The sequence below is a fragment of the Puma concolor genome, chromosome E1 (assembly GCF_028749965.1).
Source record: "Puma concolor isolate L17-30 chromosome E1, mPumCon1.1.hap2, whole genome shotgun sequence".
In the NCBI taxonomy this organism is placed as follows: Eukaryota; Metazoa; Chordata; class Mammalia; order Carnivora; family Felidae; genus Puma; species Puma concolor.
This window is the reverse complement of record NC_141680.1, coordinates 6,636,362-6,780,540: the sequence shown is the minus strand read 5'-3', so window position 1 is coordinate 6,780,540 and position 144,179 is coordinate 6,636,362.

Genomic DNA, 144,179 nt, shown 5'->3' with positions numbered 1-144,179 from the left:
TCCCAGTTATGTATGACCTTGGGCAATTTATCAAACCTCTTCCACCTCAGTTGGCTCATCTAGAAAGTGGTGATTATGATAATGCTCCACCCAAAGGAGTTGCTGTGAAAGTTAAATCAGCTAATACATGGAACTCACTGAAAACAAGGCCTGGAACATAGTAAGTGGTGTTTGTTAGAAGGAGAAAATGAAGGGAGGGGGAATACAGTGTGAAATAAAAAGCAAAAAGTAGGAAAAAAATTCCAATAAGGAAAATACAAGTGTCTGCCTTGAAGATCCTACCAAGTCCCAAACAAATAAATAAAAATTGACTTATACCTGCAACAGAGTAGTAAAATTTCAATACAATAAAGTGAAAGAAAAGATCTTAAAATTTTTGAGAAAAATAAGTTATTTATAAAAGTATAAAAATCAGATCAAGGTTAGACTTCTCATTAAAATCCATAATGCCGAGGGGGCACATGCAACCCAATGTTTATAGCAGCACTATCAACAATAGCCAAAGTATGGACAGAGCCCAAATGTTTATTGATGGATGAATGGATAAAGAAGATGTGGTGTGTATGTGTGTGTGTATATATATATATATATATATATATATATATATATATATATATGTATGTGTATATATATATATATGCATATACATATATATACACACAATGAAGTATTACTCAACAATCAAAAAGAATGAAATCTTGCCATTTGCAAATATGTGGATGGAACTAGAGGGTATTATGTAAGCGAAATTCGTCAGAGAAAGACAAATATCATATGACCTCACTCATATGAGGACTTTAAGAGACAAAACAGATGAACATAAGGGAAGGGAAGCAAAAATAATATAAAAACAGGGAGGGGGACAAAACATAAGAGACTCTTAAATATGAAGAACAAACAGAAGGTTGCTGGAAGGGTTGTGGGAGGGTGGACGGGCTAAATGGGGGAGGGGCATTAAGGAATCAATGCCTGAAATCATTGTTGCACTATATGCTAACTTGGATATAAGTTAAAAAAAATAGTAATAATAAAATTGGATTCGATTAAAAAATAAAATAAAAATCCATGAATGCAAGAATAACATATTTTACATTCTGAGAAAAGATAGTTTTGAAGTTAGTATTCTATACCAAGCTGAATTATCATATGAAATGTAAAGACAAAGACATTTTTAGGTGTATAAAACCTCCTATCACTTGTAGGTCTAGTCTGAAGGTCTTGCTTATTGATTCTAATAAGAAGAAAACCAAATATAAGAGAAACAAAACAAAACAAAACATCCTAAGTAGACAGTCAAGAAACCAATACACCTTACTGATCAGTTGATTTGTGTTAATTATCAAAAACGAAAATTTAAGGGGCGCCTGGGTGGCTCAGTCGGTTGAACGTCTGACTTCGGCTCAGGTCATGATCTGGCAGTTTGTGAGTTCGAGCCCCACATCAGGGTCTCAGAGCTTGGAGCCTGCTTCAGGTTCTGTATCTCCCTCTCTCTCTGCTCTTCCCCCGCTCATGCCTGTCTCTCTCTCTGTCAAAAATAAGTAAACATTAAAAAAAAAAAGAAGAAAATTTAACAGCTTCTTAGAAGAAAACCAAAGCATATGGTAGGGAACAATGATGAACAAAACTGTCTCTGCCCTAGTTAGGGGAAAATTAACTACAGCTAAAACTTACTGAATGTTTTTTATGCACCAAACATTGTCCTTACCCTTTTACATGTATTCACTCACTTACTCTTCATATCATTTTATTTTTCTTTATCTTATGTATATGGGAACTGAGGAACAGAAATATTGAGTAACATGGTCAAGGTGGCACAATGTCAAAGCCAAAGTCTGAACCCAGTGTGTCTGGTTCTGGAGTTGATGCTCTTCAAGTACTGTGTTCTACTGATCTCAAGTACTCAGGTACCAATCAACTCTAGAGAGTGTTAGAAGATGGTAATTCTCAACATGTCATGTTTACAAATCTCACACTAAAAAGCACATTGAACAATGAAAGGACAACTAAAATGGAGAAAATTCACTCAATTCTTCAAAAGCAGAAAAAGAAGAAGAAACGAAATGTAGGATAGAGCAGTAAATAAAACAATAAAATGTTGGAAAGCAACCCAGGCATATCAATAGTCACAATAAATGTGACTGACAAGTCCCCTATTAAAAGACTTTAAAAACTGAGCTAAAAATATCAAAATAAAATGTATATGTTTGCTTTAAAAAATACATACCAGGGGCACCTGGGCGGTTCAGTTAGTTAAGCATCCAACTTGGGCTCAGGTCATGATCTCACGGTTTGTGGGTTCGAGCCCCGCGTCAGGCTCTGTGCTGACAGCTCAGAGCCTGGTGCCTGCTTCAGATTCTGTGTCTCCCTCTCTCTCTCTGCCCCTCCCTGCCTTATGCTTTGTCTATCTCTCAAAAATAAATAAACGTGAAAACATTTTTTAAATAAATAAATAAATAAAAATACATACCAAAGACAAAGATACAAATAATTTGAAGGTAAAGATAGAAAAAAGAAGCAGGTTCTGAATTTCCTATCATATGCATATGAAAAATATGATCTGATAATTCCCAGAAGAGAATATCCAGATGGTCACTAAACAACTACAAATAAAAACTTCAAGGCTACTATTTGCACAATCCCAGTTAAAACAAAATGGGAGATCATGTGACATCCTTCAGACTTATAAACACTTAGAAGTCAAATGATATCAAACATCGGCAAGGATGTGAAGAAACTGGCTCCACACAGAGCACTTAAACCTAACGAGCTATATTTATAGGTAATGATAAACTTGAATGATAAAATGATGCTTCAAAATGAGACGATCAGCATGGTTCCATCTCTTTAAAAACACATGAAGAATAGGGAGTTTTATAGCAACCAAGTGAACATGGAATCGAGAAGAAGTTAACTTTTACAATGGTAGGAAGGTTTGGTGGAATTCTTTTTTTTTTTTTTTTTTAATTTTTTTTTTTCAACGTTTTTATTTATTTTTGGGACAGAGAGAGACAGAGCATGAACGGGGGAGGGGCAGAGAGAGAGGGAGACACAGAATCGGAAACAGGCTCCAGGCTCTGAGCCATCAGCCCAGAGCCTGACGCGGGGCTCGAACTCACGGACCGCGAGATCGTGACCTGGCTGAAGCCGGACGCATAACCGACTGCGCCACCCAGGCGCCCCGGTGGAATTCTTTTTTAAACTTGTTCTTGAGCTATACTCCACCCATGTCAGCAGCCATCTTGAATACAGCAGCCTGTGTTCCCAGTGTGGGACCCTGGCCCCTGCTTATGAGATGGGGGGGTGGGAGAGGGGTGCAAAACAAACCTTTTCCAAAAATTATTGTGTAGGTATTTTCTAATATGTCTGGAGGCTACCCAAAGGACTGATATTTCTTTCTGTTTTGTCTAATTTGGAGCTCATCCAGGCTGGAAAAGTGGTGGGTATCGCTTATAAATATTGTAAGGTAGACAACCTGCAAATGCCTGATGCAAATTATTATAATTGAGACATAAAATAGACCACTTAATGCCTGGGAGGAAAAGCCAGGGAGAGAATTTCCTTGGGAAATTAAGAACGATCAAAAGCACTTATGTTTATGGGGAATACAGAAAGCCATGCATATGTCCAGGGTAAGAAACATGCTCAAAAAAGATATGAGAAGATGTTAAAGCTTTCATCTTGGGCAGCAACACCCCTTCATGACAGAAACACTCAGAACCAGAAAGAAGAGAAAATTTCCTCAACATGAGAAAGGCATTTGTGAAAAATCCACAGTTAAATCCACACTCAATGAGAAATATCCAAAGCTTTTCCTCTCAAGTCAGAAAAAGACAAATGTGTCAATTATCATCACTGCTTTTCAACATCATACTTCTTTTCAACATTGTATTTCTTAGGCAAGAAAAAGAAATAAGGCATCCACTGTGCAAAGGAATAAATTAAACTATTGCTATTCAGAGATGATATGATCCTATATATAGAAAGTCCCAAAGAACACACACACACACACACACACACACACACACACACACACGAAAATCCCTATTAGAGCTACTAACTACTAAACAAATTCAGCAAAGTTACAGCGTATGATCAATCAAAATCAGCTAGATTTCTACATAGCAGCAGTGAACAATCCAAAAAGGAAATTATAAAAATCAACCTCACTTAATATAACATCAAAAAGAATAAAAAATCTGGGAATGAACTTAACCAAAGTGGTGAAAAATGTGTAAAACTACAAAACATTGCTGAAAGAAATTAAAGAAGACTTAAATAAATGGAAAGACATCCCATGTTCATGGACTGGGAGACTTAATATTGCTAAAAGGGCGATACTACCCAAAGAGATACACAGATTCAATGTAGTTACTATCAAAATGTAGATGGACTTTTGTTTTCCAGCATGGAGAAACTAATCCTCAAATTCCTGTGGAATTGCAATCTGCAATGACAGCTCAGAGCCTGGAGCCGGCTTTGGATTCTGTGTCTCCCTTTCTCTCTGCCCCTCCCCTGCTCACTCTCTGTCTCTTCCTCCTCTCTCAAAAATAAGTAAACATTAAAAAAAAATGACAGTAATGAAAACAGTGTGGTGGTGGTATAGGGATAGACATATGGACCAACTAGATGAAGTCCCCAAATAAACCCATGCATTTTTTGCTAGTGATATCCCACGAGGATGCCAAGACCATTTGATGAGGGAAGAAGAGTCTCTTCAACAATTAGTGCTGGCCTGTGGATATATACACAAGCAGAAGAATGAAGCTGCCATACATAAAAATTAACCATACATAAACCATACATTTATGTATGTATACCATACATAAAAATTAACTCAAAAGGGATCATGAACTAATAGAAGAATCAAAACCATAAAACTCCTGGAAGAAAACATAAGGATAAATCTTCACGACCTTGCCTTTGGCAATAGATTCTTACATATGACACCAAAAATAGGAAACAAGATGGAATTCACCAAAATTACAAACTTTTGTTTATCAAAGGATGTTACTGAGCAAATGAAAAGATAACTCGCAGAATGGGAGAAAATATTTGCAAATCACCCGTCTGATAAGGATCTAGTATCTAGAATATATAAAGAACTGTCACATTGCAACAATAAGAAACACAAAATAACCCAATGGGCAAAGGACTTGGACATTTCTCCAAAAATATGCAAATGGCCAGCAAGTACATGGAAAGATGCTCAACATGGTTAGCCATTTGGGAAATTCAAATCAAAACCTCAATGAGGAACCATGTCACACATGCTAGGATGGCAATAATAATAATTGGTGAGATGTGGGGAAATCGGAACACTTGTGTGTTATTGGTGGGAATATAAAATGGTGCAGCCACTGTGGCCAAGAGCTTGACAGCTCTTCACAAAGTTAAACAGTGAATTTACCACATGACCCAGCAAGTTTTAGGTATATAACCAACAGAATTGCAAACAGGTACAATAAACTGTCCTTTTCAAACTAGATGTGTCGTCTAATAGATGACATATATCAGCACATTTTCACTTCAATTTGGTTAAAGTTAAGCAGATATTATCATTTGAGTAAGATCATATCTTTCTTAATGATGACTGAGCAACAAGGAACTTCCATACCTAACTATGGTGATATGATGGAACAGGGCTCATCACTGGGATTCACATACTCTGAGAAGTAAGCTCAATATGTCCCCTGAACTACACTACTTCTAAAACCTAGCCAAAGAGAAAAGTCTCGAACCTTCACTGAAGTTCCCAGTTACATGACCTGGTCTTTTTCAGATATTTAAAGTACAGATGTGAAAAGCTCTCTCATTATTTGCTATGTGCTCGGTTTTGCCGATATACATTGCACCTACTTTAAAAAGACCAGTGGAGTTTGCCGAGGAACTCTTGATAGTTTGTGATACAGAGCCAAAAGATTAAATATTTATCTTCTAGAAGGTTCTGACTTCAGGTATTGGTTAAACAATGACATTCCTGAGCTGGAATGCTGTGACAAGGTCTTACATTATGGAAAATCCATTCACTCCCACCTGGTAAAATCTGCCAGGCCAGTGGTGGCATCCAAGTGAGTAGGTCCAGAGACCAGTTTCCAATAAACAGGGACTCTGGACAATAGAACACGAGGCAAACAGCCATCAGAACAGGGCTTTAGGAGAGGGCCCCGAGCCAGGCACCCCCCCACCATCGGCATACGTAAATTTTCACATAAATTCTGTGTATTCTGTATTAGAGGGATGTTTATTAAAAGGAAGCTACATGTTGCCACCCACATGGGGAGTGTGGGAAGTGTCATTAATATTTCATAACTTCTCAAGTTTTAAGGTGAAAATGAAGAAAATTGTGAATTAGTCGGCCCTGCATATCCATCTGAAAATGCTGTGAAATCGAATTAATGAATTTATGACGGTGCTTTATCTCTAAGCATGGGGTTATAAAAAGAGCAAGGTAATTTCAAGTTCTCGGACACGGAGTCATAGGTTTACTTACAAAGGAAGCCATTATAGAAACAACTCTCACGTTGTAGGCATGTGTGCTGTGTCAGTGAGAAGAAACACTCAGATAGTCTGAACCCACTCAAAGATGTACAAGTGCTCTGCTCAGAACTGAAACTATTTTTTCGAAGCATTTATTTCCTGCTGTGCCTCAAGGTATCCTCAATAGGGACAACTGCCTAACCGATCAGATCTGACTGGGGACAGCTTTAAACGCAATACAGTTAGAACAGCATTAGAAATGCATCTTGCTTTGTTTTATTCTCATTTTCCTTCTATGTAATCTCTTCTCCATTATTTTTCATGGAATCACCCAAGGGTACTATTGCTGGATAGCAGAGTAAGTCATGTTAGATTTTTAGAAACGCCAGACTCTTTTTCCAGAGTGGTCATATCACATTACATTCCTCCCAGCAACGTGTTAATGACTGCATTATAATCGTAAATGTCTAATGTGATATATCCTTATTCCATGATACCATTTCCGAATAGCATGGCTGAACTTAGCCTGCTTATCGGTCTGGTGTGTTTTTTCCGTTACATTATAATATTTTTCGTGTGAGGTAAGCATTTTCTGAAGGCTGAATCCACAGATATGTCAAAGAACCATTTTTATTCCCTTCTTCCTAAACTCAGTAGGCCATACAGAGTCAATGAGACGCCCCCAGGGAAAGAGCTGTCCCCCAGAGGATAGGGCCATTAAATGCCAGCTAGAAAGATGGTCATGCTGTCTCAGCTGACCCCACTCTGGACTTGTCTCCAATCACTTCTTACCTCTGGATACTGAATATATTTTCCAACTCTTAGGTCTGTTGTTGGGTCGTCGGAACTTTTCTATCCTGTGTTTGGTTCAGCACTAAATTTTTGCAAATTCCTGCACTCCCCTGCTAGAGTTCCCAGTGACAAATTTTGTTGCTAATGCTGTTTTTAGGGACAAGTGAATAACTGAATTAGAGACTTAAGATAATCTGGTTGCAGGTTTCATTATCACTCTGGTATATCTTTATGCTTCATTTTTTAAAATTTAATTTTAAACCATTAGAGAACCATAGGAAATTGCTAAACTATTCCAGACCCAGTTTCCCACAATGGTGACATCTTGCGGCACTGTGGTTATATGTTGAAACAGAAAACTGACTTTGGCACAATGCTGGTAACGAGCTCATAGATCTCATTCTGTTACCGCTAATTGTTACGTGCACTCGTGTGTGCGTGCGTGTGTGTGCATTTCTATGAAATGTGATCCCATGTGTATGATGCCAGCAGACCGGGGTCTGAGGCCCCGGGGTGGGGGGAGGGGGGTTCCAAAGGAGCAGCCAAGAGGGCCTCTGGCTGCACGCAGAATGCAAATCAAATGTGAGCCTGAGGGGGCTCCGTCGGTTAAGCGTCCGACTTTGGCTCAGGTCATGATCTCAGGGTTTGTAGGTTCAAACCCAACGCTGGGCTCTGCACTGACAGCATGGGGACTGCTTGGGATTCTCTCTCTCCCTCTCTCTCTGCCCCTACCCCCTTTCTCTCTCTCTGTCTCAAAAATAAACATTAAAAAAAAAAATCAAACGTGAGCCAGCAAGAGGCGAAAGCGGCAGTTGAAGGTACAGTGTGTAGGAGACTCAGAAAGAAAAAGAGAGAGCTCATCTCTGCTTGACGTCTCGGGGGTTTTACTAAAAATCTCTCAGGCATCGCTGAACCGGTTAGAACAGAGACGAGAGCCTGGGTCTTATTCCCGGGAACCAGGGGGTCCTGGCATTGAGATATCTCGTGCTGGTGGTCTGGGATACGCGTATGACGTCTGGTCGTTCTCACCTGGTCCTTCCTTCGATGTTACGTACTGTAAACAAATCATTAACTCCGTGTCCCTTACAAGGCCACTGTTTGCATTCTGAGGCGTGTATACGGTGAGGGTGCAGGTCTAGCAGGCAGAGAAGCAGAGACGGGAGCAAGTAGCAGATTTGTATGGAGCCCTTCAGTTACGCTGTCTCCTGTACATCCTGGCAACACCTATTATCATCAGGATATAGAGCCGCTCCCCCGCCACAAAGCAACTATGTGTCCAGCATTTATGAAGGATGCTTTTGGTGTCGCGTCTACGAACTCTTTGCCTTATGTCTGGCTTTATTATTGTATCTTTTTCTATCTCAAAAATGGCCATAAGAAACCAACATATTCAGTTATTTACTGCCTTTGTTGGGGGAGAAAAAAACACACCAAAATCCTGTGAATATATTTCCTGTTACATCACTCAGAAGCTCGTGTTTATGAAACCCCAGGTGAAGGATGTCTTTTCAAACAGTGCTTGTCAAATTTTAGTGGACGGATAAATCACCTGGGATCTTGTTAAAATGCAGATTCTATCTCAGCAGGTCTGGGTCTACTTGATATTTTCTATTTCTAACAAACTTTCCCCATTGATGCTGCTGCTGCTGCTGACCCAAGGACCACTTTTTTTTTTTTTTTAAAGTCGATTTACTTATTTTGAAAGAGACCGAGAGAGTGCAAGCGGCTGGGGCGGGGGGGGGGGGGGGAGGGGGGAGAGGGATGGGGGCAGAGAAAGACAGAGGGAGAGAATCCCAAGCAGGCTTCGTGCTGTCAAAGCAGAGCCCCACTCGGGACTCGAACCCATGAAGAGCTGTGGGATCATGACCTGAACGGAAATCAAGAGAGGGACACTTAACCGATTGAGCCTCTCAGGTGCCCTTAAGGACCACATTTTGAGCAACAAAGTTTTAGAATTCAGTGTTCCTCTGATAGCTGAGAATAGGTAACAAATTGTGTCTTCCTTTTCACCAGAGAAAAGAAGATGGAAAATTCGAAGTGTAACTGTAACACATGGTTAGTTTCTGTTGGGCATTTGTGTGTCCTTATTTTCACCGTTCTAATCTCCTATTCTGCTGTCTAGTTTACATTTCGGTAAGCATATTCTTGTAAATTTTCTCAAAATGTTTCTAGAGCAAGGTGAACTATAAACAAAATTAAATGATTGTAAGAGATTTTCTTGGCTCTGTGTACCCAGCAATGAATCCTGTCCAATTTTCCCCTCAATGTTTGAAATGAGTGCTCCCTAAAATGCATCATAAATGAAGAAATATATCGTTTTGTACAATATTAGGAATTGGGGGTCCAAAGTGGTGTCTGTTTTCTAAGTTATCTATGACTTTCATATTGATAATTACTTTTTCCTTATTAAAAATTGGGTTATGGTATGCTAGGTTTTGCTTCAGATGGAACCCTAAAGATAGCACTGTTTGAAAAATATTTATAAAATGAGTTACTTTTCACAAATGTCACATCCTTATGATCAACAACGTAATTCAAAAATGTATTGGGCTGGATGAAACCTTTATGGCACTGTCCGTGGAAACGTAAAATGGTACAGCTGCTGTGGGAAACACCAGGGTGGTTCACCAAAAACATAAAAATAGATTTATCATGGAATCCAAAAATTCTACCTCTAGGTATAAACTCAAAAGAACTGAAGGCAGGATCTATTCGTGCACCTGTGGTCTAAGCATTGTTCACAAAAGCCAGGAGGCGGGAATAGCCCAAGTATGTCCTGATGGACGAACGGATACACAGAATGTGGTATATAAGTGCAATGGAATATTCTCCAGCCTTGAAAAGGAGAGAAATTCTGGCACCTGCTGCAACATGGGTGAACCTTTGAGGACATGATGCTGAGGGAAACAAGCCAGTCACATAAAGACAAATACTGTATGATTACACTTGGCTAAGGTTCTCAGACTGGTCAAATTCAGAGGCAGAAAGGACAATGGGTACTTGCCGGGCCCTCAGGGGAGGAGGGAATTCGAAGCTACTGTTTCATGGGGACAGAAGTGCAGTTTTGCAAGATGAAATGTTCCAGAGATGGACAGTGGTGACGGTCACACAACTATATGAATGTATTTAATACCTCAACAGTATATTTAAAAATGGTAACTTTTTTAACCCGGGCCACCCGGGTGGCTCAGCATCCAACTTCAGCTCGGGTCATAATCTAGCAGTTCATGGGTTCAAGCCCCACATCGGGCTCTGTGCTGACAGCTCGGAGCCTGGAGCCTGCTTCGGATTCTGTGTCTCCCTCTCTCGCTGCCCCTCCCCTGCTCACGCTTTGTCTCTTTCTCTCTCAATGGGGCGCCTGGGTGGTGCAGTCGGTTAAGCGTCCGACTTCAGCCAGGTCACGATCTCCCGGTCCGAGAGTTTGAGCCCCGCATCGGGCTCTGGGCTGATGGCTCAGAGCCTGGAGCCTGTTTCTGATTCTGTGTCTCCCTCTCTCTCTGCCCCTCCCCTGTTCATGCTCTGTCTCTCTCTGTCCCAAAAATAAATAAAAAAACGTTGGGAAAAAAATAAAAATAAATAAATAAATAAAATAAACCTTAAGAAACCTTTTTAATGGTAACTTTTACGTTGAGTGTATTTTGCCACCGTAAACAAAATGGGAAAAATGTATTAGGTATTCGGCTTTTTTTGACCACATGGGATATTCTTCAGGTGCACAGAGGACTGTCTCCACACGACGATTTTGCCAAATTGTGTCTGCACTGCCCTGCAAGTCACGGTGTATTTCAGCAATGGTTTTACTTCTTCTTCTTCTTTATTCTTCTGCCATGTGACTTCCCATTATAATTTTCTAGTTGTGTGGACCTCTTCCACTGGATTTCGAATTCTTTAGAGATAAGACCCACTGTTCAAGCATCAATCTTTGCTATAGTGAGTGGAGCTTGGTTGTTGCTTAGTATTTTTTTTAAACAAGCTTAGTATTTTTTTAAAGGGCATGCCTTTAAAAACCATAGAAGGCAACCCACTTTTCTCTTCTAGCTGATCTGATTCTTATAAAAAGCATTACGGTTTTATATGAAATGAGTCTCATCGAGTATTAGAAAATGACTCTTAGACCGCAAATGTAGGCCTGTGATACATTTCTTTTTTTTTTTTAAGTTTTAATTTTTATTTATTTTGAGAGAGAGAATGCAAGCAGAGGAGGGGCAGAGGGAGGGAGGGAGAGAGAGACAGAGACAATGAATCCCAAGCAGGCTCTGTACCATCAGCACAGAATTCAACTCAGGGCTCGAACTCATAAACTGGCAGATCACGACCTGAGTTGAAATCGAGAGTCAAACACTTAACCAACTGAGCCACCCAAGTGCCTCTCCCATGATATTGGAATCTGCTAGAATCGATGGCCTTTTCCCACACTGTTTGCATTGGAATACCCGGGTATCTGAGACCTGGGGGTAGAGCATTTGTAGATATCTGAGACCACAGTTACTCCCCTCAACTGATTCTCGTATTTATCTTCATGTGCAATGTCCTCAATACAACCTTTGCACTGCTGATGCCCTAAGAAACCAACTCCATTTTTATCTGAGCATTTCTTTTTTCTGTACAGAACGCCCAAGCTTGAGCGATTTTGTGCATCTTAGAAAATGCTCTGTGGACAGGCTTTTGCAAATCACCGTGAGTGTTGGCAGGGATCCCTGTTCTGTTAATAAGACCACTTTACATCTTTTCTAAATACTGAAGTAGTTCTGCAGCAGCTCGCTTCCCTCTATTGGAAACAGCGCATGGCACAGAGGAGCTTCCGTTTTCCTGCCCGGGAAGATCCTCATAGCCAGGAACGCCTCGTAGACTCCTTGTAGACAGGACATGCATTTGTTCACACCTGGTTCTGCAGCTGCACCTGAGGCACTGGGGAGTCTACGCGGGCAATGTTCTTCGTCACTTCTTGCTGACCAAGAGATACAGACCCCTTCTCCTTCTGCCCAGATGGTCTGTAGACAGCTCTGTCTCTGTAGGCAGCATTGAGCCTGTACAACTCCGCCCCTGGGCGCTGGGCAACTTTCCTTCCTTCTGTAGGGGGTCCGTAGAGAACGTGATGGGAGGACCCTCCTCTAGGTCCTGGGCCTGCGGAGCGCGGGGAAAGCCCTTCATGTCCTGTGTTGCTTCAAAGATATGGAAATCCATTTCAGGGCATCTCAACTCTTTTACATCAGTGTCTTTGCATGAATGTCCTTTACTCCAGGCAATTTCATACCAGTAAGTGGGATCTAATCAATGTCAAGCTTCAGTGACACGGTGAATTATGTACATTTCCCCAGAAAATGGGAATCTCTACAAGGATTTTTAAGTCCCCCCTTCTGCTAGCCCTAAGTTCAGTAGGTAGCCCTAAGTTCAGTATGCAGCCCTAAGTTCAGAGGCTCCTTGGCAGTAAAGGACACTGAGAGTCCCACTGATGACCAAAGATGCCTGATTCTGCTCTGGCACGAAGCTTCTTTGGAACCAGGCAGCAGGGCAATGACATCAGTGCACTGGGAACGAAGAACTGGATTATACACAATAAATTCAAAGCAACCATGACCCTGGGGACTCACACTTGGAAAAACCATCTCAACTGGTACAGGGATATAAGCCAGCAAATCGTCATTCAAAAGAGGACAATGACCCGTTAAATTATGCAGAATTATGCAAATGATGCAAAACCAGTTTGCAATGTCCAAATTAAAGAATAAAAAGAAACAACAGACCACAGCAGTCAAAACGTTCCAGTATTCTCTATGCTTCTTATTTGGAAGCAGAAGTTAATCCTTTGGACTGAAGTTCTCAGACAGTGAAAACGTGCAGCTAGAAGCTTCATAAGGGGTTCTCATGAATGGACGTGAGTTCTTAAGATTAACATGCAACTGTCTGTCTGGATCAAGCTAATGAATTAATCACACAGGTAACAATTTGTACAGAAAATGCTATATTGATACAGCTATTTTATTTTATTTTACTTTACTTTATTTTATTTTAGAGAGAAAGAGAGCACAAGTGGGGGAAAGGGAGCAGAGGGAGACAGAGAGAGAACCTCAAGCAGGCTCCACACTCAGCCTAGAGCCGGATGTGGGGCTTGATCCCACAACCCTGGGGTCACGACCTGAGCCGAAATCAAGAGTCGAACGCTCAACAGACTGAGCCAGCCAGGCGCCCTGGTACAGCTTTTAAGCACTGTTCTGCAAGTAACATTAATGGTAAGTAATCATCAATATAATAAAACTGTTCAGTGGTTTTCAGCTCCGGGGTAGTCTCTAGGTGAGGAGCTCAGCCAGAGAGTCCAAGGTCATGACACCCTGAGGGTCAAAGTCAAAGTGAACTCAGAAGATAGTTCTAAGTGAATTTCAATTGCCCACACTTGCCTCTAAGCACTGAGTCTGTTAGGAAAAGGCCGCTTATAGAAATAAAATTACAGTCAGGTGGTAAATCTCAAACAGAGATTGGCAGAGTAGTGCAACGCGAGGGCATCACAGAACTGGCCTGGGGGATTTCTTCCAAACAATACACACATTTTAGCAGGTTCGGATAACGTTTTCAGGTGGCCGACTGTCTCAGTGGCAGGTAACAGAATCTCAACTCAAACCAACCTCAGGAATCAAAAATAAGTGTAGATCACAAGAGATACAGATGAGGAAGCAGATGATACAAGTATAGATACAGACAATGTCACGACGTAGGGAGGGTTTTGTTGTTACTTGTTAGTATCAGAGGAAGGGCTAAAGGAACCAGGAACGAGCTATTGCAACCTCAGACTCTAAACACCCAGAGAAGAGAAAGATAACCGGTCAAAGGTAGAGATTCTGGAGCCAGAGTACCTGGTTTGGGTCCTGGTCCTGTGACTTATTAACTGTGTGATCTCGGCAGTTATTTAACCTGTCTGTGCCTGGAGGGAAGGCAGGGGCGCCTGGGCGGCTCACTCAGTTAAGTGTCCAACTCCTGATTTCGGCTCAGGTCATGATCTCACGGTTTGTGGGATCGAGCCCCACGGCTGGTGCGGAGCCTGCTTGGGATTCTCTGTCCCTCTGTCTCTGCCCCTCCCACTTCCGTTTTTTTGTTTGTTTGTTTGTTTGTTTGTTTGTTTTGCAGATTGCCTCCCTTCTCTCCTGCAGACAGCCTTCTGCACGTGGCAGAGTCCTAAGTTGCTCCAGTGGAGAGCTGCCCAAAGAGAAAGACCTCTCACAGTCTCCGTGGAGGTGGTCTAGGAGAAGAACTCAAATTGCTGTGTTTGAGTCACGAGCTCGCCTCCTGAGCCAAACACGGTTGCCAAGAGGGTGGGATGCTGGAGCAGGGCCCATGGCAAAGGTGGAGATAGGCTGCTGGAAGAAGAGAGAGGAGAGAGCTTCCTGGATGCACAAAGCAATAGTCCCAGGTCCTGGAAGGCTCCTGCAGGGAGATGTACCCCTTCTCCCAAGTCACAAGAACTAAAGACTCACAGCTGAAAGAATTGTATTCGCCGAACGTCACCCTACTCGATACCTACAACAGCTCGAGGCGGGAAATATTATTAGTCGCATTTAACCCAAGCAGAGGCAAAAGCATGCAGTTTTCAAATATTCGTTTCTGTTTCATTGCCTACCCCTCCTATGGAACGTAAGATCCACAAGAGCAGGGACTTTGTTTCTGCCAACCTCTGTACCCCCCGTGGCTACGACCGAGACTCACACAAGGGCCGTGCTCAGAGATTCTTTGTGGAGTGACATGAACCCAGGAATGAAGCTGTTCAGGATCCCAGAGCTGCTAAGTGGTGGGGAGGTCCAACCAACCCACATGACCGGGTCCCCCCCTCCGCCTGCTTCCCCCAACCCCGGCTGGGCTTGTAACCACTATTCAACTAGAGAGGTTTGTGTGCTCTACTGCTCAGGGGAATTGCAATAGAAAAAAAGGGGTTGGTTTGTTTTCTAGAGGAAGCCCCCATTAAAATGTAATTATCTTGCCCAGGAGGGTAACACATTGAATGCATTAACAGCTATTGTCAAATCAGCCCAGAAGGTGTCTTTCTTTTTTAAAATTTTTTTAAACATTTATTTTTATTTTTGAGAGAGAGAGACAGAGAGAGAGAGAGAGAGAGAGAGAGAGAGAGAGACAGCACGAGCAGGAGAGGGCAGGGAGAGAGGGAGACACAGAAGCCGAATCCAAAGCAGGCTCCAGGCTCCGTGCTGTCAGCACAGAGCCCGATGCAGGGCTCAAACCCACAACGTGTGAGATCATGACCTGAACCGAAGTCGGACGCTTAACTAACCAAGCCACCCAGGCACCCCCAGAACACATGTCTTTTAAGGAAGATCGTGCATCTGAAGGGATGGGACATGGGGCAGAGAAGCTGAAATGGGGACAGGGGAGCGGTATGGCAGGGTGGGAAGGGCTCCTTTAAGACCCTCGAGGTCTTCCAAGTGGAGAGGAGTGTGCCGAGAGGTGGGGAAGGGCGCAGGAGGAGAAGGGACCCCCAGGGTCTGGAGGACAGTGGAAGGGAGGCTGGGAAGAGGGCAGGAGGGAGAAGCAGGTGACTCTGACCTCTGAACCCAGGCTCCTCCAGCGGTCCCTAACCCGGAATGAGCCCCTGGGAGTCAGCGCTCAATCCGCACAAGGACTGGGCTCGCACTCCCCTTGGGGTCTGAAATGGTGATTAGAGAACACGGTGATCTTACTGGGCAGCACGTTTCGAGCACCGTTTCGCTGGAAGGAGGCATCTGTTTTATGCCAAGTAGCACATTCTCCTGGCTTAGAGGGATTCATTAGTACAATTAGTGCTCGAGGCGAGCGGCGAGCGGGGCCGTGCACGTCTTCCCAGCAAACCTTCTGCTGTGGATTAAGGCGTTGCAAGGGAAGTGGGGCATAGAGGGCAGTTTACGAGTTATAAAGTGAGCCGGGCAACCGGGTCTGAGATAACCCGCCCAACTTTTCTTTATATCACTCACTCCCTCAAGGAAATACGAGCCCTGGGTTCGCAGCCAAAATTGTGACGGAGTCAAAGTGGTATTAAACCCTCCCTCCGGGGCGCCTGGCTGGCTCAGTCGGCAGAGGGTGTGACCCTTGATCTCAGGGTTGTGAGTTCAAGCGCCAGGTTGGGTGTAGAGATTAGTCAAAAATAAAATCTTTAAGGGGTGCCTGGGTGGCTCAGTCGGTTAAGCATCTGACCGGCTCTGGTCATGATCTCACAGTCTGTGAGTTTGAGCCCCTTGTCGGGCTCTGTGCTGACAGCTCAGAGCCTGGAGCCTGCTTTGGATTCTGTGTCTCCCTCTCTCTCTGCCCCTCCCCCGCTTACGCTCTGTCTCTCCCTCTCTCTCAAAAATAAATAAGCACAAAAAAAATAAAAAAAAAAAAGAATTCCGTCTTTTTGGGACACCTGGGTGGCTCAGTTGGTTGAGCATCCGACTTCGGCTCAGGTCATGATCTCGTGGTTCGTGGGTCTGAGCCCCTCATCGGGCTCTGTACTGACAGCTCAGAGCCTGGAGCTTGCTTTTGATTCTGTGTTTCCCTCTCTCTCTACACCTCCCCTGCTTGCACTCCATCTTTCTCTCTCTCAAAAATAAATAAACATTTAAAAAAAATTGTTTTAGTAAGATCTTTAAAAACAAAAAACAAAAAGCACCTCAGAGGAAAAATGTACATTCATATTACACACAATGAGAATATATATATGTGTGTGTGTGTATGTATATATTATTTATGTTCCCTCTACGTATGTTCTCTATTTACATATACGTGTGTGCATATAGAATACATGGGTGTATGAGAATGTATATATGTATTCTCATTATATATAATGAGAATGTATATACACTTTCACCTGAATGAGATTTTAATAATACATTTATAATTTATAAATCACATATTTATATTACATAACATATAATGTAAATATTTAATTTTCTCTATTAAGTAGTAAATGTATATAACCATTTGTTCCTTTTTTTAAGTTTATTTATTTTGAGAGCGAGAGAGAGAGCAGGGGAGGGGTGGAGAGAGAGGGACAGAGAGAATTCCAAGCAGGCTCCGTGTTATCAGCACAGAGCCCAACATGAGGCTTGAACTCACAAACCATGAGATCATGACCTGAGCCAAAACCAAGAGTTGGATGCTTAACTGACTGAATTGCCCAGGGACCCCTACATTTGTTCTTATTCTTTTTTTAAATGTTTATTTATTTTTGACAGAGAGAGAGAAAGCAAGCACATGGGAGGGGAAGAGAGAGAGGGAGACAGAGAATCCCAACCAGGCTCTGCTCAGCACACTGCCGGATACAGGGCTCGATCCAACGAACCGCGAGATCATGACCTGAGCCGAAATCAAGAGTCGACGCTTAAGCAACTGAGCCACCCAGGCACCCACCCCCCCCGCCACAAGTATTCTTATACGAGGTGGGTACCTGTGCTTCCTTCCCTGCACATTTCATAGATGCGCTCCCTCCCAACGAGCTTTCAGTTTCTGGAAAAAGGCAGAAAGCCAGGAAGAGGAGAATCAGGAAGGAAGAGAAAAAGGGCAGAGACGCAATGGGGCTGATGAGGAGAAGACAGCCAGGTTGAACATTCCACAGCTCAGTTACATTTGGGAACCCCACTCTGACCTCAGCAGAAGATCTGAAGATAAAAGTTATACCACAACGTCGTCGTCCTCAGGGAAGATCTGTCAGGAAACCACTGTGCATGTTATGAAATAACCATTCCGACTGCTTTAACAGATTCGGACTATCTGGAAGGGGGAAGCGTTAGGCATTTCTGAGAAGCCCAGGGACCACAGTTCTACACAAAAGGCAGCTAAAAAAAAAAAAAAAAAAAAAAAAAGTCTAACAAAAATGTGACTCTTTGCCACTCACTGAACTATACACTTCTGTTTCTTTAGAACTCGCTTTCCACGTGAATGAAACATTCAGGGCAAGGCTACAGAGCTGAAGGTGGAGACTGCCACAGGGCACTTCATTGCACAGTGCACCATCTTGTAGACCGTGCAGAAAACCGGGGAAGGAACCAGGGCACGAGAGAGCCCGCTGCTTGACATTCTTGCATCCCGAAAACAGAAGTAGAGTCTGAGGTCCGAGAACAAGGGGACCACAAGGGCCTTCCCTACGTCTTGCATGTATTACAAGTGAAAAGAGCACAAGGTAGCAGAGGGGGAGGGGGACCCCAAGCTGCAGCTACCCCTCCCCCCGACCTCAGTTTCTTTCTCCGGGAGGCTTCATAGCTGTCATCATGTATGCTCACCCAAATGTCCACCATCTTGAAAGAGTGGCCTGAGAAAGAAAACGCAAACCCACCCTAGTCTCCATGCCCTGCTACTCCACCTCTGCTCAAACTCATTCCTGACTTTCGTACCCAAAACCTGCCTCACGTCCTCACCTCACATTCCCGCCCCCTTCTACCTTGTGAGCCCGCCTCCGCTCTGACTTCCAACACTCATTTTTCAATGGCAGCCAAACCCGTCCTTGAGAACATGTATCTAAAAATGAATGTCACTCTCTTGCTCAAAATTCTCAAGTGGCTTCCCACAACAGAACAAAATCCAGAGTCTCCTTCAGGTCCCCGTGTGATCTGCGCCATGCCCAATATCCTCTCTGAATCATCTCCAGGTCATTCCCATATCTTTCTGCTGTTCCTCCAGTGTTTGCAATGTGTTCTTACTTCAGTCTTGTATTGTAGCACCCTCCCCCTGGAATCCCTTTTTCTGAGGTCGGACCGTGACTGCCTCCCAAAAATGATGCTGATCTCTGTTCGCACCTCCAAGAGGATTCCTTTGCTGCCCCATCCAAAATAAGATGTTTACTTTAATTTCTTTGGAACAGCTGTCGCTGCCTGAGGTCTTATCACTGAATTTCGTCAGAGCTGTAACATCAGCAAACGTAAGGCACCATCAATTTACATACCACTAATAAAACTTTATTTTTATTAGTGGTAAAAAAATTAAAAATTTTTTTAAATGTTCTATTTTATTTTTGAGAAAGAGAGACAGAGAGAGACAGAGTGCAAGCAGAGAGCAGGGGCAGAGAGAGAGGGAGACACAGAATCCACAGCAGACTCCAGGCTACGAGCTGTCAGCACAGAGCCTGATGAGGGGCTCAAACTCATGAACCATGAGATCATGACCTGAGTCGAAGTCAGATGCTTAACCGACTGAGCCATTCAGGCGCCCCAGTGGTAAAAAAAAATTCATTTTTATTTATCAGTGGTAAAAAACCCAATGCCAGTGAAATGACGGCATATCTCAATGGGAGTCATGAGGGATGTCAGAATCCATTGCACCAGGCTCATATTACTTGGACATTTTTTTTTTGCCAATATTTAGCAACTCCCTCTGCATCTGGGTGCCTTGTTTGGCTTAATCCTACTGTTTGGCATCTTGGAGTGTCTATGGATGGACATGTTCTTTCCTTAAGTCCCATAAAGCCTTATCGTTGCTTTACAAGAAAAGATGGAATCATAGCCATTCATCCAAGAATGAATATTTGTTTCTCTATTGGCCACATTTGTGCCCCCCTGCTGGGCCGCTGCATCTACACAGTAACTTTCTGTTTCAAAGCCAAATGGTCATGGAATCTCTTTGAAGATGTTTACAGGGTAATTAAATGTAACATATGTAGCCCCAGCAAATGAAAACAGAACTGAACTGATGACAATAGAGCAGTTTGGGCCAAGTTTGACACATAGGCAGTGAAAGCTGCATGGTGACCACTGTCTGTCTGTCAGCAGCTATAGGTGAAATACATCCCAATTTCTGAGATGTTCCGATACAAAAATATCTTGGAATGAATCAAATACAGCCTCCACCGATTATTGGGTTGTTGTCTCCTTCCTTCACTAGCATGTATGCTCCATGGGGACAAGGGCTTATTTTCTCCCTCCAATGCACCTGTTTTAGATGGAGCACCTAAAACAGAGGCTGGCACATCGTAGGTGCTCAATAAAAACTCTCCGAATGAATGAATGAATGAATGAATGACTCAGTGAACAAGCACTGAAAACAAAGGAAATTGCAGTATGCACCAGGAACTTTGAGGAACTGCTATTAAGGTTAAGGAAGGGTGCCTGGGTGGCTCAGTCGGTTAAGCATCCGACTTCAGCTCAGGTCATGATCTCACGGTTCCCAAGTTCAAACCCCACGTCGGGCTCTGTGCTGACAGCTCAGAGCCTGGAGCCTGCCTCCGATTCGTTGTCTTCCTCTCCCCTGCTTGTGCTCTCTCTCTCAAAAGTAAATAAATTTTTTAAAAAGATTGAGTCTATATTGAAACAAAAGCCAATCTGATGAAAACTCTGGCTGCATTTATGAAATAAAAGGTGAGACCAGAGCAAAAGTACTAGAAGTTTCATAACTTGGAGGGAGGGTGCTGAAGGCAGAGGGTCACTGGGGGACAGCCAAGGGGCACATTTGGGAAATATCGCTGACTCCTCGGCACTGGAGGTGACCTTGAATGGGAAGCTCTTTATGCTACTTATCTCTCCTTACTCTTAACCCTGGCAGACATGCCAGACAGACAGACAGACAGACACACACACACACACACACACACACACACACACACACACACACACACAGATCACTGCACTGTCAGGATCCCAGAGATCAGGGTCTCCATTCCAGGTAACTTCTAACTTCCGCAACAAACACAAAAAAACAACTTCTGGGAAAGAGGTAAGGTTTCCTGAGAAGCCTCCTTAGGCTTTGACAATCTTCATTCCCCCCCCAGCCCCCACCCCTTAAAGGTTTCTTGATCTCTGCACTTATTTGTAAGGTCAAACCTATCATAAACCTAAACCCCAAGTGCCATAAACCTAAGCCTTTCCTTTCTTCTTCCGTCTGGACCAGAACTATTTAACCAGAATGCACATCAGCTCTCTGAAAGAATCCATTTTAAAGTCCACTATGGGATAAGCTTATGTTCCCTCCTAGCTCCCAGTCTTTACCGGTTTGGCAAGAAAGGAAGCCACCACATATATGAAAAGGATACCAGAGTTCAAGTAAGAGAACTAATCTGGATAATCAGAACAAATGCCTTCCTAGGAAACAGTTACAGATACAAGACATGGTTTTAGAGGATGCCTAGGCCTGTTCCAACTAAGACTTAAAAGTTCACTTACTTCTGTTTTCAAAGGATATCTAAGTAAAGGCCCCCATGCAGCATTTCTCAACTTCTTGCTAACATTGCAACTAGACTCAAACAAGAAAAAAAAAACTACACAGGATTGTTGGTGAATAAAATGAAAAGAGAGTTTAATGCCAAGATATGGGAGAATAAGGTTTATTGTAAGATGTAGCTTAACTTCACTTTATGTAACTGAGCCTACTGCAAAAAAAAGGGTAATAGGGTTTTTAGAGGTCCCACCAAATGTGGCCCCCTGATTCAGAGATCGAATAGCTCAACCAGCTACACAGGGAGCCAGCCCATTGGACAGGGGACACGATGGACAGGAGACCCAATGGATGGGGGACCCAATGGATGGGGAACTTGCTAGACAGGGGACCCACTAGACAGGGAACCTGATGGATGGGGGGACCCACTGGACAGGGGACCTGATGGATGGGGGGACCCACTGGATAGGGGACCCACTGGACTGGGGACCTGCTGAGCAGGGGATCAGCTGGACAGGGGCAGATCTGGATTGTCTTGGGGCTGGAACTCACCTAATTTTCAGGTCTTCTTTAATAATAGTTTTTAAGTTTATTTATTATTGAGAGAGAGAGATAGAACACAAGCTGGGGAGAGGCAGAGAGAGGGAGACACAGAATCCGAAGCAAGCTCCAGGCTCTGAGCTGTCAGCACAGAGCCTGACGTGGGGCATGAACCCACAGACCCACATGAGATCATAACCTGAGCCAGTCAGAGACCTACCCAAATGAGCCACCCAGATGCCCCGGATCTTCTTTAGATAAAAGAATACAATATCAGATACAGATAAGATTTCATTTAGAGTAAGAAAACAAATCACAACAAATTACAAACTAAAAAAACTAAGGAATAAACATCTTAAAATCCAAAACTTTGCATAATATTTTTAAATCATCAACTTCTAAACATGATTTCATAGTATTTCCCCTATATTTCTTGTCTGTCCACTCTATGATAAAGCTTTTTATTTAATTTATTAATTTATTTATTAAAACATTTTTTTTTTAATATTTTATTTTAGAGAGAGAGAGAAAGGGTGCAAGCAGGGGACAGGGGCAGAGGGAGAGAGAGAGACAGACTCTTAAGCAGGCTCCCTGCTCAGTGCAGAGACCAACATGGGGCTCGATCTCACCAACCTTGAGATCATGACCTGAGCTGTGACCAGGAGCTGGACGTTTAACCAACTGAACCACCCAGGAGCCCCTAATAAACTTTTTTAAATAATGGCAATTAAAAGTTTCGTTTAGCTTTCCAGGAACATTGGTAATATTAGGTACATTTTTAGGATTCTTGTAAATTTCTTATATATATATGAGACACTCTGGTTCCTTACATTTCAATCTTCAGGTTCTAGGTGACGTGGGCCACAGTCATGTGATAGGAGATAACCTCTGACCCTCAACCCCACTGTCTCTGTTGAGGGTGAGTTAACAGGAGTTTCTTTAGAAGCCAGTCCTGCACCAGGACAGCTAACAGTAACTCAACTCACAGAAGGGACTGCAAAACACACATCAATAGAAGCCATTAAGTTCAAACTAAATGAGGTCTGGCCCCCCGCCAGATCTCCAAATCTTTGTGGCCATGCTATTGTCACCCCAGAGGAAGACTATGAGAGATGAGACGTATGTGGCCAGAAATAGGGAGTCTTAACCAACTGCAGTCAAAGTACTGCACTCATGCAAATTTTACAAAAACACATGGGAACAGGAACATTCTTCTAGGGTTCTGTCTAGCACCATGGAAGGGACTGGAGCAAGTGAGGGCCTTGGAGCTTATGCTTCACAGGTTCAGTCTGGTTTTTCAGGGCACCTGGGTGGCTCAGTTGGTTAAGCATCTGACCTTAGCTCTGGTCACGATCTCACAGTTTGTGAGTTCAAGTCCCATAGAGGGTGAGCTCGAGCCCCATATAGGATGAACACAAGCCCCGTTTTGGGTGAGCCCTGCTTCTCTGTCTCCTTCTCTCTTTCTCTCTCTAGCCCCCTCTCACTTGTGCCCTCTCTCTCTAAAAAAATAAATAAGGGGTGCTTGGGTGGCTCAGTCGGTTGAGCGTCCAACTTCGACTCAGGTCATGATCTCACAGTTTGTGAGTTCAAGCCCCGCATCATGCTCTGGGCTGACAGTGCAGAGCCTGGAGCCTGCTTTGGATTCTCTCTCTCTCTCTCTCTCTCAAAAATAAATAAACATTAAAATTAAAAAAAAAAGAGAGAATAAACAGACCTGTAAGATCGACAACCAGAAGGAGACATTGGGTGAAATGAAAATATAAAAACAAGAGATGAAAAATTATATGCAGAAAGCTAAAGAGGGGCTGATCTACAAAGGAGAGGAAAAAAGGACAAAATTCAAGAAGACAGAACTAAAATCGAAGACTTCAACTAGCGTCCTCCTATTTTCAGTTGAGGCCCTGATCACCTGAGGGTGATGAGCGTCTAAGGTGATTTGATTATGATCGCGTTGCCTACAGGCACCAAAGAAGCCAGCGTGTCAAGGTGGTATGTCTCATTTATGTAAGTTTTAAATGTCACCAGGAGTAAAACTCCACATATCCCGCTGCAACAACTCTCTCAATACCTTGAAGTCTTCCTGTATTCTCTATTGTCCGCTCTGGTTTAAAACACCAAGATATGCTGGAGTAGCTGTGTTACCCACAAGCTTCTTCCTTGATCATCCAGGAGGTCCCCATCCCACCCCCCAGCTACCTTTCTGCATTGTGGTAAGAACTTCTGCTGATTCTTCCTCAGATGGGAATAGCTCTCTCTCTCCCTTTTCCCCAAGCACAAGTCATAGGAAACTGTTGCGGGAATTACATTCCATGAACATGAGACGCTATTTGGAGGTACCTTAAGCACAGAGCAGGAAACACCCTACCTCTGATCATCAGATGGACAGTTCTTGATGGCTATCCAAAGTCCACAGTCCTAGGGCACTTCTTACAGGGCAGTTCAGTTTCATGGCTAAGAGCACAGACATCTAGACTTGAATAATAAGAGAATAGACACAGTGGTACTTTCACTTACTACCCAGATAAATCTTGGGCAAGTTACTTTAGCTGTCTGTCCTTATTTACTCATTTGAGGAGGAAGATGAGTGTAGGATCCCATCAAACTAACAGAATGGGGTCTGTAGAGAATTAAATGGGTTAATGTTTATAAATTAGCGCCTGGCGTCTAACATTAGCACTTACTATTTGCCACCTCTCTTCTCTGACCACCTCAGTGTTCTGGGAGCTTTGCTGTTAATAATATTGAAAAATCAAAGGTAGACTAAATGTTTATTCATGGACGATTTGTTAAAATGCTAACTGAGGTATGTTCCTAAGCTAGAATACGATACAGTTGTCAGAGGTAATGATCAAGATGTATTTACATGGGGGCGCCTGGGTGGCTCAGTCGGTTAAGCGTCCGACTTTGGCTCAAGTCATGATCTCACGGTTCGTGGGTTTGAGCCCTGCATCAGGCTCTGTGCTGACAGCTCGGAGATGGGAGCCCTCTTCGGATTCTGTGTCTCCCTCTCTCTCTGCCCTTCCCCCACTTCGTTCTTTCTCTTTCAAAAATAATTAAACTTAAATACATTTACACAAAAATTAATCTGGTGTAAAGTGTTAAAAACAAATCACTGAGGAGTATATATAATGTGATCCTATTTTATATAAATATATACAGACACTGTTTTGTCAGGGGAAACAAATCTATCAACAGATACCAAAAATGTAACAGTGGTTTTCTCTAGGATTATGGTATGGGATTTCCAGCAATATTTTTGTGAAAGTGTGTATGTATATAACGTGTGTATATATTTAGGTATGTGTGCACATACATGAAGATCAAACATACATGATCAAGTAGCATAAGTGAATAAAAAGCAAATAACTGTCAGGAAAAATTATTGCCACTACATAGTATACGCAATGGGTCATTATCCTTAGTATGTAAATAGTTCTCACAAATCAATATGAAAACACAACACCTCAAAACAAAAAGACATAAGCAGGCTATTCCTAAAACAAGAAAAATAAATAGCTAATTAGTATCTACAGAAAAAAGTTCAGCTTCATCTTTCATCAAAAAATACAGATCAGGAGCGCCTGGGTGGCTCAGGCCGATGCTCAGTAGGTTAAGCATCCAACTTCAGCTCAGGTCATGACCTTGAGTTGGCGAGTTCAAGCCCCGCTTCAGGCTCTGTGCTGACAGCTAAGACCTTGGGGCCTGCTTTGGATTCTGTGTCTCCCCCTTTCTGCCCCTCCCCTGCTTGTGCTCATTCTCTCTCTCTCTCTCTCTCTCTCTCTCAAAAACAATAAACGTTAAAAAAAATACAGATCAGGGACACCTGAGTGGCTCAGTTGGTTAAGCATCTGACTTCAGCTCAGGTCACGATCTCACGGTTCGTGAATTCGAGCCCTGTGTCGGGCTCTGTGCTGACAGTTCAGAGCCTGGAGCCTGCTTCGGATTCTGTGTCTCCCTCTCTCTCTGCCCCTCCCCTGCTTGTGCTCTGTCTCTCGCATTGTCTCAAAAATAAATAAACATTAAAAAATTTTTAAAAAAATACAGATCAAATCAATTAGATACTCTTTTTTACCTTTCAACTTGGCAATTTTAAAAACTGATAGTCCAGTGTTTGTCAATGATGAACAAAAACAGATATAGTCTATGTTGCCTAAAATGGAATCTTTCTGGATAACAAACAATATGCTAATGTGTGTTTTTAAAAGGAACAATACTTATACATTTTTGACTCAGTAATTTTAATTCTAGGGATTTTTACTAAGAAAATCATCAGAGGGGCACCTAGGTGGCTCAGTCGGTTAAGCATCCGACTTCGGCTTAGGTCTTGATCTCGCTGTTTGTGAGTTTGAGTCCCGGGTCAGGCTCTGTGCTGACAGCTCAGAGCCTGGAGCCTACTTTGGATTACGTGTCTCCCTCTCTCTCTGCTCCTCCCCAACTCCATCTCTCTGTCTCTCAGAAATAAACATTTTTTAAAAAAATCATCGGAGACATACAGATGTACTTTTCACAAAAACAAAATTTAGGAGATTGATTAGGTAAACCGTGGGACATCTATAAAATGAAATACATGTTTTATATACCCTTTAGAGGTGTGGAGAAATGCTCATGAGATAATGCTAGGTGGTAAAAGCAGATGTCACAATATGATTCTATGATCTTCAAAACAATGTGAGCAAGTTAACAAAGCATTGGAAGCATGTTAATATGACTCTCTGTGTGTGGTCAAATATGGCGATGTTTATTTTATTTTGCATACATTTTGCTATTTTCTAAAATTTTTCCTTGCATGTCTATTCCTCTCATAAGTGATGAGCTGTTGTAATAAATCACCACAAATTTAGCAACTGAACCCAAAGTTATTATCTTACAGGTGTCTGGGATGGAGATTGGTGAAATCAAGGTGTTGGCAAGGACATATCCCTTTCTGGAGGCTCCAGGGCAGAATCTGTTTTCTTAACTTTTCCAGCTTCTGGAAATCACCCACATTCCTTGGCTCGTGGCCCCCTCCTCCACCTTCAAAGCCGACAACACTGGATTGAGTCCTCCTAACATCGTATGACCTTGACCTCTAACTTCTGTCTCCCTCTTCCATGTTTAAGAACCTCTGTGATTCCACTGGGCCCATCCAAATAATGCACAATTATTCTGACTACCACAAATGGTGAAAAGGAATCAGTATTATTTCTTTGTAAATAGAATTCTGATGGAGATGTACTTGAAGTGCTCACAAAGAGAGTTTACCAAATCAAAAGTGGCATCTTCTGCTGGGGAAAAAAAAAAAAAATCAAGAATCCAGTGGAAATTACCAGCATGTAGCTAATCTCCCCTTAGCTCAGAGCAGCCTCATGGGACCTTTTGTAAATATTGCCTGGGGTAGATTTGGGCTCAAGGAAATGATTCTCAAGAAAATGACTGACGACACACTACAGAGTCACTACTTTCTTCTTAAAGGAGTCTATTCCTTTAAACCTTGCTATAGATTGCATCTGTTTATTTCTTAGACAAAGTGATTAACTGATTCAAATGTTATTTCCTTGGACACTGACCTTTTAATATAAAAATTGTAACTGACTCTATATCACGCACTGATTGATCTATTACACATCTTTTTAGTTAATCAAGAACATAAGCATTAAATAGCTCCAGGACCCGAAGGCACATATCAAAATGTCAATTGCCATGCCTGTAGGAAACGTCCCAGTCTTCAGGATAAGGCTTAGAAATTAAATGCTGCTAAGAATTGGTAAATTATCGCAAAGTTTTCATACAATTAATATCATCACAGAAGGCACAGGATTAGACTCTGATTTTTAAAGTCTTTCCACGTCTCAGGCTGTCCAAGTGGACTTTATTGTTCCAAGGCAGAGGACAGGCTTGATATAGGAGACATGACCGCACTGGGTGTTTCTCAATCCCATTCACTGGTTGGTAGCCGGCGGTCACGATCGCCTGGCAAGATAGTGGGCCCCCTGGGCAGTGGGCATCGGGAGATGGCCTGAGAGAAGAAATCCCACCTCCCACATTCACACCTCACCTTCCTGAGTTGGAAAACACCTCCAGCTAATGAGCCAATCTGGCATCTGTCAGCTTTTTGTAAGCAAGCGTTTCACAAGGTTTACAGAAAAGTAAAGTAAACAGAGTTCTGAGTAACAAAAGAGTGGCGTTTATGCATTCTTTGATTCCCTTTAAAGGATGGTATAAACTGACTTTTTACCCAAGCATTAGGCAAGATCTGGGCCCAAGCCATTCTATAATAAACAGTGACATGGCTATATTAAAATATTTACTTTGTGTGCTAAAGTGACTTATAGGAAGAATGGCTACTACATAGAAGTCCTAAGTATTAAGGCGTCAGGTACCACGGGCGGCATAAATATTCCGTGTGCACTTGTTTATAGGAAAACCCCATCTGGATTTGGCTAAAACAGCAGGCACCCTGGTGACCCCAGTTTTGCTATTGGAAAATATAACACAAGTGTTCACTCATCTAGAATAACTACAGTGCTAAGTGCCAAATGACAGATGGGAGGGGATTGGCTTTTCTCAATAAAATCCAGGCACTCCATTGTGAAGGGTTTCATTGTAAGGGCTCCTCGGCATTTATAGACTCTCAGAGTAGATGTGCAGCTAGATGAAGCAAGGTGCTGGGTCAGGCTGACCACAGCCTGCCTGTTCAGGATAGCTCTGCCTATGCACGTCCAGGCAAACTGGACCAGGTTTGGAAGACGTGGCCTGGGATAGTCCATGAACAACAATGTCATCAGTTCCCACCCCCAACTTGGTTATGTTGAGTAGTGGTCAGGCAGACAGGCTGGGGACCAAGCGTGGTAAGATCAAAAGAACAAAGTACTGAGATGGACAAATCTGAATTTGGAGCACTGTTCTTCCACTTACTTGAGTATAACCTTTAGGGTCAAAGAGAACGCGGTGCATTTTCATTGGCATTGTACTGGATGCTTCTCCTATGTTATCCCATTGATCTCCTCCCATCAGTACCATGGTGAGGGTAGCAGTTGCCCATTTTACAGCTTCACTTCTAGCTGAGAATGATTCCAGGGAATGAAAGTTCTTCCCAGGCCAGGCCAGGCCATCCCTTCTGATGAACACATCAACCTTCTCTACAGGTTGACCCAAGTGTAGGGGGAAGCAATAGAAACAATAAAAGTAGAGGGGAAAAAAACACAAAGAAAATAAAAAAGAACCCCAATAAAAGTACAGCTGTCCTTTGGGACGCATCATTTAAGTGGGGAGAAAATGCCTCTATGACTGCATGACTACCTACCTGTCAGGACAAAGCTCAAAAAGATAAAATCTCAAACTGAAACTAAGCTGTTAACTGAAAAAGCAGTTAACCTTTAAGTGCTCACTGTTAAAAGCAGCTCCATCCAGCACCCATTCCACCTGACTGCGAGCTCCCACCAAACGAACGTGATTAATAGCTTTTCATTGATCCACTCATTCAACGAAGAGGTCATGGGTAACTACCATGCATCAAGCCCTTTCGAGACAATGACAATATGGCAATGAGCAAGGTCCCTTCCTCCATGGAGCTGACCTCCTAGTGGGGGGGACAGATAAATGTATGATTACATAAATGCTCAACAGGATTTCAGGTAGTGATAAGGAAAGAAAAATTAAGCAAGATACATCTAGGAATGCCATTTTAGGTAGGGTGGTTAAGATAAACCAGAGTTATGGGCTTAAACAGCATGGGAAACAGAAAGGAGAATCATCTAATTTGCTATCTTTGGCAATCACAGCTCAAAGTTTAAGCTATTCAATTGTACCATGACATAAAGGAAACAATCCTGACCTGAGAGTTATTAAAGAGTCTGGTTGGGGTGCCTGGGTGGCTCAGTCAGTTGAGCGACCGACTTCAGCTCAGGTCATGATCTCGCGGTTCTTGAGTTCAAGACCTGCGTCGGGCTCTGTGCTGACAGCTTGGAGCCTGGAGCCTGCTTCTGATTCTGTGTCTCCCCCTCTCTCTGCCCCTCCCCTGTTCATGTTCTGTGTGTGTGTGTGTGTGTGTGTGTGTGTGTGTGTGTGTGTGTGTGTCTCAATAATAAATGTTAAAAAAAATTTTTAAAGAGTCTGGTCTAAGCTTTAACATTAACTTATCACGCAGTCCTGAGAAAGCCATATCAGTTCGTAGATGGGGAAACTGAGACCCTGATGTGAGTTAGGTCAGCAAAACTGATGTGAGCCTCTAAGGTTCCTTTCCATTCATATTTCTAGAATTATGCCGTCCAAGATGGAAGTCACTAGCCATGTGCATTCACATTTACACTGAATAAATTTTTATTTTTTTTTTTTTTTATTTTTTTTTTAAATTTTTTTTTTTTTTTTCAACGTTTATTTATTTTTGGGACAGAGAGAGACAGAGCATGAACGGGGGAGGAGCAGAGAGAGAGGGAGACACAGAATCGGAAACAGGCTCCAGGCTCTGAGCCATCAGCCCAGAGCCTGACGCGGGGCTCGAACTCACGGACCGCGAGATCGTGACCTGGCTGAAGTCGGACGCTTAACCGACTGCGCCACCCAGGCGCCCCTGAATAAATTTTTAAAAATTAAAATTCAGCTCCTCGGTCGCACCAGCTGTATTTGAAGTGCTCAGTAGCTGTAAGAGGCTGGTAGCCACCAGCCACACAGATATAGAACATTTCCACCAATGGAAAAAGTTCTATTGAGGAGCCACGTTCTACTGTCATGGATTCTGGTAGCTCTTGAAAAGAAACAACTGTTTTTTGTTGTTGTTTTTTTTTTATACATTTTCTATTTCTACCAGATGATTCACCATCTTGGAGACAAATCATTTTTGGTTTGGGTTTTAACCCAAGAATTTTGTGACCAGTCAAGTTTTCTTTTATGTGTGGAAACAACAAAATGCTTAAGAAATCATGCCAGCTATAAAACCTTCTTGAAAAAAAAATGTGAAGACATAGAAAATTAAAGAGCCCAACTTGTAAAATCAGAAGACAAAAGACTGGATGGTGGGCACCAAAAACAATTATGTACAAAGATCCATCCAAATAAACATGATTGCATTTTAAATACCACCTCCTCGGGGCACCTGGGTGGCTCAGTTGGTTAAGTGTCCAACTTCGGTTCAGGTCATGATCTCACAGTTCGTGGGTTTGAGCCCCACGTCAGGCTCTGTGCTAACAGCTCAGAGCCTGGAGCCTGCTTTGGATTCTGTGTCTCCCTCTCTCTCTGTCCCTCCCCTGCTCACACTCTGTCTCTCTCTCCTTCAAAAATAAATAAACATTAAAAAAATTTTTTTAAGTAACAAAAAAAGGGGACACCTGGGTGGCTCAGTCGGTTAAGCGTCCGACTTCAGTTCAGGTCATGATCTCATAGTCTGTGAGTTTGAGCCCTGCATCAGGCTCTGTGCTGACAGCTCAGAGCCTGGAGCCTGCTTCAGGTTCTGTGTCTCCCTCTCTCTCTGCCCCTCCCCTGCTCATGCTCTGTCTCTCTCTGTGTCAAAAATAAATAAAAACATTAAAAAAATTTTTTTAATAATAAAAAAAATACAACCTCCTCTAGACTTCTCAAAACATAAAATGTAAAGATAATTTAATATATAGGTTGGATTTTAAAGTAAGAAATATTAGTAAAGTTGTATAATCATACTCAAGATTGAACTTGGCAGTGAGGCATCTCACTAACAGTCATGTGAGAGTGCAAACAGGTGCAACTCTTCAATATGTATTAAGAAACTTGAAATGGTTCAATGCTTCCCACCTCGTTATCCCAACAACTGTCTTTGGAAACAACCCAAAGAGAATAAATAGTACCACCAAGGAACGATCGGTCTATTAAGATTTCCATTGCAGCATCATGGACAGAACTCAGAGAAACTGAATATATATTCAATAGGAGAGGAATAATTCATTTCCAGTATATCCATAAAATATAATTTCATGAAGCTCTTAAAAATCATCATCGTGAAGAAAAAATATTTTAATAGCATGGGTAAGTGTTTCTGATAGGACATTAAGGGCAAAAAGCAAAATGTCACTAATAGCTCATATTTACTCAGTATTGAATAAGTACCAGCCACTTACCTAAAGGCTTTAGATCTATTGTATCAGTTACCCTTCAACAAACCTAGAAGCAGCCAGTACCAATATTATCCCCAAACATTCCTGCTATTGAAGAAACAGAATCTTACTGCTGATTTGCTCTGTGCCCCGCACATCACCATGTGACAGCCAGGTCTTGAATGTGGGTCCATCTGATGTAAATCTCTGCTCCTGACTCCCTCCCACCTACCCCAGGAGGCTCTCTGAGTTGCGTGCTCTCAGCCCAGTTCAAAAACAAATACAGAAACAACAACAACAACAAAAAGTACGTTCACATTAAGAAAAAATCCTGGCTCAGTCGGTTGAGTGTCTGACTCCCGCTCAGGTCACGATCTCACAGTTCATGGGTTCGAGCCCCGCGTCGGGCTCTGGGCTGACACCTCAGAGCCTGGAGCCTGCTTCGGATTCTGTGTCTCCCCCTCTCTCTGCCCCTCCCCCGCTCATGCTGTGTGTGTCTCTCTCTGTCTCAGAAATAAACATTAAAAAAAAAATTTTTTTTTTTAAAAAAGAAAAAATCCTGGCCAGAAACACGCCAAAACCTTAATAGTGATGGTCTCTGAATGCTGGGGCTACACAACTCACTTTCATTTCCTTCTTCACAGTGGTCTGTATTTTTAAATCGTTCTGGCAATGTACATTATTCAATAATAAAGAAAAAAAAATGTTAATGATAAAGGGAGGCCATCTCCATAACAGATTTGTACGCCAAGGGGAAAAAAATAATAATTCAAAAGGCGCAGCTAAAAATGCAACTGCAGAGTGTTGCCTGGAAATTAGTGGGAGTTCAAAGGAGTTAAATAAGAGATGGAAAACTGGAGACGTGCCATTGCTAGATCTCTAGACTCTTCCAAAAGGTTTCTGTTTGTGGCTGTCGGTATCTCTCTCTCAGCCCTCAACTTAACGGATGAGCGCGTAAACAATTACTGAGAAGTGAGAAGCCACTCAGAGGCTCTAAACCTACACATCTGCCCAGTTGTTGTTGTTGTTGTCACTTTCTTTTAGGGACTTGATTGGCCTAACAGACGGACTTACTATCAAGCAGGCCCTTCCCCTCCCCGTCAATTGTATTATTATTTTTAAATCAGGCCACAACTTTGTTGAACAAACCTGACCTTGAAGAATGTTTCCTGGCACACTGTCCAGGCAGTTCTAGCAGAAGAGTGTATGATTATCTTTATGAGTGAGTACAGTTTAGTCTGCTCCCTTCTTTGTTGAATAACACCGCCACACAGAGTCCCCTGCTAAGGAGGAACATGGGTCTTACCTTTGGTCGAGGGTTCGTCAGCCTTCATGGGCCACAGAAGTCCTAGAAGATCGTTTCACACACTGCAGCTGAGCCTCTGAAAAGTCACGGCCATGTTCGTCAACCTCCTGAACACATTTCCATTTGCCGGTAGTTTTTCTGCAACATCTGGAGACCTGTTCCAGTGCTGCCGTCCATGTTCGGCCTTCAGTTCTGGGGAGGCAAATTCTAACCCTCGAGGGTCAGAATTAAAACAACGTCCTGGAGAGTGGCATGCGAATTATTTAAATGTTGAGGAATTACTTTCTTCGGGCCTCCCTGATGACCTAATTTTCCATTTCTGTCTCCTTACTTTTTTTTTTTTTTTTAATTTTTGAAACAGTGCAAACAGGAGAGGGGTACAGAGAGGGTGGGGACAGAGGATCTGAAGCGGGCTCTGTGCTGACAGCAGAGAGCCTGATGTGGGGATCGAGCTCACAGACTGTGAGATCATGACCCGAGCTGAAGTCGGATGCTCAACTGACTGAGCCACTCAGGCTCCCCTCTCCTCACTTTTTAGACCCAACCAAACAAGTCTTGTGGGAGAAAGAATCGGATCATGCAAAAAGCTCAGGCATCAGAGTCGCCCAGACTTGGCTTTGGATCCTGCTTGAGCACTTACTGGATCAGACTTTTGATAAGTGTTTAGCTGCTTTGAGTCTCATTTTCCTAGGGATCGGAATGTTAGTGTTGAGATTCAAAGCTAACGTCTTGATAAAAAGCCTATGTGACTCCTGGCACATATGTGCTTCACTAATATATTCTCTTCTCCCATCTTCTTTACTCAGAAGAACACCTGCCCTCCAGTAAGGTAGTTTCAGGCCATGGTTCTTTGTTGCTACTAATCAAGCCTGAGATGAAAAGCATCCCGTTTCTAAGGATGGAAGAAAGCAGGGCTTCCACTAACTCTTCCTCTTGCTTCTAGTTGATTTCCATGCTCCGTCAGGCCCTAAAGAATTAGGCTGTAAACCACCCTTGGCATGATCTGTACACGGAGATGACCTGACCTGTCAGCACCGCCATCTGGAGTCAGTGCCCCAGATGACCCCAGGTCCATTCTTTTCCCTTCTGCTCCTCATCCTGTGGCAAGAGTGAGAAATGCTGCAGAAGGTCCTTCCTTGTTGTCTAGAACATATGAGCCCAACGTCACTCCCCTCATTTCACACTCTCCAATATGCTTTAGTGAATTTATCATAACTTTCGGATCCTTTGTAGCAGACTGGATGAGTCAGGTGATACGGAGGTAACCAAGAATCCTGAAATTCCCAGAAGTTTGTTCCTCACTCTGTGCTATGTATCCACTGCAGACGGGCTACCCAGGGGCTCTGTTCCAAGATCTTCCTCACTCTGAGCCCCAGAGGGATGTGACAGCTACTCTATAGAACACTTCTGGTATCTGTGAAAGAAAGAAACGAGAAATTCGTGTTGGTCCTACATCTTACACCTGGAAAACAACACGTTGTAGCTCCATGACTAAAATAAGGCATAGAATCATGCTAGAAGCTGAGAGGATACATGCACCACCATCATATGTCTCAAAGAAGAACCACCCCCCCCCAGTGTCATACTACACCCATCACACACCTGTAAGATATGCAAATCAGGTGATATGAGCCTCATTGTAAAAATGAATACACGTCTGTGAAAGAAAAAATTCGTAAACTGGACTTCATTAAAATTTAAAATTTCTGCTCCACAAAAGACACTGTCAAAAGACTAGCCACGGACCGGGAGAAAATATTTGCAAGAGACACACCTGGAAAAGTAGTGCTATCCAAGAAATGTTAAAACTCAACAATAAGAAAATCAACAGCATGGTTAAAAAATGGGCCAAAGACCTTCATAGACAGACACCTCACCAAGAAGATGGCAAAGAAGTATATGAAAAGGTGCTTAACACCATGTCATTAGGAAACTACAAATTAATTTTTTTTTGAGAGAGAGAGAGTACGAGCAGGGAGGGGCAAAGAGGGACACAGAATCCATGAAGCAGGCTCCAGGCTCCGAGCTGCCAGCACAGAGCCCGACGTGGGGCTCGAACCCATGAACCATGAGATCATGACCTGAGCTAAAGTTGGATGCTTAACCAACTGAGCCACCCAGGAGCCCCAGGAAACTGCAAATTAAAACGACGAGATACCACTGCGTCCGTTAGGATGGCCGAAATTCAAAACACTGAAAACTAGCAAATGCTGACAAGGATGTGGAGCTACAGGAACTCTCACTCACAGCTGATAGGAACGCAAAATGGAACACAGTTTTGCAGCTTCTTATAAAACTAAACATACTCTTATCGTACAATCCAGCAATCACATTCCTTGGTGCTCACCCAAATTTGAAAACGGATGTCAACACAAAAATCCGTACACGGACGTTTGCAGAAGCTTTAATCACAATTTCCAAAACTTGGAAACAACCAGGATGTCCTTCAGTAGGTGAATGGATAAATAAACTGTGGTCCACCCCAATGATGGAATCCTATTCAGCATTCAGTGCTAAGAGGGAATGAGCTATCAAGCCATAAAAAGACACAGAGGAGGGGCGCCTGGGTGGCGCAGTCGGTTGGGCGTCCGACTTCAGCCAGGTCACGATCTCGCGGTCCGGGAGTTCGAGCCCCGTGTCAGGCTCTGGGCTGTTGGCTCAGAGCCTGGAGCCTGTTTCCGATTCTGTGTCTCCCTCTCTCTCTGCCCCTCCCCCGTTCATGCTCTGTCTCTCTCTGTCCCAAAAATAAGTAAACGTTGAAAAAAAAAATTAAAAAAAAAAAAAAGACACAGAGGAAACTTGAATGCATATTACTAAGTGAAAGAAGACAGTACGGAAAGTTTCACATTGTGTGATCTCCAACTATATGACATTCTGGGAAAGGCAAAATTATGGAGATAGCAAAAAGATTAGTTGTTGCCAGGGGGAGAGAAGGGTAAAGAGGGGAAGCACAGAGGAAATTTAGGGCAGTGAATCTACTCTGCCCTACACATGCTGTTGTAAAATTTTCTAAACCCACAGAATATACATCACCAAGAGAGAACCCTAAAGTAAATTATGGACTTGGATGATAATTATGTGCCAACAAAGTAGGTTCATCAACTGTAACAGATATGCCACTCTGATGGGGAAGCTGGTCATTGAGGAGTCTGTGCATGTGTGGGGACAGGAGATTGATGGAAAATCTCTGTACCTCCCACTCAATTTTGCTGTGAAACTAAATCCACTCTAAAAAAATCAAATCTATTTTTAAAAATGAGGGGCGCCTGGGTGGCGCAGTCGGTTGAGCGTCCGACTTCAGCCAGGTCACGATCTCGCGGTCCGTGAGTTCGAGCCCCGCGTCAGGTTCTGGGCTGACAGCTCAGAGCCTGGAGCCTGTTTCCGATTCTGTGTCTCCCTCTCTCTCTGCCCCTCCCCTGTTCATGCTCTGTCTCTCTCTGTCCCAAAAATAAATAAACGTTGGAAAAAAAAAAATTAAAAATGAATGTGTCTTAGAGGTTAAGTGGCTTGGTTAAGGTCATGCAAAAGAGTACTTTGCACATATTTTCTGAACAAATGAGTGAAGGCAGGTGTGAATTAGTGTGAAAAGGAAATTAAGGAAAGCTGGTGACCGGATTCTTTTTTTATTGTTTACTTATTTATTGTTGAGAGAGAGAGAGAGAGAGCGCACACGTGTGCAAATTGAGGAGGGGCAGAGAGAGGGGGAGACAGAGAATCTCAAGCAGGCTCCACACTATCAGCACAGAGCACGATTGCGGGGCTCGAACTCAGGAACTGTGAGATCGTGACCTGAGCTGAAATCAAGAGTCAGATGCATAACCAACTGAGCCACTCAGGTGTCCCCCGTCCCCACCTGGTGACCTGATTCTTGATATAAGGTTCTTTCTGTTTACATCATAGTACCACCCAGTTCCCACCCAGCTACTAGCAAGTATCTCTTCCCTCAGGAAGGTTTCTGGCCTTTACTTCTCTGGTGTTTGTAAAATAACTTGGATTCCTGGATTCTAGAATGACAAATAGTAAGCAATCTTCCTTGGCATAAAACATAAGCAGATACACATACACTTATAGACACACAAAAAACTATTAACTTATAATGAGAGCAGCAACCACACAGGGCAGTTAAAGGAAATAATAATCTACATAACGTGGACTAAAATCCTGTGACCAAGGAAGAAGTTGCAAGCATGACGTCCAAGTCCACAGACCGTTACTATTTTGGATTTCGCTCCACTTTGGCAACGGCATCGGGCTCCCAGAGCTGTTGAGGTTCTGAAGAGATAATGGTGGCATCTGGGGTTCAGCTGAGACCCCAGAAGAATAGAGAAATGAAAAATGACAGAGAAGCAGACAGAGAGCACTTCACCGAAAACGCCTCCAGTACCAGGCAGAACAGAGAGAATGAAAAATTCCTCATCTGTGAGAATCAAAGGCTGCACATGAGCCAAATACATCTGTTGAATGTTGAAAGTGACCATATGCAGCTGAGAGAGAGAATGCACTGAATCATTAAAAAAAATTCCTAAGAAACTTAACAAGTACATCTAGACACTGCTCAAGTATGCGTTCTGATGGCTCATGGAAACATCCTGGGGAAGTGATTCAAACGGCTTGGAAAATGCAGCCTCTTGGCTTGAATGATTCACCAGTTTAGGAGACAGTGGGAAGTCAAGGAAACCCTAATTGGGTGTTTCTTGGGATCAGATGGAATCCTATAAGCTATGCTTACATCAAGGCATCAAGGTATCTGTGTAATGGTACGTATGGTGGGTGGATGGCAGAAACAAACATTTCCCTCCCAACTTTTCGTTTCTTTTCAACGGGTCATGCAGTTAACGATGCAAGAGTTTTGAAAAAGCCAATGAAATAACTTTATCTCAAACTGCTATCAAGTAAGTACAGAGAGAGGGGGCAAAAAGAGGAATTTCAGTAACTTTCGAACCCAGCATGTTCAAACACCACACCTTTCGCATTTTAAGGACAGAAAGAACTGTGAAGAAATCTGAATGTCACTTAGTCTGTTTGCTGTTTGGTCGCGGTACAAAGGGGAGTTACCATGAAGCTATTTCGAGGGTGTTGGAGACTAGAAAAAAAATACCTAAACAAATTATAGTTGGGAATCTAGGGTTCTCCTGTGAGAAAGGAAGTAAAAATATGACAAAAGAACCCTGTGCTGTTGGATTAAAAGGATGCTAAGGGCAGAATGTCTGTGTCCTCTGCAGCCCCACATTCATATGTTAATACCCTGTCCCCCCAAGGTGACGGTATTGGAAGGTCAAGCTTTTAGGAGCTAATTAAATTTAAATGAGGTGATCAAAACCCTAGAGGAGAAAGCTGGAAAAGACCTCTCTGACCTCAGCCACAGCAATTTCTTACTTGACACATCCCCAAAGGCAAGGGAATTAAAAGCAAAAATGAACTACTGGGACCTTATGAAGATAAAAAGCTTCTGCACAGCAAAGGAAACAACCAACAAAACTAAAAGGCAACCAACGGAATGGGAAGAGATATTTGCAAATGACATATCGGACAAAGGGCTAGTATCCAAAATCTATAAAGAGCTCACCAAACTCCACACCCGAAAAACAAATAACCCAGTGAAGAAATGGGCAGAAAACATGAATAGACACTTCTCTAAAGAAAACATCCGGATGGCCAACAGGCATATGAAAAGATGCTCAATGTCGCTCCTCATCAGGGAAATACAAATCAAAACCACACTCAGATATCACCTCACGCCAGTCAGAGTGGCCAAAATGAACAAATCAGGAGACTATAGATGCTGGAGAGGATGTGGAGAAACGGGAACCCTCTTGCACTTCTGGTGGGAATGCAAATTGGTGCAGCCCCTCTGGAAAACAGTGTGGAGATTCCTCAAAAAATTAAAAATAGACCTACCCTGTGACCCAGCAACAGCACTGCTAGGAATTTATCCAAGGGATACAGGAGTACTGATGCATAGGGGCACTTGTACCCCAATGTTTATAGCAGCACTCTCAACAATAGCCAAATTGTGGAAAAAGCCTAAATGTCCATCAATTGATGAATGGATAAAGAAATTGTGGTTTATATACACAATGGAGTACTACGTGGCAATGAGAAAGAATGAAATATGGCCCTTTGTAGCAACATGGATGGAACTGGAGAGTGTGATGCTAAGTGAAATAAGCCATACAGAGAAAGACAGATACCATATGGTTTCACTCTTATGTGGATCCTGAGAAACTTAACAGAAACCCATGGGGGAGGGGAAGGAAAAAAAAGAAAAAAAAGAGGTTACAGTGGAAGAGAGCCAAAGCATAAGAGACTCTTAAAAACTGAGAACAAACTGAGGGTTGATGGGGGGGTGGGAGGGAGGGGAGGGTGGGTGATGGGTATTGAGGAGGGCACCTTTTGGGATGAGCACTGGGTGTCGTATGGAAAACAATTTGACAATAAACTTCATATATTGAAAAAAAAATTTAAATGAGGTGAGAATAGGATCCTTCTGATGGATTAGTATCTTTGTTAGAAGAGGAAGAAAGACCAGAGCTTGCTTGCTCTCTCTCTACCAGGGGAAGACACAGTGAGACGGCCATCTGCAGACCAGGAAGAAAGTCCTCATGAGGGTCTTGAATTACCCAGCTCCTTGATCTGGGACTTCCCAGCCTCCAGAACCGTGAGAAATAGATGTCTGTTGTTCCAGCCAACAGTCGGTGGTATTCTGTTATGGCGGCCTGAGCAGACTGGGGCAGATGAGGAGTATTAGCACCAACTAGCTTTATCCACTAAAAAGGTCTAAAATTGTGATCACCCTGCAAGCAATGAGCACACCTTGTGAGTGCCTAGATATCTTAGTTTCTGAATTCTATTCCCCACTCCAAGGACTCAGGGAATCTTGGGAAAATGGCTCTTTCTAGGCCAAAAACAAAGAAAGTACAAAACGGTCCCGGAACATTTTATTATTGTGTTGGAAAATAAGGAAGGGCTCAATGAATGATGGAGACCGGAGGTACACGGGAGCCAGCTTGAAGGGGCTTCCAGTGGTCACATCTGGAGTCATGAGAGCATCAGAAAATAATGATAATGGCTGCTAGCAACCTGAATTTTAAAAACCAGTTAATATATACCATAGTCCAAATAAGGGGGAAGGTGAAACTCTTCTTTTAGAAGAACACTGAATAATAAAATTAGAAGGACTGGTAGATTTAGAAAACAATTACTTTGCCACCTCCAATGTACTAATTGATTCGGGCCAGAATCAACAGAGACTGGAGCCAGTCAAGTCTAAGAGCTGGAGCAAATCTAAGACTTTGTAATTCAAATAAGTGAGTTTTGACAAGGCTCCGTGAAGGAGTAATCAGACTCCACTGAGTGAAATGTTGCGAGCGTATTCACACGGTCCTCCATGTTGGAAGAGCTTGCTAGGGCTGCCTGAACAGTCCACAGACTGGGATGCTCAAGGAACAGAAATTTAGTTTCTCACAGTTTTGGAGGCTAGAAGTCCAAGATCAAGCTGCTGGCAAAGGTGGTTTTTCTCCCAAGGCTTCTCTCCTTGCCTTGCAGATGGCCGCCTTCTAGCTATCTTTTCACACAGTCCTCTCTGTGCACGCATGGCCCCTGGTGTCTCTCTGTGACCTAATCTCCTCTTATAAGATACCAGTCAGACTAGAGGACTGCCTACCCAGATGACCTCATTTAACTTTTGTAATACTTTTTTTTGAGAGAGAGACAGAGCGCATGCCTGCATGCACACACATGTACAGGGGAGAGGGACAGAGAGAGGAGAGAGAATCTTAAGCAGGCTCCACACTCAGTGCAGAGGCCAACATGGGGCTTGATCTCATGACCATGATGAGATCATGACAGGAGCCAAAATCAAGAGTCAGAGGCTGAACCGAATGAGCCACCAGGCACCCCCTCATTTAACTTTAATTACCTATTTTGCAACCCTATCTGTGAATGTGCTCACATCTTAAGGCACTAGTGGTTAGGGCTTCAACACAGGAATTTTGGGGAAACACAATTTATCCCAAAACAGATGTGTTCTTTTTTTTTTACACGTTTATTTTTGAGAGACAGAGAGAGATAGAGAACGAGCAGGGGAGGGGCAGAGAGAGAGGGAGACACAGAATTCGAAGCAGGCTCCAGGCTCTGAGCTGTCGGCATAGCTCGAATCCACGAACTGTGAGATCATGACCTAAGCTGAAGTCGGACGCTTAACCAACTGAACCACCCAGGCGCCCCAAAACAGATGTGTTCTTAAATACAAAAGGAATTACAGTGGAGACGGCTGGCAGCCACAATCTTATCGAAATGAGCAAACTCAGCATCATTGAGAGCATCTCTGTAGCATTCTTAAGAAAATGTTTCACTTGAGTCTAATTATGAGGAAACAGACAATTTCAGATTATAAAAATTTCTGCAAGACAACGGGCTCTATGAAAAGAGCGTTATCATAAAACAGCAGGTGGACTGAACTAGAAACAGATATGCTAAAGAGACGTGACACCAGATTTTAAGCCCTGGGGTCTCCCCAGAAAAGCCATAAAGGATAATTTTGTGATAACCAAGAAAAGTTAAACAATATATTAGATGATACTGCAGTTTCAATGTTAAATTTCTTAAGTGTTCACACACCTAAGTGGTATGGCTTTGCATTTAGGGATGAATGTCATGGTGTCTACAACTTATTTTCAAACAGTTTCACGGAAAAAAGGTCTATAATTAACAATTAGTGAGTCTATATGAAAATTATATGATTTACCTTAAAATTCCTAAAACTTTTCTGTATATTTGAAATATTTCAAAATGTAAAGTTGGGGGGATGGATGGATAGATGGATGGATGGATGGATGGATGGATGGATGGATAGGTAGATAATATCTATATCTTCTGGAGATAATTCTCTATCATACATACATATACTAGTTCTGTTACAGATATGCATATTTTTTCCATCGTATATCCATTGTTTAACCAGTTTCCCATTACTGAATATTTAGTTGACTTGAACCTTTTTTTTCCACTAAAAAAAAAAAGATATAAAAATAATCTTGTACATTACATCTTTTGGGACATGTGCAAGTATATATTTAGGATAATACCAGAAGAAGAATTGCTATGTTAGAGTTCTCTCTTGATGACTCTATGTGGGCACTGAATTTCTAAGCAAAACAGGTATTTTTTTCAGCTCGCTGGTGTTCTGACTCAACCGTAAAACAAGCCAGTTTAAAAAGCAAGCCTTCTTAATTTGCAGGGAAGAACTGATTTCTTTACCTTAATGGTTTAATTCAAGACCTGAATTATTCAATGTTAAATGCAAAACATCTAACACAGCGTGTTGTACAAAATGGATATAGGCATTCATCAAATGTGTTTGAGTGAATGAGTGAATGAATGAGTAGAAGCTTCTAGACACCAGAAACATTAACTGTGGAATTATAAAATAAACACATCCTCCCTCCCCACATTCCAAAGAGGCTGTGAGAATCTTAATGGCATCTCACTATAACACACAAATTAGATGTCAAGGCACATCTTCCATGGACCTCATCCAACTCACCAAAATGACTTCCTTATAATGGACTCCCAAGACAGAATTATAGTGTAGCAGTTGGGAATTTAAAGTTTATAAAACTCTGCGAATTCTCCAGCTCCTTGCTTACTCCCTGCTGATGCTTTTTTCCCCCTCTCTGCTGGTTTCTGATCCCTCCATCACTCTGCTCCACATCAGGGCTATTTAGAGGGAATGCAATTCTCTGAGCGCACTGAAGGTAGAAGATAGAAGGTTAAGAAACTCTGAGCCAAGTCACCTTTATCTCCCAAAGGTCCTATTTTATTATTTATAAAAAAAAAATTAAGGGGTTGAAGCACTAAGATTTCTTCCCACATTCTGTAGCTCTTTGGAGAAATTATGTTATCAATCACACTGTGAGTGGTAATAATAACAGCCACATATGAAAAGAGAACAAAACTTGCATTAAATTTATCAACAAACACTGTGTAGTGGGATTACTGCACACATCAGAGGAGGAAGACTTTCATAAGTCAGGCTCCCAAATGAGCATCTCCTTTGCCAAGTTCTAGTCATTCTGGTTCTTGTAAGGAAGTACGTGGCATACCAAGTCTTGAGTATAAACCTACTCCTAATCTCAGGGTTCCCTTGTACCATCGCAATATGCTACCAAGAGCATATACAAACCATTGTTGAGGCTTTATTGTCTAAAACATTCTCTAAGTGCAGGTGCAGTCTGGAAAACTTTCTGAATTCTACCTCCAACCCTTGGCACGTGATCGTCTCCAAGTAAGTCATCTGTAAAATAAGAGATAATAATGCCTCACCTACCTGTTTCTCAAAGTTCACTCCCTTGGTGGGCACCACTTACTATCAATCAACTCTTAAACAGGCACTTCTAACACTAAAGTAACCTAATCAGGATGAGACAGGTTGTCTTAAGGAATCACACACTACGGTTTTTATATTTTGTAAGTTAAAAAATGGTTTCTAGAGTGGAGGAACCAAAATGGTAAAGAGAATTGGAAGTCATCTCTTCTAAGGAGTAATTTCAAGGTACAGGCATGTTTAACTTGGAAAAAAAAGAGAAAGTGAAGGAAAAGCAATGACGGTGGTTTACAAATGTACAAAAAGCTTAACAGGTAGGAGATACATGGAGCTGGTTCTTTATGAATCTGGACAGCAAAATTCCGAGAGGCAAAATTTTCAGAGTGGCAGATCTTGGCTCAGTTTGATAAAGAATTTTCTAGTAAGTAGAGATTCTGCAACAATGGGATAAATTTTCTGTGACTTACTGAGTTCTGAAAAATGTGAGCAATCCAAGAAATTAGTTGATGGTAATTCTGAGGGACAGCGTGGGATGAGAGAGCCTGATAATTCTAAGGACTGGTGTATATTTCAGATCCTATAACACAAGTAATATTTGCCAAATCTCCATGAAGGAATAATTGGAATTTGATAATATTTCCATCTTCATAAAAGAGAGTAAATGGAAATAGAATTCATTGTAAGATTATTCAAGTTAAGTAAAAGAAAGGATGTAATGATCCATGATGAAAATTAAAAGCAAAAAAAAAATGACTACAAAATTCATGTCATAAGATGCATCTTACTGAAAGCAAAGTGTGAGAGTATATTAAAAATTACAGGGGTGCCTGGGTGGCTCAGTCGGTTGAGTGTCCGACTTTGGCTCAGGTCATGATCTCGCAGCTCGTGAGTTCTAGCCCCGCATCAGGCTCTGTGCTGACAGCTCAGAGCCTGGAGCCTGCTTCAGATTCTGTGTCTCCATCTCTCTCTCCCCCAACCCACTTGCATTCTGTCTCTGTCTCTCTCAAAAATAAATAAACATTTAAAAAAAAGTTAAAAAAAAATTACAAAGGTCGGGGCACCTGGGTGGCTCAGCCAGTTGAGCGTCCAACTTGGCTCAGTTCTGATCTCACTGTTTGTGAGTTTCAGCCCCACATCTGGCTCTGTGCTGATAGCTTAGAGCCTAGAGCCCATTTCAGATTCTGTGTCTCCTCCTCTCTCTGACCCTCTCCCGCTCACACTCTGTGTCCTTCTCTCTCAAAAATAAATAAGCATTAGAAAAAATTATTTTTTAAAAATTGCAAAGATCCAGTACTTGTAAAAAAAATATATAAATCTTGCATAGGGAAATGCAAAAGTATGACTCATTGAAATCTAAAGGGTAGTTTTTTCCATGAATTAAAAATACAAGTTTTACTAAAAAAGAATTTAAAACTAAAGTAAATCACAAAGTAGTGTAGAAAGATGTATATGGATTGGGAAGGAAGAAATAAAATTGTCTTTGTTTAGTGATGACATAATCATCTGTTTAGAAAATGAAAGAGAATGACAAAAGCACTTCTGGAACTAACAGGTAATGGTAGCAAGGTTGTGGGACCAAGTTTAAATACAAAAGAGGGGTGCCTGGGTGGCTCAGTCAGTTAAGCATCTGACTTCGGCTCAGGTCATGTTCTAATGGTTGGTGAGTTCTAGCCTTGCATCGGGCTCTGTGCTGACAGCTCAGAGCCTGGAGCCCGCTTCGGATTCTGTGTCTCCCTCTGTCTGTCCCTCCGCTGCTTGCACTCTGTCTCTCGCATCGCCTCAAAAATAAATAAATGTTAAAAAAAAAAATCTTTAAATACAAAAGACACATAGGGCGCCTGGGTGGCTCAGTCGGTTAAGTGTCCGACTTCAGCTCAGGTCATGATCTCACGGTTCGTGGGTTCGAGCCCCGCATCGGGCTCTGTGCCGACAGCTCAGAGCCTGGAGCCTGCTTCGGATTCTGTGTTCCCCTCTCTCTCTGCCCCTCCCCCACTCATGCTCTGTCTCTGTCTCTCAAAAATAAATAAACATTGAAAAAAATTAAAAAAAATACAAAAGACACTTTCCTATATGCCACCAACGAACACATAATATTTGAAATTAAAAACACAATACCATTTACATTAGCATCTCCCAAAATGAAATGTTTAGGTATCAATCTAACATTGTATCTATAAGATAGATGAGGAAAACTACAAAACAGATGAAAAAAAATCAAAGAAGAACTAACTAAATGGACAAATATTCCATGTTCATGGATAGGAAGCTTCAATATCATTAATACGTCAGTTCTTCGCAACTTGATCTGTAGATTCAACACAATCCCAATAAAAAACACCAGCAAATTATTTGATGGGTATCAACAAACTGATTCTAAAGTTCATGTGAAGAGATAAAAGATCCAGAACAACAAACACAGTATGGGAGGAGAAGAACAAAAAGGAATGACACTATCTGACTATAAGACTTACTACAGAGCTATAGGAATCAGTACTGATGTAGTATTGGCAACAGTAGAGACAAACAGAACAATGAAACAGAATAGGAAGCCCAAAAATAGACCCACATAAATACAGTCAACCACTCTTTGACAATGAAGCAAAGGTAGTCTTTTCGACAAATGGTGCTAGAACACATGTGGACATCCGCGTGCAAATAAAATGAGACTAGACACAGACCTTACACTTTTCACGAAAATAAAAATGGGTCACAGACCTAGCTGTAAAACACAAAACTATAAAACTCCTAGAAGATAACACGGGACAAAAATCTAGAAGACCCTAGGTTTGGTGATTACTTTTTAGATACAACACCGTAGGAATGAAGTATCTGCTGCGAAAGAAAAACTTAAGTAACTGGACTTCATTTACAATTTTCTGCTCTGTGAAAAACATTGTTAAAAGAATGAGAAGGCAAGCCATGGACTAGGAGAAAATATTTGCAAAAGACATATCTGAAAAAGGACTGCTATCCAAAATATACAAAGAACTGTTAGAACTGAACAAGAAGAAAATAAACAACATGATTAAAATGTGAGTCAAAAAACTTAACAGACACCTTACCAAAAAAAGATCTACAGATGGAAAATAAATAGGCATATTCAGGTGCTCAACACCATATGTCATTAGGAAATCACAAATTAAGACAATAATGAGATACCACTGCACATCTATTTTGAGTGCCCAAAATCTGAACCACTTACAACACCTAGTGGTGGCGAAGATGTAAAAAAAAAAAAAAAAAAAAAAAAAACGGAACTCTCATTCATTGCTAGTGGGAATGGAAAATGGTACAGCCATTTTGGAAGCCATGTTGGCAGTTTCTCATAAAACTAAACACACTCTTACCAATCCAGCAATTACACTCCTTGATATTTATCCAAATGAGCTGAAAACTTAAGTCAACACAAAACGCTGCACATGGATATTTTTAGCAGCTTTATTCATAATTTCCAAAACTTGGAAGTAAAAGAAATTTCCTTTGGTAGATGAATGAATATATAACCTATGGTACATCCAGACAATGGAATATTATTCAAAATTAAAAAAGGAAATGAGCTATTAAGCCACAAAAAGACATAGAAGAAACTTAAATGTATATTAGGTGAAAAATCCAGTCAGAAAAATACTGTATGATATTGTACGATTCCACTGAAAACGGCAAAACTATGGAGACAATAAAAAGATCAGTGGATTTCCAGGGGATGGGGAGTTGGGAGGGATGAATCAGCAGAGTACAGAGGACTTATAAGGCAATGAAATTATTCTCAATACTGTAATGACAGATACATGGCATTTTACATTTGTCAAAACCCATAGAATGTATAATACCAAGAGTGAACCCTAATGTAAACTATGGGCTTTGGGTGATAATGACGTGTCAATACAGGTTTATTGATAGTAATAAATGTACCTTTCTGATGGAAAATATTGATGGTGGGGAAGACTATATGTGTGGGCAGGTGGTATGGGGATATATGGGAAATCTCTGTACTTTCCACTCAATTTTGCTTTCAACCTAAAAATGTCTTTTAAAAAATCTATCATGCTGGGGCGCCTGGGTGGCTCAGTCGGTTAAGCCTCCAACTTCAGCTCAGGTCATGATCTCGCAGTTCTTGAGTTTGAGCCCCACATCGGGCTCCGTGTTGACAGCTCGGAGCCCGGAGCCTCCTTCTGATTCTGTGTCTCCCTCTCTCTCTGCCCCTCCCCTGCTTGCACTCTGTCTCTCTCTTCTTCAAAATAAATAAACATTAAAAAAATATATTTAAAAACTCTATTATTTAGAAGAAATCTCCTAGGACAAATGTCGACAGGAAATAATGGCAAGGTGAGCATGTAGCTTTTTTCAACAACGTTATGGAGGTAGAGTGTAGCTGCACAGTTTATTGCTGCCTCCCCCAACTCTTCTTGAGTCTGTGTCTGGGGGTCTAGATCTAAACGATTTCAACACTTTACATTCAATAGATGTTCAATGAGTTCTTTAAAAATGGTATACTTGCATTGCATTTTAGAATTAAATATTGAATCTCTGATGCATCAAATCTAAGTAATTAATCAAATTTTGTAATACTGAGGGGCGCCTGGGTGGCGCAGTCGGTTAAGCGTCCGACTTCAGCCAGGTCACGATCTCGCGGTCCGTGAGTTCGAGCCCCGCGTCGGGCTCTGGGCTGATGGCTCAGAGCCTGGAGCCTGTTTCTGATTCTGTGTCTCCCTCTCTCTATGCCCCTCCCCCGTTCATGCTCTGTCTCTCTCTGTCCCCAAAATAAATAAAAAACGTTGAAAAAAAATTAAAAAAAAAAAAATTTTGTAATACTGAAATGTGTGTGGGGGGGGTGGCAGAAGTGCATTCTGAAATATTTTTTTTAATCTTTTTGAATGTTTATTTAGTTTTGAGGGAGAGAGAGATAGAGCATGAGTTGGGGAGGGGCAGAGAGAGAGAGGGAGACACAGAATCCAAAGCAGGCTCCAGGCTCTGAGCTGTCAGCACAGAGCCCAACCCAGGACTCAAACCCACGAATTGTGAGATCATGACCAGAGCTGAAGTTGGACGCTTAACCAACTGAGCCACCCAGGCATCCCTGAAATATTTTTTAAGAAAAAAAAAAGCCTATACTTAAAATACCACGCTGCAATGGACTTGGAACAATCTTGAAAAAGTTCAGAAGTTCAAGGTTGTAATACTGAACTTTATGCATGGAAAATAGTCTTTCACACTTTAAGCTAACAAAGAAATCTCACAGAAGTGAAAAACAGAAGTGGCAGTCTTAAAAGTCTGCTTGAACTTAGCAAAGACTAGTCCCTAAAATTCGGTTTCTTCTTGATTTAACTGTGAATTGGTTAAGTAGCAATCAGACTGCCAGGGAAGCTTTATTCTTCCACTTAATTACATTTCCTTGGTCATGAAAATGTGTGTTCATCACAAGGCCCTTGACTCATTATGTGAGGCTTCCTTATTTCCTCAAGGACAGGGCTCAGAGTCATTGCAAATCACTTAACTAGTGTTTTGGGTGATTTGCTATTAATGTTCATTAAATGCTCAGTTAATGTCACAACAATCTGTGGACATTACATTGTACTAAATAAATGAAGAAAAACTTATATCCATTGGTAAGAATTTTAAAGCTTTCATCATCTCAGCCATACACATTTCTTGCTAGGTTTACTGTTAATAACAATGATAGCTAACACTTAGATACCGTTGTCAACACCTTACATGTATTAACTTATTTAATTTCACAGCAACCTTATGAGATGCTTAGTATTGACATCTCCAGTTTACAAATATGGAAACCAAGGCATGACAAGTGGAGTAGCTTGCTGGAGATCATACCTGGGTAGCTGGCTCTTAACCACTCCCCACCACAACATAAGGCAGTTTCTCTTCCTGCTATTCCAAAGGCAATTTTCTTCTTTCATTTGTAAGGATTAAATGGATTTCCAGCATTAAGTGGATTCATCTATTTAAAGCTCCTAAAGGAGTTTTTGCACACAGGAAGCACTTCATAAACATTAGTGTTATTGTCATTTTTATTAACATCTGTATACCTTCTGAGAAGCTATCATCATATACATGAAGGAAAAAGCCTTTGATCTGGATATATCCACATTATCTACTTCTAATAGGTTTCATGTTTATCCTCTTGCATTTTTCAGGTGCCCAATGTTCAAAGAGCAGTTTTGCTAAAGTGTCTCCTCATCATTCCATTTTCCTGTTTAATTGCTTTGCCTCGACTTTCTGGAGCAAAATGGAGGATTTCATCTCTGGTCTTCACCTTAATCTCCATGAAAATGGACATACTCCTACAACTTCTCCAGCAGGCATTTGGCTGGATTTGAGCAGAGGAAGGGAGTAGATATAAAATAGTAAAGGAGTATCCCTCTACTACTATTTTACCAAATAGTTTTCATTAAAAATGCACACTAATCTTAAAAACATTTTCGCCGTTAAGCATTCTGGTAATATGCTTTCCCCCTCTGACCAGGTAAAATGCTAATTCGATGGCAACAAATCTCTAGTGCACAACCTTATTTTCCTAGAAGGAAATGGGAGTTGATTGCGAGGGGGCATTCTATGACTTCATTGGTAAATTATATTTGTTAACATACTATTAGAATTTTTGCCTGGATGTAATTGATACTGTTCTCTGGAGTTGCTTGGTGTGTGTGTGTGTGTGTGTGTGTGTGTGTGTGTGTGTGTGTGTGTGTGTGCGCGCGCGCGCGCGCGCGCGCTTATAGTGACTTTGAAGGAAAATTTGAAAACTAATCTTTTCCCCATTCTCTGTGTTCTATTCTCCATATTCTGAAACAGTAATAGTGTCGGGTCTTTCTGTTAATTGAAAGTTACAGAGAATTCCCTTGTGAAACTAGCTGGAGTTGATGCTTCTTGTGAAGGTAGATCTTTAAAAGCTTTTTCAATTTTGTCCATGATTAGTGGTTCCTTTTAGGTTTTCTCTCTCTTCCGGGGTCAATTTTGGTTGTTTCTAATTTCCCTAGTCGGGAGGGAGGTGAGGGGGGCAGTGAGGAATCATTATTTATATCAGGGTTTGAATTTCCCCTGGAGTTTAAAAATGTATCCTCTTGGGGCGCCTGGGTGGCTCACTCAGTTACAGGTCTGACTTCAGCTCAGGTCACGACCTTGCAGTCCATGAGTTCTAGCCTCGCCCTGGGCTCTGTGCTGACAGCTCAGAGCCTGGAGCCCACTTCTGATTCTGTCTCCCTCTCTCTCTCTGCCTCTCCCCTGCTCATTCTCTCTCTCTCTTTCTCTCTCTCAAGAATAAACATTAAAAAAAATTTTTTTGAAATGTATCTTATGTTTCGTTAACAGTGTCATTATCTGTATTTGTTTAGCTTGCCTTATTTCTAAATTTCCTTTCTCCATTTTTCCTTAATTAATACAGATTTATCTGCTGAATTTTTTTTAACTGCCTGACACATACTGGTTTTATTTATTACTCCCAGTTTTTTCTCTTCCCCATGATTTCAATGCCAAATTCTCAATCTAGATTTTATGATGTATTTAAGACCATGAATGCCCCTTTTTCCCACAATAGTATTCTCTTCCCAATTTTTTATGGTTACTTTATTTAAGAAAATGTGCAATTCTGCTTTCAATTTTCTCATTGATCCAAAAGTAGCTGAAGACTTTTCTTTTTTTCTTTTTTACTACCAAGTGCTTGGGATTTTTGTTTGCTTGGCTCTATTTTGCTATTTTATGCTTTATTAAAATGTAGTTAAGAGAATGAGGTCTGTATTATTTCTACTTATTCGAATTTATTGGGTTTTTTTAATGTCCTCATATATCATTGTGGCACTTGGAAAAAATGCCTATTTTCTGTTTCATCGGGATCTGGAGTTTGTTATACATTTATTATATTATCCTTGTTACACTAGTCAGATTCACTATATGCTTACTCCTCTCTGTTTAAAGCAATGTCATGTTGAAAGGCATGAGGGAAAGTTGCATGTTACTGTGTGTTTCTGTCTAGTGCTTCCTCTCTTTATTCGGTGGTTTTGCTAAATTTATATGTTATCAATCCTATGGCATTTAGATTTGTGACAGTCACCATTATAAAGTACCATGCCTTCTGGTTTTGTTTTTGTTTTTGTTTTTGACCTTTCTTACTTTCTGCTTTGCTTTTAATGTGTCCTTGCTTTTTAAAAAAAAAGTTTTTTTGGTATCTTTTTTTTTTTAATTTGATATCTTTTGCTTTCTGGTCTCTGTTTCCTCTTTTGTAAAAACAAAACAAAACCCCCAAACCCCAAATTCTTTCTTTCTGATAACTCATAAGGTTTATACTCTTTTTCTAGTTCCTACAGGGGTTATAACTTTAGACAGTAAACATATTTTCAGCATACTTCCTCTAAATGTACTCTATTAGATAAGCTCTTCAAAGAGAGGAAGATCAAGAATTATTTATATAGTGAAGATCGTTCCTCTTCCATTCAGTGATCATATGCCCCAAGTGCATGTCATAGGAGGGGACAATCTGCTGTTCCCTCATGCTAGATTTGGGGCTAGTATCTCTGGATATTCATTCTTTCTATAACATGGCAAACAAACCCTCTCTGGGGATTAAGAAAGAAAAAGCTGTATTTTCAGACAGGTGAGAAACTGTGGAGATGAGCCTAAAGAAAGACAACAGATTGTCAGAGACGCGCCTTCCATATAGATTTTCAAAGCAATTGTGATTAAGGTGATTGCAGTGGACATGTGGATGTTTCCTCCAACTCCATTTGCCATTATCTTGGTGATGACCTTAGCTTTTCATCTGTGAACCCCCTGCTCACCAGTACAGCCCAGCTGTGGGGAGAGTGGTCTCCACCCTTAGTTCCAAGAGGCATGAGATTTACACCCACACTGGCCAGCATCGCATGGCACCTGTGACCCAATTTATGCCAGTAAGATACACGTAGTGGTGGGTTCTGAGAACTTCTGGGGAAAAGCAAAACAGAACAAAAGAAACAGTTCCTCACTCTTTCTGAAAGACCTAAAAGCAATGATGTTCTCTAGGGATCCCTAGATTTGGGTGAGGAAGCCGATTCTCCCAGATGTTGTCGGCAGGCAGTTTGCAACAATCCCTGGAAGGCCCCCACCCAAGTTGATGTCAAGGAAGGAAAGGCAAACGAGGAAAAGACACTGATCCCTGAGACCATACTTGAGCTGGAGTCAAACCAGCCATGGCTGTGCTCACAAAGGGTGGCCTTGCTGTTATGTGAATCAACACATCTCATTTACTAAAGTCAGACTGAACCTGCCTTGATGTTCTGCAGCCAAATGCACCTTCAGATCATGGTTTATACTTTCCCTGACCTGGGAACCCAAGTAAGTCATATAGCCTGTGACACCCCTCTGACTCACGCTTCCTTAACCAGCTTTAACCTACAGCAGCATCTGATAGCTTCTCGCTACGTCAGTTCAGAAAATTAGCTCACTTACTATCTCCACAGCTCATCCCTTCTCCAATTTGTGTCAGGATAGCTGAGAATCTTTATATATACATACATATACACACATATATATATATATATATATATATATATATATGTATATATACATATACACAAACACACATATTTGTATACATATACGTATATATATATATACACAAAGCAATTGTATATATATATATATATATATATATATATATATATATATATACAGACGTTTACCTATGGGTACTAATATTGTATGTTTTCTTTCAAGGTTGGTGAGACTTCTACCTTTCTCTGAAATGATAATTTTCACTCCTTTCCCCCTGGATCTACACATATAGTCCAGCTTTGTCCTCTTTTCTTTTTTTTTTTAAATTAAAAAAAATTTTTTAACATTTATTCATTTTGAGAGACAGAGAGAGACAGAGTGTGAGCAGGGGAGGGGCAGAGAGAGAGAGGGAGACACAGAACCTGAAGCAGGCCCCAGGCTCCGAGCTGTCAGCACAGAGCCCGATGGTCCAGCTCAAACTCACGGACCTCGAGATCTTGACCGGAGCTCAAGTCGGACACTCAACAACTGAGCCACCCAGGCGCCCCCATCCTCTTGATTTTCTTTTTTTCTCCTGTCAATTTAGCACTTAAATACCTAAATTTTCTCATAAAATAGACAGTTCAAAATGAAGTTGCATTGAAGTTGCCAGATACACCAAATAAAATTACAAAGCTCCTGGTGGAGTACGAATTTTAGATAAACAATGAATGATTTTTTTTGTAAGTATATAGCATCCAATATGCAGGACACACTTATCTTAAGCTATTATTCATTGTTTATCTGAAATTCACATGTAACTGGAAATCCTATATTTTACCTAAAAACCTTTGCTTGTGTGAACTGTATTCTCTGAGTCCTCGATTATGTGAACGCACCAGAGTGCTGCCTTTTATATCTGAATGACCACTTAGCAGGACTTAAAAATAGGAATGGATTTTTAATCAACCTTTTGCATGCTACATTTTTTTTTGATGTTTATTTTTGAGAGAGAGAGAGAGAGATGAGAAATAGACAGAGAGTATGAGCAGAGGAGGGGCAGAGAGAGAGGGAGACAGAGAATCTGAAGCAGGCTCCAGGCTCTGAGCTATCAGCACAGAGCCTGACGCGGGGCTCAAACCCACAAACCGTGAGATCATGACCTGAGCCAAAGTAGGACGCCCAACCAACGGAGCCACCCAGGCGCCCCGCATGCTACATTTCTTACATGAGTTTAAGGGGTGGGGAGCTCACTGTATTTGTGCATGGCTGCCATTGTGGTTTCTATTCATGCCTTTCATCTTCCTGGTAGGAAGCTCTGGGTGGATGTTCTGTAAGGATGTGCTTTATCGTTCCTTCTATGGTGGTGGAGAGGAACAGGGGGAGGATTATCTGATGCCATCCACATTTATAACAGGTGAATTCTGTCTCTGCTACTCTGCATTATAAAGTTGTAGGGGCACCCGGGTGGCTCAGTCCATTAAGTGTACGACTCTTGGTTTTAGCTCAGGTCATGATCTCGTGGTTCATGAGTTCAAGACCTGCGTAGGGCTCTGCACTGACAGCACAGAGCCTGCTTGGGATTCTCTCTCCCTCTGCCCCTCCCCGCTTGCTCCCTCCCTCCCTCCCTCTCTCTCTCTCTCAAAAAAAAAAAAAAAGTTGTAAAATTTCCCATGCTAATATTTCCCCTACCTAGCTATGGAAATATCCCATGTCTGTGCCCTAGTATGTATGGGAATTTTATCCCAATGTAAAAATTGCCATCATGTCTTTGCTTCTAGTGGAGAAAGTCGTAAACATATCCTCTCCCAGGTCACTGCTTCTTCTGTAAACCAAAGCCACTCCTACTCCCTACCAGCCAGGTGTATGTCCAGTGGGTGCATGTACCGTTAGTGAGCAATTTAACATACAGGGGACTGTGTGCATCTCGTCCGTGCATACCCACTCTTTCCCCGGCTCTGGGATTCTTTCTTTTCTCTTTCGTCTCTTCTTCCTGATGCACCTCACTTTATTGTTAGAGATAATTAGCGCTGGCAAATGTGCTTCTCTTCTCCCATCCAGGTAGAAACCGCTCAGTAAGTCAGAGTCGTTTTCTTTTTCCAGCCCCTCTTGGTTCACAGTTAAGCCATGGTAACTGGGAAGAACATCCATTCCAAAGAGATTGCTGTTTATGTTGTTTCATGTTGGTTGGTTGGTTTATTGCCTCTTCACTCTCCTTAAGCTACTTCCCTTGGTTTGGGGCATAACAGTGGGGTTTTTCTAACATCTTCTTCCCTCCATATAGTTTCTGTTGTGCTTAAGGTGCTGATATTATGTGTTGATTCCTATAGTGGTCCATTCCTCAGTTTCTAGATGATGCTCCAAGATTATGGATGTGAGACGATATATTCACTCTTTGATTTGAATACTACTAGTGTATTCTCTCCCTTCCTCCCTTCCTTCTTCTCTTTCCTTTTTTTCTTTTCTTTTTTTTTTCTTTCACTTTCCTTCCTTCTCCTTCTTTCTCTCTCCTCTCTTTTATCTTTTTTCTTTTTGTTATTTTCAAAAACTTACATTTTGCTCTTTTAGTTGGATTGGTGGACCAAAGTTTGCAAACATTGTCCCTAAGTGGGCACTTCCTCCCAGTGGTTGCCAGATTCATTTACATGAAGCCACTCAAAGAACTCTGACCTATGTATTTAGATCGTTTCCTATAAATAGAGAAATTCTTAGGAATTAATTCACTCAGAGTAAATATGTAATGAATGTATGCTAAATCAGTGAAGGGTGAAGAAACAGCTTCACAGGGAAGGAAGTACTCTGAGAGATCAAGGACACATGGAGAAAAGCTACAAGAGAAGCTGTCAAAGAAAGTAACCATCAGTGAACTGTTGATGGAGAAGAACAGTAATACACAAAGCAAAATGACAATAAGGAAGATTTGCTGGCCTCAAAGATGATATTCAAACTACTACTGCAAATATTCCAACACTGTGTTGGGAAAGTCCCTTAATGTCTCTCAGCCTCAGTTTCCTCTTCTGTTGAGTGGGATGACAAAAACACCCACATGATCACCCCTTTTCCAGAGTCAAGTAATAAAGATAATAAAGGCCGAGAGCTTAACAGTTCCTGACACACACAGCCCAACAGATGTCAGATAACTCTTATTTTCGTCATGATCATGTCTTTGAAAAATCAGAAGGAAGAGACAAATGTTGTAAATTGTGGTATCTCTGTTCTTTCATCCTGAAGTATTTGCTCACGTGTGCACAGTGTAACTGGGTCAGCCAGATTTTAAGCTCCCGTCTTCACTCTCTACCCTGCCCACCGCAAAGCCTTGTGCTTACGTGTAAAAGATGCTCTTTGATTTCACCCATTGAGTCAATAAATTAATGGATTTAGGATTACACAGAACAAAAGCGGAGGCATTTATCCAGGGCTTAATGGAGAAAACGGATCTGATGTCCCCACATTTCCATTAATTCCAAAACCGAGGAGAAATGACCATTGCCCTGGATTCTAAGTGAAGAGAGATTCAAGGCACTTGAAATAGCTGGACAGTTTAGATGGGGAGTGCAGCCACAATGTCAGACCTCCCTCGGGGCATTTAGACTGTCGATGATCACCACACAGAAGTTTACAAACAATCTCCACAAAATGAGGAGTCCTGATATAATATCCAGAGTTGGGCAGGGCAGGGGAGTACAAGGAATGAAAGTTAACAGAATTCTTGGAAAGCAAAGCAAGGGAAGGGGAGGGTGTGTTAAAGCAGCCGGCACAACTGGAGTAAAAACAAATGCTAACACCGTTAATAACAATAACAACAGAAATAATAGTAGCAAGCACTTGCATACTGCTTACTATATACCAGATCCTATTCTAACATATAGATACATGACTGACTGATTGATATAGATGGATGGATAGATAGGTAGGTAGGAAGATAGATAGATGATAGGTAGATAGATGATAGACACACAGATAGATATGATAGATACATAGATAGGTAGGTAGGTAAATAGGTAAATAGACAGATAGATAGATGATAGATTCATTTAATCCTTGTAAACAAAAATCCCACGAGAAAGTAAAATAATAGAGAAACGAGGAAACTAAGGTACAGGGAGGAGTTAGGTACCCAAATCACACATCAAATGACCAAATAAACTTTGGATTATGTTTCCCTTTCTAGGAGCCTTATTATTAACAAGGTCTTACACTGTCACACGGGGAAACGTGACTGGCAGTGGGTGGTCCAAGAAGACTTCGGGAGGAAAGAAAATTTTCTAATGACGGTTTTAACGATGCTCTTTGCCTTGGAATGTGCTATGTCTCTTGCATTTCCCACAACATATTTAGAAAAAGATGTGGCATATCGCGCTGGTTAAGAGCCGTTGAAAAGAAACCACAGGTCCAAAATGGAGTCACGTATGTTAAGGGCCTCATGGCAGCAAACCAAAACTTAGAATCTAACCTAACTACAGTCTCAACCTCCCCCAGGAATGTAACCTTTAGCCTGTCAACCTGGCATTTGTGGTCACCACCAGGAAATTTACTGATAGACTCCCTTCCATTCCCCTTAGGAGGGCAAGTTTTGCCTAAAACAATGCATTCTTTGCCAATCCTTTCTTTTTTTCCACTCCCTCTCTGCCTTTAAAAAACCTTTCCTTTTCTGCTGTTCAATGGAGCTCCTTTCTATTTGCTAGATGAGATCTGCCCGACTCCTGACTCCTTCAATAAAGCCAATTTGATCTTTTATGTTACTCAGTTGAACAGATTCGAGCCCCCCAGAGCCAGATTGGATTCTGCCTCTTTCTCTTATTAGCTGTGGGACTGGCAGCTCTTCAGTTACTCAATTTTAAGGAGTGTTTCTTCCATCCATCCTCCAGCATAAGCCAGGTAGCTGGAAATCTCCACTGGCAATGCTGAGCCCGCACACTCCATTTCCACCCATCATCGCCTGCAGAGCTTAGCCCTTGAGTAGCTCTCTCTCATCTCTGTCCCCTTCACATCGGCTCTGTTGACACTGCCCTAGTCCAAGCACTGCACCTGCTGGTTGACCTTGGGAGAGCTAGTCTCTCTGTGCCTTTGTTTCCTCACCTGCTAAATGGGTATAATACCTACCTCATAAGGCTGTGTGGGGATTTAGTATGTTAATGCTGCTTTTTAGAACAGCATCTGGCACATGATAAGATTCCAAAACATATTAGCCTAAAGAACTTTTCTAAGGGCTCCCGCATTCATTCGCTCTGCCTTCTGATCTAATGTCTTTCACACTGAAGCCAGGATGATCTGCTCCAATAGCAGTCTTGAGTGCGTGCCTACCTTACTTAAAAAAACCTTTGCTGGACTCCCCGCCCTGTGCTCCGGGGTTGAAAGTCCCTGCCCAGGGAAGCCCTGTTTTCTCTCCCGGTCATGCCCCACTATGCTCCACTTTGCTCCTGACCCACTGCCCACTCTCATCTCCTGTCAGTTCTTGCAATACCCACATTTCTTCCCAGCACATGCTTTGCACATGGTGGTTCCTCCATCTGTAATACCTCCCTGCTCCCTCTCCCACTCCCCTGCCTCAGGGCTAACCCCTCCGTTCTCCCCCCACCCCATCTCCCTCCATTTCCTGGGGAGGCTTTCTCTGATGCCCACTCTCCCCACCCTAGGCTAGGTCAGTCACTTTTGTCCATCCACAGTCTTAGGACCTCGTTCTGCACTCACCTCATTAATTAGGGGGACTGAATACGGGTCTCCTCCATTAGACTGAAACCATCACGTGGGGAGAAACTCACACACGTATGTTTAATGTGACTTTTCTTCTAACCCAAGTGAGGAGCTCTGAGAGGTCCCACTTCCTCCCCTTGCTACTCAATTCTTATGTTGACCTTTCTCTGCAAAAATAACTCCTTATTCTATGGGAAGACTGGGTGGCTCAGTTGGTGCCCACTGTTGATTTCCACTCAATCATGATCTCATGGTTCATCAGTTTGAGCACATCGGGCTCTGTGCTGACAGCTCGGAGCCTGGAGCCTGCTTCGGATTCTGTGTCTCCCTCTCTCTCTCTGCCCCTCCCCTGCTCGCATGCTGTCTCTCTCTCTCTCTCTCTCAAAATTAATAAACTCAAAAAAATAACTCCTAGTCTAATCTCCACTGTGAGACTTTATATCCAGCTTTCTAGAAATACCGCCCCATGTCCAGCTGGGTTGGTGATGTCCCAGAAGTCACGGCCTTTCCTTCAGTGGTACATCTCCCCAAGTCTGAGTTACGTAAGCTAGAAAGTGATCAAAGGGGGTGGGAGCAGGAAAATTCCACAGCCTTGGTGCTCCCTGTCCCACAGAATAGTCTGTCCCTGGTGTGCCTCTGTGTGGGGGAGGGGAATGGGCAGGGATGAAGGGAACTTCAGGAAGAGCATTTTGAGAAGGAGGGAGCATTTCCAGGCCTTTCATCTCCAAGGTGACTTACAGATTTTAACCCTCTAATTCTCTAGAACATAACTGTTTAATCACACACACACACACACACACACACACACACACACACACACACACACACACACACACATCACCACCACCACATCTCAGATACAGTAGTCTATACCAGAAATGACACATTGGAAGTCCCAGATGGGGCCAAATCCAGAGCACAGAGTTTGGTATGTAAAAATGATAAAATTTCGGGGCGCCTGGGTGGTGCAGTCGGTTAAGCGTCCGACTTCAGCCAGGTCACGATCTCGCGGTCCGGGAGTTTGAGCCCCGCGTCGGGCTCTGGGCTGATGGCTCAGAGCCTGGAGCCTGTTTCCGATTCTGTGTCTCCCTCTCTCTCTGCCCCTCCCCTGTTCATGCTGTCTCTCTCTGTCCCAAAAATAAATAAATGTTGAAAAAAAAAAATAAAAAAAAAAATGATAAAATTTCACATAAAAACCCCGTATTTCCAGCTTCTTTGGAAAAAAAAAAACTGAAAGATTTCCATTGGCTGGAGCTGAGTGATGGCAGTCCCTCTGGATGAGTCAGGCTTTCCTTGGTCCACCAGTGCGGGTCATTTCCTGCAACACTCACATACTTCACCTGCCTGGCCCCTGGGAGCGGCTGAGATTTCCAGCACTAGTCAGCTCTGAAGGTGGAAGAGAGGTACTTTCCTACCTGCTCCTCACTTTTTCAAGGCTGTATCCCGCTTCTCCATTGCTGCAAAGCCCTTGGCCACCCTTTTCCTCACTCCCTTCTACACTTGTAGGGAATAAGAAATGGCCCATTCCTGAGTCACCCGGCTCTTAATAGCAGCCCCCCGGCTTCAAAAAATGTGGTTGGAATTTAAAAATTTTCTGCTTATAAGGGCCAAACTAAATTCTAAAATTAGGTCCACCCTCTTCCCCAGATGATTCTGGTTGCACAACAGAACCCAGATCAGTGGGGAATCATGGGCGGCTGGGAGCGGGAAAAGCAGGGAGGCTGATGTTATGGGGCAAGGAAGGGGCTGAGCGTCTGAACTCCAGAAGTGACCACAAGAAGAAGACAGGCATGGATGCTACGGATTCACCATCAAAACATCCCTTAGTGCGGTCATTTCTCTAAGAAGATGACGCACCACTTTACTATCATCACATTCTGTAATTACACTGTCCAGCCCTCCCCCTGCCCAGAAGATTCCAATGATTGCCTCTTCTCTCCTCTCTTGGACCTAAACACATGTTTATAAAAATCTGTGTGTCTATAATGTAATGAAAACATTTCCAGGCTCCAATTAAAGTTACACATGGGATCTGGCTCTTATGAGGAAAAAAACAAATCCTACCAAAATGTCTGACAGTAATTTTGATTTGGGTCCCACTCTCCTTGATGGAACACACCCAGTATGGGCGTAAGGCCACTTTCAAAACACAACAGTGGACACTATTTTGTACTGCAAGTGAAATAGGCATTAAGTGAACATAGTGGGCCCTCAATCAATATTGGTCAAGAGAGAGAGAGAGAGAGAGAGAGAGAGAGAGAGAGAGAGAGAAAGAAAGAAAGAAAAAAAGATTCCAAGTAGATAAAACCCAATACCCCAAGCAAGCAGCCCCCGAATGCCTCAGGAGGGAGTAGAGGATACATCTCTGTGCAGGAGGAAGAGCTGTACAGGAAAGATGAGGAGAAGGAACAAGAAGTCATAGCATGAGTCCTGACCACCCCTTTGAGTTCACAATCCTTGTCAGAGCATTAATAGAGTAAAAGAAGAAAAAAAAGTCGGGGTTATCCCATTGCAAGGCAGCTTGCTCCTCACTTCTCTGGCCACAAAGTGGGGACCATTTTAAGCACACTGCTTCAGATTTCACTGGGTGCCAGACCAAAATGGAGCCCACGAGCAGAGGTAGGCATTTACACAAATGGGCTTCAGGTAGACTCTGGCTTGTCCATACTCGGCATATGGTGTGGAAGGTATTAGAGGTCCTTTACGTTCTGATGGTGGGTACAGAGGGGATGAAAGTTTCAGTACATCAGCAGAGGGGTCAGAACGGAATGCAGAAACTTTATGACCAAAGGGCAGGACCAGAATAACAATAAGTACAGCATGATGCTCCACAAGGCCAGATGGGACTGGACCTATGTGAGTGGCCACTGATATGTGGGTGCCCAGGGACCAGACCACATCAGTCCACCCAGGGCAGGGACCAGGGTAGACCCAGAGACGGTCATGGACCCAAGGCCTCTTGAGCACTGTCATGATGGTGCATATACCTCCCATTATCCTGATATACAAACCTGATCAGAGGAGAGGAATAAGGATGATTCTAAGGAACTGGGCAGAGAATCCCTGAAAGACTGGCATTCCCCCCAAGGCAGCCTCCGCTTTAAGCTAAAAGAGGCTTCCCAAATGACCCCAACACTATCAGTGGCAATAGAAACCCAAGAAGCAGTTACAGATACGCCCAGACAACATGAATTTGACCATATGCAATACTGATTAGAAATGCTTGACCTTGCTATGAAAAGCGGGTATGATGATGATGATGAATTTAGTCCGGAAATAGAAAAATGAAAATAATAAAAATAAAACACTGTTTCCTTTTACCATCAACAAATGATGGGAAGGAATATGCAGAAAAAAAATGCTTGAAAGATGGAAAGAAATGATCTGTTTCTCTTGTTGTTCTAATCAATACAAGCTTATCTCCATCATCCTCTGCACAATCAATATGGTATTATTATACCCAAATTAAGACAAGGACACAGAAACCCTTGACCAGGAGCTTAAGGCTAAGAGGCAAGTGTGCCTATCACCTTGGGTCCTTATAGAAAATAAATAGGTCCGGGGCTCCTGGGTGGCTCAGTCAGTTAAGCGTCTGACTTCGGCTCAGGTCACGATCTCACAGTCTGTGAGTTCGAGCCCCGCGTCGGGCTCTGTGCTGACAGCTCAGAGCCTGGAGCCCGCTTCAAATTCTGTGTCTCCCTCTCTCTCTGCCCCTAGCCCCTCACATTGTCTCTCTCTCTTTCTCTCCCTCTCAAAAATAAACAAACGTTAACGAAACTGTCAATTCTCACACCTCCAGATTTCTGTCTGGGAAAAGAGACCTAGGAGTTGGGAATTAAAAGAAAAAAGAAACAGGTCCTCCAGGAAATAGTATGGGTCTGTATTGAGTCACCCAGTGGAAAATTTACCTTTTACCTTGGCTGAAAAGGGACAACGGGCAGGAATTGTGTGGGAGCGCCTACAGGGAGCTGGAGGCAGGGAGAAAGAGCCCTCTGGGGAATGGTACCTGCCCTCTCCCTCCTCCTGCTGGTGGCTCCCATTGGCCAAAACCAGCTGAAGTCAGAGGGGAGGGGAGCCCAGGTCATTTGACCCACTGGGATCGGTTTCCTGAGCACCAAGCAAAGCACAGACGGGTGGAGAAGGAACTGGGGCAGAGTGGGCAAACAGAAAATAACCAGCACGGTCTGATACGTGGAATGAGAAATGTGGCTAATATCCTGAGCAGGGTCTCTATATTTCCATGTAATTTTCCAAAACCAGAAACAGAACAGCAGCAGCACTTGGGTGGTCAGGCCTGAACACCTGATAAAAAAAATTGTTTTTTCGATTTTCCACGGAAATTAAGAAATTTCCATCATCCTCCCCAAGCCTGTGATGTCAGACTGTTTTAGTCTCAACTAAGCTACTTCAAACACTGTCACCTATTTCTATAAACTTGAGCTATAGGAGCTCTGCTTTCGTGGTTTCAATATACAATCTCGAGGCAAAGCCTGTGTCTATGTGTCACGGATGTTCTGGTCATAAGACGCGCCACCCCACGGCACCTGAGGCCCCGCCAGACCAAGCTGACCTCATTCTGCAGGGCTGGCTTTGGGGGATTTTATTTTAAAACCTGGATATTTACACAGTTTGCATTCTTTCGCAGGTGATAGATTTTATGAACCTTCAAGAGCGCTCATTTGCTTTATCTTTTCGCTAAGAGAAGTCAGGCTGCCTGGCCGAGGGGACCTAGCTGACTTGGCTTCGCTGAGCCATACCTGGTATTAAACACAGAGCAGAATTATTTTAAGTTCAATTTTTTACATTAAACATAATAATTTTGCTATGTTTGGATTCCTGAGGGCTCTTGGACACTTTAATTTATTTCACTCTTCTGAGGCTGATTCTCCCCCCTACCCCCACTCCACCTCCTTGAACCCCATGCTCCACGCCAAGGGACTGTTGGGAAGGGGTAAGGAGTGGCTGCAGCAGGGAAAAAGTTAGTAAGAAAATCTGAGAACGGCCACCAAGACTCCTGGGCTTTCCTGGAGGGAAACACCTGATTGGTGTTAGAATCAGAAGAGCAGAATTTAGAGATGGGAGAGGTTCTCCTTTCTTCCATTTTCTTTCCGCTGATAATTCACTGGAAATCTAGTAACTCTGGCATAATTACAGCCGGCCCTGAACACCGCAGGGGTTAGGAGTGCTGACCTCTGCCCCCGGGGGAAGTCAGAAATCCACATATAACTTTTGACTCCCCTAAAACTTCACTACGAATAGCCTGCTGTTGACCAGGAGCCTTGCCAATGACACAATTGATGAACACACATTTTGTATATTGTCTGCATCACATACTGTATTCTCACAGTAAAGGAAGCTAGAGAAAAGACAGTGTGATTAAGAAAATCGTAAGGAAGAGGCGTGTCTGGGTGCCTCAGTTGTTTGGGCATCCAACTTTTTTTTGAGAGAGAGAGAGAGAGAATGAGAGAGAGAGAGAGAGAGAGAGAGAGAGAGAGAGAGAGAGAGAGAGAGAATGCACATGCGAGTGGGGGAAGGGTAGAGAAAAAGAGAATCCCAAGCAGACTCTGTGTTGTTAGCACAGAGCCCAACGTGGGGCTCAATTCTACAAACCATGAGATCATGACCTGAGCCAAAATCAAGAGCTGGACACTTAACCAACTGAGCCACCCAGGTGCCCCTGGGCATCCAACTCTTGATTTCGGCTCAGGACATGATTCCAGGGTCATGGGATTGAGCCCAGAGTCAGGCTCTGCCTTGAGTATGGAGCCTGCTTGTGATTCTCTCATTCTCTCCCTCTGCCCCTCTCCCCCGCTTGCCCCTCCCTCTCAAATAAAAAAAAAAAATTATAAGGAAAATACATTTACAATACTGTACTGTATTTATCAAAAAGAAAAATCCACGTATAAATGGACGTGTGCAGTTCAAACCCAGGTTGTTCAAAGGTCAGCTGTACCTCCCCAGCCTTCTTCGTGGTTTTTATATGTAAAGTCGAGGTGCTGGAATTATCCTGACCTGGACTAGACTTGCAGATCCTACGGCAGACAGGCTGCCTGACGAGAGGCAGGGTGCTTCCTTTCTCTGATGATTGGGCACCTCTTGCTGCTCAAAAAAGTGTGCTGCACAGACTGGTGCTGGTACACAAGTACATCTCTTGATGAGATAAGTACAAAAATAGAGTGCTTTACAACGGTTTTTAGCAACTTGGCTATTGCTGTAACACCTATGCACCTGATCCTTGGGCTCATGTCATTGGACAGGGTATGGACCAAAAATACAGGTCTGCAGAAACATGGGGAAAGAAAAGGAACATTCAAAAAGCTTCCAAAAACCCAACAAGCCCTCGTCTTTACCCAAAGAAAGTTTGAGAAGCACAGGTAAGGGCGACGAAATCTATAGTTCTCGGATAGTGTATGGGAAGCATTGCCACAGTGCCTGGCATATCATGGGAGCTCCCTTTCTCTGTCCCAGAGAAGACTCACAGGACCTTGCAGTCAACACTTGAGACCTGTGAGCTCTGACCTTGCTCCAACAGAAAATGCAAGGATGCGCCTTGCTAGAACGCTGCGTTAGAAGCCTTTGGTTGGGAGGAAAGATGTGCATGTGAATCCTTGTCCCCACCCTCATGGTGAACACAGTAGGGTCCAAATAAGAAACTCCACCATCTCCCCATCTAGGAGGAGGCCTAGTAATTAGTGTCAAATCAAGCTTCAATTTCATTTGACACTAATAATAATAATAATAATAATAATAATAATAATAATGTGGCCATTTCCAAAGAGCGGAGAATTTTTCCCAACCAATTCCTGAATTTTTAGTGGAGGCAGTTCATTCATTTGCATTGAACAATCTCCTTTAGGCCTTTTTAGAAAAAATAAATAAGAAGCTGAGGGGCACCTGGGTGGCTGTCACCCATCTCTTGATTTCGGCTCATGATCTCCTGGTTGGTGAGATCAAGGCCCACATCGGGCTCTGCACTGACAGGGTGGAGCCTGCTTGGGATTCTCTCTCCCTCTCTCTCTCTGCCCCTTGCCCATGCTCGCTTGCTCTCTCTCTCTCTCTCCTCAAAATAAATAAACATTTAAAGTCAGAAGCTAAATATGGGGGAAAAAAAGAAAAGAAAAAAAATTTAAAAAGCAGAGTCACAAAGAGGAAACAGGGCTCAGACGGGGGCCATCACATAACAGCGACCCTGGTATATTCTTAAAAAAAAAAAAAGTATTTTTTTAGAAGAATTGTAGGTCCACAGCAAAGTTAAGCAACAAGCAGAGATTTCTCGAGGACGCCCCCCCACCCCCCGCCCCCGGCACACAATAGCACACCAGAGCTTTGGCGTATTCTTACTTCAGACTCTGACACAGCTCGGTTACGGGACGTCAAAGCCACAAGCAAACTGCCCGTCCAATGCAGCATAAAGTAACCCCCGGGCCATGTCTAATCTTGCACAGAAAATAAGACATTCAGATCCTATGACAAGTCGACTGATGGAGGAGAAGTTCCTCTCGAACCCGGCCGGTTCCCTGGCTGGCTCCGTGCTGCCTTGTCCGTGCTGCACAGCAGCCCTGGAGGCCGAGAGAACTTGGAACGTGTTGGCAAGGTGTAAAGTTCAGCAAGGCCCTGGCCAGTGTATTTGTTAAACCTGCTTTCCAGTGACTGCTTGTGCACACGACTTCAGAGGGAGGTAATGAGCATGAAATTCAATTATACAGGCATCGCTTAACCATCTCAAACCAGAAGTGTGTCCCTAATCTTTTATTTTGAAGATAAAGTGGAAATCTAAAGCTACTCTCCTTCTGATGGCATTTTATTCCCTTTGTGACTCAGCCAAGAGAATTCCCTTCAACCTAAGGCTCTAAGCTTCAAAGCCAGCTCTCTTCTTAGCTGCTGTCCTGCTTTTGAACCTTAATTGATGTTTGCTGTATACTGGAGAATATGCCAAAGCTAACCCACCGAGAGGCCCTCAGGAGCACTGCTCAAGGGAAAGAGGAGAAGTGTCGGGCGTCCCCGGCCATCGAGTCCTCATGAGCTCTGGAAGACCTTGACCCAGGCCTTGATATGCACCAGGCTAAAACTGAGGCCTGTGGTCCAGAACATTCTAGAAAAGTGCTGCGCAGAGGACTTCACTTGGCCTTCCACGTCTTCTTGTTCCACCTTTGCCATGTGCCACTCATCTTACGTCCCCTGCCCCACGGTGGGACCGTGTCTCATTCGCCTTTGTGGATGAGTGGGCACCAAGCACAACATCTGGTCCCTGGGCAATGCCACTAAACGTCTGCTGAATGAATGTCTGCAAGCAAGGCTTTCAGAACGACGCTTGTGCCCTTTAGGATTTAGGTTGTGAAGCTTTAAAACACAGCATCGAGGGGAAAAAAAGACAAAAAGTTACAGAGAGGGAGGGAGGGAGGCAAACCATCAGAGACTCTTAAATACGGAAAACAAACTTGAAGGTTGATGGGGGTGGGAGAGAGGGGAAAGTGGGAGATGGGCATTGAGGAGGGCACTTGTTGGGATGAGCACTGGGTGTTGCATGGAAGACAATTTAACAATAAGTTGCATTAAATAAAAAGAATAAAACACAGCATCAAGAGTAATGGGTGTTTCCCAGAACCCCTTTGCTCTGCTTTTTCTACTGTTTCCCACTCAAATGAGAACCTACGAAGCTTCTCTCACGCAAGGCCAAACCGAGAGCCATCCGTGAACGTGAGATACAATTCTGCTCCCTGCCCTCGCCCTGGTGTTAGTTAGCATTTTTTAAATTAAAAGAGGACACTGGAAATAGAGGAGTATGACTGGTCTTCAGTTGCCTGGTCTTTTCCCCAATGTAAATAAAGGTTGATGCATTTTAAGAGTGTATTGTGTTCCTGTTGAGTGGATGATGAGTAGACTTTATAGTGTTTCTATTAAAAGGCAGACAAACATGGGCTGAAATTGGTAAAGGAAGGAGTTCAGCTTTGATGTCAGACATCAAGAAGAACTTCCTGATAGCCAGAGTTGTGATATCCTAGAGTAAGACCATCAAAGGGCCCTCTCCAGAAAAGGTTGTGAGTTTGTGTGTTAAAAAAAAAAAAAGAGGGGCGCCTGGGTGGCGCAGTCGGTTAAGCGTCCGGCTTCAGCCAGGTCACGATCTCGCGGTCCGTGAGTTCGAGCCCCGCGTCGGGCTCTGGGATGATGGCTCGGAGCCTGGAGCCTGTTTCCAATTCTGTGTCTCCCTCTCTCTCTGCCCCTCCCCCGTTCATGCTCTGTCTCTCTCTATCCCAAAAATAAAATAAACGTTGAAAAAAAAAAAATTTAAAAAAAAAAAAAGAAAAAAAAAAGTTTAATCTGAAAACCTGAATGTGGTCTTGCCAAAAAGATGGATTACTTCCCTCCTCATCCCATGTGTCCATGTGTCCATGGGCCCATCCTACCAGGCCCATCTCAGATGCCCATAGAATATTATTCTCCCCCATCCCTCCCCCACCTTTGCGTATACTCCACGTGCCTTTCTGGTACTCGGGATTCATCAACACTTATTTGTTGACACCTCCCATGCCTGGGTACTGCCCTGGTTTTCTGAGGACGCAGAAATAGTTCTGAAAGACTAGGTCCCTGCTGTCATGGAGCCCACACATTGCTGGGGGGTATGCAGATGATAAACAAGGAAACAAATACTCCAAATACTTCTAACTGGTTTTCAGTGTTAATGGAAAACCCCACCAGGTTAAATAATTGACAGTGGTTGAGGGTCCCCCTGAAGAGGACTTCCCATAGGAAGGTGGGGAGAGAGACCGCTGTGAGGAGGTGACCAGAGGCTGATGCCTGAGACAGCCAGTGTGTTTTGAGGTGCGCAAAGTGAATTACAGGGGAGGGAAGAGTGGGTGAACTTGGCACGTTCGAGAGACAGACACAAGCAATGTCTCCACTCACTGAGCAAAGGAGGCTCTACCAGGCCTCCTCCCCAGGGTGCTGTGTGGGTCCTCTCTATTTTGTAAAGGTCTTGAGGGACCATGACCCCCCCCCCCACAGAGTCTTGTTAGGGACTGAATGTTTGTGCTCCAAAAACCATACATGAAGCTCCAACCCCCAATATGATGGAATTTGGAGATGGATCTTTGGGAGGGAAATCGGGTTAGATGAGGTCATGCGGGTGGGGCCCTAGTCTGATGGCATCAGTGCCCTCATACGAAGAGACACCAGAGAGCTCGTGCACTCTCCCTCCCCCCACACGTGCACAAGAGGTCATGTGAGCACAGAGTAAGATGGCAGCTGCCCACACTCCAGGAGAAGAGGTCTCAGGATGAAATATGCATCGCTGCCTCCTGGATCTTGGACTTCCCAGCCTCTAAGGGTGTAAGAGATAAATTTCTGTTGTTCAAGCCACCCAACCATGGTAATATATTATGGCAGTCCAAGTTGAGCAATATTGTCTATAAGTATCTCTGCAATCAGTGAGTAAATGGGAGTCAGAGGATTGTAACCCATGCCCCCTCAGTCCTCCATGACTCATGCCCCACCCCGTGTAAGAAGGACCTATAATCCTCCACTCAACGCCTAACCAGAGATTTTCAAGAGCTCCCCAGGGAGAATCATAGCGATCCAGAAGAATGTCATCACACATTCTTCTACGCCAGACTCCCTCCCTTGCCAAGTAGCTTTCAAAGCTGTGCCACACCACTGTCCCCGTAGCCAAGACACTGAAGTTCGTGCTGAGGATGACAGTCCCCCCTCTGTTCCCAAAGCTACAAAACACCGGGTGCCAACACGAGGCTGAGATCCCTGTAGCCTCCACTGATTCATGGGATACAACTGGGGAGAAACACATGCTCTGGTCATGCCTTTCTCACCTGGGATCCTAAGAAGTTCTATTTGTGCCTTAGGGCTCACTGGGGTCCTTCAGCACCTGCCTGCAGCCTTGTTTGTCTCCATCGAACTCAGACCCCAGACCACATCTACCCAGATGTGTTTCAGGTGAGCAAACGTCTGTGGGAAGCAAGTTACCCCCACACCAATTTGCCATTTGTGTCCCAAGTCCCTGGTGCCAAGCTCCATGTAGAATAAAAGGCCCAACATCCCTGGGTTCTGGGGCTCTGTTCATGTCTAGCCTTGAGCTACATACGGGGGCTTTCTGGTGTATGGAAAAGAGCATGCTGAAAATGGCCCTTTTCCCTGTGAGGAAGGCACGTGTGTCTGTGTGTATGCAAGAGCCTCTGGGGCTAGAATCAAGATACATGTCTTCACTGTGCTGCTGCCAGTAAACGTCTGACTAGCACCCCTAAGCGTGACATTTGTTTGTTCGAATGTCACACAATTCCTGGTCCTTGTGGGAGCACAGCAGTGCCGGGCCACTGAGCAGCTGAGGACTCCCAAGCTTGGCAGCCTCTGGGGCATGCTGTACCGTGGCAAGCAGACAGGGCTCCCAGAGCAGAGCGCGTGGCTCTATGGCTGCCCACGTACGCGCCACGCACGCACGCGTGCGTGCACGCGAGGGCAGGTGAGAGGCACTTTGTCCTCTGTAGACACTTCCATTTCTTCGATGTAATTTAAACCCCCCACACCATGCTATGCACAATCTTGTCCTGAGGACTTGATTTTCTTTTATGTGGTTCTTTGTGCTAACGAGATTAAATCAGTTCCAATAGGTACTGGTTTAATGGAGATGATAAACTTTTATTGAACTTGAGCACATTAAAATGAAATGTAAGCAATAGGTGATTTTGGCATTCTCCTGGGGTCTCTTCCAATCTGAATAAAGCCAGCATGCCTTCTCTGGAAAATAACAGCTCCTAGCCCGGCTCACTTTATGTGCTTAATTAAAATCTATTTTTGTGGTATAAAAAGGAGCTAAACAATGTAATGTTTCTTCTCTTCCGTAGAAGTCCAAAGAAGCTATGTTTTCAACCAGGAGAGCAGAGATGGACGAGTCCTTTCTTAAAAACAGACCTCTACATTTCACACAAAGAGCAGGTAATGTGCTGTTTTACAGCGGCCTGTCTGCTAATCTGTGATCTGTTTTGTCTGTGAATGGGATTATCATGGTGGTTTATTGAAAAAGAGCCAAAAACGATGTAAAGTAAACTGTTTACACAAAGCCACCGGGCTGAAAAATCCAAACTGAGACTCATTTCAGGTCTTAACGAAAATAAACTTTATTACAGTTTCAACTGGACGGTGAAACCTTCAAGGGTCCGTTCAGTGTGCTGAATGTCGGACACGAGACCATGACTCTCCGCAGAAGTTATGAAACTGTAAATGTCGTGGTTAACCTCTGAAAGGTTGCCTTTCTCTGCGGCCCTCTGCCTGGATTTTACTCTGGCCAGGATTTCAGCCAGGCTCCTGGGCCAGGCGTCTGTCACTGTGTCTGCCAGTCCCGTAAGTCAAGAGAAGGAGGTTTGGCTCTCCAGCATGGCAGGGGGTAGACGGGGAACTGTCAGTAACCCTTAGCCTTACTCCTCAGGGAAGACATCTTTATGTCTCTGGGATGCGTGTGTAGGGGGGGGCGGGTGCTGGCAGGGATACATCTGGCCTTTTTCGACCCCCATGGTGGCCTTCTAGTCCAAAAGGGTCAAAGTGATTTTTTTATTAATGTCCACTCTTGACCTTGGTGCATCTTAAATTCTAATCCAGGGCCAAAACATTTCACAAGACATGCTTTGATCTGCTAGAAAACAGACAAAAGACCAAAAGAATAGAAATATCCACCAAGGAAGCCTGACTTGAACACATTGTTTTGTCTCCTTGTGAGTTCTGTAGCAGGAAACCAGACAGAGAGTTCCCGTCCACGTTCACCATATCCACAGAAGTAACTTCAGAGATCACTTCTGTAGTGTGCAGATCAGAGGCTCATGGGAATGTTTCTGGACCTTCTTCTTTTTTTTTTTTTTTTTTCTTGAGCCTGCTTAATTTTTCCCAGAATTGTCTTCTGGAGCCTTTTGGACTACAAAAAGCCTGTGCCCTTTTGACCTCATACCAATCATCTCTTAACTAACTAACTTCCTTCCTTCCTTCCTTCCTTCCTTCCTTCCCTCCCTCCCTCCCTCCCTCATTCACTGGAAGCACTCAGTGTGTGCCAAGTACTGTGTTAGACATGAGTGATACAAAGTAAGATGGTGCCCCTGACCTCAAGGGCTTTCAGGCTAGTTGAGTGACAGGTGGAAAAACAGGTAATTATAATACAGAATGATATATGGTTAAGTAAAGGAACTAAGTATTGCAGGAAGACAGGTGCTTCTTGGTCTCCATCTAAGCTCTTCCTTTTCCTCTGACCCTCTGGTGCTAAAGATCCTTTGAATTCTGCACTGGGTCCTCTCTTCTCCTCTACCTGCAGTCTTCCCCTGGACATCTTCCCCCTAACACTCCTCTATCTACAGCTCAGTCCCAGAGCTTTGAACACTTATATGTTGAGGACCACTTTTCTGTCTCCAGTCCTAACCTCTCCCCAGAGCTCCACATTCTTACGGCCTTCTGCCTATTTGACCAGCTCCACCTGAATGATTAAAGAGGCATCTCAAGCTTATGCACAGTCACTCTTGACCTCTGCCTTCCCACAATGCCCTCCCTTCCCCACTCCCCCACTTCCACCATCTGCCCAGTTGGTCTACAAAAAGCCCAGGAGGCAGCCTTGACTCTTCCTTTTCTTCCCCACTCCACACCCAAGCCCCACTGATTCCATCTCCAAAGGCATCTGAATCTGTCCACTGTCTCTGTGTCCACTGCAAAAATCTACCTTCAATACTCATTGTATCTTGCCTGCATTTCCAATCTGTTTTCCTCGCTGAAGTCTGCATGCTCTTTTTAGACCCCAACTGGTATAACTCCCCTACTTAAAATCCTTCAAAGGGATGGGACTTCCACGTCTGACAGCGAGAGCGTAACAGGGACTAGATTTACTCTCCAGCATGAAATAACTAAAGTCTGATACAAAACATGTGCAACAGTTATTTTCAAAACACCAGGCATGAGGCAATGAAGGATAGTGACAGCTGAGACAAGAAACAAGGTAAAGCCATTTGATTGCCCCAGCTCAATGTCTGCAGAGAATTTCCAGGCCGTGGCGTTGGGACAGGGAAGGCGAAAGCTTGGTAGTCTTGCTGAGTTGAGGAGACATTACTAGGCGTCCAGGAGGCCAAGGAAGCCAGGGCTCAGGGAGGAGCACTGGAAAGGAGAGGGAACTCCAGAGAGAAGGAGAGCACCCTACCTGTGTTTTGCGCTGTGTGCCGCTCAGTGCATACCTGTGAGAAAACTAACTGAGGCAAGGGGAGAAGCACTTGAAAAGATTCGAGAGAAAAATACCTCAGAAGTCACACAAGAATAACTTCTCTTCCATCCACCAGAGTAAAAGAAAGCCTGAAGATGGGTCTCATACCTTGTCTATAGCTTCCTCCTTGAAAACAAACACACAAAACTCCCTCTGAGAGAAACAAAGCCCTAGGAAAAGACAAGTTAAACTCACAATGATAAAGACAAGAACAAAAGTCAATTAAATATAAAACAGAAAATACAACAGAGAATACAAATGAGATCAACAGCTGGTTATTTGTGAAGGTCAATAAATGTGATAAACCTTCTGGCCTGACCCACGGGGGTCGTGGGTGGGGGAAGCATTGGTAGAGATGTGCACATTGGCAATATCAAAAATAAGAGTTGTGACATCACTACAGACTCTACAGATGTTAAAAGCATTGTTTCTTACGAACGACTTCATGTCAATAAACTTGAAACTTAGAAGAAATGGACGAATTCCTTAAAAGATGTAAGACCAACAACACTTGCTCAAAAGGAAATAGGTTACCTGACCACATAACTCTGTATTTTTTAAAAATTGATTTTGTAGTTAAAACCTTCTAATGAAGGAAACTTCAGGTACAGGTGGCTTCACTAGTAAATTCTACCAAATATTAGGAAGAAAGAACACTCATTTGAGCAAACTCTTAAAGAAAACTGAAGAGAAGGAATGTTTCTCAAACCATTCTATTAGGTCAGCATTACTCTGATACCAAATCTAGAAGAAGATGTTACAAGAAAACTATGTAGGTACAAATTTTCTAAACAAAATCTTAGCAAATTTAATCTAATGATATATAAAAAGGATAATAAATCATGATCAGGTAGGGATTACTCCAGGAATGTAATTTTGGCTTAACATTCAAAACAATCAATTAACAGACTAAAAAAAAAATCAAAAAACAAACGATCATTTAAAAAGACCAAGAGGAAACATTTGACAAAAGACAGCGCTATTCCTTATAAAAACTCTCAGTAAAATAAGACTAGAAGGGAACTTTCTTAACCGGATAAAAAACATTTATAAAAAACCTACAAGCCACACACACACACACACACACACACACACACACACACACACACACGTACATACTGTAGAGATGCAAATAATCCTATTTACATAAATTACTAGAAAATGCAAACTAATCTATAGTAACAGAAAGGAAATCAGTGGTTGCAATGAGAGAAGTTTCTGAATGGGAGATTATAAAGGATCACACACAACTGTGAGGGATAAAATCCCTTATCAAGATGATTATCTTCAGCATAACGATAATTTCCTAGGTGCATACATGTTGAAATTTATAAGATTGTACACTTAACACATGTTCAATTTGTTGCATATTAATTATACCTCCTTAAAGCCATTCTAAAAATCCTCCAAAGGTTTTGCATTGCTTTTAGAGTAAAATCCAAAGTGGTCTTATGGTCTGTTTCTGGTCCGTTTATTTAGCAGAGTGCCTGGGACACAGTAGCAGCTCAACTAATGAGTTTCCTTTCCCCTCCCCAGTTCCAGCCACAGGGATGGGAACCGCATGGGGAAAAGCATTCCCATGAAAGGGCACGAAATATTCAGAGTATCGGGACAAAATGGGAAAATGTTAGGAGCCCAGTGGGGACAAATGGAATTCTGACCTGAAAATGCACTTTGGCACCAAGTTGTAGAGAAACTGAGTGACGTGCCATTCTGGATTTCCGTCTGTGAATAACAGCCAGCTATAAAGGAGAGCTGGGGTGGGCTGGGGGAAATTTAGGCTGGAGAGATCTGCAATTGACAAGAATAACCCTAGTAACTACATGAATAGAGAAGTAAAGGGAGGTGAGGGCTGGGGAAGATCAGAAGCACAGGGAAGAGTTAGATTGTTTAAAAACTGTTTAGACACCAGAGGTGACGAAGGAGAGAGGTATACATTCTATCTGGCACCCAAGACCCTCACCTCCAGCTATGTGTTCTGCCTTAGTCATCACCACCTACCTCTTAGGAGATCCCCAAATAACCCTCAGCATCAAAGCCAAGACTGGGAATTAGAACGGAGCTCTTTACCATTGGTTGAAGACAAAATCAAAATAGCAGATCGAGAAAACATTTGAATGGTCATGAACTTTTGGCATAATTTTTCATACCCAGGGGTTACAGATGAGAACCATGGAGAACTCCAATTCTCTGATTAAGGAGAAAGAGAAAGGGGTGAAATGTTTAAAATCCCCAAGGCTACCAAGACACAAAACAAGAGAATTGGCAGCGAAGGTCCGAGTAGTCAAGCCTCGTAAAGAACAAGTGGATAAACTGGTTAATAAGGGACTTAGCACGGGAACAAAAAAACTGTGGGGTTGAAGGTTATGACTCAGGCTTTCCTAGCAACCCCGTTAAACAGGGACATTCCTTAATGACGGGTTCAAATTCAACAAGAAGCTAACTGATAAACCTGGACGTGGCTCACTCTTCCAGAGCAGAAAAAGCGAATCAAAGAGAAGCTCTCGTGACAAATAAATAAAGACACGACTTTGCTGGAATGTACTCCCAAAGGAACTACAAGGGAGACTAAAGTTTTATAAGACTTGCCCATCACAGACTGCTTCCTTTCCTTCAAGGTGGGACTGGTATGTCGGACTAGCTACCACCAGAAGACCTCTGACCTGAGTGAAGCAAGAGAATCACAGGGGAAGCTGGATACAGATACCGATGGCCTGGAGACGCTGATTTCGTAGGTCTGGACTAGATCCGGATGAGGGAATTCTAAATGAGTCCCTCTGCTTATGTGGATACACTGCCAGGTTTGAGAATCAAACAGGGAGCCTCTGCATGGGGATAGTAAACCAAATGTTATAAAGGATAGCCTGACTCTTCTTCTCCACACACTTGCCTAAAGAAACAGAATACACACTGACCTTGCAGATGTGATTCTAAATATATACGATGACATACGTTAAAGGAAGATAGCTTTTTAATGTACATTTTTAATGTAGGCACGGGGCACCTGGGTGGCTCAGTCGGTTGGTTGAGCTTGGTTCAACTCTTGGTTTCAGCTCAGGTCATAATCTCATGGTTCGTGAGTTCGTGCCCCACGTTGGGCTCTGCACCGACAGTGTGGGGCCTGCTTGGGATTCTCTTTCTCCCTCTCTCTCTGCCCCTCCCCTGCTCACTCTTTGTCTCTCTCAAAATAAATAAACTTAAAATTTTTTTTTTATTTAAAAAAACGTTTATTTATTATTAAGAGACAGAGAGAAACAGACTGTGAGCAGGGGAAGGGCAGAGAGAGAGGGAGACACAGAATCGGAAGCAGGCTCCAGGCTCTGAGCTGTCAGCACAGAGCCTGACGCAGGGTTCGAACTCACAAACCGCAAGATCATGACCTGAGCCGAAGTTGGATGCTTATCCGACTGAGCCACCCAAGCGCCACCGCCCCCCCCAAATTTTTTTTAACGCAGGCATATTTAGAAATCAGTTAAAGATTTTTTAAAGTTATTTTTAATGTTTATTTATTTTTGAGAGAGAGGGAGAGAGCACGCACACGTGTGCGCCAGCAGGGGAGGGGCAGAGAAAGAGAGAGACAGAGGATCCCAAGTAGAGAGCCCGATGTGGCATTCAAACACATGAACTATGAGATCATGACCTGAGCCAAAGTCAGATGCTTAACCGACTGAGCCACCCAGGTGCCCCTAGATATAAGTTAAGAACACCTTTCCCTTTTCTTTCACTCTTAGAAATAGGTTATGATATGAGAAAGTTTTGACTTTGAGACTTGGAGGAACAGGGGGTGCAAAGGGAAGTTCAAGGGAGAGCATTTCCAAGCTCTGTCCCAAAGAGGAGAGAGATGGCTTGGAAAAGAGACCCCCGCCCACTGGGTCTGGTGAGGGGCTGAAGGGAGGCCCCTTGGAACACTGACCCGTGCTTCCCACAGTTGGGAAGACCAACACGGAAAAGGTAAAACAGCCTGCGTGTCCCTTCCCCAATGGAAGGGAATCAGATGTCGGTCCTAAATGGGAATGTTGTCCTCGACTCATTCCAAATCCTATCTGAGAGGACCCCTTGAAAATGCAGTGAACCCAACAGAGCAAGTTCCGTGGAGTGAACAACCAGGAGTCTAAGGGCTGAGTGTGGAGTCCCAGCCGAACGAGACGCCCAGGGGGCCAAGCAGTAGCAAAGTCCGGGGAGGGCTCAGAAAAGCACCAGCTTTAATCCGTGTCAGGTACAGAGACAGCAAAGCCGTCTTGTGACAGGATCAGTCAAGTCAGATGTGTGAGTATTCATTTTCTCTTCCCCTCTCCCTGTCTGGTAAGGTACATAAACTAGTGTTGGTTAGAGGGCGGTTGAGGTGAACCATGAATAAAGAAAAATGGCTGATGATACCTCCCCCCTTGGTGTCAGTCAGCCCATCTGATTTGGGAGAGCAAGTTTGGGAAAGATACAACGCCAAGTCAGGTTTGGAGTCTTGATTACTGCACGGGCATTTTAGTAACTGAACTCAGACTGGCATGGGAGCTATAGAGCCCAACCTTGGGTCTAGCTATTCTCCTCCAAAGGCAAGGGCAATTTTGAAGGGATCATGAGAGATAAAATAAAGATGCTCTTTGATTTCGCCTCACTGATTGGTCACGTTCAATGTACAAGTTTATTGGACATCCTCCCTGAACCTTTTACCCCTCCTCCCTTTAAGAAAAACAAAGACAAGGGGGTGCCTGGGTGGCTCAGTCAATTAATCGTCCAACTTGGGCTCCATCGTGGTCTCACACTTCCTGAGTTCGAGCCCTGCGTCAGGCTCTCTGCTGTCAGCACAGAGCCTGCGTGCGATCCTCTGTCCCCCTCTCTCTGTCTCAAAAATAAATAAAACATTAAAAAAGAAAAAAAAGAAAACAAACACAAAAATCATTTGTGGCTCACCATCCACCTCATCTCACGGTTAGAAATCCTTTAGCTTGTAGATATGGCCCTGATTCCAAAGCTTCTCTAAGCAAATCAGAAACATAAACAGAACAATGCAAAAAGACAAAGGAGAAGGAGATAGGGGACCAGAGAGCTTTCCAAAGGCAAAGGACGGAGTCACTTTCCAAAAAGAGAATGTATGTTTTAAGGGGACCTGGGATTTTCATCGGTTAAGGTGAGACACAGACATGGAAATGAAGATCCCTAGAAACGGGAGGCCCAGCACACAGGGCCACACTCAGTCAGCAGACAAAGAGAAAGAGGGGAGGGGTTAAGAGCCCATATGGTGGCTTCTGTGGGAAAGAGTGTGTGAAGCAGTGTGGTCTGGCTTATGATGGCTAGTGTGAATCATTTCAGGCGACTCTGGAGCACAGGGGATGGCATGAGGGAACAGTGGCCTTGAAGGCAAGAGACCCCCTTCCCATTCAAGGGGTGGCTAGGGGTTTGCATTTGGAAGGTGCACTTGAGGGCAAGTTGTTTACCATCTCCAGGAATTGGCTAGCCCTGAAGCAGGGGAGGGGTCTCTCCGGGGTCAGCAAAGCCCCAAGATGTCAAAGCGTCAAAAAGAAGAAAAGAAAGGGACATGGTGATACAACTTGAGACACCATATGACAGAGTCAAATGTTGCAAAGAGGTCGAGGAAGCTGGATCCTAAAACCAGGTGTCAGATTTTCCAGCTGAGTGGCCACTGTGAGCACTTTTAGGAAGCGGTGTGGACACAGTGCTCAAGGCAGAAGGGATAAAGAAGAAAGTTGGTAGTTAAGAAACAGTATCAGGGGCACAGGGCGCCTGGGTGGCTCAGTCGGTTGAGCATCCGACCTCGGCTCAGGTCATGATCTCACGGTTCGTGAGTTCGAGCCCTGTGTCGGGCTCTGTGCTGACAGCCCAGAATGTGGAGCCTGCTTCAGATTCTGTGTCTCCCTTTCTCTGCCCCTCCCCAGCTCGCACACACACACTCTCTCTCTCTCAAAATAGATAAATAAACTTAAAAAATAAAAAATACTGGATGCTTAGAGTACTCTGCGTGTATATATAACACTGAAAGAAAGCAAGAAAAGCAGTAAGATAGTAGGATAAGAGAAAAGTTATTTTGTTTTGTTAGACTTGTTTGTGTCTTAGCAGACAAGGGATATAAATTTGCTTGTAGGCAGAAGAGAAGAAACCGGGATAGAGAGAGAGAGAAAAAGAGCTGTAAGAGGTTGGCCCGGACTCCCAAGGAACTTCAACCAGCTTCGATTTCTAACAGCGTGCAAGTGGACATCGGGGCTCGCAGTGAGATGATGCACGACTCCCGCCTCTGGCCGCAGACACCTTTGTGAGTGGAGATTGCAATCAACTGGCCCAGACGCAGGGCACTGACACTGCACAGGGCCCAACACGGCTCCTTGAGAACTTTTATTAAAGGTTGTCCTTCAGTGTCTGGTTTCCTACAGTCTTGGGCCCAGAAGCCTCCACAGATTAGACAGAAAAGCTTGAGGAATCTGCCATGGGTAGGGAACATCAGTGTCTTTATCCATTTTTTTTTTTTCTGTGTCAAGAATATGTTTATAGAGGTCAAGCTCTTAGTAATCACATCATCCAGCAAAAAAAAAAAAAAAAAAAAAAAAAAATCAATTCGTTTACAACAATGAGGATGTTTTGGCAAAACCATACTGGTGGAATTAAGGGAGCTGCCTTCCAGAACCCCAGCTCCAACAGATTGACTTCTTAGAAGACAGAGTCTTATATTCGTCCTTGTAGCCAACTTCTGATTGATAAATACACCCTCCCTCCCCAGCAGAGTATTGATACTCCATTATACCCCACTGCAAAAATATAAAGTCACTTCTCGATTAACACACATTAAATCAGCAAGTCTAGGTAAGAAACAAGTCTTGTTTGTTCAATCAAGCGTCCTATAAAGATTCACTGTCTCTTTCGTCAAGAAACCACACTGAGCCTGAGGGGAAAGACGGTAAGAAATCTCCTTTGGAATAGGCTCCTACAATTTATGCAAAGCACGTGCCAATGTCATTTCCTTTAAATCTCTGTGGGCGCGGTCATTAATACCATGGTCTCCGTTTTACAGAGGAGAAACCTGTAATTTGGAGTTTACGTGATTTGCAGGAAGGCACAGGGCTGGGACATCGTAGCTGGGATCCAGGTGTGAATGGAGGGAACTGGATTAGGAGGTCTTTCCAGAAACACCCTTCCTCAGCTCTTTCACCACGAGGAGAGTCAGTGTGGGGAGAAATGGAAAACGGGCTTGTGAGCTTAACTTCTAATGCTGAGGGCTCTGCTACGATAGGCCTCAGCTCGCACATGTGTGTGCACACACACACAAACATGCATACGTATACATGCACATGCACACATACACATGTGCACACACATACACAAACATGCACACATACACACACACACCCACATGCATGCACAGGCACACGTACACAGAGATGTGCACACACGCACACGCATACACATGCACACACAAACACACGTGTATGGTTATGCTCTCACCTGCACACTGGGCCTCTTCACACATGGGCCTCTGGTGGAAATGGCCCCTAACACCTGCAACCTGACATAGCTAGGTTCAATTGTCTTCTTCTCGGAGGAGATAGAAAAGAGTATGGAAGGGGCATTTCCTTCCTTCACCCATTAAAATTAGGACACCAAGTCAGATCCTCTGACTCAGATCCTGAGCTTTTTCAACACGGAAGGCAAAAAGAAGTGGCATGTGGAGCCTCTGGTGTCAGGAAATTAACAATCAAGAGAGAAAACAATCCCCCAAAAGGGAGCCCAACAAAGGGGGTCCCAGTCTCTAAACCACATGCTTTAGAGAAAGGAGAACTCACTTTAGCCTTGACTTGTCGAGAAGGCCTCTGGAAGAGGGCAGGTTTACATTGGTGTGTGGCTCAAACCGACAGAGAGTGCTCATTCACCCTGTTAGGACCTCACCTTCACCAAAAAAGGAAACAGCCACCATGGCTGGCTGCCCACCCTTCATCGGATCTCACTGGAGCTCTGGGAGAGACCACTCCCTTCTCAGGGAGCCCCGATGTATTAGCAGCAAGAAAATTTTAAGTTGGAAGGAACTCTTCTCCTGGGGAAAACTAACCATGACAGAGTCTGGCACAGGGCTAGGCTGAAGCTCTACACATCCTAATCATCTGCAGGCATTTTAGGAACCGGTCCTGTGCACTGGATGGTTCTCAGGAAATCAACGGGGAGAGACTCTTTCTCCTCCCCAGGGACCCTTTGCCCTGTTCAAATTTGCCCTGACTAATCGTCTTAGTAGGTGTTGGGTCAGAGTCAGCTAGGGGTCTGACTAAGGTCACTTACTGGCTTTGTTTACACTGCTAATTTTATCATTGCTTGGAAGGCTAATGGTATTATTTATACTTTAACTATGATAAATGTCTAGTTAAAGCAGGGTTGGGGCAAGTTAAAGACCAATACAACAAATCCAAAACTTTTTACACAGGACATATTAATATTTTTGAGCTCCCCAATCTTTCCAGAATCTTGTACTTGACAAGGAAAAACGGTCCTTCCAGCCCAAAGCTCCTCATGTTCTAGTCTCGGGACAACCAACATCAAAACCCCTGGCCCGTGTCTGGCCGATGGCGCCGATCGAGGCTTGAGAGCTTCTGATGAACCAGCTCCACGGACGATGCGAAGAGCTGGAGAAGTAAGGGTTCAAGGCAATGGCTGGAAAGCCAGTTGTCAGCTACATTTCAGAGCCATCTGTTCCTGTTTAAGGCTTCGAGGGAGGCTTGGACTCTTAACAATCTGTGCAATAGAACAGAGCCTGTCAAGATTTCATGTGCACATAAGTGACCTGGGATCTTGTGAAAATACAGATTCTGTTTCAAGATGTCTACGGTGGGGCCTGAGACGCTGCCTTTTTACAAACTCCCAGGTGATGCTATGCTACCGCTCCACAGGCCACACTTTGAGTAGCAAATCAAAGAGAGCACTGCGGGGTCAGGGGATGATTCAATACATGAGTGGGCATTGGCTTGGGGGCGTCTCCTCAGCTGGACGCACAAGGTTTGCCTTTCCACTCTCTCCAACAAAATGCACTTCTCGATGCTTTCTGAGCGAGCTGCCTGATTTCCCTTCTGCAACAGAGTGCTCACGTTATTCCCAATTATAGACTAGTTTCCTCCTGGCCAATGTGAATCCGAGAACTGTTTTTTTAAGTTTATTTACTTTGAGAGAGAGAGAGAAACATGAGCAGGGGAGGGGCAGAGAGAGAGAGAGAGAGGGAGACAGAGAATCCCAACACAGAGCCCCACATGGGGCTCAAACTCACAAACCATGAGATCATGACCTGAGCTCAAATCAAGAGTCAGACACTCAACCGAGATGCGCAGGCGCCCCTGAATCCTAGAATTTCTGCTCCACCTTCAAGATCTATCTTGAATTTGTCTTGGCATGGGATGAACCAGCTCCCAACTTGGGTGAGGTTTTGTGAGGGGTTTCCCTCCCTTTTTTTCTCTTTATAACTAGAAGTTTGCACCTTAGGCCACCTTTACCCAACGTGTTCCCCACCCCTGCCTCTGGTAACCACCAATCTGATCTCTTTGTAGGCATCTGTTTTTTTCTTTGATATTCCACATATAAGTGAGACCACAGAGTATTTGTCTCTCTTTGTCTGACTTATATAATGCCCTCAAGGTTCATCCGTATTGTCACAAATGGCAAGATTTCCTCATTTTTGATGGCTGAATAATATTTCACTGTATGTATATATAGATATACACTTACATGTTGTGTCTATATATATATATATATCTATATTGTCACAAATGGCAAGATTTCCTCATTTTTAATGGCTGAATAATATTCCACTACATATATATATATATATATATATACACATATATATACACACACACATACATAGATAGATATAGATATATATCATGACTTCTTTATCCATTCTTCCATCAAAGGACACTTAAGCTGTTCCAATGTCTTGGCTATCATTTTTTTGAAAAATAATAATTCCAATAGGCATGAGGTGATAGATAGCTCGTTGTGGTTTTTATTTGCATTTCCCTAGTGATTAGTGATGTTGAGTTGGGTGAGGTTTTATAACTGCCCTCCCACCTCCCTGTCCAAGTTAACAGGTGAGAGAACTGTAAAGTGGCAGGGCCAGAGTCCTATCTCCAGCCTAGTTCGTGGATAATTATGACTTAAAAACAATTTCAAGGTAAAGTGAGATGAGCTGCTGGCTAAGTGAACCGTGAAGCCATTGATGCGAAAGGTATTCTGGGTGGTGCGAATGGTCACTGGGGGCTAATGAGACAGAGTGGAGGAGGGGGCAAATAGGGGTGCTGAGGTTTGGCAACAGGTTTGGGTGCCTGCCATTTAAACCAACTGGGAATTGGTGTGCTGCCTTCTTAGCGGCTGGGCAAACCTCCCAAACTCTGCACCTGAGGGGTGAGGACTGAGCCAAACCCTCCCTCACCCTGCACCTGCCACAAATCTATGCCAAAGTACAGCCCTCTACTTGGACACAATCAAATCCTGCCAGCCCTACTGAAATCCTAAATCTGTGTCTCTTTATTCAAGTATTCTTTGTGACCCTCAGCAGACTCCTCAACTTACCCTGGTCAGGTGCCCAGGATAAGACCATTCATCTTATGTAACCTGAAGCCCATATTATATGATCCTATTTGGGGAGAGAGGAGAGATACTCCCAGGGAGTTTTCTCCTCTGTCTACAGCCTTCGTTGATGAAGGAGGTGGAAACAAGGCAGAGCTCCGAGATGGGGGCCCTGGGCTGCTGGTAGGGAGGTTTGTGGAGATTTAAAAGCCTCAGCCTGCGTGCGGCCTTTCTCCCTCTTCTCCTGTGACCCTGTGGTTCAGCACGGAGCCCCCAACCCCTCTGGAAAGGCTGCCCTCCCTCGCCTTAGGCCCTGAACTCCTCTTCCAGGCTCTCCATTGCTGACCATGGAAAAAATATCTCACAGATCAAAAGAACAACGAATCAGGATGTGCTAAGTGGTGGATGTGTGTGTGTGAAGTTCATCGTAGCCTGTTCTGAAGAACCTGTACACCCTTTGAGCCCACACTTGCAGGGACTGATTGGCCCGGTGCTATCCTGGCCTGAGGGGAGTTGTAGTTAAAATTCCAGACCTCTGCTGTGCTAACTCACTTGGGAACCCCATTACTAACACCAGATTCTGGGGGTAGAAGACTGTTTCCAATTCCTGCTGGATTATAAAGCAGCCACTATCGGGGACTCCCAGGAAGCAGCTGCAGTCTGGCAATGGCTTAGGTCATGAGAGCTTTTGGAACCACAGAGCCCTGGGAATTGATACGCACCCTAGGCTTTCTCGGAGATGTGTTATGTCTAATTGCAAGTCCTCCTGCTGCCCCAAATGCCAGACCAGTGGAGGAGATGGTTGTTTGCTCTGGCCTCTTGGGAGGTCCCTCATGCCTCCTTGGTGACCTAAGCACGAGAACCCTCGTGTATTTCACTTACATGAGTCACCATTTGGGCAAAAGAAGACATCTCTTCAGAATATAGAAGCAAACCCACTAAGAATCCAAATTAATCATAGAACATGTATTTGTTCCTTAGTGTTCAGTAGGAAAGTAAACATAAGCCAGAGAACTGCATGACAGTAGGTACTCTGCTTTGTGGAGAATCATGGAAAATAGTCTGGCCAGGATGCTCATGAAAATCAGTCAAAATGCAAAAGTCGATTCCACAGCAAAATGATAAATTCAGCATCGGGCTGCCCACATCCTTTATATTTTCCACAGTCAAATCGTGTCAGCCCTACTGAAATCCTAAATCTATGTCTCTCTATTCAAGTGTTCTTTGTGACCCTTGGCAAACTGGCATGCCTGGTTCCATTCTCGTTGTGATTTTTTGGATGTCTGAATACTCGAGTAAATGGGACCTTTTCCCTGTGACGTTTTCCTAATGTGATTGCTTTATTATAATGGTGTTGAGATTAAAAAAATTTTTTTTAATGTTTACTTTTGAGACAGAGAGGAAGGGGCAGAGAGAGAGAGGGAGACACAGTATCCGAAACAGGCTCCAGACTCCGAGCTGTCAGCAGAGCCCAATGCGGGGCTCAAACTCATGAACCGAACCATGAGATCATGACCTGAGCCAAAGTCGGACACTGAACCAACTGAGCCACCCAGGCACCCCACGGTGTTGAGATGTTATAACTGACCACATTACTGTGGTTTCTTGTCAAGTCTCAAATTTTTTAAGTGCGTCTGTGATTCCTTACATTTTGGTAGTCAGGTAGATTTATTATTATTAATGTATTAGTTAAGACACTGAGGTTCAGAGAGATTGGGTGGTTTTCCAATATACTGTTAGAAAGTGACAGAATGTGGGGCAGTTTTTATACTAGAGAGGTCATCAATCCCTTGAAAGTTTGAAAAGAATTTGCCCATAAAAGCGTCTAGAATTGACACATTTATTACTGGTAAGATGTTGACTTTTTTCAATTTGTCTCTTGATTAAATATTTACTTGAGATTTTCTACTTCAGTAAACTTTTCTAATTTATATTTTTCTAAAGTTTGCAAACTTACTAGCTTTGGGCTTTGTAAACATTTTCATAATATTTTATCTATTTGATATCTGTGATTATACATCTCTTCTAATACCTAAAGTTATGTTTTTGAATGATCTCGGTTTTTTTAATCAGACAAGCTGAACTTTTTTTAACTATTTATTATTGTATTATTTATAAATCCCATTCCATTAATTTCTGTTTTTAGGCTATTTATAAGTATTTCATTTTTACTGTTTCATTTTTCCTATCCTACTCTTATTTTTTTCTCATTTTCTTTTATTATTTTTCCTTTTCCCATTTCTTGAGTCAGACTTTTTTTTTTCATTTTGCTTTGTCTACAAATGAAGGTATAGCATTATGATTTTTTTTTGAATAACGTTCTGTTAGCCACTTCCTATACGTTGTACTCTGTACTGTTCACATTATCACTGCTTTCTAAATACAGTTTAATTGAAGGATGTTTCCTTTCTTCCAAGAACTACTGAGGGCAGTGAACTAACATTTTCAGATGACAGGGATTATTTTATTATTACATGTTGGTTATTTATTTCTAGTTTTATAGATTTGTAATAAGAATGCAGGGTTCATACAATTTCTGTTTAATAGACAGCATGTTGTCACCTTATCACATAGCGTAGCATATTAAAACCACTTTATTGGTAGTATTTAAATTCTCTCCATATCCTTTTCCCCCTTTTATTTGATTTACTGATGACTACAAGAGATATGCTAATGACTCACAAGTAGCTATGTATGGCAATTGTTCCTGCAAACTTGAAACAGTTTTTTGATTCATCTATTTTAATGTATCGGAGGCCCAAATATCCACGATATAAAATATTTTTCTTGTGGACTATAATCATCAATAACAAAAATATTTGTCTGAGGTGTTTTTTGCCTTAAATTCCACTTTTATGTTAATATCAAGTGTTTTTACTTGGCTTGTATTTACATAATTTGTTTTATCACTGCCTTTATGCTTACAGTTTTAATTTTTTTTTTTTAATTTTTTTTTTCAACGTTTATTTATTTTTGGGACAGAGAAAGACAGAGCATGAACGGGGGAGGGGCAGAGAGAGAGGGAGACACAGAATCGGAAACAGGCTCCAGGCTCCGAGCCATCAGCCCAGAGCCTGACGCGGGGCTCGAACTCACGGACCGCGAGATCGTGACCTGGCTGAAGTCGGACGCTTAACCGACTGCGCCACCCAGGCGCCCGTACAGTTTTAATTTAAACAAATTATTCTATTCCAATAATTTTCAGAGGCGAATAGTGCTAAAGGGCTTAGTTTTTTTTTTTTACTCAACCTCTCTCTTACTCCTTTAAGTCCCCAGAAGCAACTCTTTCAAAGGGTTCCAGCCTTGATGGCCATTGTTATTTAATCTAAACTTCTGCGTGCTAGAAATTCTTTTATCAATTTCAGACACTAACTGCTGGTTCCCTATTATATCGCTCACTTACACCCTCTTTTCCCTTTTCTTCATTCTCCCAATATAGTTACGTTTCAATTTTTTGTTAAATCCATATCTAGTGTTTTTATTATTAGAACTATAGAAATGCTGTTGACCATTAAACAGATCTTGTACAAATTTTGGTTATTCCTCAAGTTAATAATCGCTTCCATTTTTTTGCTTATTTCTGCCAGGCCCTCTGGTTATCCGCCCGTCAGCGAACACTTGTGAAACAAAATTTCACAGCTTGAGTTTTTTGAATCACCAAGTGATGTGAATTTGAATGGTAAATCCACAGGAGTGCCGCTTGTGGTTTGGTGCTGCCTCCCAGAGCCAAGGTGACTTTCCTTGCAGTCCCTGGGGGTGGAGACTGGTCATAGGGTCACTTCTGTCACCCTCCCTGTAAGGATGTGACACTATAGTGAAAGGTTTCCTACTAGGCTTTCTACCTTAGGTAAGTCCTAGGTTTGAATTTTGTCCTGCCCCGCCCCTCCTTTCCCACCCCATAGATAAGATTTACCTACCATCCTCCTTTGCTGTTGAAATCATTTGTCTTTGGTTCTGCTTTTCACCTTCACACAGTATGGTAAACATGTTTATATGCATATGCGTGTACACTTACATATACATATTACATACATACTGTGTGTGGTATGTGTATGTGTGTGTGCATAAGTATAGAATTGTGGACTGGACATGTACCAAATTCCTGGTAATATTTGTCTCTGAAGAAGAAGGAAGAATGAGAATAGCTGTTTTAGTAATTCAGGCCTGACAAGGACCACTAATCAGTATCAGCAGGAATAAAGAAGAGGTAAATATAAGGACTATTTGAAAGAAATAACTTGTAGGACTTGATGGTACTTCACACAAGAAATGAAGAAAGCAGCGTTTCTAGCTTGCAGACTGAGAGAGATAATCGTGATGCCTTTTGTTGATACTAAAAATTTGGGAATGGACCTGATTTTATGGTTTAAAAAAATTTTTTTTTATGTTTGTTTATTTTTGAGACAGAGTGAAACAGAGCATGAGTGGGGGAGGGGCAGAGAGAGAGAGAGAGAGAGAGAGGGAGACCCAGAATCCCAAGCAGGCTCCAGGCTCTGAGCTGTCAGCACACAGCCCGACATGGGGCCAGAACCCACAAACTGTGACATCATGACCTGAGCTGAAATCAGACACTTAACTGACTGAGCCACTCAGGCGCCCCAGAATGGACCTGATTTTAGAAAAATAATCAAGAATTTAGATACATTTAAATTTGAGTTACACCATTCAGTCAAGAAATCTTTCTAGAAAAACAGTATTATATTAGTTTCACGTGTAAAACATAGTGATCTGACATTTATATACATTATGAAATGATCGCCACGATAAGCTGTTACCATCTGTCACCATACAAAACTATTACAATATTACTGACTATATATTCCCTATGCTGTATTGTACATGCCTGTGACTTATTTCTTTTGTAATTGGAAGTTGGTACCTCTTAATCCCCTTTCCCTATTTCATCCAGCCCCCTACATCCCCCCACTCTGGCAACCACCAGTTTGTTCTCTGTATTTATTAATCTGTTTCTGTTTTGTTTGTTCATTTGTTTTGTTTTTTTAGATTCCACATATAAGTGAAAACATATGGTATTTGTCAGTCTCCGTCTGACTTATTTTACTTAGTATAATACCCTCTAGGTCCATCCATGTTGTCACAAATGGCAAGATTTCATTAAAAAAAATTTTTTTAACATTTATTCATTTTTGAGAGACAGAGAGACAGAGTGTGAGTAGGGGAGGGGCAGAGAGAGAGGGAGACAGAATCGGAAGCAGGCTCCAGGCTCCAAGCTATCAGCACAGAGCCCGATGTGGGGCTCAAACTCACGAGCTGCGAGATCATGACCTGGGCTGAAGTTGGACACTCAACTGAGTGGGCCACCCAGGCGCCCCAAGATTTCATTCCTTTTTAATGGATGACTGATATCCATTGTAAGTATACACCATATATTTTTTACCCATTTGTTTATCAATGGGCACTTAGGTGGCTTCCATATCTTGGCTATTATAGATAATGTTGCAATAAACGCAGGGGTGCATATATCTTTTTAAATTAGTATTTTTGTTTTTTCAAATAAATACCCAGAAATGAAACTGCTGGATTGTATGGCAGTTCTATTTTAACTTTTTGAGGAACCTCAAATTTTTAATTTTTGAGGAACCCCGATACTATTTTCCAGAGTGGCTGCACCAATTTACATTCCCCCCAACTGTGCATGAGGGTTCCCATTTCTCCACATCCTCTCCAATATTTATGATTTCTTGTCTTTTTTTTTATACTAGCCATTCTGTCTGGTGTGAGGTGATATCTCATTGTGGTTTTGCTTTGCATTTCCCTGGGGATTAGTCATGTTGATCATCTTTTCATGTGTCTGTAGGCATCTGTATGTCTTCTTTGGAAAATATCTATTTAGGTCCTCTGCCTACTTTTTAATTGGATTGTTCTGGGGTTTTTTTGTGTTTTGTTTTTGTTTCTTTACTCAATTGTATGAGCTCTTTATATATTTTCAATATTAACCCCTTATCAGACATCATTTGCAAATATCTTCTCCCACTCAGTAGGTTGCCTTTTTGTTTTTGCTAATGGTTTCCTTCACTGTGCAAAAGCTTTTAAGTGTGATGTAATCTAATTTGGGTTTTTTTGTTTGTTTGTTTTTTCTGCTTTTTTGCCCTTGTCTGAAGAAGCAAATCCCTCCCAAGAAAATACTGCCAAGTCCAAGACTTTATAGCCTATGTTTTCTTTTAGTTGTATGGTTTCAGGTCTCACATTTAGGTATTTAATGCATTTTGAGTTACTTTTTTATACAGCATAAGAAAGTGGTCCAGTTTCCACAACACCATTTGTTGAAGAGACTCTCTTTTCTTCATTGTAATTCTTGCCTTCCTTGCCACAGATTAACTGACCACATAAACACGTTTGTTTCCGGGCTTTCTATCCCGTTCCATTGATCTCTGTGTCTGTTTTTGCTCCAGTACCACACTATTTGGGTTACTATAGCTTTGTAGTATAGTTTGAAATCAGGAAGGATACTTCCAGCTCTTTTCTTCTTTTTTAAGATCGCTTTGGCTATTCAGGGCCTTTTGTGGATCCATACAAATTTTAGGATTATTTGTTCTGGTTCTGTGAAAACTGTCGTTGGTGTTTTGATAGGAATTGCACTGAATCTACAGATTGCTTTCAGTAGAATTTCAATGTTCATTCTTCTGATCCATGAATGTGAAATATCTTTCTACTTATTTTTGTCATCTTCAATTTCTTTCATCGGTGCCTTATAGTATTCAGAGTACAGGTCTTTCACATCCTTGGCATGTTTATACCTAGGTATGTGATTCCTTCTGATGCAATTATAAATGGAAATGTTTTCTTAGTTTCTCTTTCTGATAGTGAATTATTAGCATATAGAAACGCTACAGATTTCTGTTTAGTAATTTTGCATCTCACAACTTTACTGAATTCATTTATTTAGTTCTAATGTTTTTTGGTAGAGTCCTTAGGGTTTTCTACATACAGCGTCATGCCATATGCAAATAGTGACAGTGTGACTTCTTTCTTACCAATTTGGGTGCCTTCTATTTCTTATTCTTATATGATTGCTGTGGCTAGGACTTCCAGTACGATGTTGAACAAAAGTGGCAAGAGTGGGCATCTCTGTCTTTTCCTGATCTTAGAGGAAAAGCTTTCAGTCTTTCACCACTGAGTATGATGTTACCTGTGGGTTTGTCATTTATGGCTTTTATTATTTTGCATGTTTACTCTATACTCACTTAACTGAGAGTTTTTATTGTAAATGGGTGTTGAATTTTTCGAATGCTTTTTTGGTATCTATTAAGATGATCATACAGTTTTTATCCTTCATTTTGTTAATGTGGTATACATTGCATTGACTGATTTGTAGATATTGACCATCTTTTCATCCCTACAATAAATCCCATTTGATTGTGGTGTTTGATCCTTTTAATGTATTGTTGAATTTGGTTTGCTAATATTCCATTGAGGATTTTTGCATCTGTGTTCCTCAGGGATATTGGCTTGAAATTTTCTTTTTTTGTAATGTCTTTGTCTGGTTTTGGTACCAGGGTAATGCTCAGCCTGTAGAATGAATTTAGAAGCATTCCTTCCTCTTCAATCTTTTGGAATAGTTTGAGAAGGATAAGTATGAACTCTTCTTTAAATGTTTGGTAGAATTCGCTTAGAAAGTATAGTCTTAGGGGTGCCTGGGTGGCTCAGTCGGTTAAGAGTCCAACTCATGATTTCAGCTCAGGTCATGATCTCATGGTTTGTGAGTTTAAGCCCCATGTTGGGGTCTGCACGCTGACAGGGTGTGGCCTGCTTGGGATTCTCTCCCTCTCCCTCCGTCTCTACCGCTCCCCTGCTTGCATGTGCTTTCTCTCTCTCTCTCTCAAAATAAACTAAAAAAAAAAAAAAAGTCTAGTCCTGGACTTTTGTTTCTTGGTGGTTTTTATTTTTTTAGCATTTATTTTTTGTTAATGTTTTGTTTATTTTTGAGAGAGAGAGAGCGAGCATGAGGGGGGAAGGGGCAGAGGGTTCAAAGCAGGTTCCACACTAACAGCAGTGAGCCTGATACAGGGCTTGAACTCATGAACCATGAAATCATTACCTGAACTGAAGTCAGATACTCAACCAACTGAGCTACCCAGATGCCCCATCTTGGTAGTTTTTGAAGTACTGATTCAATTTCATTACTAGTAATCAGTCTCTTCAGATTTTTTATTTCTTCTTGATTCAGTCTTGGAAGACTGCAGGTTTCTAGAAACTTATCCATTTCTTCTAGGTTGTCCATTATTAGCATATAATTGTTTGTAGCAGTCTCTTACCTTTGTATTTCTTTGTTGTCAGCTGTAACTTCTCATCTTTCAGTTCTGACTTTATTTGGGCCCTCCTTTTTTTTCTTATGTATCTTGCTAAAGGTTATTTTATCTTTTCAAAAAACCGGCTCTTAGCTTCACTGATCTTTTCTAGTTTTGTTTTGTTTTAGTTTCTATTTAATTTCCACTCTGATCTTTATTGTTTCCTTCCTTCTACTAACTTTGGGGCTTTGTTCTTTTTCTAGAACTCCTAAAGAGTGTAAGACATAAAAGAACTAGAAAACTTTGCTCTCTTTGCTTGGGATTTGATGAGTTTCTTTAGGGTTATGTTTGGAGTCATTTCTTTGTATTTTTTGGGTATCTATTATAGGTTTTTGATTTGTGGTGACCATGAGGTTCATATACAACACCCTATGTGTATGGCAGTCTACTTTAAGTTAATGGTCACTTAAGTTTGAACACATTCTAAAAGCAGTACAGGAGAGTTGGCAGGCTATAAGAACTGAGACTTTTTTTTAAAGCATTGATAGCACAAACTCACTTGATCTGAGACCCAACATAGAAGCAGCGGATGGAGAAGTGGGCCGATGTGAAGATTTATTGACTAATTTTAGGTCGTGTGCCCACAGAGGCAGGGATCTGTAGCAACTTTCTCCAGTAATGGACACACTGGTGGCCACCATTTTTCTTACTCTGTATGTACCTACCTGGCCTGACACTGGTGGGTGTCACTTCTGACACACTCCATCTACTTTACTAGCACTGCTCACCCTGCCCTGGTGTTTCCCTGTGGACCCGCTCTGCTCAACGCACCGGCCCCAGCAGGCACCTCTCCAAAAAAACTCCTATCCCGCCACACCTGGTGGGCAGTCTTGGCCTGGACTGGCATTGGACTGGTGCCCCTGGCGGAAGAGCTGTTCTATTGGCCTTCAGGTCATTTTCGGAGAGAGATGTTCCATATGTAGTTGTGGTTTTGGTGTGTCCGTGGGAGAAGGTGAGCACAGGGTGTTCCTACTCCGCCATCTTGTTCCCAACCCAACAAATCCTTATGAGCACCAATGTATACTCAGGGCCTAGCACAGTTTTCCCGAAATTATTCATGGAATGGTCAAGGGTATACTAGGCGGGTGGCTGGGCACACAGAAGTGAACCAGGCAGGTCTATACTCATGGTCTATACTCATGGACTTTTGGAGCTTAAGAGAATAGAAATAGCTATTATTAGGATGCATATAGATGTGCTGGATCCCAACGTTCCTGTAGAGTCCACTAACGGGGGGGAGGTGGCTCCGTTTGGATAGGCTCAAGGAAGGCTTCAGTGTGGAAGACCCCATTAAACAGAAGTTGAAGGAGACACAATCTGCCCCACCTGGTCAGAGGCTCTCTGGAAAAGACTGAAGCCTTGACCTAAGCAAAGCAGGTGGGAGAAATGGCCACCAGGTAAAGGAAACACCTGTATGAAGACCCAGGGGCAAAAGAGAGCAGGCAGGTTCCTGGACCTGAGAGCTGTTGGGTAGAGCTGCAGTGGGGAAGACACAGAGGACAAGGACAGAATGAGCTGCTCCGGAACCTTGACTCAGCTTTTCCTGGTGCACACCAGACTTGGGTTGGGTAGAGGGTCCCTGCCAAATATAGCAGCACTTGAATGTCTGTCTGGATGATGATTTATAGAATGAAGCTCAGCCCTCCTGAGGTCAGAGTCCCTGTGAATAACAAAATGTTTTGTCCCACTGTGCGAACACTATGCTGGACGTGTTCTAAAGCTGTCGTTGCCTTGTCAAAATGATGGGAGAGGAAAAGAGCAAAGGAGGAAAAACAGCTGGAGTCAGTTACACTTAAGATACATATAGTTTGGAAATAAATTATCTGTCAAAGTGTGTTTTGTTTCTTGCTTATTCCAACATGTTTGAAAATGTTTGAATTGTTTGGTCGAGGCCAGAATTCTCTAAGGATCAGGCTTTCACTTTACTGCATGTGTCTGTTAATACTTAACGGCCCTTTTCTGCTTGGCCTCCAATGATCTGCATCAAATAAAGTAAGTGACTAACCTAAGCTATGATTGGTGGAGGCCCTAGGTCACCAAAATAAACTGTAGCAAAACTGCCATGTATCCAACAGCAAATACTGCTTGCTTCACCTTCAGAGACAACGCAGAATCTTACAATTTCACATCACCTTCCTGTTACTACTGGGGTCACCATTAACTATCGCTCAGATTATTACAGCGTCTTCCTAAGTCGTCTCCCTGCTTCTGCCCTTGGGTCCTCCATGGTCTGACCTCAGCTCAGCTATCAGAGATTTATTTAAAAAGTCAATCAGATCCTATCCCTTCTCTGCTTATAACCCTCCTTAGGGTTCTTCAGAGAAATAGAACCAATAGGATATGTGCATTCATAAAGACTTACTTTAAGCAATTGCCTCATATCATTGTAGAGGCTGACAAACCCAAAATCTGCAGGGTGGGCCAGCAGGTTAGAGACTCAGGGAGAGCCAGTGTTGCAAGTCCAAAAGCCATCTGCTGGCAAAATAGTCTTTTGTTCTATTCAAGCCTTCAACTGATTGGATGAGGCCCACCCACATTATGAAGTACAATCTGCTTCACTCAATGTCCAACAATTAAAACGTAAACCTCATCCAAAAACACCCTCAAGAAAACATCAAGAGTAATGGCTGATAACACATCTGGGCCCTGTGGCCCAGCCAAGTTGACAGACACAATTAACCATGACTTCTCCTAACAATGGCTCCTCATGGCTGGTTATTAGCCCTGGCTGCACATTAGAATCACCTAGAGGGCTTTAACAACCACTGATCACTGGGTCGCAACTTCAGAGAGTCTGGAGATCATGGGGATTTTTAAAAGCTCTGCAGGCAGTTTTAATGTGCAGAAAAATTTGAGAACAATTGTCCTACATAATTGGTGCCTTTCAATATTATGACCTCCTACTCTCTTCCTCAATGGTTTACCTGCAGTCACACTGGCCTATTCTTTGAATCTTCTTACAATACACACACACACACACACACACACACTATCCTTCAGAGCACTTCTCAAATGACATCTTTTTTTTTAAATTTTTTTTTTTTCAACGTTTATTTATTTTTTTGGGACAGAGAGAGACAGAGCATGAACGGGGGAGGGGCAGAGAGAGAGGGAGACACAGAATCGGAAACAGGCTCCAGGCTCTGAGCCATCAGCCCAGAGCCTGACGCGGGGCTCGAACTCACGGACCGCGAGATCGTGACCTGGCTGAAGTCGGACGCTCAACCGACTGCGCCACCCAGGTGCCCCTCAAATGACATCTTAACTCAGATCTTTCTTCACCACCCCATATAACACAGCAACCCCACTTCCTACCCTGGTTTATTTTTCTCCATTATGCTATTACCACCTAAAACACTATTACATTTACTTCTTTAATTTTTTAAAATATTTATTTATTTTTGAGAGTGAGAGAGAGAGAGCGTGAGCAGGGGAGGGGCACAGAGAGGGAGACACAGAATCCAAAGCAGGCTCCAGGCTCTGAGCTGTCGGCATAGAGCCCAGTGGGAGACTCAAACTCACGAACTGTGAGATCATGACCTGAGCCCAAGTCGGATGCTTAACCAACTAAGCCACCCAGGTAACCCTACAGTTACTTCTTTATTGTTTTTATGTCTGTGTCTCTTCTGCTAGAATTGAAGTTCCACGAGGAGAGAGACTATGTTTGTTCTACTCACTGCTAAATCCCTATGGCTGAGAACAATGCCTGGTATCTAGCAGGGGGCTCAGTAAATATTTGTTGAATAAACAAATGAGTGATGGATAATGTGTAAATGTTCTTCCATCATAATTCAACTTTCAAATGTCCTAGAACATCTCACTGTTATGCATTTGAGCCCATTTTTGCTATCCCCAGTGGAGAGTTTCTCACATAGGGCAGGTCGAAACATGCAGGTTCTTTGGATAGGTCAATAATTTGGTTCCAGTCAATCAATAAGATGCCGTGCCTTCCTTCACAGGGAGTAGAATGGTGGTTACCAGGGATGGGATGGAGGGGGAAATGGGGAGATGCTGACCAAAAGACAAAGCTGTATTTATGCAAGATGAACATATTCTGGAGATCCAGAATACGGCCTGATAACTACAGTTAACAATACTGTATTACACGCTTGAAATGTGCTAAGAAGGCAGACCCTAACTGTTCTCACCAGAAAAAAAAAAAAAGAGAGCAAGCAAATGGTAACCGTGCGGGGTGATGGTTATGTTAATTAGCTTTATCGTGGGGACGATCTCACAGTGTATATGCGTATAAAAACATCATGTTGTACACCTTAAATAAACACAATTCTTACTTGTCAATTTCCTCTGATTAAAGCTGAGGGGGAAAAAAAGAAAAAGAAAAAGATGCCCTGCTTTCAAACCCGAATCCTCAGCTAGACCCCTATTTTAAGCAGAGGCAGGGGCTGGATCAGAGAGGGGTGACTTCTTTATTTCAGTTACAGTTAAGGAGTGCTGTCTTCGTTAGCCCTAAAGGCATACATTCCCATTATGTAAAAAAACAAAACAGAACAAATCACTTGTGGAGACCTAAACTAACCAGCAGCCACATTTTCACTTTACTCCATCCAGTGTTGGGAGACCCCCCTACTGAGTGGGTGTGGCTGCTATGCTGACCCAGGAACCCAGCTCGCTCTCAGAGCTGAGAATCTCCCAAAGGCAAGATACTCCGGTTCTGCAACTTTATCTCCCTGGAGAAGGCTCTCACTGGACATTTGTTAAATTTACAAGTCACACTATTCAATTACTTCAAAAGCTCTCAGGAGAGTTGGAAAAAAACTAATCTAAGGCCACCAGTTACGGCCAGAACTAGAGCTTTAACAGAAGTCTCTGGACTGTGTCAGGTTTTTTCCCCTGCCTCTTCACAACACAGAGGAAACTTCTAGGCTCAGGGAATTCCAGAGCCCGCCTGCACCCCCCCCCTCCCCCGCCCCCCCTCCACTCCCCCCCCCCCCCCCCCCCCCCGCCATCTCCTTTTCAGTTTATCCTGGGAGCATTTTCTTAATAAAACACTTGCACAGAAACCTTGACTCGGGTCTTCCAGAGAACCAAACCTAAGACATTTAGCACAATTGCTCAGACCATTTTTTTCTGTATGAATGAAGAAATACACACATGATTCAGTTTCCTTAAAATGCAATCCCAGTGTCACCTTGTATTAAATTATTGTATTAGGAAAACTAGCATAAGTGATAATATATATATAACTGAGGAAGAAGATACTTTTTTCACAGGCTGCATATGATTAGAGGCACCTTTCATAGAACTTCAATTCTTGGGACTTAAACTTCTCTTTGTTGCTTTGGTGCGTTGGGTAGGAACTGCACGGTCTATCAACTGTCTTTATTGGCACGAGAGAATTATCCATTCTGAACTCATAAGACATGATACTTTCTGAAAAGATGGATTCATGGAAGTCCCAGAATAACATGCATCCAAGACACCTGTCTTTGAACCCCTGCTCCGTACCCCCCTGCTTCTTTGATCCCCTTTGGTTCCAAGACTTAAGGGAACCGTACTGTCCCTCTTTCCCATCTCAATGTCTCCCGTAGTGGCACTTTGGCTCAAGTCAGGTAAACCTGTGGAGGATCCAGAATCAATCTCTGTGTGAGTACATTGATATGACGTGAAGATATTGATAATACATGGAGAAAAATGGCTGAAATTCCAGAGATTCAATGTGATAAAAGAGTAGGGAGGAAAAAAGTGAGTTCTGGGCTGGACCCTTGAAGGAGATGATGTGGATAAATGTAACAATGAGAGGGAGATAATTTTTAAAACTAACAACCGTACAGGAGCGCCTGGGTGGCTCAGCCGGTTAAGCGTCCGACTTCGGCTCGGGTCATGATCTCGTGGTTTGTGGGTTCGAGCCCCATGTCAGGCTCTGTGTTGACAGCTCGGGGCCTGGAGCCTGCTTCCGATTCTGTGTCTCCTCCTCTCTCTGCCCCTCCCATGCTCATGCTCTGTCTCTTAATAATAAATAAACGTTTAAAAAGAAAAAAAAAACAAAACTAACAACCATACAAGCAAGGATTTGAGATGCATAAGAGTGACAGGGAAATTGGGCTAGCATAGAAGATGAAACAGCTAGAATTACCCCAGAGGTTCATTTCTGCTCTAGCATTTCACTCCTCCTCACCCTACGTTGTTATCAACTACTCAATTCCAGTCTCAAGTCCTATCTCGGCACTCCAATTAAAGTCGTATGGGTTAAGGATGATCCTGGACACACAATTAAAAGACCTAAACATAGCCTTCTAAAACTGCGTCAGGAAGAAATAGAGAATGTGAACAGATTGATTATCAGCAATAAAATGGAATCGGTAATAATAATAATAAAATTCCCAACAAACAAAAGTCCAGGACCACATGGCTTCACAGATGAATTCCACCAAACATTTAAAGAAGAGTTAATACCCTTTCTTCTCCAACTATTCCAAAAACCAGAAGAGGAAGGAAAGCTTCCAAATTCTGGGCTTGTAGACAAAGATAAAGACACCACAGAAAAGGAAAAACCAGATAAAGACACTACAGAAAAGGAAAACTACAGGCCAATATCTCTGATGAACACAGATGCAAAAATACTCAACAAAATACTAGCAAATCAAATCCAACAACACATTTAAAAAGTCATTCACCATGATCACGTGGGATTTATTCCAGGGATACAAAAGTGGTTTGATATCCACAAATCAACCAATGTGATACATCAAATTAAAAAGAGAAATAATAAAAAAACCATATGATAATATCAATAAATGAAGAAAAAGCATTTGATAAAGTACATCAATTCATGATAAAAAAAAAAAAACTCTCAGGAAAGTAGGTTTAAAGGGAACATACCTCAACATAATAAAGACCACACACTAAAAACCAATAGCTAGCATCATACACAAAGGTGAAAAACTGAGAGCTTTTCCTCTAAGATCAGGATGTTCAAAAAGACAAGGATGTTCACTCTCAACACTTTTATTCAACATAATATTGGAAGCTGTAGCCACAGCAATCAGACAAGAGAAAGAAAAAAAGACATCCAAGTTGGTAAAGAAGAAGTAAAATTTTGACTATTTGTACATGGCGTGATACTGTGTACAGAAAACCCTAAAGATTCCACCAAAAAACTACTAGAACTATTAAATTCAGTAAAGTCATGAGATAAAAAATTTATATATATATATATATATATATATATATATATATATATCTGTTGCATTTATATACACTAATAATGAAGTAGCAGAAAGAGAAATTAAGAAAACAATCCTTGGGGTGCCTGGGTGGCTCAGTCAGTTGAGCATCTGACTCTTGATTTTGGCTCAGGTCACGATGCCAGGGTTGTGGGATTGAGCCCCATGTCAGGCTCCATGCTGAGTGGGGACCCTAATATTCATATTCTCTCTCTCTTTCTCCCCCCCACCCCGGCTCATGCATGTTCACTCTCTCTCTGAAAAAAAAAAAAAAAAAGAAGAGAAAACAATACTTTTTACAATTGCTCAAGAATAACAAAATACGTAGAAATAAACTTAACCAAGGAGGTAAAAGATTTTTACTCTGAAGACTATAAATTATTGGTGAAGGAAACTAAAGATGACAAATAGAAAAATATTCCACACTCATGGATTGGAAGAACAAATATCATTACAATGTCCATTCTGCTCAAAGCAATCTACACATTTAATGCAATTTCTATCAGAATACCAACAACATTTTTCACAGAACTACAACAAATAATCCTAAAATTTGTACACAACCACAAAAGACCCTGAATGGCCAAAGCAGTCTTGAGAAAAAAGAACACAGATGGTGGTATCACAATCCTGCATTTCAAGATATATTACAAAGCTGTAGTAATCAAAACAGTACAGTATTGGCACACAGACACACAGATCAACAGAACACAATATAAAGCCCAGAAATAAACCCAGGATTACATAGTCAATTAATATTTGACGAAGGAAGAATATACATATGGGAAAAAGACAGTCTTTTCAACAAATGGTGCTGGGAAAACTGGACCACCTTTTTACATCACACACAAAAATACGCTCAAAATGGATTAAAGACCTAAATGTGAAACGTGAAACCAGAAAATCCTTACAAGAAAACATAAGACAGTTTCCACATGAGGATCTCAAATCCCTAAAACAGATAAGCATGTCTACACTTTGAAACGAACGGATCAATATTCCTCTCTTGGCTAAATTTCTGGGAATGACAGGTTTCAATCTCCTCCAACTTGATAATTAATTACACTAGATTAACGGAGTCTAGGTAAGAGCCCCCAGAGCATTTCTTCCAATTCAGAAGTATGGATGGCTGTTTGAGTATTCTTAAATGCATCAGACAGAGGATTCCACTCGCATTCATATGATCTGTATGCAGACTCTACCCCCAGATTGTAAATCTATACCACACTAACCACATAACTGGGGACAGATCGTTTAACTTTTCTGAGCTTCACTTTTTTCTTGTAAATGAAAATAATGATGCCTACCTTAGATATACTAGTAAGTGATTTAAAATCTTGGAAAACAGCACAATTTTTGGACTATAGTGGTATTCCCACAATGTTAATTTTTTCATGGTCTGGAGATAATAACATCTGCCCTGCCTTTCCCCCAAGCATTAAAGAAGAATAATATGGCCAAACAGGTATAAAAGTATTTGTATGTGACACACAAATTTGCACCATCATGATTATTACATTCCTAGATTGTGAGTGTTGACGTTGGTGTATTGGATTAGGATGAAGTCTGTAGAAATGATAGTAAGTTAGCTTCTTTTGTTTGTATTTTTCAAGTTCCAATAACAAAGAAGGCCACCCAGAACTGGTTTAGACAATGAAATTAAGTCTTTTCACAGAGGACATTTTTGAACAGATGCCAAGTAACAGAGTTTGGACCAGGGGATGAGAATCCATGAGAAGTGTCCCTGATACTGGGCCCTGCATCTCACATCAAGAGTTTGATTGCTTGGTGTACTTTGGGTATCTATGGAACTACCACAACCTTTTCTTTGGGCTGAAGCAATGGTCCCCCAACAAATATCCTCTCAGCAGCCCCTGCCTGCACCACATGGTAAAGCCCTAGCCAACAGTCCTGGTCACTTACACAGATGTTTTCTCTCTCCCTTTCTGTTCCCTGTCCCATTCTGGCTTCCAAATTCATTTCATTTTCTGATGAGAATCATTCACTTTCTGAAATTTCCAGGATACTAAAGGAACGTTTTTAAAAGGTTTAAGTCAATTAAATTCAAGAAACATCTGGGACCACCAACTTGGTGCCAGACACTGGTAAATCATCCTTGGCCAAAATATCTTTGGCCAGGGTGTATCAGTGATGGCACCCAACAGCCTGAGAGAGAACACTCCATAAAAATGTAGACTTTTCTACGTGATCACCTCCTCCCACTAGCTCAGAAAGGCCTGGTTGACATAGAATATGTGAGTGCTCCACATGACTGACACACAAGGAAGTTTTTGGCAGAAGTCAGTACTGAGAAGAGGCCAGACCAAACGCTTCACAGTGCCTTCCTTCTCCTTCCAGTCCGCAGGATGGCCGGATGTCCCAGAAATGTCCGATCTTTTAGGTCCTGACAACCTAGTGCAGTGGGTTCAGGAAGCATGGTGCAAATGCAGGAGGTGATTTTTTTTTTCAGAGGTACACAGGCAGATGTTCTTTATTTCAATAGTTATATACGTACTTTAATATGTACCTAAAAATTATTACTACTACATTAAGCTAATTTGATCTTTAATATCACTACTTAGAATCGAGCTAAGAAAGTTCTTATGTTTCTACAGAGTCTACTTAAGGAAAAAGATTAAGTAATCTTATAGATGGCACAGATGTAAGAAATCATGAAGGTGGAATGTGAATGGAATATGAATAGAGAACCACTCTATTTGGTCAAAAGTTGCAGTATAATGGCATTTTTCAAATAGTCTCTTCAGCTGATATACAAATGGAAATACCTATATTTATGGTGATTATATAGGCAACTTTTTAAAAATGCCTTGATTTAGGGGCGCCTGGGTGGCTCAGTTGGTTAAGTGTCTGACTTTGGCTCAGGTCATGAAAGCAAGGTTTGTGGGTTCAAGCCCCGCATTGGACTCTGTGTCGACAGCTCAGAGCCTGGAGCCTGCTTCACATTCTGTGTCTCCTCCTCTCCCTGTCCCTCCCATGCTCATGCTCTGTCTCTCTCTTTCTTTCAATAATAAATACACATTAAAAAAAATTTAAATGTCCTGATTTCAAGTATTCTGTGGACTGTCCCCATATATTACTGAAGTGTCCTGCACACTTTATACATTTTAGCACCTAAACCACAGTTCTGAGACAGATGGATGAAACAAAATACACATCCTTAAAAGACTGTATCCCCAGAATTTTGAAAATGTAGATGCATGAAGCTCAGAAGTGTTGCTGATGAGGGCTAGAATCTAGGCTCATTCTAATTGTGCATGTGGCAAAGCTTCACGTACTCGTTCTGGAAGGTGAAAGGTGTCTTAATACGTTTTCCTTCGTAAAATAATTGTCTGCTTTATCTTACAATAACAAATTATGGTCAGTGTATCAGCAAAATATTGAAAAAACCCTTCCATGTCCTTAAATGTGTATCAAGAGCACACCGATGCCTCTATCATAGGAGTATACCATGCATAATTTAAGCAATCTGTTCTGTTGATGTCATTTCAATTTTACATTATTATAAACAGTATATCATCAAAATCTTTGCACCCTTATTTATTTCCTCTTGATAAATCCTAATTGTGGAATTTCTGCATCAGAGCATTCTTTGGTAGGGCTCCCTGGGAAACAGGCTGAGTACCATTTGAATGTAGTCAGATGGTTTGGATACCCTCAAAATCAACACCTGTTAGGTGTTCAGGAAAGAAGGAAACAGAGCTGGAGACAGGGAGTTGTTCAGCTCTGACGCACTCATGAAAAAAGCCTCATCATATCTCATAGAGAGCTCTGGACCTACAATGGCCCTTCAGAATTACCTCATCTTGAGGCAAGGATGGTGGGCCCACATTAACCAGTCAGTGGATGCAGGCTGCTCTCAACTGGGGTGGCTCTCTTTGGCAGAGAGCAGTTCCCAAAGAATGACTCAGCTGAGAGCCAGCACAGTGTCCAACAGCCACAGCTGGAGACCACAGAGGACTCTGCCTGAGTCCTGCAGAGGTACTGGGTTCTGGGGATGGGGATCTGAGTTGTCCACCACAACATTATGGGCTGGAGGGATGATGATATTTAAAAATCTTGCTGTTGGGGTGCCTGGGTGGCTCAGTCAGTTAAGCGTCCAACTTTGGCTTCGGTCATGATCTCACAGTTCACGAGTTCGAGCCCCATGTTGTCTGTGTGCTGACAGCTCAGAGCCTAGAGCCTGCTTTGGATTCTGTGTCTCCCTCTGTCTCTGCCCCTTCCCTGCTCACGCTCTGTCTCTATTTCTCAAAAATAAATAAACATTAAAAAAAATTTTTTTTTAATTTTTGTTATCTAATGGCTCACCCAGAAGGTTCTATCAATTCTCATTGTCATGAATTCATGTAAGAGAATACCCTTTTCCCTGTTCTCTTATAAAGTCTGGATATAAATATTCCCTTGGAGCACATAGTAGGGAATCCTAACCTACGAGCAACATCAAACCCACTCTTCACTGTCATTCCTTAATGGTGGATTTGTGCTCTTACCTCACTAAAACAAAAATTATGAGCATGAACCCCAAATGGACCCTTCCTTCTGTTTCCTGACAGTCATACAATATTCCACCAGTTCATGGTCTTCCTCATCCTCACAGATAAGTATTTTCTATGTCTCTGTCTTCTCAACATCCAACGCCATGACCTTGGGTCCTTCTACACTAAGAAAAGTGAAGCAATCAGAAAAAGCTTTCAGAAATTCCCACCCAAACATCTCCACATCTTCTAGAATCATTTTTGTTAAAATGATGAACTGCGCTTGTTCTCATCCAAGGCTGTCACTGGGGATTCAGACCCATTGCTTCTTAGCTACAGTAGGTAGGCTATCCATGCAGCAATTCTCCTCCAACTCCTCCCTTTCTATTCCCTAGTGGATCATTCCCATCGGCAGACAAATTGCTATGATTTCTCACAATGAAAGAAAAGGCTCTCTCTTGACTCCATGTTCTGTTATTCCATTTGTCAATTCTTCTTTGCAGCAAAATGACTCAAAGCAGTTGTTTCTACTCCTTGTCTCCAATTACACTCCTCCAATTCCCTCCTAAACTTGATCTCATCTGACTTCATATACACAACTTTGTCTTGGCTTTCCTCCTTTTCCTCTGGCTACATTTTCTCCAGCCCCCTGTTGGCCTCCTCTTCTCCCCTGACTTATAAACGCTGGAAGGCCAGAGCTCAGCCCTTGGAGCACCTCTCTTCTCCCTCTCCATCCCTCCACTGGTGACCTCATTTGGTCTCATGGCTCTGATGCAAAGCAGTATACTGAAGATTCCCACAATTATGTCTCCAAGCCAGGTCTCACCCCTAAACTCCAGGCATAGGTCCAACATCCTACTTGGGATCTCTTACCTTATGTGCAATATTCACTTCAAACTATAAATGTCCCAAACTGGACGCCTGATCTTCCTCATCAAATCTCTGCCTTCTACTGACTTCCCCACCTCACCTGACAGCAACTCTCTCATTCCAGTTGCTGACGCATGCTGCACACGTCTCCTTGCTCTCATATATTCACATCCATTCTGCCCGAAGGTCCTGTGGGCTCTACCTTCAAAGCATATCCCGATCTGTCTGCTTCTCATCACATCCACTGTTTCCACCTTGGTCCCAGCCAGCCTCATCATCCATCTTACACAGTTGATTCTCAACTACGCAGCCAGAATGATGTGTCTACATGTAAACTGTTAAACTAGTCCTCTGCTCAAACCCTCTGATGACTTCCATTCTGTCTCGTGGCAAAGCCGGAACTGCTTATGGTAATCCACAAGGCCCACGTGATCCAGTCCCTGCTTCCCTCAACTTCATCTCTTACTGCCCTCTCCCATGCCCACTCCAGCCCAGCCACCCAAGTAGGCTTCCTCGATGTTCTCTGACCACGCCAGACAGCCTCTCCTAGCAGGGCCTCAGAACTAGCTCTTCTTTTCTTTCCAGACAGCCACTAGCCCTACCCTCAACCTCTTTCGAGCCTTCATTTGAACGTCACTTACCTAGTGAGGACTACAAGGACCTCCTCACTTCAAATGGCAGCCCTGCAGTGGACACTTCGTGTGTCCACACCAACGGCTGCAGCCCACTTGGATTCAGCATACTTCGGAAACATTTCCGGCGCCCCATGCCAAGTATGTGCACCTGTACCTCTCTCTGTTGCTACTCTGGAGCCACAGAAGATCTTTCTTTCTATTCAGGCACAACCTGAAAATTTAGAGGAGTTAAAACGTTCCCAAAGCACCCCTCAACCAAGGAAGGATAAGAGCCGCAAGTCCCCCCGTTGGCCAGAGGACAATTCTGGGTGTGTTCTACGTGGTTCCTCAGAGGACTCCCAGGGGCAGCTGAGCTCCATTTGGGGTAATGAGTTCTTTAAGGTGTCGTTTATTGGCCTGTCTTCCTACGCTGGGTCACTTTCTCCACTCCCTAATTGTGTTTGCTGGGATCACCTCCCAAATAAACTATCCACTTCCAAGTTCTGGTTTCAGGCTTTGCTGGGGGAGAGCCCAAACTAAAATAAATCCTTCCACTACATTCCCGAACCCCATGCTTAGCACTAATTTTGTTCCCATTTCACTCTTCAATTTCCTACCTACCGTGTACCTTAAGCATTTGTTGTTTCTTGTCACTCTATTGCAACAGAATATAAGATCAATGAAGACAGCAAATTCTGTCTGTTTTGTCCACTGATCTATCCTTAGCACCTAGAATACTTCCTAGCACATAGTAGGCTCTCCAAAAACCTTCGTTGTATGTTAAGCTCTCTTGCCCATTCTTTAAGAAGAACACCATCTTCTAACAAGATGCTAGACAGACATTAATTTAAACCTCAGATCTACCACTTCCACTTATTGCTGGGTGATCTTGAGCAAATTAACTTCTGTGAGACTCAGTTTCCTCATTGGTAAATGAGGACAATGATGTTTGCCATAAATGCTTCATCATTTGAAGAAAGCACCTAAGAAAGTTCCAGCCCAATAATGCAAGTTCCCTTCCCTCCTCTCAACCTGCTCCCCTGGATCACTGAATCGTGTTTTAAGGGAGTTAAACCCATGACTTGGCATCTTCTCCCCTACCCCTGAGTCTTGACTATGTGAAGATTCCTCTGAAGCATCTCCTTACACCCAGCAGAGGTCAGGAAGCCAGGCTTCTTTCAATCCCCCAGTGAAATGCCAATTAGAAGGACATTACCAGCAGGAAGAGCTACTGGAGGAAACCACACACTTATTCCAAAACAAAGATCACTCCGCATGTCATAAAAGCTCAGAAATGTCTTCCAGATGTTGCATACTGGGCCTGCACAGATGTTTCCGATGTCAAACCATAAATGTTGGAAACATAAAACATTTGTGTCCCACAGATGTGGAGATGTAATTATACAGTGAATGTGATAAATCTTTGGGTAATAAAAGACCACAAACTGGCCACATTACACTTTTTTAAATTGATTTCCGCCGCCCCCCACACTGGAGTTCTACTGGTATGCTTCGTGGTTTTTGTTCTTAAATTTGACTGGGAAAATTACAGGGGGAAAGTTGGCTTTCCATAAAAAGAATATATTGACAACAGTTCTGAATCCTTCTGGTTTGAAGTCTACACAGTATTCGAAAGCTAGGAAGCAACGTCATGACTGATGATGGATCGCTTCAAGGCTTCCCCACTTGAGTCAGTGTTGCTCCATGGGAGCACTGACTTATGCACAATGATTGTCTAATTGAACTCTCTGGGCACACTGGGGATAGAATCCACCATGAACTCAACACCGCCGTTCATGACTCCGTGTCACAGCAACTCCGTTTCCGACATCTGGAAAAATCAGACCTTTCATCACCTCCAAGTATATAAATATCTGTGTGTATCAATGAGAAAGAAAGAGACTAAATGTAAACGTGGGTCTGCGTGCCCTCATACACGCACACTCGAGTACACACACATAGATACACATGCACAGACACACATTCGCACTCACATCCACAAAAACACCCAAGCACTTCACATAGAGGCAGAATAGCTAAAGAAGCATATCCAGCATCCACACAGCAGAATAAAGCAGGAAGCAAATACAGATATTACCATGACCGAGCACATTTTCTCAGTGTTCCCTCTTTACTCCAACAGACGTGCTTCTCTCTTATGGCTAAAACACCGTGTTTATTCTTACGCGCTTTTGTTCAAAAATTTTTATTATACTAGTAGCAGAAAAAGATACCCAAACTTATGAGACCCATTTCTACCCTCAATAAGAGGTCAGACTATAAAAGGAAGCATGTACTGAAGAGAAGTACAAAAATATTTGTATAGCTAGGAAATGTGTGGAAGCTTGATCTCCATCGTGAATTTTTTTAACTTTTATTAGATTTAAAAAATAACTTATGCACATAATTTTATATTTTTAGCTTTATGGAAGTATCACTGACAAATAAAATTATAAGATATTTAAAGTGTACGTCCTGGGGTGCCTGGGTGGCTCAGTCAGTTAAGCGTCCGACTTTGGCTCAGGTCATGATCGTATGGCTTGTGGGTTTGAGTCCTGGGTTGGGCTTTGTGCTGACAACTCAGAGTCTGAAGCCTGTTTTGGATTCTGTGTCTCCCTCGCCCTCTGCCCCTCCCCTGATCATGCTCTGTCTCTCTCTCCCTCTCAAGAATAAATAAACATTAAAAAAAAAAACCAAAAACTTCAGAAGTGCATACAAAACTCTTTAAAAATGAAAAAAAAAGTGTATATCCTGATGGTTTGATATATGCCTGTAATGTGGAGGGATTCCTCCCCCATCGAGTTAATGAGCACATCTATCACCTCACATATTTACCTGGGTTTTGTTTTGTTTTTTGGTATGTATGTATGTATGTATGTATGTATGTATATATGTATGTATGTATTTATTTTTGGTAAGCCCATTTAAGTTCTACTCTCTTAGCAAATTTCAGTTATACGTAGTGTTATCAACTACAGTCACCATGTTATACATTAAAGAAGATGTAATGTGTCCATACAATGTTGTATTATTCAGCCATGAGAAAGAGGGAGATCCTGCCATTTGCAATGACACCAATGGACTTGGAGGGCATTACACTGAGATAAGCCAGACAGAGAAAGACAAATACTACATGGTATCACTCACATATAAAATCTTAAAAAAAAAAAGAAAGAAAGAAAGAAAAACAGGGTCAAACCTATACTTTCGAGTCAAGAACAGGAACCACAGCTGTTCAGTAAATTTTCTTAAAACCTTGATAATAATTCTCTTCTTTATTATAGGCAGTTATGTGGAAGGAAAAGAGAAAAGGAGATAGGGAAGAGACACGCTAAGACATAATAACAATAAAATGGAACCGAGGTTGCACTGGGCATGATGGTAAGCACAGCAAAGAGATCTTCCCATTGCAATAACTGTAACATCCAAAGCCCAAAACCAACTCGAATGTCTACTGGAGACAGAATGGCTAAGTGAATTACGGAATGTTTACTCAATGGAATATTATGCCGCAATGAAAATGAAGGAGTGAATGAAAAACCTACATGTGTAACTAGGGGTGAATTTCACAAGCAAATGCTACACAAGGGAAGATGGACAGGAGAACGTTGATGTAAGCTTCAAAATCAGACAAGATTAATCTGAGGTGTTGTAAGTCAGGGCAGGGGTTATCGTTCAGAAGAAGGTTCAAGATGGCGATTGGAAGGGCTTGCAAGTCAGGCTCTTCAGGTGCTGGTGATATTCTATTTCTTGATACAGGTGGCATTTAGATGGATATTTTTATTTTGTGATAATTCATGAGGCTGTACACGAGGATCTGTAGGCTTTTCTGAATGTACGTATACCATAATAAAAATGTTTATCAGAAAACCACCACATCAGTCCTGTCCCTTTCAAAATTATTTTCTACTATGTCTGCGGGCACTTTTTGAGATCAGGTTTCCTGCATGTTTGTATCTCCTGGTGAATCACTGACGGCTAGCAGTACCAAACCATATTCCCCCTCTTTGATATACAGACAGAGCCTGCCAGCTACAGACTATGTTTTCCCAGCTTCCCTTGTAGCTTTTACTGACATTGGCTGGTTTTCACCAATAACTAAAGGGATGGGCACCTCTTCTGGTCCAAGGCTTTGAAGAAACAAGACAGGTATGCTCCCACCACACTAATTTCCCTTTCAGCAGCTGGATACGAACAATTGTGACATCCTAGAGGATGCCAAGCCCTAAGAGAGAAGCCTGATTACCCCCTGGAGAAGAGCTATCGCCTGACCAGGAATATCTAGGTAGCGTTGTTACATGAGCAAAAACAAAAACAAAAACTTCTATGCCTAAACCACTGAATTTTGGATATCTCAGTGAATTCTGGACATTTCACTGTCGCTTAGCCTACAAAAACAAACTCTTCTGGTGTTTCTATGGGAGGGGGGGATTAGAATTGTTTTTCCTTTTTCTCTTTTCCTTCCTTTTCTTTCTCTTTTCCTCCTCTCTACCCCCTAGCACACCCTTCATTCTCTACTTCGGTTTGATAGTATCACTGCGACTGCACTAGTCTAAGATCTGATTTATGACCTAATTCACAGACTTCAGTCATGTCTAATTTGCTATTAAACTCACTGATTGAACTTCTAATTTCATTCATTTTACTTTTTAATTGCCAGAAGTTCTATTTGGCTCTTTCTTGAAGCTGCTAGGTCAGGATTTCAGACTTTCTTATACCCAGACAATGATTCTCACCTTGCCTTTTTTCTTACAACATAGTAGAGAGAATTGGTTTTATGATTGGCACCTGGTAATTCCAGGATCTAGACAATTATGAGTCTATGCCGCTGGCTGTTTCTGCTGCTTCCTTATCATGGTGTGTTATTTTCTTGTGTGCTTAGTATTACTGTAAATGCTCATTCTCCTTAGAAAATTATTTGCGGAACTTCTTTGAGGCAGGGATGAAGGAAGAATTGTGTCTCTCTCACGCACCTGAGGACACTACCCAGTTTTGGACAATTTGAAACCGAATTAGCAGACCACATTGTTTTTAACCATCAGGGATACTGGACATGGATGATGTAGTAAAGGGAAAACATGTTTTTTCCTACTACCCTCCTGAGTTTTCCAGCTATGGCCCTAGAAACTGGACTAACAAAAGACAGATTAAAAAAAGGAAAACCAACCGAAGTTGATTAGCATGTGTGTCTCAACTCATTTGGAGACAAAATTCCTCTCCAAGTAGGAGCCTGTGAAGCCAAAAACATTATGTGCTTCCAAAATATAATGGTCAGACAGGCATAAGGTGCCTGGGTGGCTCAGTGAGTTGAGCATCTGACTCTTGATTTTGGCTCAGGTCATGATCCCAGGGTTGTGAGATCGAGCCCCGTGTGGGGCTCTTCACTGAGTGTGGAGCCTGCTTGAGATTCTCTCTCTCCCTATCTCTCTCTGCCCCTCCCTCACTTGTTTGCCCTCTAGCTGTCTCTCTAAAAAACAACAACAACAACAAAAGATAGGGACACCTTGGTGGCTCAGTTGGTTAAGTGTCCAACTCTTAGGTTTGGCTCAGGTCATGATCTCATGGTTTGTGAGTTTGAGCCCCACATTGGGCTCTGCACTGACAGTACAGAGCCTGCTTGGGATTCTCCCTCTCTCTCCCCCTCTCTCTGCTCCTCCCCACTTGTGCTGTCTCTGTCTCTCTCAAAATAAATAAATAAACTTAAAAAAAAAAAAAAAGATAGATGGCCCCATTCCAAAAAGGAGAAATAGGAAAGGAAGAGGGGACAGGTTCCAAGCAAAACCAGCTACTTGGGCTTGATATTCTGCCTTCTAGACCAACTAGGATAGAAACATCAGCCAGAGAGCTCAGTGGGTGCTCCCCCCACCATAGCTCTCTGCAGCAGCCCCACCCACACCACCGAGGCTCTTGCTGGTGGCCCTAGCCCTGCTGTGCTCTCTGTCAGGGTGAGGGTTCTGTCCCTCAGGCTCCACCAGGTGGCCCTGCCCCAGGGCTCATCAGAGGATGTGAAACTGAGGTGTTGGATGTGTCTCCAGCCGGGGGTCCATGCACCCCAGGCCTGTGCTGGTAGTAGCTCTGTGGAGCTCTGAACTGCCTTTCCCGTCCTTCTTCCCTTGTCTCGAAGGATTGCATGCATTCACGGCAAGCGGTTCTAAGACTTGGGTGTGCAGGATCCAAGAATTCGACGGTCTTCCTTCATCGCTCCTGTTTTCTCTGTTTCCTGCAGTCCCAGCTGCCTCTGTTCTCCTGGTATAACAGCGCCTCTAGTCCTGGCTTCTTCTGGAGACGGCTGATGGAGTCGATGCGTCACACCTACACTAATCTCTCTATCAAATGGTCACGTGGCCACATCCTGAAGTGTTCTCTTCCGAACATACTTTCTCATTTTTTTGTGATATGGACGGGCTAAGAATTTCCCAAATCGTTAAGCTTTGCTTTCTTTTTGCTGAACAATTCTGTCTTCAAGGCATTTATCTTTTCCCAGTCAGCATGGGCCGAGCTGCACTTTCAACACTTGACTTAGAAATCTCTTCAGCCAGTCTCTTCAACAAATAGTGTGGGAAGAACTGGACAGCAACACGCAAAAGAATGACACTGGACCACTTTCTTACACCTTACATAAAAATAAATTCAAAATAGATGAAAGACCTAAATGGGAGACCTGAAACCATAAAAATCCTAGAAGAGAACACAGGCAGTAGTTTCTCTAACACCGGCCATAGCAACATTTTTTTATATATGTCTCCTAAAGCAAGGAAAACTAAAGCAAAAATGAACTATTTTGACTACACTGAAATAAAAAGCTTCTGCACAGTGAAGGAAACAATCAACAAAACTAAAAGACAACCGACAGAATAGGAGAAAGTATTTGCAAATGACATACACGATAAAGTGCTAGTATCCAAAATATATAAAGAATTTATAAACTCAACACCCCCCCTCCCCCCAAAAAAAAACCCAAATAATCCAGGAGCACCTGAGTGGCTCAGTTGGTTAAGCGTCCGACTCTGGCTCAGGTAATAGTCTAGTGGTTCCTGAGTTTAAGCCCTGCATCAGGATCTCTGCTATCAATGCAGAGCCTGCTTTGGATCCTTTGTCTCCCTCTCTCTCTGCCCCTCCCACACTAGCACATGCGCGCGCTCTCTCTCTCTCTCTCTCTCAAAAATTAACATTTAAAAAATAATAATCCAATTAAACATGGGCAAAAGATATGAACAGATATTTTTCCAAAGAAGACATCCAGATGGCCAACAGACACATTAAAAGATGTTCACCATAACTCATTGGGGAAATGCAAATCAAAACTACAATGAGATTTCATCTCACACCTGTCAGATGACTAACATCAACAACACAAGACACAACCGGTGTTGGAGAAGATGTGGAGAAAAAGGAACCCTCTTGTACTGTTGGTGGGAATGCAAAATGGTACAGACACTCTGGAAAACAGTATGGAGGCTCCTCAAGAAATTAAAAATAGAACTACTCTATGATCCAGCAATCGCACTACTGTGTATTTACCCAAAGAACACAAGACACTAATTCAAAGGTATACACACCCCCAATGTTTACTGAAGCATTATTTACAATAGCCAAATTATGGAAGTAGCCCAAGTGACCATCAGTAAATGCATGGAGGGGCGCCTGGTGGCTCAGTTGGCTAAGTTTCTGACTTCAGCTCAGATCATGATCTTGATGAAGTTTTGAGGTGATGGGGGGGGGGGGGGGTGGTCCAGAGCTTATAGCCAAGAAAGAACTTTTGAAGATGTCTTTGGTGCAAAAACAGGATTTTATTAAAGCATGGGGACAGGACCCATGGGCAGGAAGAGCTACGCTGTAAGTGGGGGGTAGGGGGGCAGTGTTTTAAGGACTCAGGGGATCAAGAGAGAATTTCCAAAGAGACTTTCACATGCTAAAGATTTACTGGAGGGCTAGCTATTGTTAGGCTAAAGTTGTTTTTCCCTCCAGCAAGGTATTAACATTAAGACAGTAGGGAGTTCCTAGGCTATGATGGGATTGCCTTTTCTGGTAAACTGGTGGAGACTCTTATGAGTTTTACCTTTTTTTTTTTTTTTTGTCCTTTTTCACTTTGCAGTAGCTGGGAGGGTCCAAGGAATACCATACATGTCCCACCTGGGGGTGGGGTGGGGGTGTGCTAGCTTGTGCTTTGCCCCTCAGCCTGCCTCATGCTCCCTCATCAATCTCACAGTTCATGGGTTTGAGTCCCACACTGGGCTTTGCACTGACAGCATGGAGCCTACTTCAGATTCTCTGCCCCCCCCCACTCTCAAAAATAAACAAACATTACAAAAATAGATTAATGGATAAAGAAGAGATAGTATATATATATCCAATGAAGTATTACTCAGCCATAAAAACAGAGTGAATTGCCATTTGCAACAACATGGATGGATCTGGAGAGTATAATGCTAAGTGAAATAATCAGAGAAAGACAAATACCCTATGATTTCACTCATCTGTGGAATTTAAGAAACAAAACAAACAAACAAAAGGGGAAAAAAAGAGAGGGAGAGAGACAAAGAAACAGCCTCTTAACAACAGAGAACAAACAACCAGAAGGGAGCTGTACTGGGGCGTGAGGTAACTCTGTATGTTAACTAAATGGAATTAAAATTAAAACTAAAAAGAAAAGGAAACTCACAAAGGTTTTCAAGAAAAAAGAGAAAAAGATCTCTCTTCAGCTAAATACCCAACGTCATGCTCACAAATTCTACCGTCCACAAAACACTGGAACACGAACACGGGTCAGCCAAGGTCTTTGCCATTCTACCACAAGGACTGCCTTTTCTCCGGTGGTCCACTCACATGTTCCTCATTTCCATCTGACCCTCAACAGAAGTGGTCTTTATCATTCGTACTCCTACCAACGTTCTGTTCATGACTATTTGCATTCTCCAGGAAGATGGACTCTTTCCCTCCAGCTCTCTTCTCTAAGTTCATGCCACAATTGCCGTCAACGGTCTGTCCGCTGCACTGTAAACTTTTCTCAGCATGACCTTCAAAGCCTTCCGCCTGTACCAACCACCCAGTTCCAAAGCTACCTCCACATCTGTAGGTATTTTTTCACAGTAGCACAATTTTCTGTCTCAGTTCAGCTGCTATAACAAAGGACCACACTGGGTGGCTTGGACAACAACATTTATTTCTGGCAGTTCTGGAAGCTGGTGAGTCCAACATCAAGGCACCAGCATATTTGGTGTCTGTTGGGAACCTGCTTCCTGATTCATACATGGCCACCTTCTCATTTTATCCTTACACATGGTAAGAGGAAGGCAACACAGCTCTCTACAGGGTCCTCTTTATAAGGGCACTAACCCCATTCATGAGGGCCCCACCCTCATGACCTCATCACCTCCCTAAGACCCCACCTCCAATTACCATCACGTTGGGGTGAGGATTTCAATGTATGAAATTTGGGGGGGAACATATTCAGTCCACTGCACATCTACACAGGAAAAACTAGGGACTTCTTACTTCCATATATAGTGAAAAGTGTATGTTTGATTATGATAGTCGAAAATGAAAGTTAATCACTAGCAGGATGAAAAAATACAGAACTTTTAAATGGATAAGAAAAGAGGAGAATGAATGGTACATAAAATCAGCTTAAAAAATCAAAATAAATAAAGGGGAATCACAAAGTAAATTAAATAGTGAATATAAAGATGAGCATAATAAATTTAAGTATCATTATGTTAAACTGAATGGGAACAGGATGCATATCCCATCAAATGAGACTGTCACCCTGAGCTAAAAAGCAAAACCCAGATATATGCTGTTTAAAGAGAACACTCCTAAAAATGGGGAAAAAAAAAACTGTTTAAAATAAGGGGATGAGCAAAGAGATGTCAAGCAAATACAAACAAAAAACAAAAAGAATGACAATATTAATATTGGACAGGGTGGGACTCAGGGTTAAAAGCACTGAACAGAGTAAGTTGGAATGTTGTATAATAATCAAAGGGCAACTTACAAAGAAGAAACAACAATCAGAAACCTGAACATTCCATAAAAACATAGCACCTAAGTATGTAACATTAACTATCAGAGACCTAAAGAATCTTTGATTTAAAATAAAATCCTCTAAATTTTAAATGTGTCTCTTCCAAAATCAAACAGTTCCAGGATAGAGAAAAATAAGGTTTTTGGACACAAAATAATTAAATAATACCTGAAGATATATATTTTTTTCCCCCTCACATCCATGGACCCTTTACAGAAATCAATCACACACACCAAAAACGCTTCACAAATTCAAAGAGGCAGAGGGGTTTCAGGTCATTTTCTCTAATCATAACCCAGGAAAAGTATAGATAAAAAGTGCTGAAAAACCTTTACTACTTGGAAATGAAGAAACACTCTTCTAAATAACTCTTGGATCAAAGAAATAGGAAACCAAAATTGAAATTATAAGCTAGTTAGATTTTAAAAAAAAAGCAAAGAACCCATCATCAACATATGTATAGCAGTGGGAGCTATCCTCAAAGGAAAATGAATAGCCCCAAATGCTTTTATTACTGCAGATAAAAATTAGAGTTAATTCATTTTAAAATAGAAATAGAAAGGTAATAAATAAATCAACAAGTTCAGTCTTGGGGGTGGAGGGGAATATAAACAATAAAAGAGGCAAAATTCTGACAACCCTAATCAAGAAAAAGGAAAACAGACTAACAAAAGTGAAATCAGCACCAAGAAATGAACACAATGGGGGTGCCTGGGTGGCTCAGTCAGTTGAGTGTCTGACTTTGGCTCAGGTCATGACCTCAGGGTTCATGGGTTCGATCCCCGTGTCAGGCTCTGTGCTGACAGCTCAGAGCTTGGAACTAATTTGGAGTCTGTGTCTCCCCCTCTCTCTCTGCCCCTCCCTGACTTGTGCTCTCTTAAAATGAATAAACATTAACAAACAGAAGTTTTTAATAAAAAAAAAAAAAGAAATAGAACACAAGGCACACAGAAGTAAATACAAAGAGTATAAGCAATCAATCATGAGATGTCTAAAACTGATGAAATTTACAATATGGAAAAAATAAAATTACTGAAAGGAATCCGCTTCCCCTCCCCGAGCAAAACAAAACACAAAACAAAACAAAACAAAACAAACAACAACAACAACAAACCCTGAAAACTTTTCAGGCTGACGGGAATTGAAAAGGTCTTCAAAGAATTTACCATCTAACAAGGTCCAGGGCTAAAAATGTATCAAGGTAAGAGGAGTCAAGGTATAAAGACTGAAAACTTAGAATGCATAAACTCTTCAAAGTTCTAATCCACTGTCTGAAAAAAAAAAAAAAATATATATATATATATGTATATATATGTTATAAGCCAACATAACGTATAAAGGAAAACAAACAAAACCAAGAAAAAAAAAACCAATAAAGTACTCAGAAAAAGAATTCCTAGGAATATTAAAAAAAATAGCCTTCTTTCAACTTAAGTAGGATTTAGCTAAAGGATGCAAAATGATTTGATAAGAAGAAATCCAACTATGGGAATGCAAGCTGGTGCAGCCACTCTGGAAAGCAGTATGGAGGTTCCTCAAAAAAATAAAAATAGAATTACCCTATGACCCACCAACTGCACTACTAGGCATTTCTCCACGGGCTACAGCTGTGCTGTTTCGAAGGGACACATGCACCCCCATGTTTATAGCAGCACTATCGACAATAGCCAAAGTATGGAAAGAGCCCAAATGTCCATCGTTGGATGAATGGATAAAGAAAATGTGGTATATGTATACAATGGAGTAGTACTCGGCAGTCAAAAAGAATGAAATCTTGCCATTTGCAACTACGTGGATGGAACTGGAGGGTATTATGCTAATTAGTCAGAGAAAAACAAGTATCATATGACTTCACTCATATGAGGACTTTAAGAGACAGAACAGATGAACATAAGGGAAGGGAAACAAAAATAATATAAAAACGGGGGGAGGGGGGGCGCCTGGGTGGCGCAGTCGGTTAAGCGTCCGACTTCAGCCAGGTCACGATCTCGCGGTCCGTGAGTTCGAGCCCCGCGTCGGGCTCTGGGCTGATGGCTCGGAGCCTGGAGCCTGTTTCCGATTCTGTGTCTCCCTCTCTCTCTGCCCCTCCCCCGTTCATGCTCTGTCTCTCTCTGTCCCAAAAATAAATAAACGTTGAAAAAAAAAATTAAAAAAATAAAAAATAAAAACAGGGAGGGGAACAAAACAGAAGAAACTCATAAATATGGAGAACAAACTGAGGGTTACTGGAGGGGTGGTGGGAGGGGGGATGGGCTAAGTGGGTAAGGGGCCCTAAGGAATCTACTCCTGAAATCATTGTTGCGCTATATGCTAACTAATTTGGATGTAAATTTAAAAAAATTAAATTAAAAAAAAAAGGAAGAAATCCAAGTGGTAATCTAATTAAACGCATCACGCACTTTTTTTCGGCAGTGGTTAACCTTAACACCTGTCACTAATAAGAAGAGGTAAAAAATGAGAAATGAAAGGATACTTCCTCAATATGACAAATTGCAAAATGCCACGTAAGGACTACTACCCTCACGTTCCTCAGTAAAATCCTCTGCCTTTGTGTTGAGTACCCAATAAAGTGTTTGCTCAGGTGAACTGAATGCTGAAGAGAGAGTGACTGGATGGCCCAGGCAGTCACGGCACAGGGTTTCAGAGGAGAGAGGCTCAGCATGGCCGCACTGGTCAGGGATGGGGGAGAGGTCAGATTTAAGGCATTTACAAAGCAAAGAGGAATGCCTTCCCCAGCAGGAATGGGACAGTTCTGAAACCGTTCTTTCCCGGGTGGGCACAGCGAGCCCCTGGAATTTCTCTTGGAAGGTGAGACGTACTGTGTTACATCTTAGGGATACTCATCTGAAAGGAGAATGGAAGCAAAACACAGAACCTACAAGCAAGATGAGCAATTAACAGTCTATACTTAATGGCTGAGGTCAAGGCCAGCAGTGGGAAAGGGTGGGAAGGGCAGGGGGTAAGGGGAGGAAGAATGAGCGGTCTAGGCTCTGGGGAAAGGCTACAGTTTCCCCCCAAGTTGGGCCCCACAGCCAACCCAGCACCAAGTCCTCCTGACCTTACACCCTACATGTCTCCCAAAAGCCAAGCCCCTTCTCTTTGCCGCCCTCACAGGTACCCTCTCCCACCTAAGCTTTCTCCACTGCACCCGCCTGGAGGACTTCTCAAGTGTTTTCCACGTCTACTCCAGTCCCTAAGACCCCTTTTTCAAACCAAAGCTTGGACGATGTTCAACTGAAAATATATTCTGTCTCTAGGTGTCTCTCTCTGCCTCTGTCTCTGTGTGCGTGTGTTTCTCTCTTTCACACACACAAAACACACACACACACACTCTCTCTCTCTCTCTCAATATTTGCTGAGTTCTAGACATTGGAAATAGCAATTTTGATTTTCCTTCCCTCAAAGGGGTTCTATCTAGTAGATAAGTGAAAAGTAGGATATGTCAGCTCTGGGTAGCTATAATGAGCAGTGACCATGCAGGGGAGGTAGGAGAGGAGGACAGGGGGAGGCCCATTCTTTCAGACCCAATAGCCAGGGTGGCAGTTGAACTTCTACGGGTGCTAACTGCATTTTTACTAAGGCTGGAGGCACCGATGGATAGCAGAAGAACATCCACCTTCACGTTCTGAGAACTTTCCAGGCTCCCAAGGGGTCTACCTGGTTTGGGGAAGATTTCTAAAGCTGCAGCTTGATTTCAACCCTCCAACTCCATCTGTGCTCTGGGCACAGAGGAGGAGATGATAAAATTCTTCTTAGGATCAAGTGATCAGGTTTGCCTTGCTAATTTTAGAATGTTAAAAAATGTTGGACCACAAGAATAGAAACTATATTGGAAACTACATTCTCAAATAGACCCTTTTTTAGGTAAATAAAAGTCACTTGGCTCTTAGTGACTGTATTACACATAGTTTCCTCGGATTTTTCTAGTACTGAACCCTTTGGAAATATATATAACTGGCTTAGAAAAATAAAATGTGGCGCGCTCTGTCTATCCCTTTGTTGTTGTTGGTTTTTCCACTTCTAGGAGCTTTTATAAACAATTCTCAGGGCAATTTAAATTAAGTAGAAAGAGCCTCCAGCCTCTAGACTGACCTCAGCTTTAATTCTAGAAAACTTATCACAGTCCAAAGGAGAGCATTAACCCACAGGGTTAATCCATGGGCATTCCTTGTCCCCCATTAAAACCAACTTTTGCCTACAGGTACGTAAATGAAATATGAATTTGGACATTTACTGTGTGAATGCCTCAGGAACTTTAAAAAATTACCCTATTGTACAAAAAAAGGGGGCGGGGCCTTTTCTCAGAGAGTTGGCATTGTGAAATGTAGACAACTTTGCAATAAAATTCAATATCCTGTTTTTATAAGCTATCCCCAAAAAAAGATCCTTTGTGAAGGATTTTCAAGTTCCAAGAGAAGAACCTTAGTAAAATGTAGGGTTTGGGTAAGGAAAAGAAAAAATGGAAGAGTTGCGTTAAAACTCAGTAATAGCATTAAATATAAGGAAGTCTGGTCTATACGTCTATAAATTTCCCTTGAAAGATGGGAAATAAACACCAAAAATGCCAGGAGTTTGAATAAAGATGAATGCAGATGATGAAAAAAATGAGTCACCAGTGGAAATGCACATAGAAGCACACGGAAGGTTCTGAGGCAATTTTTTTACAGATATGCAGCATTTCATAGAACAAACGTTACCTAAAAAACAGGTGTGTTTCTCTATGATGTGTGGAGAGGAGCGGTCATTTTTTTCTCCCTTTTAGAAGCAGATCATTTTCTTGATTTAGAATTTTCTATTACTGTTTTATCAGTAAAAAAGTTATGCCAAAAGCAATCTGAATCAGCCATTGTAGAAGACTCCAGAACCAGTACAAAAGGACTGCTTTGGGATGGGTTTTTCGGGTCTTGTTTTTGTTTTTTTAACGTCAAACAAGCCTGCTTTTTGGGGTGAGGAACATGTTCTTGACTGTGGTAATGACTGCACAATTCTGGAAATGTCCTCAAAGCCATTCAATTATATGCTTTATACGAGTGAATTGTATAGAATGTGATTTGTGGATCGTTGACAGGCTCCAACTTAAGTGGTCAGAAGTCAAGGCTGGGCTCTGAGAGTTTCGAGGAACCGAGGGGGTTGTAGGGATGGGTTTTTAGCAGAGTAGACATTCGCATGGGTCAAGTGGGATGCAGGGACTGAATGGGGCCTTCATCACCCTGACCCCCTCCAGCCTGTCTGCTTCTGTTCCCTGAAGGTCTGCTCACTGTCCCCCTTTCTACAAACTGGTCTTCCTAGTTGCCAACGTGTCCTGATTGATCTTGTCTCTCTTATTTGTATATAATATTGAATTGGATTATGGAAGTAACTACTACCTAGAATATTTCTTTTTTAAAAGCTCTTGATTCCCAGGATGCCTGGGTGGCTCAGTTAGTTAAGCAAGCATCTGACTTTGACTCAGGTCATGATCTCACAGTTTGTGAGTTCGAGCCCCACGTTGAGCTCTGTGCTGACAGCTCAGGGCCTGGAGCCTGCTTCGGATTCTGGGTCTCCCTCTCTCTCTGCCCCTCCCCTGCCCTCGCTCTGTTTTTTCTCTCTCAAAAATAAATAAAAGTTAAAATAAATAAATAAATAAATAAATAAATAAATAAATAAAGCTCTCGATTCCCTAGCTAAACTTTAAAAATCTTTTATCACTTTGGTTTTTTGTTTGGTTTTGTTTTGCTCTAATGAGAAACTACATTGCCTTTTTTTTTCTCTCGCTGGGCAAGAGTGAAGTCAGTGCGTGTGCATGTGTGTGTGTGTGTGTGTGTGTGTTCCAGGAAAGCTCGATTGTAGAACCATGCCATAGTAAACATCTCAGAGCTTGGCTTTTTTTTTTTTTTTTTTTTTTAATCTACAAGCAGGTTATGTTAGTTGTGGAGTTTAGTCAGGGAAACTGAAACAGGCCATTGTCTTGATTTAAAACATGTCAGAATTATTTGTGGGCCTCGGATACTTGTCAGGGACTGTGAATATTTGAGCTTGGGCCACATGAAATTCACTTCACATCATACTCAAACTTCTTAGACATGATTCCTCCTTAAACAGGACCATTCTTTCAAAATCCAGAGTGCAAACTCAGAAAACCGTCTCCAGCAAAGGGAGAGTACTTGCAAGGTCAAAGAGACTCAATGTCATAGACATCTATGGTAGTGAACTTGCTTTGTAAATCTCTGCCATGTAAATGAAGTCACTGAGCTTACTGGAAAGTGTGGCTAAAACCCCCTATTTTGTAAGATTATGGTAGATTTGTTGGAAGGGTAATGAGAGACTCTCCTCCGTTCCTCCCTCCCTCCTCCATCCAGAACAAACTGGCTCTGGGAGAAGCCCTCCCCATCATTTCATTAAGTCCTTTTCTTTTCTTTTTTTTATTTTCTTTTCTTCCTTTCCCCCCCCTCACCCCAGCATGAGCTCATTGCTTTCAGTTAACTAGTAATAAATGATTTGTTAGCAGCAACTTACATCATTGCCTTATAAATAACCACCAACTGCTACATTTGACTTCCTCGAAATGTTGACTCAGATGCTGGATGCCCACGAGGGTACCGGCTCTGCAACCTTTCACTCTCTCAATGCCAGACAAGCTCACAGAGCCTGCCCAGGAGATGGGCGGCACCACACTGCACAGATAACGGACCACTTCAGATAGCGTCTCTATGCCCTGGGGAGCAAAGACGAAAGCAGGATGGACCATGTTCCTGGGGTCATGCGGCCCCCACAGGTCTTCCCTCACTGATTCCACAGTGAGTGAAGAACCTCCTGTCCCATGATCAGAGCTCTTCATGAATGGAATCCTTACAGGCTGCTCTCAGGAGCCTCCAAATGTTAAGAGGCAGTTTCCCACTGTCAGTTACTCAGGTGACAGTGTCATCTGTCCCACACAGAGCAGTAAGAATGCCCCTCCTCTCTGCCGCCTGCTTGTGAGGAAGAGTAATTGTATCTGCAAAGCAAGTGCTAGGATTGGAGGGTTTAAGAGGGCAGCATAGGGCTTTCTGGCTTAATCTGATCATCTGATGATGCCCACGCTTTATCAGAAAGAATTATTTTTTAGCTCAAATGTAAAGAAAGGAGGCTGAGGGGCACCTGGGTGGCTCCGTCGGTTAAGTGCCTGACTTCGGCTCAGGTCATGACCTCACAGTTTGTGGGTTCGAGCCCTGCATCAGGCTCTGTGCTGACAGCTCGGAGCCTGGAGTCTGCTTCAGATTCCGTGTCTCCCACTCTCTCTGCCTCTCCCCCACTCACACACTCTCTCTCTCTCTCTCTCAAAAATAAATAAACATTAAAAAATTGAAAAGAGAGAAAGAGAGGAAGGAAGGAAGGAAGGAAGGGAGGGAGGGAGGGAGGGAGGGAGGGAGGGAGGCTGAAAGCTGAAAGACCTGAGCTTGATGTCTACTCTTTACTAACCAAGGCTCTCAGTAAGCTTACTCCAACTTGGTAAAGGCACACAAGCTCCTGACAGTTTTCCTCAATACAGTCAATTCAGATCACCTAAAAAGCCTCTCTTTACCTGTCTCACAGCCTTGTTGGAGGGATCAAGTGAGAGCACAAACGTGCTCTGAAGCACTGTACAAACATTACGTATGTAGACCACTCACCCACCAGCCCAAAGCCATTCCCAGCACATGGGTATAGGACGCCTAGCCCTGGATTCATATCTTCTACCTTGTGGTAGAGTGAATTATTCACTCCAATCCCTTACCCCTTCCCGCATCCATTTCCTTCACCATATAACTTTGCAGTTCCTCCAACTGAAGTCACAAGATATTTCCCTTAGGCTGACCAACCCATCCTGGTTTTCCCAGGACTGAGACACTTCCCAGGATGTAGCTTTCAATACCTAAGACCAGGAAAGCCTGTGGCAAACCCAGATGGGCTAGTTAGAATAAAAGACTTTCCTACCTTTTGTTACCTTCAAGCTTGGCCATGTAACTTGCTTTGACGATTAAATCATAGCAGAAATGACACAAGCACTGTTTGAGATATACATGGGTGGTGATATTGTGAGACCCCTCCCCTCTGCCATTACTATGAGAAGAGCATCCTTTTCCAGAGCAGCTGCTGCTCTTTCCAGAATGAACATGTGCAAAACAGACCTAAGCACAACCAACAGGAAGAAACCAAGCCCAGGGGGACCCTTCTAGATATAGCTTCAATCAGCCAACTCCAACTGACCCACCACTATGTGAGTCAGAATCAGTGGTGGTTGTTTTAAGCCACTGAATACTGGGGTGGTTTGTTACAAAGCAAGAGCTGACTGATATACACATGGTTTCTTTGATCCCAGACCATCTTTTGTTTTCTCTACCCTCAGTTACGAGTCCCACATTCTACCTCAGTTGGGGAGGGCAGTTAAGTCCTACTTTGGTGGCACAGACCTCTCAGCAATCCCCTATTGTACAGAAGGAAAGTGGCAACCTGACAATTACTTGCTTTATAAAATAGTAGGAAGAACATTATGCATGGGCAAGTGAAAACACCAAAGACACTAATTGGTGGTAAAATATATCCCCCTCAAAAGATGATCTGGATATTAGAAATTGACATGTCAAAGGAATAAGCTTGTGATTTTTTTTTTTTAATTTTTTTTTTCAACGTTTTTTATTTATTTTTGGGACAGAGAGAGACAGAGCATGAACGGGGGAGGGGCAGAGAGAGAGGGAGACACAGAACCGGAAACAGGCTCCAGGCTCCGAGCCATCAGCCCAGAGCCTGACGCGGGGCTCAAACTCACGGACCGCGAGATCGTGACCTGGCTGAAGTCGGACGCTTAACCGACTGCGCCACCCAGGCGCCCCATAAGCTTGTGATTTAAAAAACAAATTCAAGGGGCACCTGGGTGGCTCGGTTGGTTAAGCATCTGACTTCAGCTCAGGTCATGATCTCGTGGTTCGCAGGTTCGAGCTCTGCATCGGACTCTGTGCTGACAGCTCGGAGCCTGGAGCCCTGCTTCGGATTCTGTGTCTCCCTCTCTCTCTGCCCCTCCCCTGCTCACACTCTGTCTCTCTCTAAATATTAAAAAAAAATAATAAAAATTAAAACAAAAATCAAAAAGTAAAAATAAAGGAGGGGGGACACATACCTGGCACTCCCATTCCATATCCCTCTACAAAGACCTAAGAAATACAAAACATGGGAAATTCTTCATGACCATTAGAAGCCGTAAACAGAAGTTGTCTGTCCCTGAAATGTTCATTCTCTCAGATTTTCAAAATATCCCTTTTTCCTCCTACAGTGCATACAGATTTCTAAAACTTGTGCTTCACTTCTCTTATGTATCACTTTTGTGGTGCCAATTTTAGCTTTCCTAAAAAGCAAATTCTTAGAAGTCTTCTGATACATAGCAAGCACACAATACAACTAATGGGTATGGCTATGTACTTATTAAAATCAGGCCTTGAATGTATATGAAGTAAGTTGTTGAGATGTTCACGACATAGAGAAAAAGTAGGTGATAAAACACTCTGATCACATTTGGGGGAACTACCCAAGTGTGCACACAGATGCACAGGCAAGGGAAAATTATATATGGTTATCACCTGCAGCTATAAAAGTATGTCATCTATCTTTTCACAAAAACTATGCATTTGTAGTACTGGGGAAATAAATTAAGAAAAACAAAGCATTTTATATTTATTTTTTAAATTTTATTTGAAAGAGAGAATGTGTGTGCAAGTTGGGGGGAGGGAGGGGGAGGGAGGGGGAGAGAGAGAGAGAGAGAGAGAGAGAGAGAGAGAGAGAGAGAGAATATCCCAAGCAGGCTCCAAGCTTAGCACGGAGCCTGAATGTGGGGCTTGATCCCATCACCTTGGGATCATAACCTGAGCCAAAATCAAGAGTTAGACGCTTAACCAGCTGAGCCATCCAGGTGCCCCAAGAAAACCAAAGCATTTTATTTATTTATTTTTTTTTAATTTTTTGATGTTTACTTATTTATGAGAGAGAGAGAGAGAGAGAGAGAAACAGAGCACAAGCAGGGAAGAAGCAGAGAGAGAGGGAGACACAGAATCTGAAGCAGGCTTCGGGCTCTGAGCTGTCAGCACAGAGCCCGACACGGGGCTCAAACTCACAAATCGTGAGATCATGACCTGAGCCGAAGTCAGATGCTCAACCGAGTCACCCAAGCACCCCAAAAACAAAGCCATTTTAAAGGGTTAAAGCTTAACCTTCTGCTCTACTCTTCCCCATGACTCCTGGAGGCAGGAACCTTCCTGCTCACCCGCCAGCTGTGCCCGGCCAGGTCTCTCTCTTGAGCTCCCTTTTCCTCAACCTCCCCCAAGTGGTCCTTGTGTTGTCACTCCATAGCTAGATGGGGCTCAGAGCTTAGGCTCCCTCAAGCTCCTAGATGGGATTAAAACCCTCCAGCAATTGCTAAACAGCCTCTCTCATGGGACTGGCAGGTAGAGATTTTCCTGGGTGTGTGCGGCATCCATCTGAGGAATGGAGAATCCATTGTCAAGAAATCAAACCAAGACCTTTGTCTTCCAAGGAGTGCGTGTGTGTGCACACGCGTGTGTTAGGATTAAGTCAGTGTCACAGAAAATTGTTAACATTGGCTTTGTTTCTGGGTTATTGGAGCCTTAACAAAGGAAAAAAATCTGTAAAGGCTCAGCTTCATTGTGTAAAGACACACAAATTACAGGCACTTATGCGATCTGGTCACCATTCATTCGTAAAAGCGTTCCAGCACAATAACAATTATCCATATTGTTAAATATGTGGATGTTGCCAGATTAACTGTGCTGTAAATTTTAATTAATTACAACACAAAACTGTTGGCTTGGGCTCAGTCATCATGATCGGCTGTTCTTGAAGCATTACCATCCGCTCCCATCTCTGAGGATCTTCAGAGAACATTGGTCAGGGCGGCATGATGGGTCCAAATGCACTTAATCACTCTTGGCGTGATTATCACTACGGGTACCAGTCTGGTAAATTTCCCCAAATCTTAAATAACAAAGTTATAGTAATTCTTAAAAAGCTAAAGTGCATCTCTTATTGTTTCTGACAAGTCTCCCCATTCCTTATTGTTCATTTTGCACCAATATACCAACCAGATGGCTTATATTCATCTTATTTACACTATTTTTTCCAGCCAAACAATATTAATCCAAAAGTATAAACTGATCCATGTAAACTTCTTGCTGCCCAAGACCTACAGCAGCCTGTTCTCTTGTTTCTTGCTCCCGGTTGGGTCACCTTGTGGTCCTCTGTCCATCTGTCCAGACTCTTCATCCTCAGACCTGTTTCATCCTTCTCCAGGGTCTATGCCCCTTTCCAGTGAAGCCTCAGTGGGTGGTCCTCAGAGCCCAGGCCTGGAACCTTCTCTTCTGCAGAACGTTTCCTTGTCTTGATGTGGCTGTTAAAAAGACTGTTTGCTGAAATAGAATCACCCACATGTATAGAAGTCCTGACCCAGCAGATGGATGACTGTGGAACTTAAATGGCCCAGAATGGGGTCTATTTACTGACCCCATTAATATGTAGCTTCATCAATCAATCACTGCATATTTGCTGAAAGGCTAAGAGGTGCCTCATGTTTTGCTCAGATTCTTGGGAATGCTGCAAAAGCAAAGGTCCTACACTCGAGGGGCATAGAGCATATACATAGTTGGAAAGGGGGGAGTTGATGTGGGCAGAGGAATCTGTAAGAAGCAAATAGAGAAAAAAATCACTCACACACACACACACACACACACACACACACACACACACACACCCAGTTGGGGCTACTCTGGGTACAGTAAGATGCAGGGCAGCCAGAATGATGTGAGGGCAGCAGGTCAAGAGAAGACAGATCCGACTGGACTCTGAAAGATAGATGGCTAAGATTCAGATAGGAACCCGAGAGGAGTCTGATCTCATAAAAGGTGAAAAGAAAACCATGGCAGAGTCTCTGGGAGAGGAGTGTTACAGGACACACTGAGAATTCTGTCTTCAAAAGGTTTCTCTGGTAGTTCTTTACATACCATGGTGGAAGGGAAGAATTAGGGAAGGCAGCGTGAGACACGTCCCTACTGGGAAAGCTCCCAAGCCTGGTGTCACTAACCTCCTCAAACTCTGTCTCTAAGCATTCGTGAAGCAATGTGATTGGAGTTTTTTACAAAACACCACACAACATAGGGCTTTGGCATTGAAAAGGGGGCAGGAGGCAGTCCTCTGCATCCTTCATGTTCCCAAAGCTAGCAGGTGAATACACCTCATTTTCAGGGAAGATTACTTATATGAATTGTCCTTTTAGGGACTCTTCCATGAATTTTCTTCATTGAAAAGCCATCTCGGGGTGCCTGAGTGGCTCAGTCGGTTAAGCGTCTGACTTCAGCTCAGGTCATGATCTCATGACCTCTGTGCTGACAGCCTGGAGCCTAGAGCCTGCCTTGGATTCTGTGTCTCCTTCTCTCTCTCTCTGCCCCTCCCCAGCTCATACTCTGTCTCTCTCTCTCAAAAATAAACATTAAAAAAAATTTTTTTAAAAGAAAAAAAGAAAAACCATCTCAAGAGTTCCCCAGCAAAAGATAACAGGGATTTCAGGGATACAAGGGAATAGGATTTTCAACGTAACCAATGTTGCTTGCAGTTAAGAGACATCCATGTAAAACTAAATCCAAGCACTCCCTGATATGAAGAGTAGAGGGAAGGAGGAACCATTTGAAAAAAATATGCCACCAAAGAAAATATAAGCAAGAGAGAGAGAGAGAGAGAGAGAGAGAGAGAGAGAGAGAGAGAGAGAGAGACATAATATAGGAACCCCTCGGGAAACCAGATAAAGATAAAACACTGATCAAGATGATGACACATTGCTGACACTTCACTAAGTAGAACTGCCGGGAAGTGGATTTTTTTCCCCTCCTGTTAGCCATTCCTCCTTTATAAAGCTAAGGAACATCCTAAAATTGTTAAGAATTCCAGACCCTCAAACAGGTAGCTCTTCTTGCTAATTAGGACCCTCCTGCATCTGGCTCTCTCTTACCCGTCTGCCTGTATCTCCCACAAACCCCAAGCCCCACCTGACTCTATCATCCATCCAACCAGGTTTCTCCCATGGCTCTACCTGTGCTCTGCTTTGATCTCCAACGCTCAGCTCTCCTCTTCCAAAGCGTCTTACTCACTCTATTCTGCCCATCTAAAGCAGTCCCACTGAGGTCCAGCTTTCTCAGGAAGTCACCCCAGCCTGCCCACCACAGCCGACGCTGGGTGAAGGCATCCTGCCTCAAGGCACAAAGAGCACATGTTCCAAAGATCCCAGTACTGTGGAGCTCAGCATCAGTCTTCATTCAGTACCAGTCCCGTGCATACATCTCCTGAAGGCATCACCGAATAGGTAAACAGAGAGAAATAAACCTTGAACATTGAACAGTCTTGAGTTTGCTGGGTTTTGTGAATCTTGCACACGGTTTATTGCCAAATGAGAAACTGAACTAGGTCCTTAGTTAAGCCCGCTTCAAATCTACTACACTGCTCTTTGCTCTGGATTTAGAGAGAAGCTATAAGCAAATATGTCCTTTCTTTCCCCTTCAAGAAAAGCAACAGTCAGGTGGCCAAAGACTATTTGTCAAGGACTGTGGTGAAACCTTAAGAGCGAACATTACAAATCAAAGAAAACGGGGCCCTGTGATAATGCAGCAACTTCAGAGGGCTGCAGGATGCTACGACGCGGAGCATTCACCGACCACTGGGAGGTCAACCAGCAAACACCGGGAAGTGGAGCAGACGTAGAGGAGATTTTGCCCAGCCTGCGAGCAAGGGCCTGGAAAGAGAGAGGCTTGATAAAGAAGGCCTCGTCAAGAGGGAGAGAAGCATTATGTCAATATTTAGACTACCCCAGAGAGACGGATGGAACCTGGAAGAGGATGCAGATTTGTGGTCCAGAAAGAAAGCTCTAAGCCACCCTCAGCTCGGCAGGAAAGGAAGCGAGCGGGCTAGTCCACACTGAGGCCTCAGGCTACCCTGAAGGAGGTCAAGTAACAATACCCTGGGGTGAGTCTGCACCTCCCGGACCTCCTCCGACTTAGTACAGTCTCTTTTGGCCTCGTAACTAGCAAACTTCACTGTCTTTGGAGAAGATGCTTGGCTCATGGAGCTTAAGATACTGCAACTTGGGGTTTCCCTGGAGCTGTTTCCTCCTACAAGTATCTGCGAAGAGTATAAACAGCAGCCACTGTATCTCGACCCTGGTATTAACGCTCCAAAAATTGTTCTGGCATCTTCAATTACGGGGTTGGTACCAAAGAGGGCTCTGGGTGGCACGTGCCACAGCATCCTCAGACGGGCTGGCTGTTGTCCGCAGAGGGGCCAGGCCTCCGAGAAAAGCCACACAGGCTGGCCACCCGGGGCAGAGTTCTGTAAGAACGAGCTCGTGATGAAACCACTATAAATCTCTGTTTAAAAAACCCTTGTTAAGTTTTCTGTTTTGTTTTGTTTTGTTTAAATGTTGTTTAAACATCTTCGGTCCTGGAAGAGAGGCGAGGCCTGGGTCCCTCAGTTCTGAGGAACTTCTGGACTACAGCTGAGCGTGTCCGATGAAGTATGAGAATCTCAATAAAGAAAACATTAAACAGAAACTAAGTGTTTAATGTAAAAACCTGGCAGCTGTGTGTTCATTTTACTTAGTATCTACCTGCCGAGAGACAAAGGTTTTCCCTTTGTTTTGGTTGGAAAATTCCTCTCTTCTCATTAGAAAAACACTGTCAGTGAGGTTCATTTTTTTTTCCCCCAGGATAGAGACACATCTCCCTAAATGTTATGTGTCCTATTTGGGCACCTCGGAGAAAATATGCAGGCCATCTCAGGGAACACAGGAGCATAATTAAGGGACAATTAATATCCATTCTGACTTAGCCTTTATCAGTCGAATGGGAAAAAAGCATCCACAGTTAAGGGAGAAAAACAAACCATATACAGGCAGCTTTAAGGATAAAATCAAAACAGTGTAAAACCTTCATGACCTTGAAGGTCCAAATCAGAGTCAGTGCCAAGAACAGCATTCAGTGTGCACAGAGTCGGTAACTGTTGAATGAAAGAGAGGTTGAAGCTTGGGAATAAAATAGGTGATGTCATATTTTTTTTTTTTTAATTTTTTTTTTAACGTTTATTTATTTTTTTTGGGGGGGGGGGACAGAGAGAGACAGAGCATGAACGGGGGAGGGGCAGAGAGAGAGGGAGACACAGAATCAGAAACAGGCTCCAGGCTCTGAGCCATCAGCCCAGAGCCCGACGCGGGGCTCGAACTCACGGACCGCGAGATCGTGACCTGGCTGAAGTCGGACACTCAACCGACTGCGCCACCCAGGCGCCCCAGTGATGTCATATTTTATTGAGGACCCACGGCAGGAAAAAACAGGGAAGCGTTCCCTCATCGTGACATTAGGACTGCGTGAGGTTTTTGGAGAACGCTACATATACCTTCACACATAGAAACGCTTCCCAAATGCTTTCATGTTGAGGCAAAAACGGGGGATACAAAAACCACGACGCTGGGTTGGATGAAACGGAATCCATGCAAAGGCAACCAGCCCAGGACCTGAAGCCATACTAGTCACTCCAGGAGCTAAGTGTCCTGACAAGTCTCTTATCACCTCTTTCTGGACCCCGGTATGCCAAGTTCACTGTCTGGAAAGCCCTAAAATATGGTGGGCTCTCACGTCTCTGCTTTTAATTTTTGTAGCGGTTCCTCCTTAAGGAAACAACTTACAATATCTGGGTGCCTGGGGCCACGTCACCACTCGACGGGGGCTTCTCCTAACTGCAGACAAAAATCTCTCAGAGGAAATAAATTATCATGAAGCCAAATCTAAAATCGTATCTGCCCCAGAATTATTCTAGTAATTTCCACCCGCCCCACCCCAACCAACCAATTGGTTGAACAGAACATTTTTACCAAGCAGAACATGAGGCCGCTTCTACTTGTGGCTTTCTATTTCGGCCTGAGTTTTTGTGTTGGGGGCTCAGGCCATCACTGGTTCATGCCCAAATTAGCATCAGGTTGTTTTTTTTTTTTTTTTAATATTTATTTATTTTGGGGAGCGTGCAAACGGGGGAGGGGTAGAGAGAGGGGGACAGAGAATTCGAAGCAGGCTCTGCGGTGACAGGCTGACAGCAGAGGGGCCGATGTGGGGCTCGAACTCATGAACCGTGAGATTGTGACCTGAGCTGAAGTCGGAAGCTCAACCGACTGAGCCACCCATGTGCCCCAGCCTCAGTTTTAACAAAGATGTTCACCAAGAACCAACCTCCTCTTCCTCTGGCATCCAGCCTGGCCTCGTTTCCCAGAAGCTTTCTTGCAGTTAACCTGGTCCCGTGGCTGGGTTCTCACTGACGCAAAGCGAATGCTGATCATGGGACCGCGTCTTAAAAAAATTAAGAAAAAGGCGTGCCTCCTCTCTGCTCTCTATAGCATGGGCTCCATTGAGATGCCAGGATGGGATGTATCTGGGACCTTGAATCACCATGTGGAGACATGGCCCGCCAACCAGTAACTGTCACGCAAGTGAAAGATAAATTTCTACTGTCTTTGAGCCTTTGGACAATCTGGGTTCTGTCCAGCAACTATCTAATGCAACTCCTCTCAGCCTTGGATCTACAAAGCCCCACTCTCTGAGCCCCTTCCAGTAATTCCTTGCTCCCTGGGCCTCTCACACAACAGCATTTTGTCCACAGGATGTCCTGGACCCAAGCGCCTAGTGATCGGATGGGCCACAAAGGGTGACCGCCACAGTCACCCCTCCATTACCTGGGCCAGACCGAAAGTCCCGGCCTCCTGGCTCCACGGACTGACAGCTTTATCCGAGGCCCATTCAAATGAGTGGAATCTCCCATCTGCTTTATTGGCCGACACCATAAAACGTCCTGACCTCAAATGAATTTTATGTATTTCTACAAACATAACATTTCTTGCCATTGTTTAATTTGAGATGTCTCGGGGATTTATTAATAGTTTCATAAAGATATTTTCTGTTTTATCTGACTGAAGTATTTGCCTAGGATAAAAAATATTCTTTTTTCCATGCATTTTTTATTCTCTATTTGCTCTTGGCATGCATGAGGCATTAACCCCACGCTTGACTCAAAGCCCAGGTAGAAAACTCATTCCTAGGAACACAAAGCGAGCAGGTCAGGCCCCAGAAGAAAGGAAATGAACACAAAAAGATGATTGTTTTTCATAGGATCATGGTAAAAATGAAAATCCGTTAGGAGCAAGCTAGAAAGAGGGATCGGGATCACCTAAGCCAACACTGCTCACGGGGCCGGGCATCACACGAGAGCCTGTTAGAAATGCAGATTCTCAGGCCTTCCCACCGACCTCCAGAATCAGAATCTGCCTTTTCACAAATCCCCCATGGGATCTGTGAGTATATCCAACTGTCAGAAGAACTGGTCCAAGCAGTACAAAGACCTGGTTGTATAATTCTGCCCTTCAAATCATTTCCTATCGGGCACCTTTAATTTGAATAAGGAAAAAAAAAATCAAGGCCAACTCTCAATACAGCTTGACTGATTCCACCGAGGCTTAACACTTTTCTGACGCACAGGTCTAACAAGCCTCCCTGTGAGAAACTTACATTCTGCATCTGCACATTAAAATTACTTCCATTTAAAAATGCAAAAGGACTAATTGAATGCTGGAGGAGTCACTGGTTTCCCAGCTCTGTTGTCTAGGGGAACTTGAGGGAAGTGTGGATCAGAGCTGGGGGGGGGGGGGGGAAGGGCAGGGGGTGGGACAGGAACTAATCTTTGGGGGCAGAAGGAGGGAAGAGAACAGTGTTAAGTATATGTCTTTCTAGTATTTTTATATGTATTCTTAAATGGCATAAGGTGTGTGCATAGTGGGCTTTCTTTTTTTTATTTAACAAAGAAAAGTAAATTTCCCCTTATTAGTAAATATAATATAGCTCAAAGAATATAAAAACACAAATTCAGAAAGATATATGCACCCTTATGTTTACTGCAGTATTATTCACAATTCCCAAGTTGTGGAAGCAGCTCAAGTGTCCACGGACAGATGAATGGATAGAGAAGATATAGACAGATACACAAAGGAATCTTACTCAGCCATAAAAAAGAGTGAGATCTTATCATTTGCAACAACATGGATGGAGGCTGAGGGTGTGATGCTAAGTGAAATAAGGTAGTCAGAGAAAGACAAATACCACATGACTTCCCTCATAGGTGGAATTTAAGAAACAAATGAACAAAATTTAAAAAAGAGACGAGCCGAAAAACAGACTCTTAACCATAGAGAACAAACTGATGGTCATCGGGGGGGGCGGGGAGGAGAGGGGGAGAATGGGTCAAACAGGTGATGGGGATAAGAGTACACTTATCTTGATGAGTACTGAGTAAAGTACAGAATCGCTGAATCACTATATTGTACACCTGAAGCTAATATAACACTGTGTTAACTATATTAGAATCAAAAATTTAAAAATAAATTTTATATTATATATTATATATATATTAATATATATTAAGAACTAACACATTTTTAATTAATATACGGCATGGATTTTCTATGATTTCTTACTCCACATCCTAATTAATGCTGGAGCTAACTGGTAGTTCTTCACTATTCCAAAAAATGCCCCCACAGATCATCAGCCTTGCAGATAAATGTCAGTCCACATCTTAGATTTCTCCCTTTGAGATAAATCCTAAGAATTCTTTATACTGAAACATTAAGGCTATGTGAAATTTCCTTGTTTTGTGATACGAAATGGTAATCACGTTATTTTCATTTTGTTTAATGTTTATTTATTTTTGAGAGAGAAAGAGAAAGTGCAAGTCGGGTAGGGACAGACAGACAGGGAGACAATGAATCCGAAGCAAGTTCCAGACTCCAAGCTGTCAGCACAGAGCCTGACGTGGGGCTCGAACCCATGAACCGTGAGAGCATGACCTGAGCTAAAGTCGGCCACTTAATCGACTAGGCCACCCAGGCACCCCGTAATCATATTATTTTTAATTTTTTTTTCTTTTTTTCAACGTTTTTATTTTTGGGACAGAGAGAGACAGAGCATGAACGGGGGAGGGGCAGAGAGAGAGGGAGACACAGAATTGGAAACAGGCTCCAGGCTCTGAGCCATCAGGCCAGAGCCCGACGCGGGGCTCGAACTCACGGACCGCGAGATCGTGACCTGGCTGAAGTCGGACACTTAACCGACTGCACCACCCAGGCGCCCTGCATATTATTTTTAAATAACTGCTCTGCCACCATAGATAACCTGTGAGGGTTTATGACATAATCACATACTAAGCTCCATACTGACTTTTACTTACTTACTGTACATCTGTAATATTTTCATTTCTGATAGTGCAGGTTCATTGATTTGTGGGTTCCCCCCCCAAAATATTCTTGGCTATTTTGTCAACCTCTTAGAAATATTAGACTTCCGGGGCGCCTGGGTGGCGCAGTCGGTTGAGCGTCCGACTTCGGCCAGGTCGCGATCTCGCGGTCCGTGAGTTCGAGCCCCGCGTCGGGCTCTGGGCTGATGGCTCAGAGCCTGGAGCCTGTTTCCGATTCTGTGTCTCCCTCTCTCTCTGCCCCTCCCCCGTTCATGCTCTGTCTCTCTCTGTCCCAAAAATAAATAAACGTTGAAAAAAAAAATTAAAAAAAAAAAAAAAATATTAGACTTCTGAGAATTACAACAAACATACCAACTCATTGAAGGTAGACTATCAATATCAGACCTTCCCATCCAGAAATGTGAGATCTCTCAGTGCAGTGGAATCTTATATGTCACTTGATAATAATGTTCAGTCCTAGTTTTTGTGTAGACTGGACATTTCTTTCTTAAATTTAATTCTAGAACTTTTTGTTGTTGTTGGCTTATTTACTTATTTATTTGCTATTGAGAATGAGATCATTTAAGGCTTTCTGCTGACCTATATAAAAGCTACTAATTTTTTGTACATTTTGTGACTAGCCACCTCACTAGATTCTTATCACAAATGTCATCACTTTCCATTATCTGCTTGGGTTTCCTGTAAATTACCTACAAAGCAATGACAATTTTGACTCCTCTTTTCTAATATTGAAGCCTCTTTTCTTTCTTCCCTCTTTTTTTTTTTAATTCTTACTTTGTCTTTTACATTTTCCCCATACTTATTTGATTTTGGCTTAAAAAATAGGATTTACAAAGGGGTAGGGTATGGGTTAATGATGTGTTTGTTTTTCAAGTTTTACTATTAGGATTTTGGTATTATTGGGAAGATATCCATTTATATAAGCTTTGAAACCACTGCATTCATGTGGAAATTTTCCATTCAACACTTGAAAGAATTTGTCCAAATGACATTTTGGTTCAGAACTTTGACCACATGTAAAGTGTCATTAATGGCCTTAGTCCAGTTATCTCTGATCTCAACTTGAGTCAACACAGGTAGATTCTAACTTTCGAATCTGGACAACCAAGATTTAAAAAAAAAAATGTTTTTACTGTAAGCATAATATATTTTAGTTTCCTCCATCTGTAGCTTATTCCCCTTTATTATAATATTGTAAATCTGTCTTTTCTCTCCTTTCTTATTCTCTTACTGCTGTCCCTTCCCATACTGCTTCTCTAGCTCTTTTGAGTTTTTTTTAACTGACCATACATTTCTTACACTGATTAGAGTACCATCTTTCCTATTTAAATGGATTCTGGCACCAATTCCAGTGTGTGTGTGTGTGTGTGTGCACACGTGCGCACACATGTGTGGGTCCCTACATCACCAAGCAATTCCCCAACACCAACTGGGTGTCCTACAATTTAAGTCAATTCTGACACTGTCTACCCAGAGATAGGTCCCATAGGTTAAGGGTTCGGTCCCACAAGACTGTCCCCAACACCCTCCCCCCACTTCAGACACCAATCACCAAGACCTGGTTATCACCTGTGCTTCCAAACAACTGGGTAGAGATTGGAGGTTCCAATGATTTTGCCCCAACCCCTCTCCTTGGGTCCGATGAATTTTCAAGACTGGCTCACAGAACTCTGAGAAATATTTTCTTTACTAGATTACCCATTTAGTATAAAAGGGTACAACGCAGGAACAGCAGCCAGATGGAAGAGATACAGAGGGCAAGGTATGGGGAAAGGGTGGGGAGTTTCCATGCTCTCTGGGTCCACCACTCTTTCCGAACCTCCACATGTGCACCAACACAGAAGCTTTCGGAACCCCTCTCTTAGGTTTTTATAGTGTCTGCATTACATAAACACAACCGATTAGATCATTGGCCATTAGCAGTCAATTCAACCTCCAGCCCCTCTCCCCCTCCCTGGAAGTCTGGAGTAGGGGAGATGGGGGTGGGAATTGGAGGGTAGGACTGAAAAATCAGCCCTTTAATCCTGCAGCAACCAGCCCCCTTCCTTAGGTGCTTTCCAAAGACACCTTATTAACATAACAAAAGACACCTTTATACTGGTCAACAATAGGAAATTCCAATTATTTTAGAAGCTCTGTGCCAGAAATGGGGACAAGACCAAATATATATATAATATATATACAATAATTATTATTATTATAAACCACAGTATCACTCAGTTCACAGTTTTTAAATGGAATGTTTAGTATTCTTTTTCTTAAATTTATATACATGTGTGTGTGCATCTTTATATCACATACAGTAAATGTATATTCTCTTAACATTTTTATAAGAGAAGGATGTCATATTAGAGAAGCTTGGACGTCAAGAGAAGGCAAGAAATCCTGCTGCGGTTAGAAATCAAAGAGGGGGCAGGAGCCAGGGGCGAGTTTGTTTGTTGTTGTTTTAATAAGACAAGGGTAACTAAAGCATGTGTTTATGTCATGGTTAAGGAGCCAGGAGAGAGGACGGCTGAAGATACAGGTGAGAGATAAGGATCTCAGTGGTGTCTGTTTTCTTACGTGAGCTGGGGCCAGTCACCCTCCTCTTGAGTTTATTTGTAAATCGTGGGCCGTGATGGCTGTCTTATCTTCCAGCACTGTTGTGAGCAGCAAATGGCATATTTTAAGAGCACGTGCGTTGTGAATGGTAAAGCATGACACGCAGTCACTAACTACGGGCCTTACTGGGTTGGGTGAGCCGCCCACCGAGGGTCAAACTAAGAATTCAACTATATAAATGAATGCACACCTAGGACTTGCCTATGGTTCGGCCATAGCTTGCTTGTCCCAAATTGCGAGTCTCTGTTATTCCCAAATATACCCATTTTTGCCATTAAGATAAAAAATTAATTAACTGATGCACACTGGATCAAAACACCTAACTCGCAGAGTCAGGAGTTTCACGCGGTCTCCCAAAGCATAGTTCTCACGACCGGATGGTGCTGTTGAGTTGAGCAGAAAATATGGGTGATGGTGGGAAATTCTGGCAGTCCCTATCCCAATCTTATCTGCTTGAAAGGGTGCCCTGACTCAAGGACTCAACTTATCCAGACTTCGAGACAAGAATTTCTCCATCACAAGGATGGAAACATCATCACCATCTTATCCTGCTTTCACTAAAATCTCAAGTAACTGTACACAATTTGGCTTCCCCTGAAATCCTGCACACAAAGACAGAGCAGATGCTAACCATGCCAGTTTGAGGTTTTCTAGTTCATCTTACCGTAATCACCTGCTATGACCGGCTAGCCCCTTTCACTGTTCCATGTACCAGGAATACAGTAACAGAGCCACCATGTTACACAACTCCAAGGGCACCACCAAAAACACAGTCTATGTAGAAATGGTACCCTCTGAGGGGCTCCTGGGTGCTCCAGTCAGTTAAGCGTCAGACTTCAGCTCAGGTCATGATCTCATGGTTCATGGGTTCAAGTCCCACATCGGGCTCTGCACTGACAGCTCGGAGCCTGGAGCCTACTTCAGATCTGCTGTCCCCCTCTCTCTCTGCTCCTCCCCCACTTGTTCTATTTATTATTTAAAAATAAATACACTTTAAAAAATGGTACTCCTTGGAACACAACTAACGGCAGGAGCTGCTGACAAAATCCAGTGTTTCCTCTTCTTCCTTGGCCCATAGTTTGGATACTTTCCCGAGCCTCCTTTGAAATTAGGTGTGAGTTCTAAGTAATGCAATGAGGGTGCGAGTGATGTGCTCCCTTTCAGGCTTTGTGCACACAAACCTCTTACGCATGCTCCTTTGTCTTTTCCCCATTTATTCCTGGCTGAATGATAAGTTTCACAATGACCTTGAAAACCATGTCTGAAACTAGAAGGATCTGTGTTGTCTTGAATGACTCTTGAATGACTCCAGGGACCAGTGTTTTCATTGGCTTCTGCCCCTCACTTGTTACATGTGCAAAAAAACGACCTCCTGTTGTGTTCGGGCCATCATACACTGTTTTGATGTAGTCTCTGCAGAGGGAACGACATCTTGAGCAATGAAGCTGAGACCCAAACCTCGAGAAGGAGCCAACTGCACAAAGACTTCTGGGCAGGAGGGAAAGCGGGGAAGCGTGTCAGGCAGAAGAAACAGCAAGTATTGAGGTGAGGGTGATCTTGGTGTACTGTCTTTCACGGAAATCCACAGGTGTCCTTCCAGTTTTATTTACTGATCTCAAAAAGTTCTACTAATGTGACTCAGCCCCTAGGAAAGATTATTTAGTATACTGACAAAATTAGGATCCTGAGGCCAGATTCTAGACTACGGTGTGCTACTCACTTAATTTTAGCTTTATAAGGCCGTTCGCTAGACTGCCAACATCTCACTGTGTCCCGTATCTGATCTTCTCTTGCAGTGTTCTTGTACTAAAACTGCTAGGACCAAGAACACAGACATGCTGCGATGCTGATGCCTACGAGCTCCTCTGGGTTTCCTGAGCACTCGATGGAGGTCACACAGCATTTTGTTTCCCTCATCCAGATTTTGCTGAGTCACTATGCTCTTATCCCGGACGCTGCAAGCCCATGATTGGTCTTATATGTTACATGGTCCAATGATCTCAGAACCAAGGTTGTGAATCCAAAATGCAAGGCAGCAGAGAGGAGCAGTGGACGGATACGTTTTTCCACGTGGCCATGATCAGCCTTTTCTACGGCACCAGAGTCCAGGGCACTCGTACAGATGCAGGCAAAGCCAAGATTTTTACATATTATCTCCCTGGAGATCTCAGCAGGCTTTCATGTGAAGGAATTCAGAGAGAATTTTCCCAGTTTTCTATTCTAGCTCCCGAGTCCCTGCCTCTTAGCAAAGCTAAATCTCATGGAAAACACACGCAGACCATAAGCTGAACCCCCAGGAATGACAGCACAGAGCCAACCACACTTAGGGCCTCAGGCAAGCTGCTGGGGCCAGGGCTCTCTAGACAGAAGGGGGCTCCCAGGGAAGTGGGAAGATGGCCGTGTCCGGAGGTGGCCTCAGCCACAGTTAGGAGCTTCCTGTGATGCTTTCTCCTCTTTTAAGCTTTTACTGTCAAATATTAGCAAGCATGTACAGACCACTAGCCTTACGGTCTCTTAGGGTCCTGCCATCCTACAAAGGTAAATTCAAACGTCATCTCCTCCGTAAAGACTTCCTGAATTCTACCTGTATGAAGGAACCTCTTCCTCTCCTGCGATTCTCTGCCTATTATTTAGCTTTATGGCATTGAACATTTTTACATAGGTCTTCAGTGGTTGTTTTCTTCCACTGGCTTGGCAGTTTCTTGAGGATAGGAACTGCATTCTGTGGTTCTTGGGCCTGATATAATAGGCATTCCAAAAAATGTCCAACTAAATTAAAATATTTACAAATTTGGTCCTAGAGAACTATTTAGTCCATTAAAAGATAGCATTTTTTAAATGTTTTTTATTGATTTATTCTAGAGACAGCGAGAGAGAGAGAGAAGGAGGGAGGGGGGGAGGGAAGGCAGAGAAAGAGAGGGGGACAAAAGATCTGAAGTGGGCTCTACACTGACAGCAGTGAACCATGAGATCATGACCCGAGCCGAAGTCAGCCGCTGAACTGACGGAGCCCCCCAGGTGCCCCCCCAAAATAACATCTCTTAACCAATTTAAATGCCAACACAAAATCACTTCCTAATTACTAGGCAAAATCTCTTGTAATTTGGTTATTTTTGTTCTAAATATTTTTCTTTTGTATACAGCGCTGCAAAGAATAAGCATGTGGTTTTATCTTCGTGAACAACCTTAATGATTTCTACAAGTGAAATTCAAAACACCCAGGCTTTAAAATCTATATTGCCAAATTGCCCCCAGGAAGGTTCTGGTAATAGACAATATCATTAAAAATTATTAAGAATATATGGGTTTTAGGGGCGCCTGGGTGGCGCAGTCGGTTAAGCGCCCGACTTCAGCCAGGTCACGATCTCGCGGTCCGTGAGTTCGAGCCCTACGTCAGGCTCTGGGCTGATGGCTTGGAGCCTGGAGCCTGTTTCCGATTCTGTGTCTCCCTCTCTCTCTGCCCCTCCCCCGTTCATGCTCTGTCTCTCTCTGTCCCAAAAATAAATAAAAACGTTGAAAAAAAAAATTAAAAAAAGAATATATGGGTTTTGGCAAAAACACTGAGAACTATTATTTGATCAACACTTTGTCAATTTCATGTGCAAGAATAAAGTATATTTTGGTTTAATTTGCACATCTTGACTAATAATGAAGTTAGATTTTTTTTTCTTGTGTGGTACTATACCAGTTCTTTTGTGAATTGCCTGTGTCCTCTGCCTGGTATTTCTACTGGAATATGATGGGGAGAAAGGCTATCTGAGGACTTCAGATTACTGTGAGAATCAAAAGACTTTTAATTTATCTAGATATCATATGCTTTTGTTGTACCCGAAAATGTCCAGCTGTAAAGGACAATTCCATTACAATTCTTTAGGTGGCAAAAATCAGAAATCCAATTCAAACCTGTCAAAGCGAAAAGAACAACAAAAAAAAAGGAATTCACTGATCTCTGCGATGTAACAATTTAAAATAAACATATATCTGGTCATTCACATGACAAAAATACATTTCTCAGATATATTTGGTCTTCATCCATAGTTCCTGAAAATGTTTTGAAGCCATAAAGGTGAAGTGGGTGTCCTGTTACTAACGAAGGTGTTTGGATCCCACCTAAGGGTGGGAGCTGGTTGCTGGAAAGATCAACCATGTAATTTAAGGGTTGGAACTTTCAGTCCCACCCCTGACCTCTGCTTAAATCGCTCAGTGGCCAATGACTGAGTTAAATGTGACTATATAATCGAGCCTCCATAAAAACCAAAGAGGACAGCTTTTTGGTCCTCTGATTGGACCACTTCCACACGTGGAGAATCAGAACACCTCTACATACCGCCAAGCCAGGCCCCAAGCTCCAGGAGGTCAGAAACTTCTTTGTTCTGGACCTCACCCCATGTATCTCTTCATCTGGCTGTTGATTCATAACCTTTAATAAGCTGGTAAATGTAAGTAACTGTTGCCCTGAGTTCTGTGAGCCACTCTAGCGAATTAATTGAATCTAAGGAGGGAGTCATTGAGAACTTCACTATTTAGCCAGAAGCACAAGCGTGGGGCTTGTGAATGGCATGGATGGGGGGCAGTCTTGTAGGATTGAACCCTGAACCTGTGGAATCTGATGCTGTCTCTGGCTAGGCAGTATTAGGATTAAGTTGAACTGAACTGAATTATTGGACATCCTGCTGGTGTCTTAAGAACTGCTTGGCATTGGGGGAGGGGATGAACACACCTGAATAGGGTCTAGAACCCTAAAAGAATCTGTAATAGAAATGCCCAGAACTCGGGGCGCCTGGGTGGCGCAGTCGGTTGAGCGTCCGACTTCAGCCAGGTCAGGATCTCGCGGTCCGTGAGTTTGAGCCCCGCGTCGGGCTCTGGGCTGATGGCTCAGAGCCTGGAGCCTGTTTCCGATTCTGTGTCTCCCTCTCTCTCTGCCCCTCCCCCGTTCATGCTCTGTCTCTCTCTGTCCCAAAAATAAATAAACGTTGAAAAAAAAAAATTTAAAAAAAAGAAATGCCCAGAACTCTCCTAGTTTCAGGTGTGGGTTGATCAAGAGTCTCAAACAATTCCGTAAGACCCAATATTTCTCTCCCAGTTGGCTCTGCCTTCTGCAGATTCCACATGAGGAGCCTTTCTCAAAAAAAATTTTTTTAATGTTTATTTATTATTGAGAGAGAGAAAGAGAGACACAGACCATGAGCAGGGGAGGGGCAGAGAGAGAGAGGGAGACACAGAATCTGAAGCAGGCTCCAGGCTCCGAGCTGTCAGCACAGAGCCCGACGTGGGGCTCGAACCCACGAACTGTGAGATCATGACCTGAGCTGAAGTCAGTCACTCAACCAACTGAGCCACCCGGGCTGTCCCCACGTGAAGTCTTGATGGTGTCCATAGCAAGAGCCTTGTCTCTCTCTCCACAGTCCCAGCACCATTCTCATTGCAATTCATTGTCTGTCGTGGTTACCCACCCCTGGACCAACCATATGGCCAGGGGACCGAGATTCTGTGTGGTTACATTTGAGTGTAATGTCCGCCCCCAGAGTAGAGATGGAGTCAACTCCACTGCAACAGCACACTGGCCCAAGAGTTGCGCAAACAAAAGTACCCTGAACGAGTGCTGGGCCATCAAAGCCCAACAAATGTCCACCATGGCAGCTTCTACAAGTAAGTTGTAGAAGCGCAAGTTTAGGGATTAGTAAAGAAGAAATAAAAGAGCAATAAGGGAAAGAGATTCAGTGCACTCACAGGAAGAGCACTGCATGTTGGCTTGCCATGGAAAGAAATCACATCAATCCAGAAAGGGTGTGTCAGACATAGACAACCTGGTAAGACTAAAGGAGAAGAGTGAAGATTACCACAAGAGCAGTCTGTGTGGGGCTTCAACAGGGGGGAAGAAGAACAGGCTGTGATGCTGAGTGCCTACATTTTTATCAGGGAAGGACTCTAAGTGATGATACAATTAAAAGTGTGGCTTCTAGAGTTGGTACACAGAGTGGGAAATGAAGAAGTTGAGGAATGTCTAGCCCAGAGACCTGGAATGATGACCAATGTATTAGAAGTGACCAAGAAAGATAGCACAGAAGGCGAAGCCGGGGTATGAACTCAGTGAGGAAAGTGATTCCAACTTCAGAGGACCAACACCAAGGATACTAAGAGTCATTTGCATGGAAGAGGGACTTCAAAAGAAGCCAGGAGTTTAAGGAGCTTTGGTATAGCATTTGTTTTTAATATGAGGAACAAAATTTAAGAAGATCATTTTCTTCCCTCTCCAACTCACAATGTCTCTCTCTCTCAAAAATAAAATAAAAACATAAAAAAAAATTGCAAAAGGGGTACCTGGGTGGCTCAGTCGATTAAATGTCTGACTTCAGCTCAGGTCATGATCTCGTGGTCCGTGGGTTCGAGCCCCACGTTGGGCTCTGTGCTGACGGCTCAGAGCCTGGAGCCTGCTTCACATTCTGTGTCTCCCCCTCTCTCTGCCCCTCCCCCACTTGTGCTCTGTCTCAAAAATAAAATAAAAACATTAAAAAAAATTTTTTTAAATAAAAGAGACCATTTTCTTCTGCCCCACAAAGAGAACAAATGGAATAGAATGAATGGAATAAGTAACTGGAATTAATAGGAAAAAAATGAAGAAAACCAGAAACTATAAATAAAGTTAATATAACAACCTCTATAAATACATTCTTGCTCTCCTTTTTTCTCTCGTCTTTATAATACATAAAATTGGGATGCCTGGGTGGCTCAGTCGGTTAAATGTCCGACTTCAGCTCAGGTCATGATCTCACGGTTTGTGAGTCTGAGCCCCATGTCAGGCTCTGTGCTGACAGCATGGAGCCTGCTTTGGATTCTGTCTTCCCTCTCTCTGCCCACCACTCCCTTCCCCCATTTGTGCTCTGTCTCTCTCTCTCTCAAAAATAAGTAAACGTAAAAATATATAAATACATACATGAAATTTTAAACAGTAACAATCATAATGATGTATTACTGGGTTTGTAACATGGACATGATAGGTAAGACAATAACAACACTAAAGGCAGGGGAGAAAATAAAGCTATACAGAAGTAAAGTTTCTCGATCTAATTGAAATTAACTTAGTGTAAATCTGAAGTTAATTCTGGTAAGATGTATATTGTGAGCCCTAGAGCAACCATTAAGGAAATAACTCACAATATTAAAAAGCATTAAAGAAATTTAAATGTCACACTAGAAAACAGGAACTATGAGAGAGGCAGAGTGGCTATACTAATATCAAACAAAATAGGGTTT